Source organism: Oncorhynchus nerka, linkage group LG17, assembly GCF_034236695.1.
Source record: "Oncorhynchus nerka isolate Pitt River linkage group LG17, Oner_Uvic_2.0, whole genome shotgun sequence".
Classification (NCBI taxonomy): Eukaryota; Metazoa; Chordata; class Actinopteri; order Salmoniformes; family Salmonidae; genus Oncorhynchus; species Oncorhynchus nerka.
Window position 1 is genome coordinate 1,282,813 of NC_088412.1, and position 144,179 is coordinate 1,426,991.

The following is a 144,179-nucleotide window of genomic DNA, read 5'->3' on the forward strand; positions in this document are numbered from 1 at the left end:
GTTGTAGCCTGGTGGTGTACAGACAATCTTTGTACCCTGGTGGTGTACAGACAATCTTTGTAGCCTGGAAATATTAATAATAAAGGTGATGTTTCACTTTTTCTAATGTTGGGGTCACTCTAGGAAAGGTCATCACATTTCAAGTTGAACAAATATCATTTAGGGGGTTTTCTCTGCTGTTAAGCATAATGGCAGGTCATTTTGTACCCATAAGTCAACAAGTGTTGATGAGGCATTGTGGTCTTTAATAAGTAGAGCAGGTTGTGATGAGGCATTATGTTCTTTAACAAGTAGAGCAGGTTGTGATCAGGCATTGTGGTCTTTAATAAGTAGAGCAGGTTGTGATGAGGCATTATGTTCTTTAACAAGTAGAGCAGGTTGTGATGAGGCATTGTGTTCTTTAATAAGTAGAGCAGGTTGTGATGAGGCATTGTGGTCTTTAATAAGTAGAGCAGGTAATGATGAGGCATTTTGTTCCCAATAAGTCAGAGCAAGGTTGTGATAGGCATTTAGTGTCCTTTAATAACTCAGAGCAGGTTGTAAATCATGTTTTAATGAGTAGATCAATTGTGATGAGGCATTGTGTTCTTTAATGAGTAGAGCAGGTTGTGATGAGGCATTATGTTCTTTAACAAGTAGAGCAGGTTGTGATGAGGCATTGTGTTCTTTAACAAGTAGAGCAGGTTGTGATGAGGCATTATGTTCTTTAATAAGTAGAGCAGGTTGTGATGAGGCATTGTGTTCTTTAACAAGTAGTGCAGATCAGTAGAGAGTAAGGAAAGCCATACCCTCTGCCCAATGCGTAGCGGGGATCTGGGGTCTGGTGACGGTCCGCTTGTCAACGATACCTGGAGTTGGTCTTGAGAATAGAGCTCTTCCCCAGGTACGTCGACAGCCTCCCTGGCTCTTCCCCAGGTACGTAGACAGCCTCCCTGGCTCTTCCCCAGGTACGTCGACAGCCTCCCTGGTCTTCCCCAGGTACGTTGACAGCCTCCCTGGCTCTTCTCCAGGTACTTAGACAGCCTCCCTGGCTCTTCTCCAGGTACGTAGACAGCCTCCCTGGCTCTTCTCCAGGTACGTAGACAGCCTCCCTGGCTCTTCTCCAGGTACGTAGACAGCCTCCCTGGCTCTTCTCCAGGTACGTAGACAGCCTCCCTGGCTCTTCTCCAGGTACGTTTACAGCCTCCCTGGCTCTTCCCCAGGTACGTCGACAGCCTCCCTGGCTCTTCCCCAGGTACGTAGACAGCCTCCCTGGCTCTTCCCCAGGTACGTAGACAGCCTCCCTGGCTCTTCCCCAGGTACGTTGACAGCCTCCCTGGCTCTTCCCCAGGTACGTCAACAGCCTCCCTGGCTCCAGGTCTTGGTTGGCTCACTCCGACTGACCATTAGTTTGGGGATGGAATGCGGATGACAGGCTGGCCAACGACCCAATAAGGGTGCAGAATGCCTTCCAGAACTGAGAGGAGAACTGAGGACCCCGATCAGAGACCATGTATACCGGGTGTCCATGGATCCGGAAGACATGCTGCACCATAAGCTGGGCCGTCTCCTTGGCAGAAGGTAGTTTGGGGAGAGGGATGAAATGGGCAGTCTTGGAGAACCGGACGACTACCATCAGAATGACAGTGTTGCCATCAGACGGAGGGAGTCCAGAGATATATGAGACCAGGTGACGATGAGGAAACGGTAGTGACTGCATGAGGCCAGAAGGAACTTGTCATGGAGTCTTGTTTTGAGCACACAGAGTGCATGCAGTGACGAAGGCAGAGACGTCAGGGACCATTGTGGGCCACCAGAAACGTTGTCAAAGGAAGGCTAGTGTACGTCGGGACCCTGGATGACAGGTCAGCCTGGAGGAATGAGCCCATTCCAGGACCCAGGGCTGGACTGGGTTAGAGACAAACAGCCGGTTAGCCGGGCCCCCTTCAGGTCCAGGTTGGGAGCGTTGCTCCTCACGAACCAGGTTCTCAATACCCCAATCCATAGTGGCAGCAAAGCATGAGGTAGGGAGAATGGTTTCAGAGGTCGAGGGTGTGGCAGAGGAACTGTATAGGCGGGAGAGAGCATCAGGCTTCACATTTTTAGACCCAGGACGGTAGGAAATGGTTAAGTTGAATCTGGTAAACAGGAGGGCCCACCGGGCCTGCCTTGAGTTGTGGCGCTTGGTTGAACGGAGATGTTCCAGGTTTTTATGGTCGGTCCAGACCAGGAATGGCTGTTCTGCTCCTTCCAGCCAGTGCCTCCACTCCTCCAATGCCATCTTCACTGCCAGGAGTTCTCGGTTGCCAACATCGTAGTTCCTCTCAGCAAGATTGAGACGATGGGACAGAAAGGCACATGGATGAAGCTTTTGGTCTTGTGCAGATCGCTGGGACAGAATGGCCCCCACTCCAACATCAGAAGCATCCACTTCCACCACAAATTGACACGAGGGGTCCGGATGGATGAGGATGGGTGCTGTTGTGAACCGATGCTTCAGGTCCATGAAGGCTTTGTCGACAGCTGGAGACCATTTCAACGGTAGCTTGGGAGAGGTGAGTGCAGAGAGGGGGGCCACCAGGGTGCTGCAATCCTGAATGAAACGGAGGTAGAAGTTTGCAAAACCAAGAAACCGTTGCAACTGCACCCTGGATGTGGGTTGAGGCCAATCCACCACTACTTTCACCTTTCCAGGATCCATCTGAACATTGCCCTCAGCAATGACATATCCCAGAAAGGTGATAGTAGAGCGGTGGAACTCACACTTCTCAGCTTTCACAAACAGTTAGTTCTCCAGGAGGTGCTGAAGGGTGCTGAAGGACCTGTCTGACATTGATGTTCTCTGGCGGATCGGGGAAAAAAACAGGATGTAGATAGACGAACACAAACCGGTTTAGCAAGCACATCATTGACCGATGCCTGGAAGACAGTAGGGGTTAGGGGCGAGTCCAAATGGCATGACCTGGTACTCATAATGTCCACTGGCTGTGTTGAAGGCTGTCTTCCACTCATCCCCCTTGCGTATCCGAACCAGGTGCTAGGCATTTTGAAGGTCCAACTTGGAAAATATGGTTGCCCCTTGGAGAGGTTCAAACGCTGAGGAGAGGTAGGGGGTAACGGTTAAGTTCCCGGTAGTCAATGCACGGGTGCAGGGTCTTGTCCTTCTCCACAAAGCAAAACCCTGAACCGGCAGGAGATGCAGACGGACGGACGGCCCCAGTGGCCAGAGTCTCCTCTATGTTCTCCTCCATAGCTTTGGTCTCTGGTTCAGACAGAGAATACAACCAACCCCGAGGTGGTCTAGTGCCTGGGAGAAGATCAATGGCATATTGATCATTGATCAGTCATATGGACAGGGCAAGGGACGGGAGCTTTGACGTAAGTCAAGCAGTTTGCTGGCCGCCTTTAACTCAGATACCAGAGACTCAAAAAGGTCAGGGCAGGCAGGCAGAACCAAGGTCAGGGCAGGCAGGCAGAACCAAGGTCAGGGCAGGCAGGCAGAACCAAGGTCAGGGCAGGCAGGCAGAACCAAGGTCAGGGCAGGCAGAACCAAGGTCAGGGCAGGCAGAACCAAGGTCAGGGCAGGCAGAACCAAGGTCAGGGCAGGCAGAACCAAGGTCAGGGCAGGCAGAACCAAGGTCAGGGCAGGCAGAATCCAGGTCAGGGCAGGCAGAACCAAGGTCAGGGCAGGCAGAATCCAGGTCAGGGCAGGCAGAACCAAGGTCAGGGCAGGCAGAACCAAGGTCAGGGCAGGCAGAACCAAGGTCAGGTAGGCAGAACCAAGGTCAGGGCAGGCAGAACCAAGGTCAGGGCAGGCAGAATCCAGGTCAGGGCAGGCAGAACCAAGGTCAGGGCAGGCAGGCAGAACCAAGGTCAGGGCAGGCAGAACCAAGGTCAGGGCAGGCAGAATCCAGGTCAGGGCAGGCAGAACCAAGGTCAGGGCAGGCAGGCAGAACCAAGGTCAGGGCAGGCAGGCAGAACCAAGGTCACGGCAGGCAGAACCAAGGTCAGGGCAGGCAGGCAGAACCAAGGTCAGGGCAGGCAGAACCAAGGTCAGGGCAGGCAGAACCAAGGTCAGTGCAGGCAGGCAGAACCAAGGTCAGGGCAGGCAGAACCAAGGTCAGGGCAGGCAGAACCAAGGTCAGGGCAGGCAGAACCAAGGTCAGGTAGGCAGAACCAAGGTCAGGGCAGGCAGAACCAAGGTCAGGGCAGGCAGAACCAAGGTCAGGGCAGGCAGAAGCCAGGTCAGGTAGGCAGAACCAAGGTCAGGGCAGGCAGAATCCAGGTCAGGGCAGGCAGAACCAAGGTCAGGGCAGGCAGAACCAAGGTCAGGTAGGCAGAACCAAGGTCAGGGCAGGCAGAACCAAGGTCAGGTAGGCAGAACCAAGGTCAGGGCAGGCAGAATCCAGGTCAGGGCAGGCAGAACCAAGGTCAGGGCAGGCAGAATCCAGGTCAGAGCAGGCAGAACCAAGGTCAGGGCAGGCAGAACCAAGGTCAGGGCAGGCAGAACCAAGGTCAGGGCAGGCAGAACCAAGGTCAGGGCAGGCAGGATCCAGGTCAGGGCAGGCAGAACCAAGGTCAAGGCAGGCAGAACCAAGGTCAAGACAGGCAGAACCAAGGTCAGGGCAGGCAGAACCAAGGTCAGGGCAGGCAGAACCAAGGTCAGGGCAGGCAGAACCAAGGTCAGGTAGGCAGAACCAAGGTCAGGGCAGGCAGAACCAAGGTCAGGGCAGGCAGAATCCAGGTCAGGGCAGGCAGAACCAAGGTCAGGGCAGGCAGGCCAAGGTCAGGCAGGCAGAAGGTCAAGGCAGGCAGAACCAAGGTCAGGGCAGGCAGAACCAAGGTCAGGGCAGGCAGAATCCAGGTCAGGGCAGGCAGAACCAAGGTCAGGGCAGGCAGAACCAAGGTCAGGGCAGGCAGAATCCAGGTCAGGGCAGGCAGAACCAAGGTCAGGGCAGGCAGAATCCAGGTCAGAGCAGGCAGAACCAAGGTCAGGGCAGGCAGAACCAAGGTCAGGGCAGGCAGAACCAAGGTCAGGGCAGGCAGAACCAAGGTCAGTGCAGGCAGAACCAAGGTCAGGGCAGGCAGGATCCAGGTCAGGGCAGGCAGAACCAAGGTCAAGGCAGGCAGAACCAAGGTCAAGGCAGGCAGAACCAAGGTCAGGGCAGGCAGAACCAAGGTCAGGGCAGGCAGAACCAAGGTCAGGGCAGGCAGAACCAAGGTCAGGTAGGCAGAACCAAGGTCAGGGCAGGCAGAACCAAGGTCAGGCAGGCAGAACCAAGGTCAGGGCAGGCAGAATCCAGGTCAGGGCAGGCAGAACCAAGGTCAGGGCAGGCAGAATCCAGGTCAGGGCAGGCAGAACCAAGGTCAGGGCAGGCAGAACCAAGGTCAGGGCAGGCAGAACCAAGGTCAGGGCAGGCAGAACCAAGGTCAGGGCAGGCAGGATTCAGGTCAGGGCAGGGCAGGCAGAACCAAGGTCAAGGCAGGCAGAACCAAGGTCAAGGCAGGCAGAACCAAGGTCAGGGCAGGCAGAACCAAGGTCAGGGCAGGCAGAATCCAGGTCAGGGCAGGCAGAACCAAGGTCAGGGCAGGCAGAACCAAGGTCAGGGCAGGCAGAACCAAGGTCAGGGCAGGCAGAACCAAGGTCAGGGCAGGTAGGATGGTCAGTCAGGTGGGAAAGTAGTCCAGAGTAAGGAAGGGGTCAAAACCGGGAAGACTATCAAAAAGAGAATAGCAAGAGGAGAACGGGAAAAACATGCTGGTTCACTTAACTAAACATACAAGGTCAGGGCAGGACGGACAGGAAACCAAGGATAATTACACTGGGGAAAATAAGGCACCTGGTGATAACAGGAACAGGTGAAACAGATTAGGGCGTGACACGGCAGAACCATGGGGTCTTTAATGCAGCCTGGCAGAACCCAGACGATGGGGTCTTTAATGCAGCCTGGTGGGCACCCAGACCAAGGGGTCTTTAATGCAGGCAGGCAGTTAACCAAGGCGATGGGGTCTTTAATGTAGCCTGAACCCAGGTCGATGGGGTCTTTAATGCAGCCTGGTCAGGTTAACAGAACCAAGGGGTCTTTCATGCAGCCAGGTGGTTAACCAACGATGGGGTCTTTAATGCAGCCTGGTGGTTAACCCAGGTCGATGGGGTCTTTAATGTAGCCTGGTCAGGTTAGGCAGAACCATGGGGTCTTTCATGCAGCCTGGTGGATTTCATCTTCAGGGCAGTCAAACCGGTGATGAACCCTCCGACCTCATGTCCCTCTGCAGTCCCCTCTCCCAGCTCCCTGCTCCTCATGTCCCTCGGTAGTCCCCTCTCCAGCTCCCTGCTCCTCATGTCCCTCGGCAGTCCCCTCTCCCAGCTGCCTGTTCCAAGTCCCCTCTCCCAGCTCCCTGCTCCTCATGTCCCTCTGTAGTCCCCTCTCCCAGCTCCCTGTTCCCTCTGGGCAGGCAGAACCCAGCTCCATGTTCCCTCTGTAGTCCCCTCTCCCAGCTGAACCTGCTCCCCATGTCCCTCTGAAGTCCCCTCTCCCTGCTCCTCAGTCCCTGGTCCCCTCTCCCAGCTGCCTGCTCCCCATGTCCCTGGTCAGTCCCCTCTCCCAGCTCCTCATGTCCCTCTGGGTCCCCTCTCTCTGCCCTCATGTCCCTCTGTAGTCCCCTCTCCAAGCTCCCTGTTCCCTCTGGGCAGTCCCCTCTCCCAGCTCTCTGCTCCTCATGTCCCTCTGTCTGTCCCCTCTCCCAGCTCCCTGCTCCTCATGTCCCTCTGTAGTCCCCTCTCAGCTCCCTGCTCCTCATGTCCCTCTGCAGTCCCCTCCCAGCTCCCTGTTCCCTCTGAAGTCCCCTCTCCCAGCTCTCTGCTCCTCATGTCCCTCTGTAGTCCCCTCTCCCAGCTCCCTGCAGGCATGTCCCTCTGTAGTCCCCTCTCAGCTCCCTGTTCCCTCTGTAGTCCCCTCTCCCAGCTCCATGTTCCCTCTGTAGTCCCCTCTCCCAGCTGCCTGTTCCCTCTGTAGTCCCCTCTCCCAGCTGCCTGCTCCCCATGTCCCTCTGTAGTCCCCTCTCCCTGCTCCTCATGTCCCTCTGTAGTCCCCTCTCCCAGCTGCCTGCTCCCCATGTCCCTCTGTTCCCCTCTCCCAGCTCCTCATGTCCCTCTGTAGTCCCCTCTCTGCTCCTCATGTCCCTCTGTAGTCCCCTCTCCCTGCTCCCTGTTCCCTGCTGTAGTCCCCTCTCCCAGCTCTCTGCTCCTCATGTCTCTCTGTAGTCCCCTCTCCCAGCTCTCTGCTCCTCATGTCTCTCTGTAGTCCCCTCTCCCAGCTCCCTGCTCCTCATGTCCCTCTGTAGTCCCCTCTCCCAGCTCCCTGCTCCTCATGTCCCTCTGTAGTCCCCTCTCCCAGCTCCCTGCTCCTCATGTCCCTCTGTAGTCCCCTCTCCCTGCTCCTCATGTCCCTCTGTAGTCCCCTTTGCTCCTCAGTCCTCTGTAGTCCCCTCTCCCAGCTCTCTGCTCCTCATGTCTCTCTGTAGTCCCCTCTCCCAGCTCCCTGCTCCTCATGTCCCCTGGTGGTCCCCTCTCCCAGCTGCCTGTTCCTCTGTAGTCCCCTCTCCCAGCTGCCTGTTCCCTCTGTAGTCCCCTCTCCCAGCTGCCTGCTCCCCATGTCCCTCTGTAGTCCCCTCTCCCAGCTGCCTGTTCCCTCTGTAGTCCCCTCTCCCAGCTGCCTGTTCCCTCTGTAGTCCCCTCTCCCAGCTGCCTGCTCCTCTTGTCCCTCTGTAGTCCCCTCTCCCAGCTGCCTGCTCCTCATGTCCCTCTGTAGTCCCCTCTCCCAGCTCCCTGCTCCTCATGTCCCTCTGTAGTCCCCTCTCCCAGCTCCCTGCTCCTCATGTCCCTCTGTAGTCCCCTCTCCCAGCTCCCTGCTCCTCATGTCCCTCTGTAGTCCCCTCTCCCAGCTGCCTGCTCCTCATGTCCCTCTGTAGTCCCCTCTCCCAGCTCCCTGCTCCTCATGTCCCTCTGTAGTCCCCTCTCCCAGCTCCCTGCTCCTCATGTCCCTCTGTAGTCCCCTCTCCCAGCTCCCTGCTCCTCATGTCCCTCTGTAGTCCCCTCTCCCAGCTCCCTGTTCCCCATGTCCCTCTATAGTCCCCTCTCCCAGCTCCCTGTTCCCTCTGTAGTCCCCTCTCCCAGCTCCCTGCTCCTCATGTCCCTCTGTAGTCCCCTCTCCCAGCTCCCTGCTCCCCATGTCTCTCTGTAGTCCCCTCTCCCAGCTCCTGCTCCTCATGTCCCTCTGTAGTCCCCTCTCCCAGCTCCCTGCTCCTCATGTCCCTCTGTAGTCCCCTCTCCCAGCTCCCTGTTCCCTCTGTAGTCCCCTCTCCCAGCTCCCTGCTCCCCATGTCCCTCTGTAGTCCCCTCTCCCAGCTCTCTGCTCCTCATGTCTCTCTGTAGTCCCCTCTCCCTGCTCCTCATGTCCCTCTGTAGTCCCCTCTCCCAGCTCCTGTTCCCTCTGTAGTCCCCTCTCCCAGCCTCCTGCGCCTGTGTCCCTCTGTAGTCCCCTCTCCCAGCTCCTGCTCCTCATGTCTCTCTGTAGTCCCCTCTCCCAGCTGCCTGTTCCCCTCTGTAGTCCCCTCTCCCAGCTCTCTGTTCATGTCTCTCTGTAGTCCCCTCTCCCAGCTGCCTGTTCCCTCTGTAGTCCCCTCTCCCAGCTGCCTGTCCTCATGTCCCTCTGTAGTCCCCTCTCCCTGCTCCTCATGTCCCTCTGTAGTCCCCTCTCCCTGCTCCTCTGTTCCCTCTGTAGTCCCCTCTCCCAGCTCCCTGCTCCTCATGTCCCTCTGTAGTCCCCTCTCCCAGCTCCTGCTCCTCATGTCCTCTGTAGTCCCCTCTCCCAGCTCCCTGCTCCTCATGTCCCTCTGTAGTCCCCTCTCCCAGCTCCCTGCTCCTCATGTCCCTCTGTAGTCCCTTCCCAGCTCCCTGTTCCCTCTGTAGTCCCCTCTCCCAGCTGCCTGCTCCCCATGTCTCTCTGTAGTCCCCTCTCCCTGCTCCTCATGTCCCTCTGTAGTCCCCTCTCCCTGCTCCTCATGTCCTCTCTGTAGTCCCCTCTCCCAGCTCCTCATGTCCCTCTGTAGTCCCCTCTCCCAGCTCCCTGCTCCTCATGTCCTCTGTAGTCCCCTCTCCCTGCTCCTCATGTCCCTCTGTAGTCCCCTCTCCCTGCTCCTCATGTCCCTCTGTAGTCCCCTCTCCCAGCTCCCTGTTCCCTCTGTAGTCCCCTCTCCCAGCTCCCTGTTCCCTCTGTAGTCCCCTCTCCCAGCTCCCTGTTCCCTCTGTAGTCCCCTCTCCCAGCTGCCTGCTCCTCATGTCCCTCTGTAGTCCCCTCTCCCAGCTCCCTGTTCCCTCTGTAGTCCCCTCTACCAGCTGCCTGTTCCCTCTGTAGTCCCCTCTCCCAGCTCCCTGTTCCCTCTGTAGTCCCCTCTCCCAGCTCCCTGTTCCTCATGTCTGCTGTAGTCCCCTCTCCCAGCTCCCTGTTCCCTCAGTCCCCTGCCCAGCTGCCTGCTCCCCAGGGCCCTCTGTAGTCCCCATCTCCCAGCTCCCTGTTCCAGCTCTGTAGTCCCCTCTCCCTGCTCCTCCCGTCCCTCTGTAGTCCCTGACCCTGCTCCTCTTGTCCCTCTGTATCCCCTCCCCATCCCTGCTCCTGATGTCCCTCTGTAGTCCCCTCTCCCAGCTAACATGTCCCTCTGTAGTCCCCTCCCTGTCCTCATGTCCCTCTGTAGTCCCCTCTCCCTGCTCCTCTGTCCCTCTGTAGTCCCTCTCCCAGCTCTCTGCTCCTCATGTCCCTCTGTAGTCCCCTCTCCCTGCTCCCTGTTCCCTCTGTAGTCCCCTCTCCCAGCTCTCTGCTCCTCATGTCTCTCTGTAGTCCCCTCTCCCAGCTCTGCTCCTCATGTCTCTCTGTAGTCCCTCTCCCAGCTCCCTGCTCCTCATGTCCCTCTGTAGTCCCTCTCCCATCTCCCTTCCTCTGTCCCTCTGTAGTCCCCTCTCCTGCTCCCTGTTCCCTCTGTAGTCCCCTCTCCCAGCTCTCTGTCTCCTCATGTCCTTCTGTCCCCTCTCCCAGCTCCTGCTCCTCATGTCCCTCTGTCCCCTCTCCCAGCTCCCTGCTCCTCATGTCCCTCTGTAGTCCCCTCTCCCAGCTCCCTGCTCCTCATGTCCCTCTGTAGTCCCCTCTCCCAGCTGCCTGTTCCTCTGTAGTCCCCTCTCCCAGCTGCCTGTTCGCTCTGTAGTCCCCTCTCCCAGCTGCCTGCTCCCCATGTCCCTCTGTCTCCCCTCTCCCAGCTGCCTGTTCCCTCTGTCTCCCCTCTCCCAGCTGCCTGTTCCCTCTGTATCCCCTCTCTGCTCCTGCTCCTCTTGTCCCTCTGTCTCCCCTCTCCCAGCTGCCTGCTCCCCATGTCCCTCTGTAGTCCCCTCTCCCAGCTGCCTGCTCCTCATGTCCCTCTGTAGTCCCCTCTCCCTGCTGCCTGCTCCTCATCTCCCTCTGTAGTCCCCTCTCCCTGCTCCTCTTGTCCCTCTGTGTCCCTCTCCCTCTCCCTGCTCCTCTTGTCCCTCTGTAGTCCCCTCTCCCCTCTCCCTGCTCCTCATGTCCCTCTGTAGTCCCCTCTCCCAGCTGCCTGCTCTCATGTCCCTCTGTAGTCCCCTCTCCCAGCTCCCTGTTCCCTCTGTAGTCCCCTCTCCCAGCTGCCTGCTCCTCATGTCCCTCTGTAGTCCCCTCTCCCAGCTCCCTGTTCCCTCTGTATCCCCTCCCAGCTGCCTGTTCCCTCTGTAGTCCCCTCTCACAGCTCCCTGTTCCTCTGTAGTCCCCTCTCCCAGCTGCCTGTTCCCTCTGCAGTCCCCTAAACAACTGCCTGTTCCCAGTAGTCCCCTTCCAGCTCCCTGTTTCAAAAAAATAAAGTCCCCTCTCCAAATGTCTGTTCCCTCTGTATCCCCATACATTGTTGCTAACAATGTCCAAATGTAGTCCCCTACCCAGGGAAAATTCCCTAAATGTAGGTTCCCTTTGCTCCTCATGTGTTTGTTCCCCTTCCCAGCTGCCTGTTCCCTCTGTGGTCCCCTCTCCCAGCTGCCTGCTCCTCATGTCCTCTGTGTCCCCTCTCCCAGCTGCAGTGTTCCCTCTGGAGTCCCTCTCCCAGCTGCCTGCTCCTCATGTCCCTCTGTAGTCCCCTCTCCCAGCTCCCTGTTCCCTCTGTAGTCCCCTCTCCCAGCTCCGGTTCCCTCTGTAGTCCCCTCTACCAGCTGCCTGTTCCCTCTGTAGTCCCCTCTACCAGCTCCCTGTTCCCTCTGTAGTCCCCTCTCCCAGCTGCCTGTTCCCTCTGTAGTCCCCTTTCCCAGCTCCCTGCTCTTCATGTCCCTCTGTAGTCCCCTCTCCCAGCTCCTCATGTCCCTCTGTAGTCCCCTCTCCCAGCTGCCTGTTCCTTGAACCCCTCTCCCAGCTCCCTGTTCCCTCTGTAGTCCCCTCTCCCAGCTGCCTGTTCCCTCTGTAGTCCCCTCTCCCAGCTGCCTGGCTCATGTCCCTCTGTAGTCCCCTCTTAGCTGCCTGTTCCTCTGTAGTCCCCTCTCCTGGCTCCATGTTCCTCTGTAGTCCCCTCCCCAGCTCCCTGTTCCCTCTGTAGTCCCCTCTCCCAGCTCCCTGTTCCCTCTGTAGTCCCCTCTCCCAGCTGCCTGTTCCAGTAGTCCCCTCTCCCAGCTGCCTGCTCCTCATGTCCCTCTGTAGTCCCCTCCCAGCTGCCTGTTCCAATGTGCCCCTCTCCCAGCTCCATGTTCCCTCTGTAGTCCCCTCACCCAGCTCCTGTTCCTCTGTAGTCCCCTCTCCCAGCTCCCTGTTCCCTCTGTAGTCCCTCTCCCAGCTGCCTGCTCCTCCGCTGTCCCTCTGTAGTTTGTTCTCCCAGCTGCCTGTTCCCTCTGTAGTCCCCTCTCCCAGCTCCTGTTCCCTCTGTAGTCCCTCTCCCAGCTCCCTGCTCCTCATGTCCCTCTGGAGTCCCCTCAGGCCAGCTCCCTGTTCCCTCTGAAGTCCCCTCTGCCCTCCCTGTTCCCTCTGTAGTCCCCTCTCTTTTTGAGCTGCCTGTTCCTCTGTAGTCCCCTCTGGACCAGTCTCCCTGTTCCCTCTGTAGTCCCCTGCAACCAGCTCCTGTTCCCTCTGTAGTCCCCTAGCTGTTGAACCTCATGTTTGAGTCCCCTCACCCAGCTCCCTTTCAGTTGCTGAATACCTGCAGGGCTAGAAGCATCATCTGCTGACTGTTCAGCTCTTTTAGTCATACTGGACCACTGCTCCTCCCGTTTTGGGATGGTGACATGGGGTTTGACACTCAAGGCCAATGTGATGGTGATTGGTGACCTGTTACAAGGCCCCATGATGATGACATAGGAGGCACTGTCCTGGGGTCCTCTCTTCCTCTAGTCCACAATCATCTCCTCTTGTCTCTGATCACGTTGAGAGAGAGTTGTTGTCCTGGCTCCACTCTGTCACTAAGTCTATGTTGTGTAGTCTGTTCCTCTCTGTCTGTCTCTCTCTGTCTCTGTCTCTCTCTGTCTCTCTCTCTCTGTCTCTCTCTCTGTATCTCTCTCTCTCGATCTCTCTCTCTGTATCTCCTAATCTTTGGTCTCTGTCTGTTCTCTCCTTCATAACTTGCCTCTCTTCTGACCTGATGGTCTCAGTTTAGCTCTGTTTTAGAGAAATGCAATCATTGAATATTGTAAGAGCTTTCATTGTCTCTCTATCTGTCTCCCTTTATTTATCATCTGTTCTGACTTGGTGTCTCTCTTTCTGAATTCTGTCTCTGTACATTTCAAAAGTCTGAACAAATAGTTATCTTGTCTCTCTCTGTCTCTAGCTCTCTCTCTGTCTTAATGTCTCTCATTGAAATGACAGTCTCTCTCTTCTCTCTTTATGTCTCTCTCTTCCTCTTCCATCTCTCTTTGTATCTCTCAATTATCAGTAGAAACCCCATTCTCTGTTTAACCAAGTCAGCTCATGTCTCTCTCTGTTCTTTAATCTCTGTAAAATCTCTGAATTAACTGTCTCTCTGCTTGTAGACTCTCTCTCTGTATCTCTGTCTAACTCTCAGGTGTCTCTGTCTCTCTCTGTCTCTCTCTGTATCTCTCTGTCTCTCAGACAAGGCTCCAGTGATAGCCAGGTGTAGCTGTGGTAAGGTTCCCTCCATGGTGAATGAACTGTGTCGCTCTCTTTCAGACAAGGCTCGCTGATAACCAAGTGTATCTCTGTCTCTCTCTCTGATTCACTCCATGGTGAATGAACTGTCTCGCTGCTCAGACAAGGCTCCGCTGATCTCTCCAGGTGTAGCGGTGGTAAGTCTCACTCTCATAGTCTCTGAAAAAGGCTCCTCTGATCTCCAGGTGTCTCTCTCTCTCTGTCTCTCACTCTCTCTCTGAATCTCTCTGTGTCTCTCTCTCAAGGCTCCGCTCTCTGTCTAACCAGGTGTCTCGGTGGTAAGCATTCATGTCTCACAGTGCTGAAAATAAATCTCTGTCTGTCTGGGACATCTTTAGGTGTCTCTGTCTAACACTTCTGTCTCTCTTCTGTCTCTCTCTTATGTCTCATGAATGTCTTCTGGTCTCTCTCTCTGTCTCTCTCTGTCTCTCTCTTCTCTTTGTTCTCTCTGTCTCTCTTTGTGTCTTTAATAGCTCTCTGTATCTGGATCTCTCTCTCTCAGACTCTCTGAATTCTCTGAAATCTCTTCTCGTTTATGTCTCGAAGCATTTGTTTCTAATCTTGTCTCTGCTGAGTCTGTCTCTGGCTGCTATCTCCTGTCTCTCTCGGCTTCAAATCAAGCTTTCTTCCTTAGCTGTCTATAACTCAGGATGTTCAGGCATGGGAAACATGGGTTGCCAAAGTAAGTGAGGTAGATTATATACAAAAGCTGAAATAACAATAAAAATTAACAGGCGTGCCACATACAGAAGTTTCAAAAAATGACAGCTTTCAAATGTCATTTATGAAATAACTACAGGATGTTCAGGTGTGAACCATGGGTTGGCTGACAAATGGTTTCGTTCCTTAGCTGAAAATAACTAAGGATGTTCAGGGTTGTAACCATGGGTTTGGCTTCACTAGCTTGCCCTTTTCTTAGCTGAAATAACTCAGGATGTTCAGCTGCCATGGATGGCTCTACCTTCGTTCCTGTAGCTGAAATAACTCAGGATGTTCAGAGTCAATGTGAACCATGGGTTAGCTGACTAGTATGTTCATGTAGGTAGAGTTAATAACTCAGGATGTTCAGGCGTGAACCATGGGTTGGCTGGGTAGCCATTTGACTAGAGTCTTATGGCTGAAATAACTCAGGATGTTGGGGGTAGAACCATGGAGTTGGAACCTAGACTTTGCTCCGTTCCACTTAGCTGAAATAACAGAGGATGTTCAGTCTATGAACCATGGGTTGGCTGGAGTCTTTGCTGAAATTTTTAGGGTCTTCCTCTGACACCGCCTGGTATAAGGTCCTGGATGTTCAGGAAGCTTGGCCCCAGTGATGTACTGGGCTGTTCGCTGCCCTCTGTAGTGCCTTGCTCAGAAATAACTCAGGATTTGCCATCAGGCAGTGATGCACCAGTCCGGTTCTCTGAAAGGTGTAGCTGTTGAACATTTTGAGCTGAAATAACTCAGGATGTTCAGGCGTGAACCATTGGTTGGCTGACTCTTTTTCCTGTGCCTGGAAATAACTCAGGATGTTCAGGTGATGTGGACCATGGGAACTTGAAGCTCTCAACCTGAAATAACTCAGGATGTTCAGGCGTGAGAATGGGTTGGCGTGACTCAGTCCTCTTTTTCCTGTAGCTGAAATCAACTCCTTTGTCTGTTCAGGCGTGAACCATGGGTTGTTGTCTGGCAGTTCACTCCTGTAGCTGAAATAACTCAGGATGTTCAGGCGTAACCATGGGTTGGTCCCTTTCTTTAGTTCTCCTTCTGAAATAACTCAGCCTATGTTCTGACCTGATGGTGCACAGTTTAGGCTGTTTTAGAGAAATGCAATCAGGAATATTGTAAACCATTGTCTGCTGATATGCTTTCGTTCCATAGCTGAAATAACTCAGGATGTTCAGGTTTCTGAACCTGGGTTGCTGTACATTTCAAAAGTGGTGAACAAACTCAGGATGTTATGAACCATTTGGCTGACTAGCTGTCCTAGCTGAAATAACTCAGGATCTTCATTGAAATGACAGATTGCCTGACTCCACTTTCCTTCCTTATGCCATGTTTGTAATCTCAGGATGTTCAGTAGAAACCATTCGTTGGCCAAGTCAGCCATATCAGCTATGTTATTTAAAAAGGCAGTAAAATGAGGATGAATTAACTGTGTCGTGCCAGACAAGGGTTGGCTGATAACCAGGTGTAGCTGTGGTGAAATTCCTCATGGTGAATGAACTGTGTCGCTGAACCATGGGTTGGTGATAGCCAGGTGTAGCTGTGGTGAAATTCCTCCATGGAACTGTGTCGCCGCCAGACAAGGCTCCGCTGATAACCAAGTGGTTGGTAAGGATTCACTCCATGGTGAATGAACTGTGTCGCTGCCAGACTGAAGGCTCCGGATGTTCAGGTGTAGCGGTGGTAACCATGGGCTCCGCTGATAACCAGGTGTAGCTGGTATCTTTCGTTCCATGGTGAAATAACTGTGTTCAGGCGTGCCAGACAAGGCTCCGCTGATAACCAGGTGTAGGCGTGAACCATTCATTCCACAGTGCTGAAAATAAATCTCTGCTGTTGGGACATCTTTATGCTGAAATAACAGTTTGTGGGCACCATGGGTTGTTAACGTTATAGTCCAATGAATGTATTGTTTAGGCGTTGGGTTGTGTAGTGGCTTTGCTGGTTTGTTTGGCTGAACCATTGGTTGGTGATTTAATAGCCTTCCACCTGAAATAGCTGGATGTTCAGGCGTGAACCATGGGTTAATGACCTTTTTATGGAAGCATTTGTTTCTAATTTGTCTGAAATAACTCAGTGTCTGGCTGCCAGTCTACCAGTCTGTCTGGCTTCAAATCAAGCTTTCGTTCCTTAGCTGAAATAACTCAGGATGTTCAGGCGTGAACCATGGGTTGGCTGACTAGCTTTCGTTCCTTAGCTGAAATAACTCAGGATGTTCAGGCGTGAACCATGGGTTGGCTGACTAGCTTTCGTTCCTTAGCTGAAATAACTCAGGATGTTCAGGCGTGAACCATGGGTTGGCTGACTAGCTTTCGTTCCTTAGCTGAAATAACTCAGGATGTTCAGGCGTGAACCATGGGTTGGCTGACTAGCTTTCGTTCCTTAGCTGAAATAACTCAGGATGTTCAGGCGTGAACCATTGGTTGGCTGACTAGCTTTTGTTCCTTAGCTGAAATAACTCAGGATGTTCAGGCGTGAACCATGGGTTGGCTGACTAGCTTTCGTTCCTTAGCTGAAATAACTCAGGATGTTCAGGCGTGAACCATTGGCGTGAACCATGTTGGCTGACTAGCTTTCGTTCCTTAGCTGAAATAACTCAGGATGTTCAGGCGTGAACCATGGGTTGGCTGACTAGCTTTCGTTCCTTAGCTGAAATAACTCAGGATGTTCAGGCGTGAACCATTGGTTGGCTGACTAGCTTTCGTTCCTTAGCTGAAATAACTCAGGATGTTCAGGCGTGAACCATGGGTTGGCTGACTAGCTTTCGTTCCTTAGCTGAAATAACTCAGGATGTTCAGGCGTGAACCATGGGTTGGCTGACTATCTTTCGTTCCTTAGCTGAAATAACTCAGGATGTTCAGGCGTGAACCATGGGTTGGCTGACTAGCTTTCGTTCCTTAGCTGAAATAACTCAGGATGTTCAGGCGTGAACCATGGGTTGGCTCTATCTTTCGTTCCTTAGCTGAAATAACTCAGGATGTTCAGGCGTGAACCATGGGTTGGCTCTATCTTTCGTTCCTTAGCTGAAATAACTCAGGATGTTCAGGCGTGAACCATGGGTTGGCTCTATCTTTCCTTCGTAATCTCTTCATTGGAGCTTGTTTATCAGGTTTAGTTGTCAGTATGAGATCAATCAGAGTTGATTTAGCAGGATTCTTTACATTCAAAGGAGTGGGCTCAGAAATCAGTTGGATTAAGTTCAGACCAATGCTTGTTGATTTAAGACAACCAGATGAGGGAGTAGACCAATGGAGATCCCTGTCCCTGCCCCTGTCCCTGCCCCTGTCCAATCCCTTGTCCCGGTCCTATCCCCTGTCCCGGTCCCGGTCCTATCCCCTGTCCCGGTCCCGGTCCTATCCCCTGTCCCGTGCCCTGAAAGCCCCCAATATCTTACACATAGAGGGCTTGGGTTAAACGTGGAAGACACATTTCAGTTGAATGCATTCAGTTGTAAAACTGACTAGGTCTCCCCCTTTCCCTTCCCTTAACCCCCGTCCACAACACCCGAGCTGACTAGGTCTCCCCCTTTCCCTTTCATATATACACCAGGACATGTACATTGTGAACTATATGAATAGAATACAGTATTTCAGAACGTGATCTACCTCTTGCATAAATGATCAAACTGGGGAGAATTTACATTTGCCATCTCCCCTTATCTGCAAGCGTAGCCAATGGCAATACACCTTATTGCTATCTTAATTGAACCAACCAATCGGAATATATAAACATTGAATACATATTTCTGCAGTGGCAAGTGGAAACATAAAAGCAACCATGTTACCTCTGACATCAGTATTTGTGACAGGGCCAGTTTGTATATATATTTATATATATTGTGTTGTTCAAGGGGTTTTGCTGCTTGACTCAGTTCGGTTCTGTTACGTCATCATGTGCCTCCAAGAAGGGTTATTACAGTACAAGATGTTTGAGTCTCTTTAGTATAGTGTGTTGAGAGTCTCTTTAGTATAGTGTCTGCTGTCTGTTACACCCCGGAGTGCCAAGGGAGTTGGTAGATTACAAGTGGCTGGGTAGTGCCAATGAACCCTCGGGTTGGGTCTCAAATGGGCAACCTATTTCCTATATAGTGAGTGCACTACATAGGGAATAGAGTAAAAGTAGTTCACTACATAGGGAATAGGGTAAAAGTAGTTCACTACATAGGGAATAGGGTAAAAGTAGTGCACTACATAGGGAATAGGGTAAAAGTAGCTCACTACATAGGGAATAGGGTAAAAGTAGTTCACTACATAGGGAATAGGGTAAAAGTAGTGCACTACATAGGGAATAGGGTAAAAGTAGCTCACTACATAGGGAATAGGGTAAAAGTAGCTCACTACATAGGGAATAGGGTAAAAGAAGCTCACTACATAGGGAATAGGGTAAAAGTAGCTCACTACATAGGGAATAGGGTAAAAGTAGCTCACTACATAGGGAATAGGGTAAAAGAAGCTCACTACATAGGGAATAGGGTAAAAGTAGCTCACTACATAGGGAATAGGGTAAAAGAAGCTCACTACATAGGGAATAGGGTAAAAGTAGTTCACTACATAGGGAATAGGGTAAAAGTAGTTCACTACATAGGGAATAGGGTAAAAGTAGTTCACTACATAGGGAATAGGGTAAAAGTAGCTCACTACAATAGGGAATAGGGTAAAAGTAGCTCACTACATAGGGAATAGGGTAAAAGTAGTTCACTACAATAGGGAATAGGGTAAAAGTAGTGCACTACATAGGGAATAGGGTAAAAGTAGCTCACTACTTGGGCTGTGATGTCACCTGTGATACCTCCTGGGCTGTGATGTCACCTGAGATACCTCCTGGGCTGTGATGTCACCTGTGATACCTCCTGGGCGGTGATGTCACCAGAGGTACCTCCTGGGCGGTGATGTCACCAGAGGTACCTCCTGGGCGGTGATGTCACCAGAGAGACCTCCTGGGCGGTGATGTCACCAGAGGTACCTCCTGGGCGGTGATGTCACCAGAGAGACCGCCTGGGCGGTGATGTCACCTGAGATACCTCCTGGGCGGTGATGTCACCAGAGGTACCTCCTGGGCGGTGATGTCACCAGAGGTACCTCCCTTGCGGTGATGTCACCAGAGGTACCTCCTGGGCGGTGATGTCACCAGATAGACCTCCTGGGCGGTGATGTCACCAGAGGTACCTCCTGGGCGGTGATGTCACCAGAGAGACCTCCTGGGCGGTGATGTCACCTGAGAGACCTCCTGGGCGGTGATGTCACCTGTGATACCTCCTGGGCGGTGATGTCACCAGAGGTACCTCCTGGGCGGTGATGTCACCAGAGGTACCTCCTGGGCGGTGATGTCACCAGAGGTACCTCCTGGGCGGTGATGTCACCAGAGAGACCTCCTAGGCGGTGATGTCACCAGAGGTACCTCCTGGGCGGTGATGTCACCAGAGAGACCTCCTGGGCGGTGATGTCACCTGTGATACCTCCTGAGCTGTGATGTCACCAGAGGTACCTCTTGGGCTGTGATGTCACCAGAGGTACCTCCTGGGCGGTGATGTCACCTGTGATACCTCCTGGGCGGTGATGTCACCTGAGAGACCTCCTGGGCTGTGATGTCACCAGAGGTACCTCCTGGGTTGTGATGTTACCAGAGGTACCTCCTGGGTTGTGATGTTACCAGAGGTACCTCCTGAGCTGTGATGTCACCAGAGGTACCTCTTGGGCTGTGATGTCACCAGAGAGACCTCCTGGGCTGTGATGTCACCAGAGAGACCTCCTGGGTTGTGATGTCACCAGAGGTACCTCTTGGGCTGTGATGTCACCAGAGGTACCTCTTGGGCTGTGATGTCACCAGAGGTACCTCCTGGGCTGTGATGTCACCAGAGAGACCTCCTGGGTTGTGATGTCATCTGATGAAGCAGTTTGCATCATGTAGGGAAGGAATTGCCTTAAGGGACAAATTAAGTTGTATTGATTTAAATTGGTCAAATTGAATTGATTAAACTGTTACCTTCTCTAGGATGAGATGGGGAGCACCACTGGGCCAAGCACTACCCATTCTGTGGGGTTCTGTTTTCTATTGTTTCACTGTGTTATATCGTATTATATACTATAGTATTGTGTTATATAGGTGTGTTATATCGTATTATATACTATAGTATTGTTATATAGGTGTGTTATATCGTATTATATACTATAGTATTGTTATATAGGTGTGTTATATCGTATTATATACTATAGTATTCTGTTATATAGGTGTGTTATATTGTATTATATACTATAGTATTGTGTTATTTAGGTCCCGACGGGGAGCACCACTGGTCCAAGCACTACCCATTCTGTGGGGTTCTGTTTTCTATTGTTTCACTGTGTTATATCGTATTATATACTATAGTATTGTGTTATATAGGTGTGTTATATCGTATTATATACTATAGTATTGTTATATAGGTGTGTTATATCGTATTATATACTATAGTATTCTGTTATATAGGTGTGTTATATCGTATTATATACTATAGTATTGTGTTATTTAGGTCCCGACGGGGAGCACCACTGGTCCAAGCACTACCCATTCTGTGGCGGAACATTCCAGTCACCCATAGACATCCAGACCCAGCTGCTGAGGTTTGACCCTACACTACGTCCAATCGAGCTCCAGAACTACAACCTCTCAGCCAATGAGCAGCTGACCCTCGGGAACAATGGACACTCCAGTGAGTAAAGCCTGGAAGATGAGCTCATCTTTACAGGCGTTAGATGTCTTGCATGTCGTGCTGCGACTGAGCAGGCTGATCCTGGTGCCAGAACCATGTTATATGTGTGTGCCATACCCACGAAGTAGCACACGTATGACATTGAACGAGCATACCTGACATTGGTAGTATACGTAAAACACTCTCTTCTAAAATGACGGATTATCCTCTGACTGGATCGGCCACTGTAATCTAACATAATCACATGGCAACAATCCCCAGTGTTATTTTTTGAAATCTTTGTAAACACGCTCTTAGACAGAATATCTCTTGTCTTAAAACAGCCTTCTGAAAATATAACACAATTCTTTATTTTAGAAGGGGCAACTTGCATTGTATATTCGTTAAACCACACGGCTGTTTAGTGATCACAAGGCTGGATGACGCAGATACCTGCCACTGTCAGGACCCCTATCATTATGGGATGCAGGGAGGGCGATAGCAGTGTCAGCAAAGTCTCAAACATACTGACCACTCACACTGACATTGCCGTTTAGCCAACAGCATAGAAACCCCTATTAGACATGCTAGCATAATCACCTCTCTGGTCCAGGCACCTTATTGGTTGATGATAGGTGGTGAAACGGTGGCCTAAGGCTGGTCCAGCGTTCTGCAGCCGAATGATGATGAGTGCAGAATAGAGCTGTATCTCTAATGACACCCTATCTCCTATATATCTCTAATGACACCCTATCTCCTATATATCTCCAATGACACCCTATCTCCTATATATCTCCAATGACACCCTATCTCCTATATATCTCCAATGACACCCTATCTCCAAAATAGTGGAGCTGTATCTCTAATGACACCCTATCTCCTATATATCTCTAATGACACCCTATCTCCTATATATCTCTAATGACACCCTATCTCCTATATATCTCTAATGACACCCTATCTGCTATATATCTCTAATGACACCCTATCTCCTACATAGTGGAGCTGTATCTCTAATGACACCCTATCTCCTATATAGTGGAGCTGTATCTCTAATGACACCCTATCTCCTATATATCTCTAATGACACCCTATCTCCTATATATCTCTAATGACACCCTATCTCCTATATAGTGGAGCTGTATCTCTAATGACACCCTATCTCCTATATATCTCTAATGACACCCTATCTCCTATATATCTCTAATGACACCCTATCTCCTATATAGTGCAGCTGTATCGCTAATGACACCCTATCTGCTATATATCTCTAATGACACCCTATCTCCTATATAGTGGAGCTGTATCTCTAATGACAACCTATCTCCTATATAGTGGAGCTGTATCTCTAATGACACCCTATCTCCTACAGAGTGGAGCTGTATCTCTAATGACACCCTATCTCCTACATAGTGGAGCTGTATCTCTAATGACACCCTATTTCCTATATATCTCTAATGACACCCTATCTCCTATATATCTCTAATGACACCCTATCTCCTACAGAGTGGAGCTGTATCTCTAATGACACCCTATCTCCTACATAGTGGAGCTGTATCTCTAATGACACCCTATTTCCTATATATCTCTAATGACACCCTATCTCCTATATATCTCTAATGACACCCTATCTCCTACAGAGTGGAGCTGTATCTCTAATGACACCCTATCTCCTACATAGTGGAGCTGTATCTCTAATGACACACTATCTCCTATATATCTCTAATGACACCCTATCTCCTATATATATCTAATGACACCCTATCTGCTACAGAGTGGATCTGTATCTCTAATGACACCCTATCTCCTACAGAGTGGAGCTGTATCTCTAATGACACCCTATCTCCTATATAGAGGAGCTGTATCTCTAATGACACCCTATCTGCTATATATCTCTAATGACACCCTATCTCCTACATAGTGGAGCTGTATCTCTAATGACACCCTATCTCCTATATATCTCTAATGACACCCTATCTCCTACAGAGTGGAGCTGTATCTCTAATGACACCCTATATCCTATATAGAGGAGCTGTATCTCTAATGACATCCTATCTCCTATACAGTGGAGCTGTATCTCTAATGACACCCTATCTCCTATATATCTCTAATGACACCCTATCTGCTATATATCTCTAATGACACCCTATCTCCTACATAGTGGAGCTGTATCTCTAATGACACCGTATCTCCTATATAGTGGAGCTGTATCTCTAATGACACCCTATCTCCTATATATCTCTAATGACACCCTATCTCCTATATATCTCTAATGACACCCTATCTCCTATATAGTGCAGCTGTATCGCTAATGACACCCTATCTGCTATATATCTCTAATGACACCCTATCTCCTATATAGTGCAGCTGTATCGCTAATGACACCCTATCTGCTATATATCTCTAATGGCACCCTATCTCCTATATAGTGGAGCTGTATCTCTAATGACACCCTATCTCCTATATATCTCTAATGACACCCTATCTCCTATATAGTGGAGCTGTATCTCTAATGACACCCTATCTCCTATATATCTCTAATGACACCCTATCTCCTATATAGTGGAGCTGTATCTCTAATGACACCCTATCTCCTATATAGTGGAGCTGTATCTCTAATGACACCCTATCTCCTATATATCTCTAATGACACCCTATCTCCCACAGAGTGGAGCTGTATCTCTAATGACACCCTATCTCCTATATATCTCTAATGACACCCTATCTCCTATATATCTCTAATGACATCCTATCTCCTACAGAGTGGAGCTGTATCTCTAATGACACCCTATCTCCTATATATCTCTAATGACATCCTATCTCCTATATAGTGGAGCTGTATCTCTAATGACACCCTATCTCCTATATAGTGGAGCTGTATCTCTAATGACATCCTATCTCCCACAGAGTGGAGCTGTATCTCTAATGACACCCTATCTCCTATATATCTCTAATGACACCCTATCTGCTATATATCTCTAATGACACCCTATCTGCTATATAGAGGAGCTGTATCTCTAATGACACCCTTTCTGCTATATATCTCTAATGACACCCTATCTCGCACAGAGTGGAGCTGTATCTCTAATGACACCCTATCTCCTATATAGAGGAGCTGTATCCCTAATGACACCCTATCTCCTATATAGAGGAGCTGTATCTCTAATGGCACCCTATCTCCTATATAGAGGAGCTGTATCTCTAATGCCACCCTATCTCCTATATATCTCTAATGACACCCTATCTCCTATATATCTCTAATGACACCCTATCTGCTACAGAGTGGATCTGTATCTCTAATGACACCCTATCTCCTACAGAGTGGAGCTGTATCTCTAATGACACCCTATCTCCTACAGAGTGGAGCTGTATCTCTAATGACACCCTATCTCCTACATAGAGGAGCTGTATCTCTAATGACACCCTATCTCCTATATAGAGGAGCTGTATCTCTAATGACACCCTATCTGCTATATATCTCTAATGACACCCTATCTCCTACATAGTGGAGCTGTATCTCTAATGACACCCTATCTCCTATATATCTCTAATGACACCCTATCTGCTATATATCTCTAATGACACCCTATCTCCCACAGAGTGGAGCTGTATCTCTAATGACACCCTATCTCCTATATAGTGGAGCTGTATCTCTAATGACACTCTATCTCCTATATATCTCTAATGACACCCTATCTCCTATATAGTGGAGCTGTATCTCTAATGACATCCTATCTCCCACAGAGTGGAGCTGTATCTCTAATGACACCCTATCTCCTATATATCTCTAATGACACCCTATCTGCTATATAGAGGAGCTGTATCTCTAATGACACCCTATCTGCTATATATCTCTAATGACACCCTATCTCCCACAGAGTGGAGCTGTATCTCTAATGACACCCTATCTCCTATATAGAGGAGCTGTATACCTAATGACACCCTATCTCCTATATAGAGGAGCTGTATCTCTAATGGCACCCTATCTCCTATATAGAGGAGCTGTATCTCTAATGCCACCCTATCTCTTATATATCTCTAATGACACCCTATCTCCTATATAGTGGAGCTGTATCTCTAATGACACCCTATCTCCTATATATCTCTAATGACACCCTATCTCATACAGAGTGGAGCTGTATCTCTAATGACACCCTATCTCCTATATAGTGGAGCTGTATCTCTAATGACACCCTATCTGCTATTTATCTCTAATGACACCCTATCTCCTACATAGTGGAGCTGTATCTCTAATGACACCCTATTTCCTATATATCTCTAATGACACCCTATCTCCTATATATCTCTAATGACACCCTATCTCCTACAGAGTGGAGCTGTATCTCTAATGACACCCTATCTCCTACATAGTGGAGCTGTATCTCTAATGACACACTATCTCCTATATATCTCTAATGACACCCTATCTCCTATATATATCTAATGACACCCTATCTGCTACAGAGTGGATCTGTATCTCTAATGACACCCTATCTCCTACAGAGTGGAGCTGTATCTCTAATGACACCCTATCTCCTACAGAGTGGAGCTGTATCTCTAATGACACCCTATCTCCTACATAGAGGAGCTGTATCTCTAATGACACCCTATCTCCTATATAGAGGAGCTGTATCTCTAATGACACCCTATCTGCTATATATCTCTAATGACACCCTATCTCCTACATAGTGGAGCTGTATCTCTAATGACACCCTATCTCCTATATATCTCTAATGACACCCTATCTCCTATATATCTCTAATGACACCCTATCTCCCACAGAGTGGAGCTGTATCTCTAATGACACCCTATCTCCTATATATCTCTAATGACACCCTATCTGCTATATATCTCTAATGACACCCTATCTCCTACAGAGTGGAGCTGTATCTCTAATGACACCCTATATCCTATATAGAGGAGCTGTATCTCTAATGACATCCTATCTCCTATACAGTGGAGCTGTATCTCTAATGACACCCTATCTCCTATATATCTCTAATGACACCCTATCTGCTATATATCTCTAATGACACCCTATCTCCTACATAGTGGAGCTGTATCTCTAATGACACCCTATCTCCTATATAGTGGAGCTGTATCTCTAATGACACCCTATCTCCTATATATCTCTAATGACACCCTATCTCCTATATATCTCTAATGACACCCTATCTCCTATATAGTGCAGCTGTATCGCTAATGACACCCTATCTGCTATATATCTCTAATGACACCCTATCTCCTATATAGTGGAGCTGTATCTCCAATGACAACCTATCTCCTATATAGTGGAGCTGTATCTCTAATGACACCCTATCTCCTATATATCTCTAATGACACCCTATCTCCTATATAGTGGAGCTGTATCTCTAATGACACCCTATCTCCTATATATCTCTAATGACACCCTATCTCCTATATAGTGGAGCTGTATCTCTAATGACACCCTATCTCCTATATAGTGGAGCTGTATCTCTAATGACACCCTATCTCCTATATATCTCTAATGACACCCTATCTCCCACAGAGTGGACCTGTATCTCTAATGACACCCAATCTCCTATATATCTCTAATGACACCCTATCTCCTATATATCTCTAATGACATCCTATCTCCTACAGAGTGGAGCTGTATCTCTAATGACACCCTATCTCCTATATATCTCTAATGACATCCTATCTCCTATATAGTGGAGCTGTATCTCTAATGACACCCTATCTCCTATATAGAGGAGCTGTATCTCTAATGACACCCTATCTCCTATATATCTCTAATGACATCCTATCTCCTATATATCTCTAATGACACCCTATCTCCTATATATCTCTAATGACACCCTATCTCCTATATATCTCTAATGACATCATATCTCCTATATATCTCTAATGACACCCTATCTCCTATATATCTCTAATGACACCCTATCTCCTATATAGAGGAGCTGTATCTCTAATGACATCCTATCTCCTATATAGAGGAGCTGTATCTCTAATGACACCCTATCTCCTATATAGTGGAGCTGTATCTCTAATGACACCCTATCTCCTATATATCTCTAATGACACCCTATCTCCCACAGAGTGGAGCTGTATCTCTAATGACACCCAATCTCCTATATATCTCTAATGACACCCTATCTCCTATATAGAGGAGCTGTATCTCTAATGACACCCTATCTGCTATATATCTCTAATGACACCCTATCTCCTACATAGTGGAGCTGTATCTCTAATGACACCCTATCTCCTATATATCTCTAATGACACCCTATCTCCTATATATCTCTAATGACACCCTATCTCCCACAGAGTGGAGCTGTATCTCTAATGACACCCTATCTCCTATATATCTCTAATGACACCCTATCTGCTATATATCTCTAATGACACCCTATCTCCTACATAGTGGAGCTGTATCTCTAATGACATCCTATCTCCTATACAGTGGAGCTGTATCTCTAATGACACCCTATCTCCTATATATCTCTAATGACACCCTATCTGCTATATATCTCTAATGACACCCTCTCTCCTACATAGTGGAGCTGTATCTCTAATGACACCATATCTCCTATATAGTGGAGCTGTATCTCTAATGACACCCTATCTCCTATATATCTCTAATGACACCCTATCTCCTATATATCTCTAATGACACCCTATCTCCTATATAGTGGAGCTGTATCTCCAATGACAACCTATCTCCTATATAGTGGAGCTGTATCTCTAATGACACCCTATCTCCTATATATCTCTAATGACACCCTATCTCCTATATAGTGGAGCTGTATCTCTAATGACACCCTATCTCCTATATATCTCTAATGACACCCTATCTCCTATATAGTGGAGCTGTATCTCTAATGACACCCTATCTCCTATATAGTGGAGCTGTATCTCTAATGACACCCTATCTCCTATATATCTCTAATGACACCCTATCTCCCACAGAGTGGAGCTGTATCTCTAATGACACCCAATCTCCTATATATCTCTAATGACACCCTATCTCCTATATATCTCTAATGACATCCTATCTCCTACAGAGTGGAGCTGTATCTCTAATGACACCCTATCTCCTATATATCTCTAATGACATCCTATCTCCTATATAGTGGAGCTGTATCTCTAATGACACCCTATCTCCTATATAGAGGAGCTGTATCTCTAATGACACCCTATCTCCTATATATCTCTAATGACATCCTATCTCCTATATATCTCTAATGACACCCTATCTCCTATATATCTCTAATGACACCCTATCTCCTATATATCTCTAATGACATCATATCTCCTATATATCTCTAATGACACCCTATCTCCTATATATCTCTAATGACACCCTATCTCCTATATAGAGGAGCTGTATCTCTAATGACATCCTATCTCCTATATAGAGGAGCTGTATCTCTAATGACACCCTATCTCCTATATAGTGGAGCTGTATCTCTAATGACACCCTATCTCCTATATATCTCTAATGACACCCTATCTCCCACAGAGTGGAGCTGTATCTCTAATGACACCCAATCTCCTATATATCTCTAATGACACCCTATCTCCTATATATCTCTAATGACACCCTATCTCCTATATAGTGGAGCTGTATCTCTAATGACACCCTATCTCCTATATAGTGGAGCTGTATCTCTAATGACACCCTATCTCCTATATATCTCTAATGACACCCTATCTCCCACAGAGTGGAGCTGTATCTCTAATGACACCCTATCTCCTATATATCTCTAATGACACCCTATCTCCTATATATCTCTAATGACATCCTATCTCCTACAGAGTGGAGCTGTATCTCTAATGACACCCTATCTCCTATATATCTCTAATGACATCCTATCTCCTATATAGTGGAGCTGTATCTCTAATGACACCCTATCTCCTATATAGTGGAGCTGTATCTCTAATGACATCCTATCTCCCACAGAGTGGAGCTGTATCTCTAATGACACCTATCTCCTATATATCTCTAATGACACCCTATCTGCTATATATCTCTAATGACACCCTATCTGCTATATAGAGGAGCTGTATCTCTAATGACACCCTTTCTGCTATATATCTCTAATGACACCCTATCTCCCACAGAGTGGAGCTGTATCTCTAATGACACCCTATCTCCTATATAGAGGAGCTGTATCCCTAATGACACCTATCTCCTATATAGAGGAGCTGTATCTCTAATGGCACCCTATCTCCTATATAGAGGAGCTGTATCTCTAATGCCACCCTATCTCCTATATATCTCTAATGACACCCTATCTCCTATATAGTGGAGCTGTATCTCTAATGACACCTATCTCCTATATATCTCTAATGACACCCTATCTCATACAGAGTGGAGCTGTATCTCTAATGACACCTATCTCCTATATAGTGGAGCTGTATCTCTAATGACACCCTATTTGCTATATATCTCTAATGACACCCTATCTCCTACATAGTGGAGCTGTATCTCTAATGACACCCTATTTCCTATATATCTCTAATGACACCCTATCTCCTATATATCTCTAATGACACCCTATCTCCTACAGAGTGGAGCTGTATCTCTAATGACACCCTATCTCCTACATAGTGGAGCTGTATCTCTAATGACACACTATCTCCTATATATCTCTAATGACACCCTATCTCCTATATATCTCTAATGACACCCTATCTGCTACAGAGTGGATCTGTATCTCTAATGACACCCTATCTCCTACAGAGTGGAGCTGTATCTCTAATGACACCCTATCTCCTACAGAGTGGAGCTGTATCTCTAATGACACCCTATCTCCTACATAGAGGAGCTGTATCTCTAATGACACCCTATCTCCTATATAGAGGAGCTGTATCTCTAATGACACCCTATCTCCTACATAGTGGAGCTGTATCTCTAATGACACCCTATCTCCTATATATCTCTAATGACACCCTATCTGCTATATATCTCTAATGACACCCTATCTCCTATATAGTGGAGCTGTATCTCCAATGACAACCTATCTCCTATATAGTGGAGCTGTATCTCTAATGACACCCTATCTCCTATATATCTCTAATGACACCCTATCTCTATATAGTGGAGCTGTATCTCTAATGACACCCTATCTCCTATATATCTCTAATGACACCCTATCTCCTATATGGTGGAGCTGTATCTCTAATGACACCCTATCTCCTATATAGTGGAGCTGTATCTCTAATGACACCCTATCTCCTATATATCTCTAATGACACCCTATCTCCCACAGAGTGGAGCTGTATCTCTAATGACACCCAATCTCCTATATATCTCTAATGACACCCTATCTCCTATATATCTCTAATGACACCCTATCTCCTATATAGTGGAGCTGTATCTCTAATGACACCCTATCTCCTATATAGTGGAGCTGTATCTCTAATGACACCCTATCTCCTATATATCTCTAATGACACCCTATCTCCCACAGAGTGGAGCTGTATCTCTAATGACACCCTATCTCCTATATATCTCTAATGACACCCTATCTCCTATATATCTCTAATGACATCCTATCTCCTACAGAGTGGAGCTGTATCTCTAATGACACCCTATCTCCTATATATCTCTAATGACATCCTATCTCCTATATAGTGGAGCTGTATCTCTAATGACACCCTATCTCCTATATAGTGGAGCTGTATCTCTAATGACATCCTATCTCCCACAGAGTGGAGCTGTATCTCTAATGACACCCTATCTCCTATATATCTCTAATGACACCCTATCTGCTATATATCTCTAATGACACCCTATCTGCTATATAGAGGAGCTGTATCTCTAATGACACCCTTTCTGCTATATATCTCTAATGACACCCTATCTCCCACAGAGTGGAGCTGTATCTCTAATGACACCCTATCTCCTATATAGAGGAGCTGTATCCCTAATGACACCCTATCTCCTATATAGAGGAGCTGTATCTCTAATGGCACCCTATCTCCTATATAGAGGAGCTGTATCTCTAATGCCACCCTATCTCCTATATATCTCTAATGACACCCTATCTCCTATATAGTGGAGCTGTATCTCTAATGACACCCTATCTCCTATATATCTCTAATGACACCCTATCTCATACAGAGTGGAGCTGTATCTCTAATGACACCCTATCTCCTATATAGTGGAGCTGTATCTCTAATGACACCCTATTTGCTATATATCTCTAATGACACCCTATCTCCTACATAGTGGAGCTGTATCTCTAATGACACCCTATTTCCTATATATCTCTAATGACACCCTATCTCCTATATATCTCTAATGACACCCTATCTCCTACAGAGTGGAGCTGTATCTCTAATGACACCCTATCTCCTACATAGTGGAGCTGTATCTCTAATGACACACTATCTCCTATATATCTCTAATGACACCCTATCTCCTATATATCTCTAATGACACCCTATCTGCTACAGAGTGGATCTGTATCTCTAATGACACCCTATCTCCTACAGAGTGGAGCTGTATCTCTAATGACACCCTATCTCCTACAGAGTGGAGCTGTATCTCTAATGACACCCTATCTCCTACATAGAGGAGCTGTATCTCTAATGACACCCTATCTCCTATATAGAGGAGCTGTATCTCTAATGACACCTTATCTGCTATATATCTCTAATGACACCCTATCTCCTACATAGTGGAGCTGTATCTCTAATGACACCCTATCTCCTATATATCTCTAATGACACCCTATCTGCTATATATCTCTAATGACACCCTATCTCCTATATAGTGGAGCTGTATCTCCAATGACAACCTATCTCCTATATAGTGGAGCTGTATCTCTAATGACACCCTATCTCCTATATATCTCTAATGACACCCTATCTCCTATATAGTGGAGCTGTATCTCTAATGACACCCTATCTCCTATATATCTCTAATGACACCCTATCTCCTATATAGTGGAGCTGTATCTCTAATGACACCCTATCTCCTATATAGTGGAGCTGTATCTCTAATGACACCCTATCTCCTATATATCTCTAATGACACCCTATCTCCCACAGAGTGGAGCTGTATCTCTAATGACACCCAATCTCCTATATATCTCTAATGACACCCTATCTCCTATATATCTCTAATGACATCCTATCTCCTACAGAGTGGAGCTGTATCTCTAATGACACCCTATCTCCTATATATCTCTAATGACATCCTATCTCCTATATAGTGGAGCTGTATCTCTAATGACACCCTATCTCCTATATAGAGGAGCTGTATCTCTAATGACACCCTATCTCCTATATATCTCTAATGACATCCTATCTCCTATATATCTCTAATGACACCCTATCTCCTATATATCTCTAATGACACCCTATCTCCTATATATCTCTAATGACATCATATCTCCTATATATCTCTAATGACACCCTATCTCCTATATATCTCTAATGACACCCTATCTCCTATATAGAGGAGCTGTATCTCTAATGACACCCAATCTCCTATATATCTCTAATGACACCCTATCTCCTATATATCTCTAATGACACCCTATCTCCTATATAGTGGAGCTGTATCTCTAATGACACCCTATCTCCTATATAGTGGAGCTGTATCTCTAATGACACCCTATCTCCTATATATCTCTAATGACACCCTATCTCCCACAGAGTGGAGCTGTATCTCTAATGACACCCTATCTCCTATATATCTCTAATGACACCCTATCTCCTATATATCTCTAATGACATCCTATCTCCTACAGAGTGGAGCTGTATCTCTAATGACACCCTATCTCCTATATATCTCTAATGACATCCTATCTCCTATATAGTGGAGCTGTATCTCTAATGACACCCTATCTCCTATATAGTGGAGCTGTATCTCTAATGACATCCTATCTCCCACAGAGTGGAGCTGTATCTCTAATGACACCCTATCTCCTATATATCTCTAATGACACCCTATCTGCTATATATCTCTAATGACACCCTATCTGCTATATAGAGCTGTATCTCTAATGACACCCTTTCTGCTATATATCTCTAATGACACCCTATCTCCCACAGAGTGGAGCTGTATCTCTAATGACACCCTATCTCCTATATAGAGGAGCTGTATCCCTAATGACACCCTATCTCCTATATAGAGGAGCTGTATCTCTAATGGCACCCTATCTCCTATATAGAGGAGCTGTATCTCTAATGCCACCCTATCTCCTATATATATCTAATGACACCCTATCTCCTATATAGTGGAGCTGTATCTCTAATGACACCCTATCTGCTATATATCTCTAATGACACCCTATCTCCTACATAGTGGAGCTGTATCTCTAATGACACCCTATTTCCTATATATCTCTAATGACACCCTATCTCCTATATATCTCTAATGACACCCTATCTCCTACAGAGTGGAGCTGTATCTCTAATGACACCCTATCTCCTACATAGTGGAGCTGTATCTCTAATGACACACTATCTCCTATATATCTCTAATGACACGCTATCTCCTATATATCTCTAATGACACCCTATCTGCTACAGAGTGGATCTGTATCTCTAATGACACCCTATCTCCTACAGAGTGGAGCTGTATCTCTAATGACACCCTATCTCCTACAGAGTGGAGCTGTATCTCTAATGACACCCTATCTCCTACATAGAGGAGCTGTATCTCTAATGACACCCTATCTCCTATATAGAGGAGCTGTATCTCTAATGACACCTTATCTGCTATATATCTCTAATGACACCCTATCTCCTACATAGTGGAGCTGTATCTCTAATGACACCCTATCTCCTATATATCTCTAATGACACCCTATCTGCTATATATCTCTAATGACACCCTATCTCCCACAGAGTGGAGCTGTATCTCTAATGACACCCTATCTCCTATATATCTCTAATGACACCCTATCTGCTATATATCTCTAATGACACCCTATCTCCCACAGCGTGGAGCTGTATCTCTAATGACACCCTATCTCCTATATAGTGGAGCTGTATCTCTAATGACACCCTATCTCCTATATATCTCTAATGACACCCTATCTCCTATATAGTGGAGCTGTATCTCTAATGACATCCTATCTCCCACAGAGTGGAGCTGTATCTCTAATGACACCCTATCTCCTATATATCTCTAATGACACCCTATCTGCTATATATCTCTAATGACACCCTATCTGCTATATAGAGGAGCTGTATCTCTAATGACACCCTATCTGCTATATATCTCTAATGACACCCTATCTCCCACAGAGTGGAGCTGTATCTCTAATGACACCCTATCTCCTATATAGAGGAGCTGTATCCCTAATGACACCCTATCTCCTATATAGAGGAGCTGTATCTCTAATGGCACCCTATCTCCTATATAGAGGAGCTGTATCTCTAATGCCACCCTATCTCTTATATATCTCTAATGACACCCTATCTCCTATATAGTGGAGCTGTATCTCTAATGACACCCTATCTCCTATATATCTCTAATGACACCCTATCTCATACAGAGTGGAGCTGTATCTCTAATGACACCCTATCTCCTATATAGTGGAGCTGTATCTCTAATGACACCCTATCTGCTATATATCTCTAATGACACCCTATCTCCTACATAGTGGAGCTGTATCTCTAATGACACCCTATTTCCTATATATCTCTAATGACACCCTATCTCCTATATATCTCTAATGACACCCTATCTCCTACAGAGTGGAGCTGTATCTCTAATGACACCCTATCTCCTACATAGTGGAGCTGTATCTCTAATGACACACTATCTCCTATATATCTCTAATGACACCCTATCTCCTATATATATCTAATGACACCCTATCTGCTACAGAGTGGATCTGTATCTCTAATGACACCCTATCTCCTACAGAGTGGAGCTGTATCTCTAATGACACCCTATCTCCTACAGAGTGGAGCTGTATCTCTAATGACACCCTATCTCCTACATAGAGGAGCTGTATCTCTAATGACACCCTATCTCCTATATAGAGGAGCTGTATCTCTAATGACACCCTATCTGCTATATATCTCTAATGACACCCTATCTCCTACATAGTGGAGCTGTCTCTAATGACACCCTATCTCCTATATATCTCTAATGACACCCTATCTCCTATATATCTCTAATGACACCCTATCTCCCACAGAGTGGAGCTGTATCTCTAATGACACCCTATCTCCTATATATCTCTAATGACACCCTATCTGCTATATATCTCTAATGACACCCTATCTCCTACAGAGTGGAGCTGTATCTCTAATGACACCCTATATCCTATATAGAGGAGCTGTATCTCTAATGACATCCTATCTCCTATACAGTGGAGCTGTATCTCTAATGACACCCTATCTCCTATATATCTCTAATGACACCCTATCTCCTATATATCTCTAATGACACCCTATCTCCTACAGAGTGGAGCTGTATCTCTAATGACACCCTATCTCTATATATCTCTAATGACACCCTATCTGCTATATATCTCTAATGACACCCTATCTCCTACATAGTGGAGCTGTATCTCTAATGACACCCTATCTCCTATAGTGGAGCTGTATCTCTAATGACACCCTATCTCCTATATATCTCTAATGACACCCTATCTCCTATATATCTCTAATGACACCCTATCTCCTATATAGTGCAGCTGTATCGCTAATGACACCCTATCTGCTATATATCTCTAATGACACCCTATCTCCTATATAGTGGAGCTGTATCTCCAATGACAACCTATCTCCTATATAGTGGAGCTGTATCTCTAATGACACCCTATCTCCTATATATCTCTAATGACACCCTATCTCCTATATAGTGGAGCTGTATCTCTAATGACACCCTATCTCCTATATATCTCTAATGACACCCTATCTCCTATATAGTGGAGCTGTATCTCTAATGACACCCTATCTCCTATATAGTGGAGCTGTATCTCTAATGACACCCTATCTCCTATATATCTCTAATGACACCCTATCTCCCACAGAGTGGAGCTGTATCTCTAATGACACCCAATCTCCTATATATCTCTAATGACACCCTATCTCCTATATATCTCTAATGACATCCTATCTCCTACAGAGTGGAGCTGTATCTCTAATGACACCCTATCTCCTATATATCTCTAATGACATCCTATCTCCTATATAGTGGAGCTGTATCTCTAATGACACCCTATCTCCTATATAGAGGAGCTGTATCTCTAATGACACCCTATCTCCTATATATCTCTAATGACATCCTATCTCCTATATATCTCTAATGACACCCTATCTCCTATATATCTCTAATGACACCCTATCTCCTATATAGTGGAGCTGTATCTCTAATGACACCCTATCTCCTATATATCTCTAATGACACCCTATCTCCTATATAGTGGAGCTGTATCTCTAATGACACCCTATCTCCTATATAGTGGAGCTGTATCTCTAATGACACCCTATCTCCTATATATCTCTAATGACACCCTATCTCCCACAGAGTGGAGCTGTATCTCTAATGACACCCAATCTCCTATATATCTCTAATGACACCCTATCTCCTATATATCTCTAATGACATCCTATCTCCTACAGAGTGGAGCTGTATCTCTAATGACACCCTATCTCCTATATATCTCTAATGACATCCTATCTCCTATATAGTGGAGCTGTATCTCTAATGACACCTATCTCCTATATAGAGAGCTGTATCTCTAATGACACCCTATCTCCTATATATCTCTAATGACATCCTATCTCCTATATATCTCTAATGACACCCTATCTCCTATATATCTCTAATGACACCCTATCTCCTATATATCTCTAATGACATCCTATCTCCTATATATCTCTAATGACACCCTATCTCCTATATATCTCTAATGACACCCTATCTCCTATATAGAGGAGCTGTATCTCTAATGACATCCTATCTCCTATATAGAGGAGCTGTATCTCTAATGACACCCTATCTCCTATATAGTGGAGCTGTATCTCTAATGACACCTATCTCCTATATATCTCTAATGACACCCTATCTCCTACATAGTGGAGCTGTCTCTAATGACACCCTATCTCCTATATATCTCTAATGACACCCTATCTCCTACATAGTGGAGCTGTATCTCTAATGACACCCTATCTCCTATATATCTCTAATGACACCCTATCTCCTATATATCTCTAATGACACCCTATCTCCTATATATCTCTAATGACACCCTATCTCCTATAGAGGAGCTGTATCTCTAATGACACCCTATCTCCTATATATCTCTAATGACACCCTATCTGCTATATATCTCTAATGACATCCTATCTCCTACAGAGTGGAGCTGTATCTCTAATGACACCCTATCTCCTATATATCTCTAATGACACCCTATCTCCTATATATCTCTAATGACACCCTATCTCCTATATATCTCTAATGACACCCTATCTCCTATATAGTGGAGCTGTATCTCTAATGACACCCTATCTCCTATATATCTCTAATGACACCCTATCTCCTATATAGTGGAGCTGTATCTCTAATGACATCCTATCTCCTATATAGAGGAGCTGTATCTCTAATGACAACCTATCTCCTATATATCTCTAATGACACCCTATCTCCTATATATCTCTAATGACACCCTATCTCCTATATATCTCTAATGACACCCTATCTCCTATATAGTGGAGCTGTATCTCTAATGACATCCTATCTCCTATATATCTCCAATGACACCCTATCTCCTACATAGTGGAGCTGTATCTCTAATGACACCCTATCTCCTATATATCTCTAATGACACCCTATCTCCTACATAGTGGAGCTGTATCTCTAATGACACCCTATCTCCTATATATCTCTAATGACACCCTATCTCCTATATATCTCTAATGACACCCTATCTCCTATATATCTCTAATGACACCCTATCTCCTATATAGAGGAGCTGTATCTCTAATGACACCCTATCTCCTATATATCTCTAATGACACCCTATCTGCTATATATCTCTAATGACATCCTATCTCCTACAGAGTGGAGCTGTATCTCTAATGACACCCTATCTCCTATATATCTCTAATGACACCCTATCTCCTATATATCTCTAATGACACCCTATCTCCTATATATCTCTAATGACACCCTATCTCCTATATAGTGGAGCTGTATCTCTAATGACATCCTATCTCCTATATAGAGGAGCTGTATCTCTAATGACATCCTATCTCCTATATATCTATAATGACACCCTATCTGCTATATATCTCTAATGACACCCTATCTGCTATATAGAGGAGCTGTATCTCTAATGACACCCTTTCTGCTATATATCTCTAATGACACCCTATCTCCCACAGAGTGGAGCTGTATCTCTAATGACACCCTATCTCCTATATAGAGGAGCTGTATCTCTAATGACACCCTATCTCCTATATAGTGGAGCTGTATCTCTAATGACACCCTATCTCCTATATATCTCTAATGACACCCTATCTCCTACATAGTGGAGCTGTATCTCTAATGACACCCTATCTCCTATATATCTCTAATGACACCCTATCTCCTACATAGTGGAGCTGTATCTCTAATGACACCCTATCTCCTATATATCTCTAATGACACCCTATCTCCTATATATCTCTAATGACACCCTATCTCCTATATAGTGGAGCTGTATCTCTAATGACACCCTATCTCCTATATAGTGGAGCTGTATCTCTAATGACACCCTATCTCCTATATATCTCTAATGACACCCTATCTCCCACAGAGTGGAGCTGTATCTCTAATGACACCCAATCTCCTATATATCTCTAATGACACCCTATCTCCTATATATCTCTAATGACATCCTATCTCCTACAGAGTGGAGCTGTATCTCTAATGACACCCTATCTCCTATATATCTCTAATGACATCCTATCTCCTATATAGTGGAGCTGTATCTCTAATGACACCCTATCTCCTATATAGAGGAGCTGTATCTCTAATGACACCCTATCTCCTATATATCTCTAATGACATCCTATCTCCTATATATCTCTAATGACACCCTATCTCCTATATATCTCTAATGACACCCTATCTCCTATATATCTCTAATGACATCCTATCTCCTATATATCTCTAATGACACCCTATCTCCTATATATCTCTAATGACACCCTATCTCCTATATAGAGGAGCTGTATCTCTAATGACATCCTATGTCCTATATAGAGGAGCTGTATCTCTAATGACACCCTATCTCCTATATAGTGGAGCTGTATCTCTAATGACACCCTATCTCCTATATATCTCTAATGACACCCTATCTCCTACATAGTGGAGCTGTATCTCTAATGACACCCTATCTCCTATATATCTCTAATGACACCCTATCTCCTACATAGTGGAGCTGTATCTCTAATGACACCCTATCTCCTATATATCTCTAATGACACCCTATCTCCTATATATCTCTAATGACACCCTATCTCCTATATATCTCTAATGACACCCTATCTCCTATATAGAGGAGCTGTATCTCTAATGACACCCTATCTCCTATATATCTCTAATGACACCCTATCTGCTATATATCTCTAATGACATCCTATCTCCTACAGAGTGGAGCTGTATCTCTAATGACACCCTATCTCCTATATATCTCTAATGACACCCTATCTCCTATATATCTCTAATGACACCCTATCTCCTATATATCTCTAATGACACCCTATCTCCTATATAGTGGAGCTGTATCTCTAATGACACCCTATCTCCTATATATCTCTAATGACACCCTATCTCCTATATAGTGGAGCTGTATCTCTAATGACATCCTATCTCCTATATAGAGGAGCTGTATCTCTAATGACAACCTATCTCCTATATATCTCTAATGACACCCTATCTCCTATATATCTCTAATGACACCCTATCTCCCACAGAGTGGAGCTGTATCTCTAATGACACCCCTATCCTATATATCTCTAATGACACCCTATCTCCTATATATCTCTAATGACATCCTATCTCCTACAGAGTGGAGCTGTATCTCTAATGACACCCTATCTCCTATATATCTCTAATGACATCCTATCTCCTATATAGTGGAGCTGTATCTCTAATGACACCCTATCTCCTATATAGAGGAGCTGTATCTCTAATGACACCCTATCTCCTATATATCTCTAATGACATCCTATCTCCTATATATCTCTAATGACACCCTATCTCCTATATATCTCTAATGACACCCTATCTCCTATATATCTCTAATGACATCCTATCTCCTATATATCTCTAATGACACCCTATCTCCTATATATCTCTAATGACACCCTATCTCCTATATAGAGGAGCTGTATCTCTAATGACATCCTATGTCCTATATAGAGGAGCTGTATCTCTAATGACACCCTATCTCCTATATAGTGGAGCTGTATCTCTAATGACACCCTATCTCCTATATATCTCTAATGACACCCTATCTCCTACATAGTGGAGCTGTATCTCTAATGACACCCTATCTCCTATATATCTCTAATGACACCCTATCTCCTACATAGTGGAGCTGTATCTCTAATGACACCCTATCTCCTATATATCTCTAATGACACCCTATCTCCTATATATCTCTAATGACACCCTATCTCCTATATATCTCTAATGACACCCTATCTCCTATATATCTCTAATGACACCCTATCTCCTATATATCTCTAATGACACCCTATCTCCTATATATCTCTAATGACACCCTATCTCCTATATAGAGGAGCTGTATCTCTAATGACACCCTATCTCCTATATATCTCTAATGACACCCTATCTGCTATATATCTCTAATGACATCCTATCTCCTACAGAGTGGAGCTGTATCTCTAATGACACCCTATCTCCTATATATCTCTAATGACACCCTATCTCCTATATATCTCTAATGACACCCTATCTCCTATATATCTCTAATGACACCCTATCTCCTATATAGTGGAGCTGTATCTCTAATGACACCCTATCTCCTATATATCTCTAATGACACCCTATCTCCTATATAGTGGAGCTGTATCTCTAATGACATCCTATCTCCTATATAGAGGAGCTGTATCTCTAATGACAACCTATCTCCTATATATCTCTAATGACACCCTATCTCCTATATATCTCTAATGACACCCTATCTCCTATATATCTCTAATGACACCCTATCTCCTATATAGTGGAGCTGTATCTCTAATGACATCCTATCTCCTATATATCTCCAATGACACCCTATCTCCTACATAGTGGAGCTGTATCTCTAATGACACCCTATCTCCTATATATCTCTAATGACACCCTATCTCCTACATAGTGGAGCTGTATCTCTAATGACACCCTATCTCCTATATATCTCTAATGACACCCTATCTCCTATATATCTCTAATGACACCCTATCTCCTACAGAGTGGAGCTGTATCTCTAATGACACCCTATCTCCTATATAGAGGAGCTGTATCTCTAATGACACCTTATCTGCTATATATCTCTAATGACACCCTATCTCCTACATAGTGGAGCTGTATCTCTAATGACACCCTATCTCCTATATATCTCTAATGACACCCTATCTGCTATATATCTCTAATGACACCCTATCTCCCACAGAGTGGAGCTGTATCTCTAATGACACCCTATCTCCTATATATCTCTAATGACACCCTATCTGCTATATATCTCTAATGACACCCTATCTCCCACAGCGTGGAGCTGTATCTCTAATGACACCCTATCTCCTATATAGTGGAGCTGTCTCTCTAATGACACCCTATCTCCTATATATCTCTAATGACACCCTATCTCCTATATAGTGGAGCTGTATCTCTAATGACATCCTATCTCCCACAGAGTGGAGCTGTATCTCTAATGACACCCTATCTCCTATATATCTCTAATGACACCCTATCTGCTATATATCTCTAATGACACCCTATCTGCTATATAGAGGAGCTGTATCTCTAATGACACCCTATCTGCTATATATCTCTAATGACACCCTATCTCCACAGAGTGGAGCTGTATCTCTAATGACACCCTATCTCCTATATAGAGGAGCTGTATCCCTAATGACACCCTATCTCCTATATAGAGGAGCTGTCTCTAATGGCATCCTATCTCCTATATAGAGGAGCTGTACTCTAATGCCACCCTATCTCTTATATATCTCTAATGACACCCTATCTCCTATATAGTGGAGCTGTATCTCTAATGACACCCTATCTCCTATATATCTCTAATGACACCCTATCTCATACAGAGTGGAGCTGTATCTCTAATGACACCCTATCTCCTATATAGTGGAGCTGTATCTCTAATGACACCCTATCTGCTATATATCTCTAATGACACCCTATCTCCTATATAGTGGAGCTGTATCTCTAATGACACCCTATTTCCTATATATCTCTAATGACACCCTATCTCCTATATATCTCTAATGACACCCTATCTCCTACAGAGTGGAGCTGTATCTCTAATGACACCCTATCTCCTACATAGTGGAGCTGTATCTCTAATGACACACTATCTCCTATATATCTCTAATGACACCCTATCTCCTATATATCTCTAATGACACCCTATCTGCTACAGAGTGGATCTGTATCTCTAATGACACCCTATCTCCTACAGAGTGGAGCTGTATCTCTAATGACACCCTATCTCCTACAGAGTGGGCTGTATCTCTAATGACACCCTATCTCCTACATAGAGGAGCTGTATCTCTAATGACACCCTATCTCCTATATAGAGGAGCTGTATCTCTAATGACACCCTATCTGCTATATATCTCTAATGACACCCTATCTCCTACATAGTGGAGCTGTATCTCTAATGACACCCTATCTCCTATATATCTCTAATGACACCCTATCTCCCACAGAGTGGAGCTGTATCTCTAATGACACCCTATCTCCTATATATCTCTAATGACACCCTATCTCCTATATATCTCTAATGACACCCTATCTCCTACAGAGTGGAGCTGTATCTCTAATGACACCCTATATCCTATATAGAGGCTGTATCTCTAATGACATCCTATCTCCTATACAGTGGAGCTGTATCTCTAATGACACCCTATCTCCTATATATCTCTAATGACACCCTATCTCTATATATCTCTAATGACACCCTATCTCCTACATAGTGGAGCTGTATCTCTAATGACACCCTATCTCCTATATAGTGGAGCTCATTCTAATGACACCCTATCTCCTATATATCTCTAATGACACCCTATCTCCTATATATCTCTAATGACACCCTATCTCCTATATAGTGCAGCTGTATCGCTAATGACACCCTATCTCCTATATATCTCTAATGACACCCTATCTCCTATATAGTGGAGCTGTATCTCCAATGACAACCTATCTCCTATATAGTGGAGCTGACCTAATGACACCCTATCTCCTATATATCTCTAATGACACCCTATCTCCTATATAGTTAGCTGTGACTCTAATGACACCCTATCTCCTATATATCTCTAATGACACCCTATCTCCTATATAGTGGAGCTGACCTAATGACACCCTATCTCCTATATGTGGAGCTGACCTAATGACACCCTATCTCCTATATATCTCTAATGACACCCTATCTCCTACAGAGTGGAGCTGTACCTAATGACACCCTATCTCCTATATATCTCTAATGACACCCTATCTCCTATATATCTCTAATGACATCCTATCTCCTACAGAGGGAGCTGTATCTCTAATGACACCCTATCTCCTATATATCTCTAATGACACCCTATCTCCTATATGGAGCTGACCTAATGACACCCTATCTCCTATATATTAGGAGCTGACCTAATGACATTCATCTCTATATTCTATGACTCCTATCTCCTATATATCTGACCTAATGACACCCTATCTCTATATATCTCTACCTAATGACACCCTATCTCCTATATATCTCTAATGACATCCTATCTCCTATATATCTCTAATGACACCCTATCTCCTATATATCCTCTAATGACACCCTATCTCCTATATAGAGGAGCTGTATCTCTAATGACACCCTATCTCCTATATAGGAGTCTCTAATGACACCCTATCTCCTATATATCCTAATGACACCTATCTCCTATATGGATCTCTAATGACACCCCTATCTCCTATATGGTGGGAGCTGTGACTCTAATGACATCTCCTATCTCCTAATGACACCCTATCTCCTACATATGGAGCCTGACTCTAATGACACCCTATCTCCTATATGGAGTCCTGACCTAATGACACCCTATCTCCTATATATGACACCCTGACTCTAATCTCTAATGACACTTATCTCCTATATAGAGGAGCTTATATGACCTAATGACACCCTATCTCCTATATATCTCTAATGACACCCTATCTGGGCTATATATCTCCTAATGACATCCTATCTCCTATAGAGTGGAGCTGACCTAATGACACCCTATCTCCTATATATAATGACACCCTATCTCCTATATATCTCTAATGACACCCTATCTCCTATATATCTCTAATGACACCCTATCTCCTATATGTGGAGCTGATCTCTAATGACACCCTATCTCCTATATATCTCTGACCTAATGACACCCTATCTCCTATATAGTCCTGTATCTCTAATGACACCTATCTCCTATATGAGGAGCTGATCTCTAATGACAACCCTATCTCCTATATATCTCTAATGACACCCTATCTCCTATATATCTCTAATGACACCCTATCTCCTATATATCTCTAATGACACCCTATCTCCTATATAGTGGAGCTGTATCTCTAATGACATCCTATCTCCTATATATCTCCCTAATGACACCCTATCTCCTATAGTGGAGCTGTATCTCTAATGACACCCTATCTCCTATATACTGACTAATGACACCTATCTCCTATATAGTGGAGCTGACCTAATGACACCCTATCTCCTATATATCTCTAATGACCCCTATCTCCTATATATCTCTACGGGTCCTATCTCCTATATATCTCTAATGACACCCTATCTCCTATATGGAGTCCTGACCTAATGACACCCTATCTCCTATATATCTCTAATGACACCCTATCTGACCTAATGACATCCTATCTCCTATAGGAGCTGATCTCTAATGACACCCTATCTCTATCTCTAATGACACCCTATCTCCTATATCTCCTAATGACACCCTATCTCCTATATATCTCTAATGACACCCTATCTCCTATATAGTGGAGCTGTATCTCTAATGACACCCCTATCTCCTATATGGAGTCCTGACCTAATGACACCCTATCTCCTATATATCTCTAATGACATCTATCTCCTATATATCTCTAATGACACCCTATCTCTAATGACTATCTCCTATGGAATGACATCCTATCTCCTATATATCTCTAATGACACCCTATCTCCTATATATCTCTAATGACACCCTATCTCCTATATGGAGCTGTGACCTAATGACATCCTATCTCCTATATATCTGACTCTAATGACACCCTATCTCCTATATAGTGAGCCTGACCTAATGACACCCTATCTCCTATATATCTCTAATGACACCCTATCTCCTACATAGTGGAGCTGTACTCCTAATGACACCCTATCTCCTATATGGGTCTCTAATGACACCCTATCTCCTCTCATAGTGGAGGTCTGATCTCTAATGACACCCTATCTCCTATATATCTCTAATGACACCCTATCTCCTATATATCTCTAATGACACCCTATCTCCTATATATCTCCTAATGACACCCTATCTCCTATATAGAGGAGCTGATCTCTAATGACACCCTATCTCCTATATATCTCTAATGACACCCTATCTCCTATATATCTCTAATGACATCCTATCTCCTACAGAGTGGAGCTGTATCTCTAATGACACCCTATCTCCTATATCTCTAATGACACCCTGACTCCTATATATCTCTAATGACACCCTATCTCCTATATAGTGGAGCTGATCTCTAATGACACCCTATCTCCTATATATCTCTAATGACACCCTATCTCCTATATAGTGGAGCTGTATCCTAATGACATCCTATCTCCTATATGAGGAGCTGTATCTGACCTAATGACACCCTATCTCCTATATATCTCTAATGACACCCTATCTCCTATATATCTCTAATGTCCCTATCTCCTATATATCTCTAATGACACCCTATCTCCTATATAGTGGAGCTGACTCTAATGACATCCTATCTCCTATATATCTCCAATGACACCCTATCTCCTACATAGTGGAGCTGTATCTCTAATGACACCCTATCTCCTATATATCTCTAATGACACCCTATCTCCTACATAGTGGAGCTGTATCTCTAATGACACCCTATCTCCTATATATCTGACTAATGACACCCTATCTCCTATATATCTCTAATGACACCCTATCTCCTATACCTCTAATGACACCCTATCTCCTATATAGAGGAGCTGATCTCTAATGACACCCTATCTCCTATATATCTCTAATGACATCCTATCTGCTATATATCTCTAATGACATCCTATCTCCTACAGAGTGGAGCTGTATCTCTAATGACACCCTATCTCCTATATATCTCTAATGACACCCTATCTCCTATATATCTCTAATGACACCCTATCTCCTATATATCTCTAATGACACCCTATCTCCTATATAGTGGAGCTGTATCTCTAATGACATCCTATCTCTATATAGAGGAGCTGTATCTCTAATGACATCCTATCTCCTATATATCTATAATGACACCCTATCTGCTATATATCTCTAATGACACCCTATCTGCTATATAGAGGGCTGACTCTAATGACACCCTTTCTGCTATATATCTCTAATGACACCTATCTCCTGAGTGGAGCTGTATCTCTAATGACACCCTATCTCCTATATGGAGCTGATCCTAATGACACCCTATCTCCTATATAGTGGAGCTGTATCTCTAATGACACCCTATCTCCTATATATCTCCTAATGACACCCTATCTCCTATAGTGGAGCTGACTCCTAATGACACCCTATCTCCTATATATCTCTAATGACACCCTATCTCCTATAGTGGAGCTGTATCTCTAATGACACCCTATCTCCTATATATCTCTAATGACACCCTATCTCCTATATATCTCTAATGACACCCTATCTCCTATATATCTCTAATGACATCCTATCTCCTAATCTCTAATGACACCCTATCTCCTATATATCTCTAATGACACCCTATCTCCTATATAGAGGAGCTGACTCTAATGACATCCTATCTATAGAGGAGCTGTAAATGACACCCTATCTCCTATATAGTGGAGCTGTATCTCTAATGACACCCTATCTCCTATATATCTCTAATGACACCCTATCTCCTACATAGTGGAGCTGTATCTCTAATGACACCCTATCTCCTATATATCTCTAATGACACCCTATCTCCTACATAGTGGAGCTGTATCTCTAATGACACCCTATCTCCTGTATCTCTAATGACACCCTATCTCCTATATATCTCTAATGACTAATGACACCCTATCTCCTATATGAGGAGCTGTATCTCTAATGACACCCTATCTCCTATATATCTCTAATGACACCCTATCTGCTATATATCTCTAATGACACCCTATCTCCTACAGAGTGGAGCTGTATCTCTAATGACACCCTATCTCCTATATATCTCTAATGACACCCTATCTCCTATATATCTCTAATGACACCCTATCTCCTAATATATCTAATGACACCCTATCTCCTATATAGTGGAGCTGTATCTCTAATGACACCCTATCTCCTATATATCTCTAATGACACCCTATCTCTATATAGTGGAGCTGATCTCTAATGACATCCTATCTCCTATATAGAGGAGCTGTATCTCTAATGACAACCTATCTCCTATATATCTCTAATGACACCCTATCTCCTATATATCTCTAATGACACCCTATCTCCTATATATCTCTAATGACACCCTATCTCCTATATAGTGGAGCTGTATCTCTAATGACATCCTATCTCCTATATATCTCTAATGACACCCTATCTCCTACATAGTGGAGCTGTATCTCTAATGACACCCTATCTCCTATATATCTCTAATGACACCCTATCTCCTACATAGTGGAGCTGTATCTCTAATGACACCTATCTCCTATATATCTCTAATGACACCCTATCTCCTATATATCTCTAATGACACCCTATCTCCTATATATCTCTAATGACACCCTATCTCCTATATAGAGGAGCTGTATCTCTAATGACACCCTATCTCCTATATCTCTCTAATGACACCCTATCTGCTATATATCTCTAATGACATCCTATCTCCTACAGAGTGGAGCTGTATCTCTAATGACACCCTATCTCCTATATATCTCTAATGACATCCTATCTCCTATATAGAGGAGCTGTATCTCTAATGACAACCTATCTCCTATATATCTCTAATGACACCCTATCTCCTATATAGTGGAGCTGTATCTCTAATGACATCCTATCTCCTATATAGAGGAGCGGTATCTCTAATGACATCCTATCTCCTATATATCTATAATGACACCCTATCTGCTATATATCTCTAATGACACCCTATCTGCTATATAGAGGAGCTGTATCTCTAATGACACCCTTTCTGCTATATATCTCTAATGACACCCTATCTCCCACAGAGTGGAGCTGTATCTCTAATGACACCCTATCTCCTATATAGAGGAGCTGTATCTCTAATGACACCCTATCTCCTATATAGTGGAGCTGTATCTCTAATGACACCCTATCTCCTATATATCTCTAATGACACCCTATCTCCTATATAGAGGAGCTGTATCTCTAATGACACCCTATCTCCTATATATCTCTAATGACACCCTATCTCCTATATATCTCTAATGACACCCTATCTCCTATATAGTGGAGCTGTATCTCTAATGACACCCTATCTCCTATATATCTCTAATGACACCCTATCTCCTATATAGTGGAGCTGTATCTCTAATGACACCCTATCTCCTATATATCTCTAATGACACCCTATCTCCTATATATCTCTAATGACATCCTATCTCCTATATATCTCTAATGACACCCTATCTCCTATATATCTCTAATGACACCCTATCTCCTATATATCTCTAATGACACCCTATCTCCTATATATCTCTAATGACACCTATCTGCTATATGTATCACTAATGACACCCTATCTCCTATATATCTCTAATGACACCTATCTGCTATATAGTGGAGCTGTATCTCTAATGACACCCTATCTCCTATATATCTCTAATGACACCCTATCTCCTATATATCTCTAATGACATCCTATCTCCTATATAGTGGAGCTGTATCTCTAATGACACCCTATCTCCTATATAGTGGAGCTGTATCTCTAATGACACCCTATCTCCTATATATCTCTAATGACACCCTATCTCCTATATATCTCTAATGACACCCTATCTCCTATATAGTGGAGCTATTTATTTTAATTGTATTTTATTTAACCAGGTCGGCTAGTTGAGAACACCTTTATTTAACCAGGTCGGCTAGTTGAGAACACCTTTATTTAACCAGGTAGGCTAGTTGAGAACACCTTTATTTAACCAGGTTTTAGTTGAGAACACCTTTATTTAACCAGGTAGGCTAGTTGAGAACACCTTTATTTAACCAGGTAGGCTAGTTGAGAACACCTTTATTTAACCAGGTAGGCTAGTTGAGAACACCTTTATTTAACCAGGTCGGCTAGTTGAGAACAACTTTATTTAACCAGGTCGGCTAGTTGAGAACACCTTTATTTAACCAGGTAGGCTAGTTGAGAACACCTTTATTTAACCAGGTCGGCTAGTTGAGAACACCTTTATTTAACCAGGTCGGCTAGTTGAGAACACCTTTATTTAACCAGGTCGGCTAGTTGAGAACACCTTTATTTAACCAGGTAGGCCAGTTGAGAACACCTTTATTTAACCAGGTCGGCTAGTTGAGAACACCTTTATTTAACCAGTTGAGAACACCTTTATTTAACCAGGTCGGCTAGTTGAGAACACCTTTATTTAACCAGGTAGGCCAGTTGAGAACACCTTTATTTAACCAGGTCGGCTAGTTGAGAACACCTTTATTTAACCAGGTAGGCTAGTTGAGAACACCTTTATTTAACCAGGTAGGCTAGTTGAGAACACCTTTATTTAACCAGGTAGGCTAGTTGAGAACACCTTTATTTAACCAGGTAGGCTAGTTGAGAACACCTTTATTTAACCAGGTAGGCTAGTTGAGAACACCTTTATTTAACCAGGTAGGCTAGTTGAGAACACCTTTATTTAACCAGGTAGGCTAGTTGAGAACACCTTTATTTAACAAGGTTGCTAGTTGAGAACACCTTTATTTAACCAGGTCGGCTAGTTGAGAACACCTTTATTTAACCAGGTAGGCTAGTTGAGAACACCTTTATTTAACCAGGTAGGCTAGTTGAGAACACCTTTATTTAACCAGGTAGGCTAGTTGAGAACACCTTTATTTAACCAGGTAGGCTAGTTGAGAACACCTTTATTTAACCAGGTAGGCTAGTTGAGAACACCTTTATTTAACCAGGTCGGCTAGTTGAGAACACCTTTATTTAACCAGGTAGGCTAGTTGAGAACACCTTTATTTAACAAGGTCGGCTAGTTGAGAACACCTTTATTTAACCAGGTCGGCTAGTTGAGAACACCTTTATTTAACCAGGTAGGCTAGTTGAGAACACCTTTATTTAACCAGGTCGGCTAGTTGAGAACACCTTTATTTAACCAGGTAGGCTAGTTGAGAACACCTTTATTTAACAAGGTAGGCTAGTTGAGAACACCTTTATTTAACAAGGTCGGCTAGTTGAGAACACCTTTATTTAACCAGGTAGGCTAGTTGAGAACACCTTTATTTAACAAGGTCGGCTAGTTGAGAACACCTTTATTTAACCAGGTAGGCTAGTTGAGAACACCTTTATTTAACCAGGTAGGCTAGTTGAGAACACCTTTATTTAACCAGGTCGGCTAGTTGAGAACACCTTTATTTAACCAGGTAGGCTAGTTGAGAACACCTTATTTAACCATGGAGTTGAAAAACAACAAACCACAGAGTTACACATGGAGTAAACACAGAGTTAGTTGGAGTAAAATAACACAGAGTTAACACATGGAGTAAACAACAACACAGAGTTACAGTGGAGTAAACAATTTAACCAGAGTTACACATTGAGAAAACAATAAACAAGCCAATAAACACAATTAAACAAGTCAATGACACAGTAGAAGAAAGAAAGTCTATATACAGTGTGTGCAAAAGGCATGAATGTAGGTAAAACACCTTATTTAACCAGGTAGGCTAGTGACAACCCTTTATTTAACCAGGTCCTACATAGTGAGAACACCTTTATTTAACCAGGTCTACATAGTTGAGAACACCTTTATTTAACCAGGTCGGCTAGTTGAGAACACCTTTATTTAACCATGCCGGCTAGTTGAGAACACCTTTATTTAACCAGGTCGGTGTTGAGAACACCTTTATTTAACCATGCCTACATAGTTGAGAACACCTTTATTTAACCAGGTCGGCTAGTGAGAACACCTTTATTTAACCAGGTAGTGCTATTGAGAACAAGTTCTCATTTACAACTGCTACCTGGCCAAGATAAAGCAAAGCAGTACGACAAAAACAACAACACAGAGTTACATTCCATGCCAACACACAGTTACACATGGAGTAAACCAACCAGAGTTACACATGGAGTAAACAACAACACAGAGTTACACATGGAGTAAAACAATTAACAAGCCAATAACACAATAAACAAGTCCATGACACAGTAGAAGAAAAGAAAGTCTATATACAGTGCCTGTGCAAATAGTGCATGAGGATGTAGGTAAAACATATCTCTAATGACCCATCCTACATAGTGCCATCCCATGCCTACATAGTGCTATTCCATGCCTACATAGTGCCATTCCATGCCTACATAGTGTGCCATTCCATGCCTACATAGTGCCATCCCATGCCTACATAGTGCCATTCCATGCCTACATAGTGCCATTCCATGCCTACATAGTGCCATTCCATGCCTACATAGTGCCATCCCATGCCTACATAGTGCCATTCCATGCCTACATAGTGCTATCCCATGCCTACATAGTGCCATTCCATGCCTACATAGTGCCATCCCATGCCTACATAGTGTTATCCCATGCCTACATAGTGCCATTCCATGCCTACATAGTGCCATCCCATGCCTACATAGTGTTATTCCATGCCTACATAGTGCCATCCCATTCCTACATAGTGCCATCCCATGCCTACATAGTGCCATCCCATGCCTACATAGTGCCATTCCATGCCTACATAGTGCCATCCCATGGATACTTAGTGCCATTCCATGCCTACATAGTGCCATCCCATGCCTACTTAGTGCCGTTCCATGCCTACATAGTGCCATTCCATGCCTACATAGTGCCATCCCATGCCTACATAGTGCCGTTCCATGCCTACATAGTGCTGTTCCATGCCTACATAGTGCCATTCCATGCCTACGTAGTGCCATCCCATGGATATATAGTGCCGTTCCATGCCTACATAGTGCCGTTCCATGCCTACATAGTGCCGTTCCATGCCTACATAGTGCCGTTCCATGCCTACATAGTGCCATTCCATGCCTACATAGTGCCGTTCCATGCCTACATAGTGCCATCCATGGATACATAGTGCCATTCCATGCCTACATCCCATGGATATAGTGCCGTTCCATGCCTACATAGTGCCGTTCCATGCCTACATAGTGCCGTTCCATGCCTACATAGTGCCGTTCCATGCCTACATAGTGCCATCCCATGCCTACATAGTGCCGTTCCATGCCTACATAGTGCCATCCCATTCCTACATAGTGCCATCCCATGCCTACATAGTGCCGTTCCATGCCTACATAGTGCCATCCCATGCCTACTTAGTGCCGTTCCATGCCTACATAGTGCTGTTCCATGCCTACATAGTGCCATTCCATGCCTACATAGTGCCGTTCCATGCCTACATAGTGCTGTTCCATGCCTACATAGTGCCATTCCATGCCTACATAGTGCCATCCCATGGATATATAGTGCCGTTCCATGCCTACATAGTGCCATTCCATGCCTACGTAGTGCCATCCCATGGATATATAGTGCCGTTCCATGCCTACATAGTGCCGTTCCATGCCTACATAGTGCCATTCCATTCCTACATAGTGCCGTTCCATGCCTACATAGTGCCGTTCCATGCCTACATAGTGCCATTCCATGCCTACATAGTGCCATTCCATGCCTACATAGTGCCATTCCATGCCTACATAGTGCCATTCCATGCCTACATAGTGCCATTCCATGCCTACATAGTGCCATCCCATGCCTACATAGCCGTTCCATGCCTACATAGTGCCGTTCCATGCCTACATAGTGCCATCCCATGGCTATATAGTGCCATTCCATGCCTACGTAGTGCCATTCCATGTCTACATAGTGCCATTCCATGCCTGCATAGTGCTATTCCATGCCTACATAGTAAATAGGGTGGCATTTAGGATTAGGCCGATTAGCCTTTAAACTACTCTGATGTCACTGACGGTCAGTGTAATGCGATGTCTTGTTGTCCTGACGACCAACACAGCCGGAGACATTGTTACATCATCATCATCCTTCACCAAGCTAATTATCAGACGAACGTTTGACGGCAGAGAACAGGTTGCTCTGCATCTTTAGTCAGGGATTCAGACATCTCCAGCTGACTCTTGACTTTTAAAAAGTCACTTAAACTTGGATGAGATATGCTGCTGAAAAATGTGTTTAATGTTCTCGTCATGTTTACATCTCTGCCTCTGGCGTAGCTGCCTCAGGTTGATGGTGCAATGTACAGGTTGTGGTTCTCAAAAGCTCCCTGTAAAGGAAAAGGCTGGGATTGAATCGTCTAAAGGCGTGAATGTATAGCTGTCTCTAGAGAGTCTAAAGAGAGTTAATTTCTCTCTCTCTCTCTCCAGTTCAGCTGTTTCTAGAGAGTCTAAAGAGAGTTAATTTCTCTCTCTCTCTCCAGTTCAGCTGTTTCTAGAGAGTCTAAAGAGAGTTAATTTCTCTCTCTCTCTCCAGTTCAGCTGTCTCTAGAGTACATCTCTAAGGAGAGTTCATTTCTCTCTCTCTCCAGTTCAGCTGTCTCTAGAGAATCTAAAGAGAGTTAATCTCTCTCTCTCTCTCTCTCTCTCTCTCTCTCTCTCTCTCTCTCTCTCCAGTTCAGCTGTCTCTAGAGAGTCTAAAGAGAGTTAATTTCTCTCTGTCTCTCCAGTTCAGCTGTCTCTAGAGTACATTTCTAAAGAGAGTTAATTTCTCTCTTTCTCTCCAGTTCAGCTGTCCCTAGAGTACATCTCTAAAGAGAGTTAATGTCTCTCTCTCTCTCCAGTTCAGCTGTCTCTACCCAGGAGGATGTATCTGTCCAGCCTGCCTCACCGTTACACTGCTGCTCAACTCCACTTCCACTGGGGCTCAGAACACCTGCCTGTCGGATCAGAACACACCGTCAACGGCAGACAGTTTGCTGCCGAGGTAACCTGACATACTGTTACACACTGTTACACACTAACACACTGTTACACACTGTTACACATTAACACACTGTTACACACTGTTACACACTAACACACTGTTACACTGTTACACACTGTTACACACTGTTATACACTAACACACTGTTACACACTGTTACACACTAACACACTGTTACACACTGTTACACACTGTTACACATTAACACACTGTTACACACTGTTACACACTAACACACTGTTACACACTGTTACACACTAACACACTGTTACACTGTTACACACTGTTACATACTAACACACTGTTACACACTGTTACACACTGTTACACATTAACACACTGTTACACACTGTTACACACTAACACACTGTTACACATTAACACACTGTTACACACTGTTACACATTAACACACTGTTACACACTGTTACACACTAACACACTGTTACACTGTTACACACTGTTACATACTAACACACTGTTACACACTGTTACACACTGTTACACATTAACACACTGTTACACACTGTTACACACTGTTACACACTGTTACACACTAACACACTGTTACACACTAACACACTGTTACACACTGTTACACACTGGTACACACTGGTACACACTAACACACTAACACACTGTTACACACTGTTACACATTAACACACTGTTACATACTGTTACACACTAACACACTGTTACACACTAACACACTGTTACACACTAACACACTGTTACACACTAACACACTGTTACACACTAACACACTGTTACACACTGTTACACACTGTTACACACTAACACACTAACACACTGTTACACACTGTTACACACTAACACACTGTTACACACTGTTACACACTGTTACACACTAACACACTGTTACACACTGTTACACACTAACACACTGTTACACACTGTTACACACTAACACACTGTTACACACTGTTACACACTGGTAACACTGTTACACACTGTTACACTGTTACACACTAACACACTAACACACTGTTACACACTAACACACTGTTACACACTAACACACTGTTATACACTAACACACTAACACACTGTTACACACTAACACACTGTTACACACTGTTACACACTGTTACACACTGTTATACACTGTTACACTAACACACTGTTACACACTAACACACTGTTACACATTAACACACTGTTACACACTGTTACACATTAACACACTAACACACTGTTACACACTGTTACACACTAACACACTGTTACACACTGTTACACACTAACACACTGTTACACACTGTTACACACTAACACACTGTTACACACTGTTACACACTGTTACACACTAACACACTGTTACACACTGTTACACACTGGTACACACTGGTACACACTGGTACACACTAACACACTGTTACACACACTGTTACACACTAACACACTGTTATACACTGTTACACACTAACACACTGTTACACACTAACACACTGTTACACACTGTTACACACTGTTACACACTGTCACACACTGGTACACACTAACACACTAACACACTGTTACACACTGTTACACACTGTTACACACTGTTACACACTGTTACACATTAACACACTGTTACACACTGTTACACACTGTTACACATTAACACACTGTTACACACTGTTACATACTAACACACTGTTACACACTGTTACATACTAACACACTGTTACACACTGTTACATACTAACACACTGTTACACACTGTTACATACTAACACACTGTTACACACTGTTACACACTAACACACTGTTACACACTGGTACACACTAACACACTGTTACACACTATTACACACTGTTACACACTGGTACACACTGGTACACACTAACACACTGTTACACACTGTTACACACTAACACACTGTTACACACTGTTACACACTAACACACTGTTACACACTAACACACTGTTACACACTAACACACTGTTACACACTGTTACACACTAACACACTAACACACTGTTACACACTAACACACTGTTACACACTAACACACTGTTATACACACACTGTTACACACTAACACACTGTTACACACTAACACACTAACACACTGTTACACATTAACACACTAACACACTGTTACACACTGTTACACACTGTTACACTGTTGGGCTACACTAACACACTGTTACACACTGTTACACACTAACACACTGTTACACACTGTTACACACTGTTACACACTGTTACACACTGTTACACACTGTTACACACTAACACTAACACCCTGTTACACACTAACACACTGTTACACACTGTTACACACTGTTACACACTGTTACACACTGTTACACACTAACACACTGTTACACACTGTTACACACTGTTACACACTAACACACTGTTATACACTGTTACACACTGTTACACACTGTTACACACTGGTACACACTAACACACTGTTACACACTGTTACACACTAACACACTGTTATACACTGTTACACACTGTTACACACTGTTACACACTGTTATACACTGTTACACACTAACACACTGTTACACACTAACACACTGTTACACACTAACACACTGTTACACACTGTTACATACTAACACACTGTTACACACTAACACACTGTTACACACTGTTACACACTGTTACACACTAACACACTGTTACACACTGTTACACACTGTTACACACTGGTACACACTAACACACTGTTACACACTAACACACTAACACACTGTTATACACTACACACTGTTACACACTGTTACACACTGTTACACACTGTTACACACTAACACACTGTTACACACTAACACACTGTTATACACTGTTACACACTGTTAACACACTGTTACACACTGGTACACACTAACACACTGTTACACACTGTTACACACACTAACACACTGTTACACACTAACACACTGTTACACACTAACACACTGGTACACACTAACACACTGTTACACTGTTACACACTAACACACTGTTACACACTAACACACTGTTACACACTGTTACACACTAACACACTGTTACACATTGTTACACACTAACACACTGTTACACACTGTTACACACTAACACACTGTTACACTGTTACACACTAACACACTGTTACACACTGTTACACACTAACACACTGTTACACACTAACACACTGTTACACACTAACACACTGGTACACACTAACACACTGTTACACACTGTTACACACTAACACACTGTTACACACTAACACACTGTTACACACTGTTACACACTAACACACTGTTACACACTAACACACTGTTACACACTAACACACTGTTACACACTGGTACACACTGTTACACACTGTTACACTGTTACACACTGTTACACACTGTTATACACTAACACACTGTTACACACTGTTACACACTGTTACACACTGGTACACACTGGTACACACTAACACACTGTTACACACTGTTACACACTGTTACACACTGTTACACACTAACACACTGTTACACACTAACACACTGTTACACACTAACACACTGGTACACACTAACACACTGTTACACACTGTTACACACTGTTACACACTAACACACTGTTACACACTGTTACACACTGTTACACACTGTTACACACTAACACACTGTTACACACTAACACACTGGTACACACTAACACACTGTTACACACTGTTACACACTGTTACACACTAACACACTGTTACACACTAACACACTGTTACACACTGTTACACACTGTTACACACTAACACACTGTTACACACTAACACACTGTTACACACTGTTACACACTGTTACACACTAACACACTGTTACACACTAACACACTGTTACACTGTCACACACTGTTACACTGTTACACACTGTTACACACTGTTACACACTGTTACACTGTTACACACTAACACACTGTTACACACTGTTACACACTGGTACACACTGGTACACACTAACACACTGTTACACACTGTTACACACTGGTACATACTAACACACTGTTACACACTGTTACACTGTTACACACTGTTACACACTGTTACACACTGTTACACACTGGTACACACTGGTACACACTAACACACTGTTACACACTGGTACACACTGTTACACACTGTTACACACTGTTACACACTGGTACACACTGGTACACACTAACACACTGTTACACACTGTTACACACTGTTACACACTAACACACTGTTACACACTAACACACTGTTACACACTAACACACTGGTACACACTAACACACTGTTACACACTAACACACTGTTACACACTGTTACACACTAACACACTGTTACACACTGTTACACACTAACACACTGTTACACACTAACACACTGTTACACACTAACACACTGTTACACACTAACACACTGTTATACACTGTTACACACTAACACACTGTTACACACTAACACACTAACACACTGTTACACACTGTTACACACTAACACACTAACACACTGTTACACACTAACACACTGTTACACACTAAAACACTAACACACTGTTACACATTGTTACACACTAACACACTAACACACTGTTACACACTGTTACACACTAACACACTGTTACACTGTTACACATTAACACACTGTTACACTGTTACACACTGTTACACACTAACACACTGTTACACACTGTTACACACTAACACACTGTTACACACTAACACACTGTTACACACTGTTACACACTGTTACACACTGTTACACACTAACACACTAACACACTGTTACACACTGTTACACACTAACACACTGTTACACACTGTTACACACTGTTACACACTAACACACTGTTACACACTGTTACACACTAACACACTGTTACACACTGTTACACACTAACACACTGTTACACACTGGTACACACTGGTACACACTAACACACTAACACACTGTTACACACTAACACACTAACACACTGTTACACACTAACACACTGTTACACACTAACACACTGTTATACACTGTTACACACTAACACACTGTTACACACTAACACACTGTTACACACTGTTACACACTGTTACACACTGTCACACTAACACACTAACACACTGTTACACACTGTTACACACTGTTACACATTAACACACTGTTACACACTGTTACACATTAACACACTGTTACACACTGTTACACACTGTTACACATTAACACACTGTTACACACTGTTACATACTAACACACTGTTACATACTGTTACACACTAACACACTGTTACACACTGTTACACACTGGTACACACTAACACACTGTTACACACTGTTACACACTGGTACACACTGGTACACACTGGTACACACTAACACACTGTTACACACTGTTACACACTAACACACTGTTACACACGGTTACACACTAACACACTGTTACACACTGTTACACACTGTTACACACTAACACACTGTTACACACTGTTACACACTGTTACACACTGTTACACGCTAACACACTGTTACACACTAACACACTGTTACACACTGTTACACACTGTTACACACTAACACACTGTTACACACTGTTACACACTGTTACACAATAACACACTGTTACACACTAACACACTGTTACACACTAACACACTGTTACACACTAACACACTGTTATACACTGTTACACACTAACACACTGTTACACACTAACACACTGTTATACACTGTTACACACTAACACACTGTTACACACTAACACACTGTTACACACTGTTACACACTAACACACTGTTACACACTGTTACATACTAACACACTGTTACACACTGTTACACACTGTTACACACTAACACACTGTTACACACTGTTACACACTGTTACACACTGTTACACACTGTTACACACTAACACACTGTTACACACTAACACACTGTTACACACTAACACACTGTTACACACTGTTACACACTAACACACTGTTACACACTGTTACATACTAACACACTGTTACACACTGTTACACACTGTTACACACTAACACACTGTTACACACTGTTATACACTGTTACACACTAACACACTGTTACACACTGTTACACACTGTTACACACTGTTATACACTGTTACACACTAACACACTGTTACACACTGTTACACACTGTTACACACTAACACACTGTTACACACTGTTACACACTGTTACACACTAACACACTGTTACACACTAACACACTGTTATACACTGTTACACACTAACACACTGTTACACACTGTTACACACTAACACACTGTTACACACTAACACACTAACACACTGTTACACACTGTTACACACTGTTACACTGTTACACACTGTTACACACTGTTACACACTGTTACACACTAACACACTGTTACACACTGTTACACACTAACACACTGTTACACACTGTTACACACTGTTACACACTAACACACTGTTACACACTAACACACTGTTACACACTGTTACACACTAACACACTGTTACACACTAACACACTGTTACACACTGTTATACACTGTTACACACTAACACACTGTTACACACTAACACAATGTTACACACTGTTACACACTGTTACACACTAACACACTGTTATACACTGTTACACACTGTTACACACTGTTGCACACTGGTACACACTAACACACTGTTACACACTGTTACACACTAACACACTGTTACACACTAACACACTGTTACACACTAACACACTGTTATACACTGTTACACACTAACACACTGTTACACACTAACACACTGTTACACACTAACACACTGTTACACACTGTTACATACTAACACACTGTTACACACTAACACACTGTTACACACTGTTACACACTGTTACACACTAACACACTGTTACACACTGTTACACACTGTTACACACTGGTACACACTAACACACTGTTACACACTGTTACACACTAACACACTGTTATACACTGTTACACACTGTTACACACTGTTACACACTGTTACACACTAACACACTGTTACACACTAACACACTGTTACACACTAACACACTGTTATACACTGTTACACACTGTTACACACTGTTACACACTGGTACACACTAACACACTGTTACACACTGTTACACACTAACACACTGTTACACACTAACACACTGTTACACACTAACACACTGGTACACACTAACACACTGTTACACTGTTACACACTAACACACTGTTACACACTAACACACTGTTACACACTGTTACACACTAACACACTGTTACACATTGTTACACACTAACACACTGTTACACACTGTTACACACTAACACACTGTTACACTGTTACACACTAACACACTGTTACACACTGTTACACACTAACACACTGTTACACACTAACACACTGTTACACACTAACACACTGGTACACACTAACACACTGTTACACACTGTTACACACTAACACACTGTTACACACTAACACACTGTTACACACTGTTACACACTAACACACTGTTACACACTAACACACTGTTACACACTAACACACTGTTACACACTGGTACACACTGTTACACACTGTTACACTGTTACACACTGTTACACACTGTTATACACTAACACACTGTTACACACTGTTACACACTGGTACACACTGGTACACACTAACACACTGTTACACACTGTTACACACTGTTACACACTGTTACACACTGTTACACACTAACACACTGTTACACACTAACACACTGTTACACACTAACACACTGGTACACACTAACACACTGTTACACACTGTTACACACTGTTACACACTAACACACTGTTACACACTGTTACACACTGTTACACACTGTTACACACTAACACACTGTTACACACTAACACACTGTTGCAACACACTGTTACACACTAACACACTGTTACACACTGTTACACACTGTTACACACTAACACACTGTTACACACTAACACACTGTTACACACTGTTACACACTGTTACACACTAACACACTGTTACACACTAACACACTGTTACACTGTCACACACTGTTACACTGTTACACACTGTTACACACTGTTACACACTGTTACACTGTTACACACTAACACACTGTTACACACTGTTACACACTGGTACACACTGGTACACACTAACACACTGTTACACACTGTTACACACTGGTACATACTAACACACTGTTACACACTGTTACACTGTTACACACTGTTACACACTGTTACACTAACACACTGTTACACTGTTACTGGTACACACTGGTACACACTAACACACTGTTACACACTGGTACACACTGTTACACACTGTTACACACTGTTACACACTGGTACACACTGGTACACACTAACACACTGTTACACACTGTTACACACTGTTACACACTAACACACTGTTACACACTAACACACTGTTACACACTAACACACTGGTACACACTAACACACTGTTACACACTAACACACTGTTACACACTGTTACACACTAACACACTGTTACACACTGTTACACACTAACACACTGTTACACACTAACACACTGTTACACACTAACACACTGTTACACACTAACACACTGTTATACACTGTTACACACTAACACACTGTTACACACTAACACACTAACACACTGTTACACACTGTTACACACTAACACACTAACACACTGTTACACACTAACACACTGTTACACACTAACACACTAACACACTGTTACACATTGTTACACACTAACACACTAACACACTGTTACACACTGTTACACACTAACACACTGTTACACTGTTACACATTAACACACTGTTACACTGTTACACACTGTTACACACTAACACACTGTTACACACTGTTACACACTAACACACTGTTACACACTAACACACTGTTACACTGTTACACACTGTTACACACTGTTACACACTGTTACACACTAACACACTGTTACACACTGTTACACACTGTTACACTGTTACACACTAACACACTGTTACACACTAACACACTGTTACACACTAACACACTGTTACACACTACACACTGTTACACACTGTCACACACTGTTACACACTGTTACACACTAACACACTGTTACACACTAACACACTGTTACACACTAACACACTGTTACACACTGTTACACTGTTACACACTAACACACTGTTACACACTGTTACACACTGTTACACTGTTACACACTAACACACTGTTACACACTGTTACACACTGTTACACTGTTACACACTGTTACACTAACACACTGTTACACACTGTTACACACTGGTACACACTAACACACTGTTACACACTAACACACTGTTAACACACTGTTACACACTGGTACACACTACACACTAACACACTGTTACACACTAACACACTGTTACACACTGTTACACACTGTTACACAACACACTGTTACACACTGGTTACACACTGTTACACACTGTTACACACTGTTACTGTTACACACTAACACACTGTTTACACACTGGTACACACTGGTACACACTAACACTGTTACACACTGTTACACACTGTTACACACTGGTACACACTGGTACACACTGTTACACACTGTTACACACTGTTACACACTGTTACACACTGTTACACACTAACACACTGTTACACACTGACACACTGTTACACACACTAACACACTGGTACACACTGTTACACACTGTTACACACTAACACACTGTTACACACTGTTACACACTGTTACACACTTAACACACTGTTACACACTGTTACACACTAACACACTGTTACACACTAACACACTGTTACACACTAACACACTGTTACACACTAACACACTGTTACACACTACACTGTTACACACTAACACACTGTTACACACTAACACACTAACACACTGTTACACACTGTTACACACTGTTACACACTAACACACTGTTACACACTAACACACTGTTACACACTGTTACACACTAACACACTGTTACACATTGTTACACACTAACACACTGTTACACACTGTTACACACTGTTACACACTAACACACTGTTACACTGTTACACATTAACACACTAACACACTGTTACACACTGTTACACACTAACACACACACTAACACACTGTTACACACTGTTACACACTAACACACTGTTACACACTAACACACTGTTACACTGTTACACACTGTTACACACTGTTACACACTGTTACACACTAACACACTGTTACACACTGTTACACACTGTTACACACTGTTACACACTAACACACTGTTACACACTAACACACTGTTACACACTAACACACTGTTACACTGTTACACACTGTTACACACTGTCACACACTGTTACACACTGTTACACACTAACACACTGTTACACACTAACACACTGTTACACACTAACACACTGTTACACACTGTTACACTGTTACACACTAACACACTGTTACACACTGTTACACACTGTTACACACTGTTACACTGTTACACACTGTTACACACTGTTACACACTGTTACACTGTTACACACTAACACACTGTTACACACTAACACACTGTTACACTGTTACACACTAACACACTGTTACACACTGTTACACACTGGTACACACTAACACACTGTTACACACTGTTACACACTGTTACACACTGTTACACATTAACACACTGTTACACACTGTTACACACTAACACACTGTTACACACTGTTACACACTAACACACTGTTACACACTGTTAAATACTAACACACTAACACACTGTTACACACTGTTACACACTAACACACTGTTACACACTGTTACACACTGTTAAACACTAACACACTGTTAAACACAGAACTACAGCTGGGACAGACCTAGAGCTGGGACAGACCTAGAGCTGGGGCTAGAGACCTACAGCTGGGGTAGAGACCTACAGCTGGGGTAGAGACCTACAGCTGGGGTAGAGACCTACAGCTGGGACAGAGACCTAAAGCTGGGGTAGAGACCTACAGCTGGGGTAGAGACCTAAAGCTGGGGTAGAGACCTACAGCTGGGGTAGAGACCTACAGCTGGGGTAGAGACCTACAGCTGGGGTAGAGATCTACAGCTGGGGTAGAGACCTACAGCTGGGGTAGAGATCTACAGCTGGGACAGAGACCTACAGCTGGGACAGACCTACAGCTGGGGTATAGACCTACAGCTGGGGTAGAGACCTACAGCTGGGGTAGAGACCTACAGCTGGGGTTGAGACCTACAGCTGGGACAGAGACCTACAGCTGGGGTAGAGACCTACAGCTGGGGTAGAGACCTACAGCTGGGGTAGAGATCTACAACTGGGACAGACCTACAGCTGGGGTAGAGATCTACAGCTGGGGTAGAGACCTACAGCTGGGGTAGAGACCTACAGCTGGGGTAGAGATCTACAACTGGGACAGAGACCTACAGCTGGGACAGAGACCTACAGCTGGGGTAGAGACCTACAGCTGGGGTAGAGATCTACAGCTGGGGTAGAGACTTACAGCTGGGGTAGAGACCTACAGCTGGGGTAGAGAATTACAGCTGGGGTAGAGACCTACAACTGGGACAGACCTACAGCTGGGACAGACCTACAGCTGGGGTAGAGACCTACAGCTGGGGTAGGACCTACAGCTGGGGTAGAAATCTACAGCTGGGGTAGAGATCTACAGCTGGGGTAGAGACCTACAGCTGGGGTAGAGACATACAGCTGGGTTAGAGACCTACAGCTGGGGTAGAGACCTCCAGCTGGGGTAGAGACCTACAGCTGGGACCGAGAGCTACAGCTGGAACAGATACCTACAGCTGGGGTAGAGACCTACAGCTGGGACAGAGACCTACAGCTGGGACAGAGACCTACAGCTGGGACAGACCTACAGCTGGGGTATAGACCTACAGCTGGGGTAGAGACCTACAGCTGGGGTAGAGACCTACAGCTGGGGTAGAGATCTACAACTGGGGTAGAGACCTACAGCTGGGGTAGAGACCTACAGATGGGGTAGAGACCTACAGCTGGGGTAGAGACCTACAGCTGGGACAGACCTACAGCTGGGGTAGAGATCTACAGCTGGGACAGACCTACAGCTGGGAAAGACCTACAGCTGGGGTAGGAGACCTACAGCTGGGGTAGAGACCTACAGCTGGGACAGAGACCTACAGCTGGAACAGAGAACTACAGCTGGGACAGAGACCTACAGCTGGGACAGAGACCTACAGCTGGGGTAGAGACCTACAGCTGGGGTAGAGACCTACAGCTGGGGTAGGAGACCTCCAGCTGGGACAGAGACCTACAGCTGGGACAGAGACCTACAGCTGGGACAGACCTACAGCTGGGACAGAGACCTAGCTGGGGTATAAGACTGACTGAGATCTTATTTAAGATACACGTTGAAGAGGTTTCAGATGTTTTCAGAATATGGAAAGGGACTCTGCTGTCCTAGCTTCAGGGGGAAGATGGTTCCAACAATGGGGTGTCAGGATAGATGAGAGCTTGGACTGGGCTGAGAGGGAGCCACCTCTGGTTGGGGTGTAGGGTTTTAGCATAGCCTGCAGGTAGGGAAGGGCCGTGCCTCTTGCTGCTCCGTAGGCATGTACCATGGTCTGGAGGTGGATGTAGGCTTCGACTGGAAGCCAGTGGAGTTTGCAGAGGAGCGGGGTGACACGGGGGAACTTTGAAAAGTTGACCACCAGGTGGCCTTCAGCATTCTGGATAAGTTATAGAAGTTTGATGGCTCAGACTAATTATGTGAAAGCCAGTGACTTCAGCTGCTGACATTTAATTGGTACAGAGACTGGAGCCATTAACACCACCACTCACAACACACACACACACACACACACACACACACACACACACACACACACACACACACACACACACACACACACACACACACACACACACACACACACACAGGACAAACCCCGGTCAGCCCTTTGAAGTCTTCCCATAATATACTTAACACAGGGTCAACACACACACACACACACACACACACACACACACACACACACACACACAACACACACACACACACACACACACACACACAACACACACACACACACACACACACACACACACACACACACACACACACAGGACAGCCCTTTGATGTCTTCCCATAATATACTTAACACAGGGTCAACACACACACACACACACACACACACACACACACACACACACACACACACACACACACACACACACACACACACACACACACACACACACACACAGGACAGCCCTTTGATGTCTTCCCATAATATACTTAACACAGGGTCAACACACACACACACACACACACACACACACACACACACACACACACACACACACACACACACACACACACACACACACACACACAGGACAGCCCTTTGAAGTCTTCCCATAATATACTTAACACAGGGTCAACACACACACACACACCCTCACAACACACACACCCTCACAACAACACCCACCCTCACAACAACACACACCCTCACAACAACACACACACACACACACTCACGCTGGCCTTCTGTCCAGACTACAGCTGAGGGAGTTTCAGAGAGCTGACCGCCTGTCTGTCTGTAAATCTCTGTCCTATTTCTCTCAACATCAAGTGGCCCAAGTGGTAGTCAGCTGTCCATTTTGAGGAACACACCCTTTCCCCATTCAACAGTTAGAAAACCAGCGTATTGTGCATCTTCCATTTTATAGTATAATTGAACACTCAGTTAGAGTCTGGTCTGTGTGGTTTGGATGACATCATCACTATCTATATCTAGATTCCAGTGAAGGAATCTGTGCTCCGTTCTGGGGTTTAGACTCTCGGAACATTACAATTTAAATAAACAGTAAACGGGGAGAAACAATATGCATTAGAAGATGTATCGTCTAGCTCTGTGGTTCAAGACAGAGAACTATCAGAAGATGTATCGTCTAGCTCTGTGGTTCAAGACAGAACCATTAGAAGATGTATCGTCTAGCTCTGTGGTTCAAGACAGAGAACTATCAGAAGATGTATCGTCTAGCTCTGTGGTTCAAGACAGAGAACTATCAGAAGATGTATCGTCTAGCTCTGTGGTTCAAGACAGAGACCCATTAGAAGATGTATCGTCTAGCTCTGTGGTTCAAGACAGAGACCCATTAGCAGATGTATCGTCTAGCTCTGTGGTTCAAGACAGAGAACCATTAGAAGATGTATCGTCTAGCTCTTTGGATCAAGACAGAACCATTAGAAGATGTATCGTCTAGCTCTGTGGTTCAAGACAGAACCATTAGAAGATGTATCGTCTAGCTCTGTGGATCAAGACAGAGACCCATTAGAAGATGTATCGTCTAGCTCTGTGGTTCAAGACAGAGACCCATTAGAAGATGTATCATCTAGCTCTGTGGTTCAAGACAGAGAACTATCAGAAGATGTATCGTCTAGCTCTGTGGATCAAGACAGAGAACCATTAGAAGATGTATCGTCTAGCTCTGTGGTTCAAGACAGAGAACTATCAGAAGATGTATCGTCTAGCTCTGTGGTTCAAGACAGAGACCCATTAGAAGATGTATCGTCTAGCTCTGTGGTTCAAGACAGAGAACTATCAGAAGATGTATCGTCTAGCTCTGTAGATCAAGACAGAGAACCATTAGAAGATGTATCGTCTAGCTCTGTGGTTCAAGACAGAGAACTATCAGAAGATGTATCGTCTAGCTCTGTGGATCAAGACAGAGAACCATTAGAAGATGTATCGTCTAGCTCTGTGGTTCAAGACAGAGAACTATCAGAAGATGTATCGTCTGGCTCTGTGGATCAAGACAGAGAACCATTAGAAGATGTATCGTCTAGCTCTGTGGTTCAAGACAGAGAACTATCAGAAGATGTATCGTCTAGCTCTGTGGTTCAAGACAGAGAACCATTAGAAGGTGTATCGTCTAGCTCTGTGGTTCAAGACAGAGACCCATTAGAAGATGTATCGTCTAGCTCTGTGGTTCAAGACAGAGAACCATTAGAAGATGTATCGTCTAGCTCTGTGGTTCAAGACAGAGAACTATCAGAAGATGTATCGTCTAGCTCTGTGGTTCAAGACAGAACCATTAGAAGATGTATCGTCTAGCTCTGTGGTTCAAGACAGAGAACTATCAGAAGATGTATCGTCTAGCTCTGTGGTTCAAGACAGAGAACCATTAGAAGGTGTATCGTCTAGCTCTGTGGTTCAAGACAAAGAACCTTCATCCATTCTTTCCAGTCTATAGATGAGAACCATGAATGACAGTATGTCTGTAGATGAGAACCATGAATGACAGTATGTCTGTAGATGAGAACCATGAATGACAGTATGTCTGTAGATGAGAACCATGAATGACAGAATGTCTGTAGATGAGAACCAAGAATGACAGTATGTCTATAGATGAGAACCATGAATGACAGTATGTCTGTAGATGAGAACCATGAATGACAGTATGTCTGTAGATGAGAACCATGAATGACAGTATGTCTGTAGATGAGAACCATGAATGACAGTATGTCTGTAGATGAGAACCATGAATGACAGTATGTCTGTAGATGAGAACCATGAATGACAGTATGTCTGTAGATGAGAACCAAGAATGACAGAATGTCTGTAATGAGAACCATGAATGACAGTATGTCTGTAGATGAGAACCATGAATGACAGAATGTCTGTAGATGAGAACCATAAATGACAGTATGTCTGTAGATGAGAACCATTAATGACAGTATGTCTGTAGATGAGAACCATTAATGACAGTATGTCTGTAGATGAGAACCATGAATGACAGAATGTCTATAGATGAGAACCAAGAATGACAGAATGTCTGTAGATGAGAACCATGAATGACAGAATGTCTGTAGATGAGAACCATGAATGACAGTATGTCTGTAGATGAGAACCATGAATGACAGAATGTCTGTAGATGAGAACCATGAATGACAGAATGTCTGTAGATGAGAACCATGAATGACAGAATGTCTGTAGATGAGAACCATGAATGACAGTATGTCTGTAGATGAGAACCATGAATGACAGTATGTCTGTAGATGAGAACCATGAATGACAGAATGTCTGTAATGAGAACCATGAATGACAGTATGTCTGTAATGAGAACCATGAATGACAGTATGTCTGTAGATGAGAACCATGAATGACAGAATGTCTGTAGATGTCCTTTGTTTTTGAAGAAACCATGAATGACAGTATGTCTGTAGATGAGAACCATGAATGACAGTATGTCTGTAGATGAGAACCATGAATGACAGTATGTCTGTAGATGAGAACCATGAATGACAGAATGTCTGTAGATGAGAACCATGAATGACAGTATGTCTGTAGATGAGAACCATGAATGACAGAATGTCTGTAATGAGAACCATGAATGACAGTATGTCTGTAGATGAGAACCATGAATGACAGAATGTCTGTAAGGAGAACCATGAATGACAGTATGTCTGTAGATGAGAACCATGAATGACAGAATGTCTGTAATGAGAACCATGAATGACAGTATGTCTGTAGATGAGAACCATGAATGACAGAATGTCTGTAGATGAGAACCATGAATGACAGTATGTCTGTAGATGAGAACCATGAATGACAGAATGTCTGTAGATGAGAACCATGAATGACAGAATGTAGAACTCTTTTATGATTCAGTTAATCTTTGGTGGCAAATGAGAGACTGCAATGGGTGGGTTCACTGTGAAGTATTTTTAAAATGTTTGCTTTTCATTGTCATGTCTAAATGCAATGTAATTAGAAATAAGGGAATGGAGGTAGGACCTCCAAATGTGAATCAGATGAATCTACCCACACACACTGACTGGACTCTACCCACACACACTGACTGGACTCTACCCACACACTCACACATACTACACACACTACATACGTTTACACACACACACACACACACACACACACACACACACACACACACACACACACACACACACACACACGTTGCTGCTACTCTGTTTATTATCTGTCTCCTGATTGACTATCACTTTACCCTCTACATACACTACCGTTCAAAAGTTTGGGGTCACGTAGAAATGTCCTTGTTTTTGAAAGAAAATAACATTGTGGACATGTTGTAAATGACTATTTTAGCTGAAACGGCTGGTTATGAATGGAATATCTGCCAGTTGAGGACTTGTGATGCATCTGTTTCTCAAACTAGTGCACCGGGGCCTCCCACTCCTCTTTCTATTCTGGTTAGAGCCAGTTTGCTCTGTTCTGTGAAGGGAGTAGGACGAGATCTTTAGTTTATTGGTAGTTTCTTTCATGGAATAGCCTTCATTTTTCAGAAGAAGAATAGACTGACGTGTCTCAGAAAAAAAATCTTTGTTTCTGGCCATATTGAGCCTTTAATCGAACCTACAAATGCTGATGCTCCAACCTGAACCTTAACCTCACTGTCCCTAACCTGAACCAAACTGTCCCTAACCTTAACCTGAACCTCACGGTTCCTCTCCAAGACTATGATGATGGTCTGCAGGGAAGAGGTACTAGTTGAGAAGGAGAAGATGGATGGATAGTCCTCTCCAAGACTATGATGATGGTCTGCAGGGAAGAGGTACTAGTTGAGAAGGAGAAGATGGATGGATAGTTCCTCTCCAAGACTATGATGATGGTCTGCAGGGAAGAGGTACTAGTTGAGAAGGAGAAGATGGATGGATAGTTCTCTCCAAGACTATTTATAGTGAGGAAGGAGAAGATTCACTACATGACCAACAGTATGTAGACACCTGCTCGTTAAACATCTCATTCTAAAATCAAGGGCATTAATATGGAGTTGGTCCCCCCTTTGCTGCTATAACATCCCCTACTCTTCTGGGAAGGCTTTCCACTAGATGTTGGAACATTGCTGCTATAACAGCCTCCACTCTTCTGGGAAGGCTTTCCACTAGATGTTGGAACATTGCTGCTATAACAGCCTCCACTCTTCTGGGAAGGCTTTCCACTAGATGTTGGAACATTGCTGCTATAACAGCCTCCACTCTTCTGGGAAGGCTTTCCACTAGATGTTGGAACATTGCTGCTATAACAGCCTCCACTCTTCTATGAAGGCTTTCCACTGCTCCAGAGACCAATGGCGGCAAAATGTACACCACTCCAGCCGACGCTTGGCATTGCACATAGTGATCTTAGGCTTGTGTGCGGCTGCTTGGCCATGGAAACCCATTTCATGAAGCTCCCTACGAACAGTTCTTGTGCTGACGTTGCATCCAGAAGCAGTTGCATTTCCGATGCATTTCTGTAGCATTGAAGGTCCCCAAGAACACAGTGTTTGGAACCACCAAGACTCTTCCTAGAGCTGGCCGCCCGGCCAAACTGAGCAATCAGGGGACGAAGGCCTTGGCCAGGGAGGTGACCAAGAACCCGATGGTCACTCTGACAGAGCTCCAGAGTTTCTCTGTGGAAGTGGGAGAGCCTTCCAGAAGGACAACCATCTCTGCAGCACTCCACCAATCAGGCCTTTATGGTAGAGTGGCCAGACGGATGCCATTCCTCAGTAAAAGGCACGTGACAGCCCGTTTGGTGTTTGCCAAAAATCTCCTAAAGATTCTCTGGTTTGATGAAACCAAGTTTGAACTCTTTGGCCTGAATGCCAAGTGTCACATCTGGAGGAAACCTGGCACCATCCCTACAGTGAAGCATGGTGATGACAGCATCCCTACGGTGAAGCATGGTGGTGGCAGCATCACACCATGGGGGATGTTTCTCAGCGGTAAGGACTAGGAGACTAGTCAGGATTGAGGGAAAGATAAACAGAGCAAAGTACAGAGAGATCCTTGATGAAAACCTGCTCCAGAGCACTCAGGACCTCAGACTGGGGTGACGGTTCCCGTTCCATCGGGACAAAACCCTAATCACACAGCCAAGACAACGGAGGAGTGGCTTCGGGACAAGTCTCTGAATGTCCTTGAGTGGCTTCAGGACTCTGAATGTCCTTGAGTGGCCCAGCCTGAGCCCAGACTTGAACCAGATCGAACATCTCAGGAGAGAACCAAAAATAGCTGTGCAGCGACGCACAGAGTTGGAGAGGATCTGCAGTGAAGAATGGGAGAAACTCCCCAAATACAGGAGTGCCAAGCTTGTAGCGTCATAACCAAGAAGGCTGTAATCACTGCCAAATGTGCTTCAACAAAGTACTGAGTAAAGGGTCTGAAAACATATGTAAATGTAATATGTAATTTTTTTTATTTTTTTTTATCCATTTAAAAAAACTATTTTTGCTTTTTTAATTATGGGGTTTTGTGTGTAGATTTATAAGGGAAACTAACAATTTAATACATTTTAGAATAAGGCTGCAACGTATCAAAATGTGGAAAAAGTCAAGGGGTCTGAATGCTTTCTGAATGCATTGTATATAGTGCTATTTACATTGATGTATGGGCCATCACCTGAATGCCAGGCTAGGTTCATCGATTTATACCTACTGACATTACCCTGATAAACTAGACTAGATAGAGTTAGGGTTATATATTATTACATTACCCTGATAAACTAGGCTAGGTTCATCGATTTATACCTACTGACATTACCCTGATAAACTAGACTAGATAGAGTTAGGGTTATATACCCACTGACATTACCCTGATAAACTGGACTAGATAGAGTTAGGGTTATATATTATTACATTACCCTGATAAACTAGACTAGATAGAGTTAGGGTTATATACCCACTGACATTACCCTGATAAACTGAACTCGATAGAGTTAGGGTTATATATTATTACATTACCCTGATAAACTAGACTAGATAGAGTTAGGGTTATATACCCACTGACATTACCCTGATAAACTGGACTAGATAGAGTTAGGGTTATATATTATTACATTACCCAGATAAACTAGACTAGATAGAGTTAGGGTTATATACCTACTGACATTACCCTGATAAACTAGACTAGATAGAGTTAGGGTTATATACCCACTGACATTACCCTGATAAACTGGACTCGATAGAGTTAGGGTTATATATTATTACATTACCCTGATAAACTAGACTAGATAGAGTTAGGGTTATATACCCACTGACATTACCCTGATAAACTGGACTAGATAGAGTTAGGGTTATATATTATTACATTACCCTGATAAACTAGACTAGATAGAGTTAGGGTTATATACCTACTGACATTACCCTGATAAACTAGACTAGATAGAGTTAGGGTTATATACCTACTGACATTACCCTGATAAACTAGACTAGATAGAGTTAGGGTTATATATTATTACATTACCCTGATAAACTAGACTAGATAGAGTTAGGGTTATATATTATTACATTACCCTGATAAACTAGACTAGATAGAGTTAGGGTTATATATTATTACATTACCCTGATAAACTAGACTAGATAGAGTTAGGGTTATATACCTACTGACATTACCCTGATAAACTAGACTAGATAGTTAGGGTTATATATTATTACATTACCCTGATAAACTAGACTAGATAGAGTTAGGGTTATATATTATTACATTACCCTGATAAACTAGACTAGATAGAGTTAGGGTTATATATTATTACATTACCCTGATAAACTAGACTAGATAGAGTTAGGGTTATATACCCACTGATATTACCCTGATAAACTGGACTAGATAGAGTTAGGGTTATATATAATTACATTACCCTGATAAACTAGACTAGATAGAGTTAGGGTTATATACCTACTGACATTACCCTGATAAACTAGACTAGATAGAGTTAGGGTTATATATTATTACATTACCCTGATAAACTAGATTAGATAGAGTTAGGGTTATATATTATTACATTACCCTGATAAACTAGACTAGATAGAGTTAGGGTTATATACCCACTGACATTACCCTGATAAACTAGACTAGATAGAGTTAGGTTAGGGTATATATAATTACATTACCCTGTGACTGATGGTAACATAAGTGTTTGTAGCTACAGGGTATCCTGACTTATCTCTCCCAATGTCTCTCCTCAGATGCATATGGTGCTCTTCAACTCAGACAAGTACCCCAACATCTCCGTGGCAGCAGACAAGTCAGACGGCCTGGCTGTACTGGGAGTTCTGATAGAGGTGAGTAGAGGTAGAGGTAGGGGCATCAAGGAGAGGGGAGGTAAGTGGAGGAGAGGAGGGACGAAAGGAGAAGAGAAGATGAGGAGGAGAGAGGAGAGTAGCAGGATGAGAGGAGAGGAGAGGAGAGGAGAGGAGAGGAGAGGAGAGGAGAGGAGAGGAGAGGAGAGGAGAGGAGAGGAGAGGAGAGGAGAGGAGCAGGATGAGAGGAGGGGAGATAAGAGAGGAGCGAAGAAGAGAAGAGAGGTGCGAAGAAGAGAAGAGAAGAGAAGAGAAGAGAAGAGAGAGAAAGAGAAGAGAGGAGAGGAGAGGAGAGGAGAGGAGAGGAGAGGAGCAGGATGAGAGGAGGGGAGATAAGAGAGGAGCGAAGAAGAGAAGAGAGGAGCGAAGAAGAGAAGAGAAGAGAAGAGAAGAGAGGAGAGGAGAGGAGAGGAGAGGAGAGGAGAGGAGAGGAGAGGCTCACTACAGACTCTCAGAAAGTCCCAAAATGGCTACTTACCCTTTCCCCTTGGTCATAATTCTTGGATTCTTACACCTTACAAGTCTGCAAACATCAAGGGGATAGTGCCAGTTGGAGAGACAGGGAGTGATTTGGGACCATCTATTAGTAAGCATCACTAACTAACTGTGCCTCTGCTGCAGGTCGGGGAATTCAACCCAGCGTTCGCTCAGTTCCTCAAGTACATCAATGGTATTAAATACAGAGGTGCGTTTTAGACTACATTAGTTCCATTATATTCTATTCCATTCTGTTTTATTCCATTCAATTCTATTATATTCCATCCTTTTCCATTCCATTCAATTATATTCCATCCTATTCCATTCCATTATATTATATTATATTCCATTCTGTTCTGTTCTGTTCTATTCCTTTCAATTATATTATATTCCATCCTTTTCCATTCCATTCTATTCCATTCCATTCTATTCTATTCCATTCTATTCTATTCTATTCCATTCCATTCTATTCCATTCCATTCTGTTCTGTTCTATTCCATTCAATTATATTATATTCCATCCTTTTCCATTCCATTCTATTCCATTCCATTCTATTCCATTCTATTCTATTCCATCCTATTCTATTAAATTCTATTCCATTCCATCCTATTCCATTCCATTCCATCCTATTCCATTCCATCCTATTCAATTCCATCCTATTCCATTCCATTCTATTCCATTCCATTCCATCCCACCCTATTCCATTCCATTCCATTATATTCCATTCCATTCTATTCCATCCTATTCCATTCCATTATATTCCATTCCATTCCATTCCATCCTATTCCATTCCACTCCATCCTATTCCATTCAATTATATTCCATCCTATTCCATTCCATCCTACTCCATTCCACTCCATCCTATTCCATTCCATCCTATTCCATTCCATTCCACTCCATCCTATTCCATTCCACTCCATCCTATTCCATTCCATCCTATTCCATTCTATTCCATTCCACTCCATCCTATTCCATTCCACCCTATTCCATTCCATCCTATTCCATTCCACCCCATCATATTCCATTCCATCCTATTCCATTCCACTCCATCATATTCCATTCCATTCCATTCCACTCCATCCTATTCCATTCCATTCCATTCCACTCCATCCTATTCCATTCCATCCTATTCCATTCCACCCTATTCCATTCCATCCTATTCCATTCCACTCCATCCTATTCCATTCCATTCCACTCCATCCATTCCATCCTTCCATTCCATTCCATCCTATTCCATTCCATTCCATTCCATTCCCCATATTCCATTCCATCCTATTCCATTCCACTCCATCCTATTCCATTCCATCCTATTCCATTCCACTCCATCCTATTCCATTTCATCCTATTCCATTCCACCCTATTCCATTCCATCCTATTCCATTCCACTCCATCCTATTCCATTCCACCCTATTCCATTCCATCCTATTCCATTCCACTCCATCATATTCCATTCCATCCTATTCCATTCCATCCTATTCCATTCCACCCTATTCCATTCCATCCTATTCCATTCCACCCTATTCCATTCCATCCTATTCCATTCCACTCCATCATATTCCATTCCATCCTATTCCATTCCACTCCATCATATTCCATTCCATCATCATATTCCATTCCATCCTATTCCATTCCATCCTATTCCATTCCACCCTATTCCATTCCATCCTATTCCATTCCACCCTATTCCATTCCATTCCATTCCATCCTATTCCATCCCATCCTATTCCATTCAATTATATTCCATCCTATTCCATTCCATCCTATTCCATTCCATCCTATTCCATCCTATTCCATTCCATCCGTTTCCATTCCATCCTATTCCATTCCATCCTATTCCATTCCACCCTATTCCATTCCATCCTATTCCATTCCATTCTCCATCCTATTCCATTCCATCCTATTCCATTCCACTCCATCCTATTCCATTCCATTCCACTCCATCCTATTCCATTCCATCCTATTCCATTCCACTCCATCCTATTCCATTCCATCCTATTCCATTCCTATTCCATTCCATTCCATCCTATTCCATTCCACCCTATTCCATTCCATCCTATTCCATTCCACTCCATCCTATTCCATTCCATCCTATTCCATTCCACCCTATTCCATTCCATCCTATTCCATTCCACTCCATCCTATTCCATTCCACCCTATTCCATTCCATCCTATTCCATTCCACTCCATCCTATTCCATTCCACCCTATTCCATTCCATCCTATTCCATTCCACTCCATCATATTCCATTCCATCCTATTCCATTCCATCCTATTCCATTCCACCCTATTCCATTCCATCATATTCCATTCCATCCTATTCCATTCCACTCCATCATATTCCATTCCATCATATTCCATTCCATCCTATTCCATTCCATCCTATTCCATTCCACCTTATTCCATTCCATCCTATTCCATTCCACCCTATTCCATTCCACTCCATCCTATTCCATTCCATTCCACTCCATCATATTCCATTCCATCCTATTCCATTCCACTCCATCCTATTCCATTCCATTCCATTCCATCCTATTCCATCCTATTCCATTCCTTTCCATTCCATTTCATCCTTTCCATTCCATTCCATTCCATCCTATTCCATTCCATCCTATTCCATTCCACTCCATCCTATTCCATTCCATCCTATTCCATTCCATCCTATTCCATTCCATCCTATTCCATCCTATTCCATTCCACCCTATTCCATACAATCCTATTCCATTCCATTCCACTCCATCCTATTCCATTCCATTCCATCCTATTCCATTCCATTCCACTCCATCCTATTCCATTCCATTCCATCCTATTCCATCCTATTCCATTCCATTCCACTCCATCCTATTCCATTCCATCCTATTCCATTCCATTATATTCAATTTTATTCCTTTCTATTGGAACATGTAGATCAGAGGGTGCAGGTCCCAGCCTTCAACATCCGCAGTCTGCTGCCTGTACTCTTGGATGAATACTACCGTTATGATGGCTCGTTGACCACTCCCCCCTGCTATCCCAGCGTGCTTTGGACTGTGTTCAAAAACCCTGTCACCATCTCACTCAAACAGGTTAGTCCATCTCACTCAAACAGGTTAGTCCATCTAAAATCAGACCGGTTTAGTTTCACACTGGAGCCGGCCTATCTAGTCTCCTCCACTGAGGGTTTTAACATCAGGGTCAGAGTTACATCAAAAGCATCTTAATGCCCTTACTGAAGATTTCTGCTCGTAAAGGCCTTGGTTTGATGTCAGTCACGCTTGTTAATTTCCTTGACTATCCCTGCAACATATATGGATTTATAACTGTATCTGAAACCACAATAAACCAAATGTCTCTTAGTTACCCTTAGTTTCTGGCCCTGTCTCTGTCTGAAACATCGCTTTGTGACTGAGATGTTTTGTTTCGTTGTACCCTTAGTTTCTGGCCCTAGCAACGGCCATCTACTCCTCCCACCAACAGGAGTCGGCCCCAGTGGCCATGAACAGCAACTACAGGAAGCCACAGTACACGGACAACAGAGTTGTGCTCTGCTCTTTCCAGGGGGGTGAGTATGGTGCAACACTCCTACCACATTATTACCACAGTACTACCACAGTACTACTAGAGTACTACCACAGTGCTACTACAGCACTACCACAGCCATACCACAGTACTACCACAGCACTACTACAGTACTACCACAGCCATACCACAGTACTACCACAGTACTACCACAGTACTACCACAGCACTACCACAGTACTAGAACAGTACTACTACAGTACTATCACAGTACTATCACAGTACTAGAACGGTACTACCACAGTGCTGGTACAGTACTACAACAGCACTACCACAGTACTACCACAGTACTAGTACAATCACAGTACTACTACAGTACTACCGCAGTACTAGTACAGTACTACCACAGTACTACCACAGTACTAGTACAGTACTACTACAGTACTATCACAGTACTATTACAGTACTAGAACGGTACTACCACCGTGCTGGTACAGTACTACAACAGCACTACCACAGTACTACCACAGTACTAGTACAATCACAGTACTACCACAGTCCTACAGTACTACCACAGTACTAGTACAGTACTACCACAGTCCTACCACAGTACTAGTACAGTACTACCACAATACTACCACAGCACTAATACAATACTAGAACAGTACTACCACAGTACTGCTACAGTACTAGAATATTACTACTACAGTACCTCCACAGCACTACCACAGTACTACTACCGTACTACTACTGTACTACCACAGTGATACTATTGTACTACCACATTACCACTACAGTATGGGCTGGTTTCCAGGACACAGATTAAGCCTAGTCCTGGACTACTAAGCATTCTCAATGGATTTAAGAATCTCTATTGAAAAGTATTTTTGGTCCAGGGCTAGGCTTAATCTGTGTCCGGGAAACTGGCCCAATGGGTTAGATCTATTATTGGAGCATGATGATGAATGGCAAAGCTTCTTTTTCTGCAGCACTTTAAAAAGCAACTTTAAAGGGGTTGGCTGGGGTCGACTGGGGTGGGCCCTGTGGCTGGGGGGCTAGAGACTGGGGTGGGCCCTGTGGCTGGGGGGCTTGAGATTGGGGTGGGCCCTATGGCTGGGGAACTTGAGATTGGGGTGGGGCCTGGGGCTGGGGGGCTTGAGATTGGGGTGGGCCCTGTGGCTGGGGGGCTAGAGATTGGGGTGGGCCCTGTGGCTGGGGGGCTTGAGATAGGGGTGGGACCTGGGGCTGGGGGTTGATTTCTGTGGGGTCGAGGGCTGTCAAGGTCATCTGGTATCAACTACCTATTGTTTTTGCTTTAATGGATGAACTGGGGTTGGTGGTAGATTTGGGAGGGATGAACTGGGGTTGGTGTTAGATTAGGGAGGTATGAACTGGGGTTGGTGGTAGATTAGGGAGGTATGAACTGGGGTTGGTGTTAGATTAGGGAGGTATGAACTGGGGTTGGTGTTAGATTAGGGAGGTATGAACTGGGGTTGGTGGTAGATTAGGGAGGTATGAACTGGGGTTGGTGTTAGATTAGGGAGGTATGAACTGGGGTTGGTGTTAGATTAGGGAGGTATGAACTGGGGTTGGTGCTGGATTAGGGAGGTATGAACTGGGGTTGGTGTTAGATTAGGGAGGTATGAACTGGGGTTGGTGTTAGATTAGGGAGGTATGAACTGGGGTTGGTGTTAGATTAGGGAGGTATGAACTGGGGTTGGTGCTGGATTAGGGAGGTATTAGGGAGAACTGGGGTTGGTGGTAGATTAGGGAGGTATGAACTGGGGTTGGTGTTAGGGATTAGGGGTTGGTGTTAGATTAGGGGGATGAACTGGGGTTGGTGTTAGATTAGGAGAGGGATGAACTAGGGTTGGTGTTAGATTAGGGAGGGATGAACTAGGGTTGGTGTTAGATTAGGGAGGGATGAACTGGGGTTGGTGTTAGATTAGGGAGGTATGAACTGGGGTTGGTGTTAGATTAGGGAGGTATGAACTGGGGTTGGTGTTAGATTAGGGAGGTATGAACTGGGGTTGGTGGTAGATTAGGGAGGTATGAACTGGGGTTGGTGTTAGATTAGGAGGTATGAACTGGGGTTGGTGTTAGATTAGGGAGGGATGAAACTTAGGGAGGTATGAACTGGGGTTGGTGCTGGATTAGGGAGGTATGAACTGGGGTTGGTGTTAGATTAGGGAGGTATGAACTAGGGTTGGTGTTAGATTAGGCTGGTATGAACTGGGGTTGGTGTTAGATTAGGGAGGGATGACCTGGGGTTGGTGGTAGATTTGGGAGGGATGACCTGGGGTTGGTGTTAGATTAGGGAGGTATGAACTGGGGTTGGTGTTAGATTAGGGAGGTATGAACTGGGGTTGGTGTTAGATTAGGGAGGTATGAACTGGGGTTGGTGTTAGATTAGGGAGGTATGAACTGGGGTTGGTGTTAGATTAGGGTGGTATGAACTGGGGTTGGTGTTAGATTAGGGAGGGATGCACTGGGGTTGGTGTTAGATTAGGGAGGGATGACCTGGGGTTGGTGTTAGATTAGGGTGGTTATGAACTGGGGTTGGTGTTAGATTAGGGAGGGATGAACTGGGGTTGGTGTTAGATTAGGGAGGGATGAACTGGGGTTGGTGTTAGATTAGGGAGGGATGAACTAGGGTTGGTGTTAGATTAGGGAGGGATGAACTAGGGTTGGTGTTAGATTAGGGAGGGATGAACTGGGGTTGCTGTTAGATTAGGGAGGGACAAACTAGGGTTGCTGTTAGATTAGGGAGGGACGAACTAGGGTTGCTGTTAGATTAGGGAGGGACGAACTAGGGTTGCTGTTAGATTAGGGAGGGACGAACTAGGGTTGCTGTTAGATTAGGGAGGGACGAACTAGGGTTGCTGTTAGATTAGGGAGGGACGAACTAGTGTTGCTGTTAGATTATGGAGGGACGAACTAGGGTTGCTGTTAGATTAGGGAGGGACGAACTAGGGTTGGTGTTAGATTAGGGAGGTATGAACTGGGGTTGGTGTTAGGTTAGGGAGGGATGAACTGGGGTTGGTGTTAGATTAGGGAGGGATGACCTGGGGTCGGTGTTAGATTAGGGAGGGATGAACTGGGGTTGGTGTTAGATTAGGGTGGTATGAACTGGGGTTGGTGTTAGATTAGGGAGGGATGAACTGGGGTTGGTGCTGGATTAGGGTGGTTATGAACTGGGGTTGGTGCTGGATTAGGGTGGTTATGAACTGGCGTTGGTGTTAGATTAGGGAGGGATTAACTGGGGTTGGTGTTAGATTAGGGAGGTATGAACTGGGGTTGGTGTTAGATTAGGGAGGGATGAACTGGGGTTGGTGTTAGATTAGGGTGGTATGAACTGGGTTTGGTGTTAGATTAGGGAGGGATGAACTGGGGTTGGTGCTGGATTAGGGTGGTTATGAACTGGGGTTGGTGCTGGATTAGGGTGGTTATGAACTGGCGTTGGTGTTAGATTAGGGAGGGATTAACTGGGGTTGGTGTTAGATTAGGGAGGGATGAACTGGGGTTGGTGTTAGATTAGGGAGGTATGAACTGGGGTTGGTGTTAGATTAGGGAGGGATGAACTGGGGTTGGTGTTAGATTAGGGAGGGATGACCTGGGGTTGGTGTTAGATTAGGGTGGTTATGAACTGGGGTTGGTGTTAGATTAGGGAGGGATGAACTGGGGTTGGTGTTAGATTAGGGAGGGATGAACTAGGGTTGCTGTTAGATTAGGGAGGGATGAACTGGGGTTGGTGTTAGATTAGGGAGGGATGAACTAGGGTTGGTGTTAGATTAGGGAGGGATGAACTAGGGTTGGTGTTAGATTAGGGAGGGATGAACTGGGGTTGCTGTTAGATTAGGGAGGGACGAACTAGGGTTGCTGTTAGATTAGGGAGGGACAAACTAGGGTTGCTGTTAGATTAGGGAGGGACGAACTAGGTTTGCTGTTAGATTAGGGAGGGACGAACTAGGGTTGCTGTTAGATTAGGGAGGGACGAACTAGTGTTGCTGTTAGATTATGGAGGGACGAACTAGGGTTGCTGTTAGATTAGGGAGGGACGAACTAGGGTTGCTGTTAGATTAGGGAGGGACGAACTAGGGTTGCTGTTAGATTAGGGAGGGACGAACTAGGGTTGCTGTTAGATTAGGGAGGGATGAACTAGGGTTGCTGTTAGATTAGGGAGGGATGAACTAGGGTTGCTGTTAGATTAGGGAGGGATGAACTGGGGTTGGTGTTAGATAAGGGAGGGATGAACTAGGGTTGCTGTTAGATTAGGGAGGGACGAACTAGGGTTGCTGTTAGATTAGGGAGGGACGAACTAGGGTTGCTGTTAGATAAGGGAGGGATGAACTAGGGTTGGTGTTAGATTAGGGAGGGATGAACTAGGGTTGGTGTTAGATTAGGGAGGTATGAACTGGGGTTGGTGTTAGATTAGGGAGGGACGAACTAGGGTTGCTGTTAGATTATGGAGGGACGAACTAGGGTTGCTGTTAGATAAGGGAGGGACGAACTAGGTTTGGTGTTAGATAAGGGAGGGACGAACTAGGTTTGGTGTTAGATAAGGGAGGGACGAACTAGGGTTGCTGTTAGATTAGGGAGGGACGAACTAGGGTTGCTGTTAGATTAGGGAGGGACGAACTAGGGTTGCTGTTAGATTAGGGAGGGACGAACTAGGGTTGCTGTTAGATTAGGGAGGGACGAACTAGGGTTGCTGTTAGATTAGGGAGGGACGAACTAGGGTTGCTGTTAGATTAGGGAGGGATGAACTAGGGTTGCTGTTAGATTAGGGAGGGATGAACTGGGGTTGGTGTTAGATAAGGGAGGGATGAACTAGGGTTGCTGTTAGATTAGGGAGGGACGAACTAGGGTTGCTGTTAGATTAGGGAGGGACGAACTAGGGTTGCTGTTAGATAAGGGAGGGATGAACTAGGGTTGGTGTTAGATTAGGGAGGGATGAACTAGGGTTGGTGTTAGATTAGGGAGGTATGAACTGGGGTTGGTGTTAGATTAGGGAGGGACGAACTAGGGTTGCTGTTAGATTATGGAGGGACGAACTAGGGTTGCTGTTAGATAAGGGAGGGACGAACTAGGGTTGGTGTTAGATAAGGGAGGGATGGGGTTGGTGTTAGATAGGGAGGGACGAACTAGGTTTGGTGTTAGATAAGGGAGGGACGAACTAGGGTTGCTGTTAGATTATGGAGGGACGAACTAGGGTTGCTGTTAGATAAGGGAGGGACGAACTAGGTTTGGTGTTAGATAAGGGAGGGACGAACTAGGTTTGGTGTTAGATAAGGGAGGGACGAACTAGGGTTGCTGTTAGATTAGGGAGGGATGAACTAGGGTTGGTGTTAGATTAGGGTCGGTGTGGGTGGATGAGATCTGTGGGGTAGAGACCAGGGCTGTCAAACTGTCTGTAGCTCGTCTGCTATCACCTGGTTATGGTTTCTGGGTGTCTGCTTGGTGCTTTACCGTAACTGTGCTTCTCTGTCCTCTTGGATGCTTTTCCTGATCCTTTATTATTCTCCACTTTATTCCTGACTTTCTCTCTGACGTGATCGTCATCAACGAGCTTTTAAAAGACGGGGCTTCATGTCTGTAGAAAGTAAACGCTTCAGAATGGGATGAAATGAGATCCCTTAGCTCATAAATGTAACTTGCCAGCCCTCTCTTCAGTGGCGGCTCACCACACACTATAGATCCACATACCATAATACAGTCTGTATGACATGCCATGCTCTGCTCTGTGGTCTTGACAGTATGACAGGAATCTGCATGTTGTTCTCATCTCCTCAAATTCACTTTCTATTTCCAAGGTCTGTGTACGCTTCTTTATAATAGCAGGACTCTCTTGTATGGCTCCTCTTTGGCATGGCAGTGCTGCATGTCCTCTTCCTCTCGCTTGCCTGGTGGTGGGGGGGGGGGGGGGCGTCTGCCTTCAGAAGGGGAATCTGAATCTTACTTTCGATGTCTCCCAATTGGCCATGCCGATGCATGCACCAGGCCAACGCCACACCGTATAGGACATGTCCCTCTGGGACTTAAACTCTATTGTACTTGGCTCTGCATCTGATTCAGGCAGAGGACTACAGGGTGCTACTCAGACGGTCACCTCTCCGTTCCTGAGGAGGCAGGTCATCAACCAGCTGTTAGATGGAGACCTGGCAGATCTGGCAGACCAGGATGGGCTCAACCAGTTGTTAGATGGAGATCTGGCAGACCAGGATGGGCTTAACAAGCTGTTGCCCAAGAAGCCCAGAGCACCGGGCAAGAAGTGGAATGACCTCAAAAACTACCAGAAAGGCTGGACCCAGAGCCATATTGGGTCCAAGCACTACCAGAACACCGGGTCTCAGACCCAGAACAGCCTCCAGCAGCAGCGGTCGAAGCCCAATAAGGTGCCATCCGGGGGGGCAGGAGCTGCCAGATTAGTCCCATCTCCCTGGAAGAACCAACAGAACAGGCAACCTGTGTGGAAGTCAGGTCTGAGCGAGGACATGCTGTGTTACGTCTCCTTGGAGCAGGACGTGTCTCGCCAGCTGAGCAGAGGGAGATCCCCTACCCATACAGACACCGAGCTGGTCCAGGCTCTCAGAGAAACTCTGTTCCCAGAGCTCAACCTGCGCAGCTACCTGGGCTGTAAGTCTGACCTGGCTCTGTTCACCATCAGACAGCTCCTCCGGGGGAGATCAGCCACAGATGAGGCCCTGGAGCTGGACCAGGCCATTGTCAAGGCGTTGGGGGGGACAGGGCAGAGGGGCTCCACAGCACAGCAGCAGACCAAAACTCTCTCCAAGCACCAAACAGGCTTCGCTCCTGCCCCTGCTGCCGTGCCTAAGAAACCCAATCAGCCAATCCCATGGCTCCAGCCCATGGAGTGGGAGGACTAGAGTCCAGCCAGATGTGTAACCTTTAGACCCTGAATCATCAGCCTCACCCTCAGCTCAATCTACAGTCGCGAGTGAAAATTGACACAACCTTTGTGCTGTCATCAAAAAAAATGTTTCCTTAAAATCTAGTGATTTTTTTTCACCTATCGATCTACACAACCTACTCCACATTTTTGAAAGTGAAATAAAAATCATAGAAAATGTTCAAAATGACTAAGAAATACAAAATGAGGACGTATTGGTTGTGTATGTCTTCACACCCCATATTTGGTGGAGAAACATTTGGCAGAAATCACAGGTGTGAATAAATTTGAATATGATTCTACCAACCTTACACAACTGTTTGGGCAGCATGTCAAACCTCTAAGAATATATTCACACCCCTTTAGTTTTTCCACATTTTGTTGTGTTACAGCCGGAATTTAAAATGTATCACATTGATGTTTTGTTTTACCGATCTACACACAATACCACATAACGGCAAAGTGGAATTTTGTTTTTAATTATAATTTTTGTATCCCACATTTTTCAGTCAATATGTATTCAACCTCTTTTGTTATGGCCTAAATCAGTTCAGGAGTAAAGATGTGCTTAACAAATTGCATCATGTACAGCAACAACCTGGGGATAAAGTTACAGGGATAAATGAGCCGGGGATAATTAGGTGACCATGATGGTCAGATTGTGAATTTAGCCAGGACACCGGGGTTAACACCCCTACTCATAAAATAAGTGCCATGGGATCTATAGTGACCACAGAGAGCCAGGACACCGGGGTTAACACCCCTACTCATACAATAAGTGCCATGGGATCTATAGTGACCACAGAGAGCCAGGACACCCTGTTTAACGTCCCATCCAAAAGACAGCACCCTACACAGGGCAATCACTTCCCAGGGGAATTGGGATATTTCTTTTTTAGACCAGAGGAAAGAGTGCCTCCTACTGGCCCTCCTACACCACATCCAGCAGCATCTGGTCTCCCATCCAGGGACTGACCAGGACCAACCCTGCTTAGCTTCAAGAAGCAAGACTGCAGGGTGGTATGCTGCTGGCAAAAGAGGGTCGAAATTGCATGGACTCACTCTGTGTTCAATAATAGTGGTTAACATGATATTTGAATGACTACCGCATGAAGCTGGATGAGAGAATGCCAAGAGTGTGCAAAGCTGTCATCAAGGCAAAGGGTGGCTACTTTGAAGAATCTAAAATTATTCTTAGTCTTATTTCATAGTTTTGTTGTCTTCACTATTATTCTACAATGTAGAAAATAGTCAAACTAAAGAAAATCCCATGAATGAGGTGTGTCCAAACTTTTGACTGGTACTGTATATACTAGCTGGTGTCAGAGGAAGGCCCAAAAAATTGTCAAAGACGCCGGTTACCCAAGTCATAGACTACCGCACATCAAGCGGTGCCAGAGTACCAAGTCTAGGACAGAGGGTTACTGGTACAGAGTCAATGTGGAGGCTATATACAGGGGGTACCGGTACAGAGTCAATGTGGAGGCTATATACAGGGGGTACCGGTACAGAGTCAATGTGGAGGCTATATACAGGGGGTACCGGTACAGAGTGAATGTGGAGGCTATATACAGGGGGTACTGGTACAGAGTCAATGTGGAGGCTATATACAGGGGGTACCGGTACAGAGTCAATGTGGAGGCTATATACAGGGAGTACCGGTACAGAGTCAATGTGGAGGCTATATACAGGGGGTACTGGTACAGAGTCAATGTGGAGGCTATATACAGGGAGTACTGGTACAGAGTCAATGTGGAGACTATATACAGGGGGTACTGGTACAGAGTCAATGTGGAGGCTATATACAGGGAGTACCGGTACAGAGTCAATGTGGAGGCTATATACAGGGTATTACGGTACAGAGTCAATGTGGAGGCTATATACAGGGGGTACCGGTACAGAGTGAATGTGGAGACTATATACAGGGGTACCGGTACAGAGTCAGAGTATACAATGTGGAGAGTCAATGTAGGCTATATACAGGGGGTACCGGTACAGAGTCAATGTGGAGGCTATATACAGGGTGTACCGGTACAGAGTCAATGTGGAGGCTATATACAGGGGGTACCAGTACAGAGTCAATGTGGAGGCTATATACAGGGGGTACCGGTACAGAGTGAATGTGGAGACTATATACAGGGGGTACCAGTACAGAGTCAATGTGGAGGCTATATACAGGAAGTACCGGTACAGAGTCAATGTGGAGGCTATATACATGGGGTACCGGTACAGAGTCAATGTGGAGGCTATATACAGGGAGTACCAGTACAGAGTCAATGTGGAGGCTATATACAGGGGGTACCAGTACAGAGTTAGTGTGGAGGATATATACAGGGAGTACCGGTACAGAGTCAATGTGGAGGCTATATACAGGGGGTACCGGTACAGAGTCAATGTGGAGGCTATATACTGGGGGTACCGGTACAGAGTCAATGTGCGGGGGCACCGGTTAGTCGAGGTAATATGTAATATGTACATGGAGGTCGAGTTAAAGTGACTTTGCAACAAGGCAGTTAAGTAATACAGCTAAAAATGTGGCAAAGAAATTAACTTTTTGTCCTGAATACAAAGGGTTATGTTTGGGGCAAATCCAGCACATCACTGAGTACCACTCTTCATCTTTTCGAGATGGTGGTGGCTGCATCATGTTATGGGTATGCTTGTCATCAGCAAGGACTAGAGCTTTTCTTAGGATAAAAATAAAGGGAATATAGCTATAAGCACAGGCAAAATCCTAGAGTAAAACCTGGTTCAGTCTGCTTTCCAATAGACACTGGGAGACAAATACACCTTTCAGCAAGACAACAACCTAGAAATCAAGGCAAAATCTACATTGGTTGCTTACCAAGAAAACATTGAATGTTCCTGAGTGACCTAGTTACAGTTTTGATTTAAATCGGCTTGAAAATCTATGGCAAGACTTGAAAATGGCTGTCTATCAATGATCACCAACCAACTTGACAGAGCTTGAATATTTTTTTAAAGAATAATGTGCAAATATTGTACAATCCAGGTGTGCAAAGCTCATACGGACTTACCCAGAAAGACTCACAGCTGTAATCACTCTTAGAGACTTACACGGAAAGACTCACAGCTGTAATCACTCTTAGAGACTTACCTAGAAAGACTCACAGCTCTTAGAGACTTACCCAGAAACACTCACAGCTGTAATCACTCTTAGAGACTACCCAGAAAGACTCACAGCTGTAATCACTCTTAGAGACTTACCCAGAAAGACTCACAGCGACTTACCCAGAAAGACTCACAGCTGTAATCACTCTTAGAGACTTAGCCAGAAAGACTCACAGCTGTAATCACTCTTAGAGACTTACCTAGAAAGACTCACAGCTCTTAGAGACTTACCCAGAAAGACTCACAGCTGTAATCACTCTTAGAGACTTACCCAGAAAGACTCACAGCTGTAATCACTCTTAGAGACTTATCCAGAAAGACTCACAGCTGTAATCACTCTTAGAGTCTTACCCAGAAAGACTCACAGCTGTAATCACTATTAGAGACTTACCCAGAAAGACTCACAGCTGTAATCACTCTTAGAGACTTACCCAGAAAGACTCACAGCTGTAATCACTCTTAGAGACTTACCCAGAAAGACTCACAGCTGTAATCACTCTTAGAGACTTACCCAGACTTGTAATCACTCTTAGAGACTTACCCAGAAAGACTCACAGCTGTAATCACTCTTAGAGACTTACCCAGAAAGACTCACAGCTGTAATCACTCTTAGAGACTTACCCATAAAGACCTACAGCTGTAATCACTATTAGAGACTTACCCAGAAAGACTCACAGCTGTAATCACTCTTAGAGACTTACCCAGAAAGACTCACAGCTGTAATCACTATTAGAGACTTACCCAGAAAGACTCACAGCTGTAATCACTCTTAGAGACTTACCCAGAAAGACTCACAGCTGTAATCACTATTAGAGACTTACCCAGAAAGACTCACAGCTGTAATCACTCTTAGAGACTTACCCAGAAAGACTCACAGCTGTAATCACTCTTAGAGACTTACCCAGAAAGACTCACAGCTGTAATCACTCTTAGAGACTTACCCACAGCTGTAAAGACCTCACAGCTGTAATCACTCTTAGAGACTTACCCAGAAAGACTCACAGCTGTAATCACTCTTAGAGACTTACCCAGAAAGACTCACAGCTGTAATCACTCTTAGAGACTTACCCAGAAAGACTCACAGCTGTAATCACTCTTAGAGACTTACCCAGAAAGACTCACAGCTGTAATCACTCTTAGAAAGACTCACAGCTGTAATCACTCTTAGAGACTTACCTAGAAAGACTCACAGCTGTAATCACTCTTAGAGACTTACCCAGAAAGACTCACAGCTGTAATCACTCTTAGAGACTTACCCAGAAAGACTCACAGCTGTAATCACTCTTAGAGACTTACCTAGAAAGACTCACAGCTGTAATCACTCTTAGAGACTTACCCAGAAAGACTCACGGCTGTAATCACTGCTAAAGGTGCTTCTACAAAGTATTGACTCAGTGGTGTGAGTACTTATATAAATGAGATATTTCTGTATTTCATTTTCAATCAATTTTGAGAATAAAAAAATGGATATAAGTGAATTCAGGCTGTAACACAACAACATGTGGAACAAATCAAACGGTGTGAAGACTCTGTTGCCTTGTATGTTGCCTTGTATGTTGCCTTGTATGTTGCCTTGAGCTGTGCAAAGTTGCTAGTATGTTATTCCGAATGATTCCCAGCTGTAATGGCTGCCAATGCTTAAACCCAGAGTATTAACTCTGGGTGTGAAGACATGCAATCAAGATTTTTTTTTTTTTTTTTTAACTTGAAAAAATATGGAGAAGGTTGTGTAGATCTGTAGGGGGGGGGGGGAATCTAAATGTAATCCATTTTTAGATGTCATTTTTAAAGGAAGCAAAATGTGAACATAAGAGAACCTAAAAGAGTTCTTCAGCTGTCCCCGTTGGATAACCGAGGGTTCTACATGGAACTCAAAAGAGTTCTACCTGGAACCAAAAAAAAAACGGTTTTCCTAGGAGACAGTCGAAGAACCCTTTTGGAACCCTTTATTCTAAGAGTGTTGATAGCTAATCTCTGATACCAGACTTAGAGGCTAAACACAAGCAACAGAGTGGAATCTCAACACATTAAAAACCAGAGACATTTCCTGATGATTGGGGTTCTTTGAGTGGCGCAGCAGTCACTGCATTGCAGTGCTAGAGGTGTCACTACAGACCTGAGTTCAATCCTGGGCTGTATTACAACTGGCCATGATCAGGAGTCCCATAGGGCGGCGCACAATTGGTCTGGCGTCGTCCAGGTTTGGCCGAGGTAGGTTGTCATTGTAAATAAGAGTTTGTTCTTAACTGACTTGTCTCGTTAAATAAAGGGTAAATAAATACACATATTTTCAGAGTTTAATTTTTATTATGACGATGACACTGTTCTATGAGGGGGGGAAGTTATGACCGGTTGGAGATTTTGTCATCTCTCTCTTTAGGGGAAGTTAATAGAGTACACAGGAAGTCTTGAAGAAGTTAATAGAGTACACAGGAAGTCTTGAAGAAGTTGTAGGGATACGTTTTAAACCAATGAGGGCCAGTTGTAAGGATACGTTTTAAACCAATGAGGGTCAGTTGTAGGGATACGTTTTAAACCAATGAGGGCCAGTTGTAAGGATAAGTTTTAAACCAATGAGGGCCAGTTGTAAGGATACGTTGAACTTTAGACAAGCCAGTTGTAAGGATACGTTTTAAACCAATGAGGGTCAGTTGTAAGGATAAGTTTTAAGCCAATGAGGGTCAGTTGTAAGGATAAGTTTTAAACCAATGAGGGTCAGTTGTAAGGATACGTTTTAAACCAATGAGGGTCAGTTGTAAAGATACGTTGAACTGTAGACAAGCCAGTTGTAGTTAGAACGTTGAACTGTAGACAAGCCAGTTGTAGTTAGAACGTTGAACTGTAGACAAGCCAGTTGTAGTTATACGTTGAACTGTAGACAAGCCAGTTGTAGTTATACGATGAACTGTAGACAAGCCAGTTGTAGTTATACGTTGAACTGTAGACAAGCCAGTTGTAAGGATACGTTGAACTGTAGACAAGCCAGTGGTAGTTATACGTTGAACTGTAGACAAGCCAGTTGTAGGGATACGTTGAACTGTAGACAAGCCAGTTGTAGTTAGAACGTTGAACTGTAGACAAGCCAGTTGTAGGGATACGTTGAACTGTAGACAAGCCAGTTGTAGGGATACGTTGAACTGTAGACAAGCCAGTTGTAGTTAGAACGTTGAACTGTAGACAAGCCAGTTGTAAGGATACGTTGAACTGTAGACAAGCCAGTTGTAGTTATACGTTGAACTGTAGACAAGCCAGTTGTAGGGATACGTTGAACTGTAGACAAGCCAGTTGTAGGGATACGTTGAACTGTAGACAAGCCAGTTGTAAGGATACGTTGAACTGTAGACAAGCCAGTTGTAGTAATACGATGAACTGTAGACAAGCCAGTTGTAAGGATACGTTGAACTGTAGACAAGCCAGTTGTAAGGATACGTTGAACTGTAGACAAGCCAGTTGTAGGGATACGTTGAACTGTAGACAAGCCAGTTGTAAGGATACGTTGAACTGTAGACAAGCCAGTTGTAAGGATACGTTGAACTGTAGACAAGCCAGTTGTAGTTAGAACGTTGAACTGTAGACAAGCCAGTTGTAAGGATACGTTGAACTGTAGACAAGCCAGTTGTAAGGATACGTTGAACTGTAGACAAGCCAGTTGTAAGGATACGTTGAACTGTAGACAAGCCAGTTGTAGGGATACGTTGAACTGTAGACAAGCCAGTTGTAGTTAGAACGTTGAACTGTAGACAAGCCAGTTGTAAGGATACGTTGAACTGTAGACAAGCCAGTTGTAAGGATACGTTGAACTGTAGACAAGCCAGTTGTAACGTTGAACTGTAGACAAGCCAGTTGTAGTTAGATACGTTGAACTGTAGACAAGCCAGTTGTAGGGATACGTTGAACTGTAGACAAGCCAGTTGTAGTTAGATACGTTGAACTGTAGACAAGCCAGTTGTAGGATACGTTGAACTGTAGACAAGACAGTTGTAAGGATACGTTGAACTGTAGACAAGCCAGTTGTAAGGATACGTTGAACTGTAGACAAGCCAGTTGTAGGGATACGTTGAACTGTAGACAAGCCAGTTGTAGGGATACGTTGAACTGTAGACAAGCCAGTTGTAAGGATACGTTGAACTGTAGACAAGCCAGTTGTAGGGATACGTTGAACTGTAGACAAGCCAGTTGTAGTAATACGATGAACTGTAGACAAGCCAGTTGTAAGGATACGTTGAACTGTAGACAAGCCAGTTGTAGTTAGAACGTTGAACTGTAGACAAGCCAGTTGTAAGGATACGTTGAACTGTAGACAAGCCAGTTGTAAGGATACGTTGAACTGTAGACAAGCCAGTTGTAAGGATACGTTGAACTGTAGACAAGCCAGTTGTAAGGATACGTTGAACTGTACACAAGCCAGTTGTAGTTAGAACGTTGAACTGTAGACAAGCCAGTTGTAAGGATACGTTGAACTGTAGACAAGCCAGTTGTAGGGATACGTTGAACTGTAGACAAGCCAGTTGTAGGGATACGTTGAACTGTAGACAAGCCAGTTGTAAGGATACGTTGAACTGTAGACAAGCCAGTTGTAGGGATACGTTGAACTGTAGACAAGCCAGTTGTAGGGATACGTTGAACTGTAGACAAGCCAGTTGTAGTTAGAAAACACCCTTGACCCCAGTTGAACTGTAGACAAGCCAGTTGTAAGGATACGTTGAACTGTAGACAAGCCAGTTGTAAGGATACGTTGAACTGTAGACAAGCCAGTTGTAAGGATACGTTGAACTGTAGACAAGCCAGTTGTAGGGATACGTTGAACTGTAGACAAGCCAGTTGTAGTTATACGTTGAACTGTAGACAAGCCAGTTGTAGGAATTAGAAATACGAGAAAATCCATGACGTAGAAAGAAAACACCCTGACTGAACAACCTGACCCAGCAGAGATTGAAATGTTGACTCCCTGATGAACAACCTGACCCAGCAGAGATTGAAATGTTGACTCCCTGATGAACAACCTGACCCAGCAGAGATTGAAATGTTGACTCCCTGACTGAACAACCTGACCCAGCAGAGATTGAAATGTTGACTCCCTGATGAACAACCTGACCCAGCAGAGATTGAAATGTTGACTCCCTGACTGAACAACCTGACCCAGCAGAGATTGAAATGTTGACTCCCTGATGAACAACCTGACCCAGCAGAGATTGAAATGTTGACTCCCTGATGAACAACCTGACCCAGCAGATATTGAAATGTTGACTCCCTGATGAACAACCTGACCCAGCAGAGATTGAAATGTTGACTCCCTGATGAACAACCTGACCCAGCAGAGATTGAAATGTTGACTCCCTGACTGAACAACCTGACCCAGCAGAGATTGAAATGTTGACTCCCTGATGAACAACCTGACCCAGCAGAGATTGAAATGTTGACTCCCTGACGGACAACCTGACCCAGCAGAGATTGAAATGTTGACTCCCTGATGGACAACCTGACCCAGCAGAGATTGAAATGTTGACTCCCTGACTGAACAACCGGACCCAGCAGAGATTGAAATGTTGACTCCCTGACGGACAACCTGACCCAGCAGAGATTGAAATGTTGACTCCCTGATGAACAACCTGACCCAGCAGAGATTGAAATGTTGACTCCCTGATGAACAACCTGACCCAGCAGAGATTGAAATGTTGACTCCCTGATGAACAACCTGACCCAGCAGAGATTGAAATGTTGACTCCCTGATGAACAACCTGACCCAGCAGAGATTGAAATGTTGACTCCCTGACTGAACAACCTGACCTAGCAGAGATTGAAATGTTGACTCCCTGATGAACAACCTGACCCAGCAGAGATTGAAATGTTGACTCCCTGACTGAACAACCTGACCCAGCAGAGATTGAAATGTTGACTCCCTGATGAACAACCTGACCCAGCAGAGATTGAAATGTTGACTCCCTGATGAACAACCTGACCCAGCAGAGATTGAAATGTTGACTCCCTGATGAACAACCTGACCCAGCAGAGATTGAAATGTTGACTCCCTGATGAACAACCTGACCCAGCAGAGATTGAAATGTTGACTCCCTGATGAACAACCTGACCCAGCAGAGATTGAAATGTTGACTCCCTGACTGAACAACCTGACCCAGCAGAGATTGAAATGTTGACTCCCTGATGAACAACCTGACCCAGCAGAGATTGAAATGTTGACTCCCTGACTGAACAACCTGACCCAGCAGAGATTGCTGCATTGAAATCCAAACAAGAATATGTTGAGCAGGGTGAAAGAGCAGGGAAAATGCTTGTTTAGCAGATTAAGAAAGCGGAAGAGGAACGTACCATCCACACTATTAAAATAATTAAAACCCCAGATGGTAACATAATGGTGGATCCTTCTGAAATGTATCACAAACTGTATAAACCAGAGAGAAAATAAGTTTAAAGGAGGATATAGACAATTTACATAATTAATTGTTGGAGGCCATCAATAATCTGCAAATTGGGAAATGTCCTGGTAATGATGAATTCCCAGTGGAATGTTCTAGACCAGTGTTATAGTCCTGTACCCCTTCAAACATTCAACCTCCAGCTGCATTCCCCCTCTAGCACCAGGGTCAGCATACCCCCTCTAGCACCAGGTTCAGCATACCCCCTCTAGTACCAGGTTCAGCATTCCCCCTCTAGTACCAGGTTCAGCATTCCCCCTCTAGCACCAGGTTCAGCATACCCCCTCTAGTACCAGGTTCAGCATACCTCCTCTAGTACCAGGGTCAGCGTACCCCCCCCCATCTAGCACCAGGGTCAGCGTACCCCCCCCCCCTCTAGCACCAGGGTCAGCATGTCTCCCCTCTAGCACCAGGGTCAGCGTATCCCCCTCTTGTACCAGGGTCAGCGTACCCCCTCTAGTACCAGGGTCAGCATACCCCCCCTCTAGCACCAGGGTCAGCATATCCCCCCTCTAGCACCACGGTCAGCGTACCCCCCTCTAGTACCAGGGTCAGCATATCCCCCCTCTAGTACCAGGGTCAGCGTACACCCACTCTAGTACTAGGGTCAGCATACCCCTCTAGTACCAGGGTCAGCGTATCCCCCTCTAGTACCAGGGTCAGCATATCCCCCTCTAGTACCAGGGTCAGCATACCCCCTCTAGTACCAGGGTCAGCATACCCCCTCTAGTACCAGGGTCAGCATATCCAGTACCAGGGTCAGCCCCCCTCTAGTACCAGGGTCAGCATACCCCCTCTAGTACCAGGGTCAGCATATCCCCCCTCTAGTACCAGGGTCTAGTACCAGGGTCAGCATCCCCCTCTAGTACCAGGGTCAGCATATCCCCCTCTAGTACCAGGGTCAGCATATCCCCCTCTAGTACCAGGGTCAGCATACCCCCTCTAGTACCAGGGTCAGCATACCCCCCTCTAGTACCAGGGTCAGCATATCCCCCCTCTAGTACCAGGGTCAGCATACCCCCCTCTAGTACCAGGGTCAGCATATCAGTACCAGGGTCATCCCCCCTCTAGTACCAGGGTCAGCATACCCCCCAGGGTCTAGTACCAGGGTCAGCATATCCCCCCAGCATCTCTAGTACCAGGGTCAGCATATCTCCCCCTCTAGTACCAGGGTCAGCATATCCCCCTCTAGTACCAGGGTCAGCATATCCCCCTTCTAGTACCAGGGTCAGCATACCCCCTCTAGTACCAGGGTCAGCATATCCCCCTCTAGTACCAGGGTCAGCATATCCCCCCTCTAGTACCACGGTCAGTATATCCCCCCTCTAGTCATCCCCCCTCTAGCACCAGGGTCAGCGTACCCCCCCCCCTCTAGTACCAGGGTCAGCGTACCCCCCCCCTAGTACCAGGGTCAGCGTATCCCCCTCTAGTACCAGGGTCAGCATATACCCCCACTCTAGTACTAGGGTCAGCATACCCCCTCTAGTACCAGGGTCAGCATATCCCCCTCTAGTACCAGGGTCAGCATATCCCCCCAGGGTCTAGTACCAGGGTCAGCATATCCCCCTCTAGTACCAGGGTCAGCATACCCCCTCTAGTACCAGGGTCAGCGTATCCCCCTCTAGTACCAGGGTCAGCGTATCCCCCTCTAGTACCAGGGTCAGCATATCCCCCTCTAGTACCAGGGTCAGCATATCCCCCCTCTAGTACCAGGGTCAGCATATCCCCCTCTAGTACCAGGTCAGCATATCCCCCTCTAGTACCAGCGTCAGCATATCCCCCCTCTAGTACCAGGGTCAGCATATCCCCCTCTAGTACCAGGGTCAGCATATCCCCCTCTAGTACCAGGGTCAGCATACCCCCTCTAGTACCAGGGTCAGCATACCCCCTCTAGTACCAGGGTCAGCGTATCCCCCCTCTAGTACCAGGGTCAGCATATCCCCCTCTAGTACCAGGGTCAGCATATCCCCCCTCTAGTACCAGGGTCAGCGTACCCCCCAGGGTCTAGTACCAGGGTCAGCATATCCCCCCCCTCTAGCACCAGGGTCAGCATATCCCCCCTCTAGTACCAGGGTCAGCGTATCCCCCTCTAGTACCAGGGTCAGCATATCCCCCCTCTAGCACCAGGGTCAGCGTATCCCCCCTCTAGTACCAGGGTCAGCGTATCCCCCTCTAGTACCAGGGTCAGCGTATCCCCCCTCTAGTACCAGGGTCAGCATATACCCCCACTCTAGTACTAGGGTCAGCATACCCCCTCTAGTACCAGGGTCAGCATATCCCCCTCTAGTACCAGGGTCAGCATATCCCCCCTCTAGTACCAGGGTCAGCATATCCCCCCTCTAGTACCAGGGTCAGCATATCCCCCCCCCTCTAGCACCAGGGTCAGCATATCCCCCCTCTAGTACCACGGTCAGCGTACCCCCCTCTAGTACCAGGGTCAGCATATCCCCCCTAGTACCAGGGTCAGCGTACCCCCCTCTAGTACCAGGGTCAGCATATCCCCCCCTCTAGCACCAGGGTCAGCATATCCCCCCTCTAGTACCAGGGTCAGCGGGTCACCCCCCTCTAGTACCAGGGTCAGCGTATCCCCCCCTCTAGTACCAGGGTCAGCGTATCCCCCCAGGGTCTAGTACCAGGGTCAGCATATACCCCCACTCTAGTACTAGGGTCAGCATACCCCCTCTAGTACCAGGGTCAGCATATCCCCCTCTAGTACCAGGGTCAGCATATCCCCCTCTAGTACCAGGGTCAGCATATCCCCCTCTAGTACCAGGGTCAGCATACCCCCTCTAGTACCAGGGTCAGCGTATCCCCCTCTAGTACCAGGGTCAGCGTATCCCCCTCTAGTACCAGGGTCAGCATATCCCCCTCTAGTACCAGGGTCAGCATATCCCCCCTCTAGTACCAGGTCAGCATATCCCCCCTCTAGTACCAGGGTCAGCATATCCCCCTCTAGTACCAGCGGTCAGCATATACCCCCCCAGGGTCTAGTACCAGGGTCAGCATATCCCCCTCTAGTACCAGGGTCAGCATATCCCCCTCTAGTACCACGGTCAGCGTACCCCCCCCTCTAGTACCAGGGTCAGCATATCCCCCTCTAGTACCAGGGTCAGCGTACCCCCCTCTAGTACCAGGGTCAGCATATCCCCCTCTAGTACCAGGGTCAGCATATCCCCCTCTAGTACCAGGGTCAGCATATCCCCCCTCTAGTACCAGGGTCAGCATCCCCCTCTAGTACAAGGGTCAGCATATCCCCCTCCAGTACCAGGGTCAGCATACCCCCTCTAGTACCAGGGTCAGCATATCCCCCCTCTAGTACCAGGGTCAGCATATCCCCCTCTAGTACCAGGGTCAGCGTACCCCCCTCTAGTACCAGGGTCAGCGTACCCTCCCCCTTCTAGTACCAGGGTCAACATATCCCCCTCTAGTACCAGGGTCGGCGTACCCCTCCCCCTTCTAGTACCAGGGTCAGCATATCCCCCTCTAGTACCAGGGTCCATGTACCCCCTCTAGTACCAGGGTCAGCGTACCCCCCTTCTAGTACCAGGGTCAGCATATCCCCCCTCTAGTACCAGGGTCAGCATACCCCCTCTAGTACCAGGGTCAGCATATCCCCCTCTAGTACCAGGGTCAGCATATCCCCCCTCTAGTACCAGGGTCAGCATATACCCCCCTCTAGTACCAGGGTCAGCATATACCCCCCTCTAGTACCAGGGTCAGCATATCCCCCTCTAGTACCAGGGTCAGCACACCCCCCTAGCACCAGGGTCGGCATACTCCCCCTCTAGCACCAGGGTCAGCGTACCCCCTCTAGCACCAGGGTCAGCGTACCTCCCCCCTTCCAGCACCAGGGTCAGCGTACCCCCCCTCTAGCACCAGGGTCAGCATATCCCCCTCTAGCACCACGGTCAGCGTAACCCCCTCTAGTACCAGGGTCAGCGTACCCCCTCTAGTACCAGGGTCAGCGTATCCCCCTCTAGTACCAGGGTCAGCATATCCCCCCTCTAAATCAAATCAAATCAAATCAAATTTTATTTGTCACATACACATGGTTAGCAGATGTTAATGCGAGTGTAGCGAAATGCTTGTGCTTCAAGTTCCGACAATGCAGTGATAACCAACAAGTAATCTAACTAATAATTCCAAAACTACTGTCTTATACACAGTGTAAGGGGATAAGGAATATGTACATAAGGATATATGAATGAGTATATATGACACCCCCCCCCCCTAGCACCAGGGTCGGCGTACTCCCCCCTCTAGCACCAGGGTCAGCGTACCCCCCTCTAGCACCAGGATCAGCGTACCCCCTTCTAGTACCAGGGTCAGCGTACCCCCTCTAGTACCAGGGTCAGCGTACCCCCCCTCTAGTACCAGTGTCAGCATAACCCCCCTCTAGCACCAGGGTCAGCGGGTCACCCCCTCTAGCACCAGGGTCAGCGTACCCCCTCTAGCATCAGGGTCAGCATACCCACCCCCCCCTCTAGCACCAGGGTCAGCTGTACCCCCTCTAGCACCAGGGTCAGCTGTACCCCAGCTCTCTAGCACCAGGGTCAGCTGTACCCCCTCTAGCACCAGGGTCAGCTGTACCCCTCTAGCACCAGGGTCACCTGTACCCCCTCTAGCACCAGGGTCAGCTGTACCCCCTCTAGCACCAGGGTCACCTGTACCCCTCTAGCACCAGGGTCACCTGTCACCCCCTCTAGCACCAGGGTCAGCTGTACCCCCTCTAGCACCAGGGTCAGCTGTACCCCTCTAGCACCAGGGTCACCTGTACCCCCTCTAGCACCAGGGTCAGCTGTACCCCCTCTAGCACCAGGGTCAGCTGTACCCCCCTCTCTAGCACCAGGGTCACCTGTACCCCCTCTAGCACCAGGGTCAGCTGTACCCCCTCTCAGCATATCCCCCTCTAGCACCACGGTTAGCACACAGTGTATCCCCCCCCTCTAAATCAAATCAAATCAAATCAAATTTTATTTGTCAGGGTCAGCTGTACCCCCTCTAGCACCAGGGTCACCTGTACCCCCTCTAGCACCAGGGTCAGCTGTACCCCCTCTAGCACCAGGGTCAGCTGTACCCCCTCTAGCACCAGGGTCATCTGTACCCCCTCTAGCACCAGGGTCAGCTGTACCCCCTCTAGCACCAGGGTCAGCTGTACCCCCTCTAGCACCAGGGTCAGCTGTACCCCCCAGGGTCTGTACCCCCTCTAGCACCAGGGTCAGCTGTACCCCCTCTAGCACCAGGGTCAGCTGTACCCCCTCTAGCACCAGGGTCACCTGTACCCCCTCTAGCACCAGGGTCAGCTGTACCCCCTCTAGCACCAGGGTCAGCGCCACACACACTATACAATACATTTACTAAACATAAGAATGAGCGAGTTGTCGTCACAACCCGGCTCGTGGGAAGTGACAAGGAGCTCTTATAGGACCATTTCACAAATAATTATAATAATAATAATTTAGCTTTTTATTTATCCATCTTACATATAAATCCTTATTTGTAACAATCGGAAATTGTGAATAAGTCACCACAGGTTAATGAAAAGGGTGTGCTTGAAAGGATGCACACACAGTGGGGGTAAAAGTATTTAGTCAGCCACCAATTGTGCAAGTTCTCCCATGATGTAATTTTCATCATAGGTACACTTCAACTATGACAGACAAAATGAGAAAAAAAATCCAGAAAATCACATTGTAGGATTTGTTGAATTTATTTGCAAATGACGATGGAAAATAAGTATTTGGTCAATAACAAAAGTTTCTCTCAATACTTTGTTATATACCCTTTGTTGGCAATGACAGAGGTCAAACGTTTTCTGTAAGACTTCACAAGGTTTTCACACACTGTTGCTGGTATTTTGGCCCATTCCTCCATGCAGATCTCCTCTAGAGCAATGATGTTTTGGGGCTGTTGCTGGGAAACACGGACTTTCAACTCCCTCCAAAGATTTTCTATGGGGTTGAGATCTGGAGACTGGCTAGGCCACTCCAGGACCTTGAAGCCATTCCTTCGTTGCCCAGGCGGTGTGTTTGGGATCATTGTCATGCTGAAAGACCCAGCCACGTTTCATCTTAAATGCCCTTGCTGATGGAAGGAGGTTTTCACTCAAAATCTCACGATACATGGCCCCATTCATTCTTTCCTTTACACGGATCAGTCGTCCTGGTCCCTTTGCAGGTATGGTGTTCTTTGGATGCAACTCAGCATTCGTCCTCCAAACACAACGAGTTGAGTTTTTACCAAAAAGTTATATTTTGGTTTGATCTGACCATATGACATTCTCCCAATCTTCTTCTGGATCATCCAAATGCTCTCTAGCAAACTTCAGACGGGCCTGGACTGGCTTAAGCAGGGGGACACGTCTGGCACTGCAGGATTTGAGTCCCTGGCGGCGTAGTGTGTTACTGATGGTAGGCTTTGTTACTTTGGTCCCAGCTCTCTGCAGGTCATTCACTAGGTCCCCCCGTGTGGTTCTGGGATTTCTGCTCACCGTTCTTGTGATCATTTTGACCCCACAGGGTGAGATCTTGCGTGGAGCCCCAGATCGAGGGAGATTATCAGTTGGCTTGTATGTCTTCCATTTCCTAATAATTGCTCCCACAGTTGATTTCTTCAAACAAAGCTGCTTACCTATTGCAGATTCAGTCTTCCCAGCCTGGTGCAGGTCTATAATTTTGTTTCTGATGTCCTTTGACAGCTCTTTCGTCTTGGCCATAGTGGAGTTTGGAGTGTGACTGTTTGAAATCTTGCTTGTTTGTAGGTGACCAAATACATATTTTCCACCATAATTTGCAAATAAATTCATAAAAAATCCTACAATGTGATTTTCAGGATTTGTTTTTCTCATTTTGTCTGTCATAGTTGAAGGGTACCTATGATGAAAATTACAGGCCTCTCTCATCTTCTTAAGTGGGAGAACTTGCACAATTGGTGGCTGACTAAATACTTTTTTGCCCCACTGTAACTCTGCAATGTTGGGTTGTATTGGAGAGTCTGTCTTAAAACTTAATTGGGATAGGGGGCAGCATTTTCACTTTTGGATTAAAAGCGTGCCCAGAGTAACCTGCCTGCTACTCAGTCCCAGATGCTAATATATGCATATTATTAGTAGTATCGGATAGAAAACACTCTGACGTTTCTAAAACTGTTTGAATGATGTCTGTGAGTATAACAGAACTCATATGGCAGGTAAAAACCTGAGAAAAAATCAAATCAGGAAGTGAGAAATCTGAGGTTGGTCGATTTTCAACTCAGCCCCTATTGAAGATACAGTGGGATATTGATCATCTTGCACTTCCTAAGGCTTCCACTAGATGTCAACAGTCTTTAGAACGTTGTTTCAGGCTTCTACTGTGGAGGGGGGCGGAATGAGAGGGGATTGTTTCTGGCAGAGTGCCATGCGCTCGTGACACTCGTTCACGTGAGAGTTAGCTCACGTTCCATTGCATTTCCGGAATTCTCCGGTTGGAACATTATTGAAGATTTATGTTAAAAACATCCTAAAGATTGATTCTATACTTCATTTGATATGTTTCTACGACCAGTTATTTAACTTTTTGGACTTTTGTTTACCAAACGCCCTAACAAAAGGAGGTATATGGACATAAATGATGAACTTTATCGAACAAATCAAACATTTATTGTGGAACTGGGATTCCTGGGAGTGCATTCTGATAAAGATCATCAAAGGTAAGTTAATATTTACAATGCTATTTCTGACTTGTGTTGACTCCACAACATGGCAGATATCTCTTTGGCTGGTTTGGGCTCTGAGCGCCGTACTCAGATTATTGCATGGTATGCTTTTTCCATAAAGTTTTTGAAAAATCTGACACAGCGGTTGCATTAAGGAGAATTTTATCTAAAGTTCCATGTATAATAGTTGTATCCATTATCAATGTTTATTATGAGTATTTCTGTAAATTGATGGGTCTCTCTGCAAAATCACTGCATGTTTTGGAACTACTGAACATAACATTGTAAAATACGATTTTTTGATATAAATATGCACTTTATCGAACAAAACATACATGTATTGTGTAACTTGAAGTCCTATGAGTGTCATCTGATGAAGATCATCAAAGGTTAGTGATTTATTTTATCTATATTTCTGCTTTTTGTGACTCCTCTCTTTGGCTGGAAAAATGGCTGTGTTTTTCTGTGACTTGGTGGTGACCTCACAAGCGTTTGTGGTGCTTTCGCTGTAAAGCCTTTCTGAAATCAGACAGTGGCTGGATTAACGAGAATTTTAGCGGAACCCCGTTCCCAGACAGGTTAAATCATTTTCCACACACAGTCTGTGACTGTATTTAGTTTTTATGCTAGTGAGGGCCCTAGAATCCACTCTCACATACAGTAGGTACATGGTTGCAAAGGGCATCAGTGTCTTAACAGTGCGATTTACCAAGGCAGGATACTCTGAGCGCAGCCCAATCCAGAAATCTGGCAGTGGCTTCTGATTAAATACAATTTTCACAGAACCACTTGTTGCAATTTTGATGAGGTTCTCTTGTTCAGATATCGGCAAGTGTACTGGAGGGCGGGAAAGGGATAACGAATCAAGTTTGTGTCATCCGTTTCGGGTAAGTACCTGCGTAATTGTGCACCCAACTCAGGTGCTTCACTATATCACATTTGACATTGTCTTAGCTTGAGTTGATTTGCACACAAAAAATCATACAATGATGGAAAGACATGTGTTGTGCTTGTTAATGCAGACAGAGAAGAGTTCCAACTTCTTAATCATAGCCTCAATTTTGTCCCACACATTGAATATAGTTGCGGAGAGTCCCTGTAATCCTAGATTCAGATCATTCAGGTGATTGTCCAGATAGGCCAGTCCTGTGAGAAACTCGTCATCATGCAAGCGGTCAGACAAGTGAAAATGATGTTCAGGAAAGAAAACTTTAAGCTCGTCTCTCAATTTAAAAAAACGTGTCAATACTTTGCCCCTTTGCCCCTTGTAAAAGTGTTACATGGTCGCTGTCCATATCAGTGCATAATGCAGAAAATACACGAGAGTTCAAGGGCCTTGCTTTATCAAAGTTAACCATTTTCACTGTAGTGTCCAAAACATCTTTCAAGCTGTCAGGCATTCCCTTGGCAGCAAGAGCCTCTCGGTGGATGCTGCAGTGTACCCAAGAGCCTCTCGGTGGATACTGCAGTCTACCCAAGAGCCTCTCGGTGGATACTGCAGTGTACCCAAGAGCCTCTCGGTGGATGCTGCAGTGTACCCAAGAGCCTCTCGGTGGATGCTGCAGTGTACCCAAGAGCCTCTAGGTGGATGCTGCAGTGACCCAACTGGCATCGGGAGCAACTGCTTGCACACACGTTACCACTCCACTATGTCTCCCTGTCTTGGCTTTTTCCCCCATCAGTACAGATACCAACATGAACAGCAGCTACGTTTGGCTGTGAGTGGAATTCCCGCGAGAGAGTAATGGTTAATGTGATTGGATGTTAATTATTTGACTAGGCTTCCTGTATTTGGCATTCTGTTGTTATTTCACTGAACACTAGATGGTTTCATTGTATTTTTGGCAGTGAAACGAGGCTACTCAGGCGAGGAAAAAACCCTCACCCAGATATATATCCCCACTGGAAAATACAAATGGGAAAACCCTCACCCAGATATATATCCCCACTGGAAAATATAAATGGGAAAAACCTCACCCAGATATATATCCCCACTGGAAAATATAAATGGGAAAAACCTCACCCAGATATATATCCCCACTGGAAAATATAAATGGGAAAAACCTCACCCTGATATATATCCCCACTGGAAAATATAAATGGGAAAAACCTCACCCAGATATATATCCCCACTGGAAAATATAAATGGGAAAAACCTCACCCAGATATATATCCCCACTGGAAAATATAAATGGGAAAAACCTCACCCAGATATATATCCCCACTGGAAAATATAAATGGGAAAAAACTCACCCAGATATATATCCCCACTGGAAAATATAAATGGGAAAAACCTCACCCAGATATATATCCCCACTGGAAAATACAAATGGGAAAAACCTCACCCAGATATATATCCCCACTGGAAAATACAAATGGGAAAAACCTCACCCAGATATATATCCCCACTGGAAAATATAAATGGGAAAAACCTCACCCAGATATATATCCCCACTGGAAAATATAAATGGGAAAAACCTCACCCAGATATATATCCCCACTGGAAAATATAAATGGGAAAAACCTCACCCAGATATATATCCCCATGGAAAATATAAATGGGAAAAACCCCAGATATATATCCCCACTGGAAAATATAAATGGGAAAAACCTCACCCAGATATATATCCCCACTGGAAAATATAAATGGGAAAAAACTCACCCAGATATATATCCCCACTGGAAAATACAAATGGGAAAAACCTCACCCAGATATATATCCCCACTGGAAAATACAAATGGGAAAAACCTCACCCAGATATATATCCCCACTGGAAAATATAAATGGGAAAAACCTCACCCAGATATATATCCCCATTGGAAAATATAAATGGGAAAAACCTCACCCAGATATATATCCCCACTGGAAAATATAAATGGGAAAAAACTCACCCAGATATATATCCCCACTGGAAAATATAAATGGGAAAAACCTCACCCAGATATATATCCCCACTGGAAAATATAAATGGGAAAAAACTCACCCAGATATATATCCCCACTGGAAAATATAAATGGGAAAAAACTCACCCAGATATATATCCCCACTGGAAAATATAAATGGGAAAACCTCACCCAGATATATATCCCCACTGGAAAATATAAATGGGAAGAACTCACCCAGATATATATCCCCACTGGAAAATATAAATGGGAAAAAACTCACCCAGATATATATCCCCACTGGAAAATATAAATGGGAAAAAACTCACCCAGATATATATCCCCACTGGAAAATATAAATGGGAAAACCTCACCCAGATATATATCCCCACTGGAAAATATAAATGGGCTGTTTGTAAATGTGAAGAGATATTTTTGTTGAGATCGGTGTGGAATAACTTGACTGGCCTGCACAGAGCCCTGACCTCAACCCCAACTGTTTGTAAATGTGAAGAGATATTTGTGTAAACAAAAAAATGCAAAATAAAAATATATAGATATATCTTTTAAAATGTGAATCACATTTTTATCTGCCATACCCCCAACGGCATCGCGCGTTCCACAGTTTGGGAACCTGTTATTGACAGTTTCGTCCTATATGACTAATGCCCATGTTACTTATGCTCACAGCAGCTATAGAGAAAAATGTACTTCCCCAGTCACTATGTTTGGCTACAATCGACTTCAAAAGAAAGACAAGGATCCTTCCTCCCAGTATCACTGTTGAATGTGGATTACAAAATCATTGCTAAGGTTTTTGGAGTTTCACATAGGAACAGTAATACAAAAGTTGATCCACTCAGATCAAACAGGGTTTTATATGGAACAGGATGTCTTCAGACAATCTACGCCAATTTTTAAAAGATATAATACATCATACCAGGAACTGGAACGTTCCAAAAGTATCATTAGATATTGAAAAAAATGTTCCATAGGGTGGAATAGATTGAACTGGCTGACCACTTTAGACGGTGGAATAGGCATATTTGATGGCCGTCTTAAAAAGGTTTGGTTTTGGTCTTGTATTTATTTCCTGGATTGAGCTATTGTATAAATCCCCCCCAAAAGCGGCTATAAAACCAAAATGAACAAATCTCTGATCTATTTCAGTTAACAAGAGGGACTAGACATGGATGCCCTCTGTCCAGTTATTTATTTGCTTTAGAACCCCGAGCATCAATAATCAGAACCCGTGGCTCAATCTGGGGAATAGAAATTGGTGGAGAACAACATGTGGTATTGTATTCAGAACCCTTAGCATCAATAATCATTTATCGGAACCAAAACGTTCTCTGTCATTTATTTTGTAACTGTTAGACACATATGGTGCTATATCAGGATTCACAGTAAATTAGGAGAATTAGGAATTTTCAAGCTTGGAAAGCAGATTTCAGTGGAAATGGACAAAGACATACGTATGAAATACCTGACTATATTGATACCATGCAATTTGGAGAGGGCCTATAAAATCAACTCCTTTAATAGATAGGAATTAACCCGATGTTCAGAGACGAGAACTCTCCCTATTTCAATGTTAGGTAGGGTCAACATGATCAAAATGAATATATTACCAAGGTTGGTGCATTTACTGTATAACAAGACCGTTTCAATTCCATTCAACTTTTTAATCAAATAAATGGCCTCTACCGTTTTTTGGAATGGAAAGAGTCAAATTGACTGTTTCACACTTCCCCTATAAAGCTGACTGTTTCACACTTCCCCTATAAAGCTGACTGTTTCACACTTCCCCTATAAAGCTGACTATTTCACACTTCCCCTATAAAGCTGACTGTTTCACATTTCCCCTATAAAGCTGACTGTTTCACACTTCCCCTATAAAGCTGACTGTTTCACACTTCCCCTATAAAGCTGACTGTTTCACATTTCCCCTATAAAGCTGACTGTTTCACACTTCCCCTATAAAGCTGACTGTTTCACACTTCCCCTATAAAGCTGGAGGTCTTGGACTACCTAATGTGGCACCCCTACTTAGAACAACGCCACATTACCTCCAGTGTTTAATGACATCACCTTTAAGTCCTGGTTCCAACGTGGCACCCCTACTTAGAACAACGCCACATTACCTCCAGTGTATAATGACATCACCTTTAAGTCCTGGATCCAACGTGGCATCGTGAATGTTCAGCACACACATTGTGATGGCTCACGACTGTTATCCAACACCCATTTCTTTACATTCTAAGAAATCTTATTAAATCGCTTCAACAGAATCTGGATGAACCTAAAGCATCTAGCACTGAAAACATACTGAAAGTAGCTGCAACGACCCAAATAAATTGATTGCTGAAATTATATCAAGGGTTAATTTGAAACTCAACTCGATAGTTCAGAACCAATAAGGAAAAAGAGGAAACCAATATAAAAGAAGAAATGGAGGAGAACCACAGATATGTAGAAATGTTCATACCTGCTCCTACAACTTTAAACATAAACTACTGCAATTCAAAATAATCCATACGATTTTACTACAGTCCTGCCAGAATGTATGTAATGCTGACAGAAATGTGTCATCTCTGTTGGACATACAGAAAAAAACACAAAAGAAGCCTATTACATATGCTGTGGTCATGTGACAAGCTGACACCATGTTGGGATAATGTATGTGCTGTCGTTTCATTGTGTCTAGGAATTTATATCCATCCATCTCCACGATTATGTCTAAGACTTCTTGGGTATGACGCTACAAGCTTGTGGCACGTCTGTATTTGGGGAGTTTCTCCCATTCTTCTCTGCAGATCCTCTCAAGATCTGTCAGGATGAATGGGGAGTGTCGCTGCACAGCTACTTTCAGGTCTCTCCAGAGATATTTGATCAATTTCAAGTCCTGGGTCTGTCTGGGCCACTCAAGGACATTCAGAGACTTGTCCTGAAGCCACTCCTGCATTGTCTTGGCTGTGTGCTTAGGGTCGTTGTCCTGTTGGAAGGTGAACCTTCACCCCAGTCTGAGGTCCTGAGCGCTCTGGAACAGGTTTTCATCAAGGATCTTTCCCTCCATCCTGACTAGTCTCCTAGTCCTTGCCGCTGAGAAACATCCCCCATGGTGTGATGCTGCCACCACCATGCTTCACCGTAGGGATGCTGCCACCACCATGCTTCACCGTAGGGATGGTGCCAGGTTTCCTCCAGACATGACGCTTGGCATTCAGACAGGCCAAAGAGCTAAATCTTGGTTTCATCAGACCAAAGAATCTTGTTTCTCATGGTCTGAGAGTCGTTTAGGTGCCTTTGGCCTGATTGGTGGAGTGCTGAAGAGATGGTTGTCCTTCTGGAAGGTTCTCCTATCTCCACAGTGGAACTCTGGAGCTCAGTCAGAGTGACCTCCCTGACCAATGCCCTTCTCTCCCGATTGGTCAGTTTGACCGGCGGCCAGCTCTAAGAAGAGTCTTAGTGGTTCTAAACTACTTCCATTTATGAATGATGGAGACCACTGTGTTCTTGGGGACCTTCAATGCTGCAGATATTTTTTGGTAACCTTCCCCAGATTCGTGCCTCAACACAATCCTGTCTTGGAGCTCTACGAACAATTCCTTTGACCTCATGGCTTGACAGAATTGGTTTTTACTCTAACATTCACTTTCAACTGTGGACCTTATATAGACAGGTTCTTTCTGTCTGTTTTCATACTGCTCTTCTGGGTCTAAAGGTTATTTCTGTCTGTTTTCATACTGCTCTTCTGGGTCTAAAGGTTATTTCTGTCTGTTTTCATACTGCTCTTCTGGGTCTAAAGGTTATTTCTGTCTGTTTTCATACTGCTCTTCTGGGTCTAAAGGTTATTTCTGTCTGTTTTCATACTGCTCTTCTGGGTCTAAAAGTTATTTCTGTCTGCTTTCATACTGCTCTTCTGGGTCTAAAGGTTATTTCTGTCTGTTTTCATACTGCTCTTCTGGGTCTAAAGGTTATTTCTGTCTGTTTTCATACTGCTATTCTGGGTCTAAATGTTATTTCTGTCTGTTGTCATACTGCTCTTCTGGGTCTAAAGGTTATTTCTGTGTTTTCATACTGCTCTTCTGGGTCTAAAGGTTATTTCTGTCTGTTTTCATACTGCTCTTCTGGGTCTAAAGGTTATTTCTGTCAGTTTTCATACTGCTCTTCTGGGTCTAAAGGTTATTTCTGGGTCTAAAGGTTATTTCTGTCTGCTTTCATACTGCTCTTCTGGGTCTAAATGTTATTTCTGTCTGTTTTCATACTGCTCTTCTGGGTCTAAAAGTTATTTCTGTCTGCTTTCATACTGCTCTTCTGGGTCTAAAGGTTATTTCTGTCTGCTTTCATACTGCTCTTCTGAGTCTAAAGGTTATTTCTGTCTGTTTTCATACTGCTCTTCTGGGTCTAAAGGTTATTTCTGTCTGTTTTCATACTGCTCTTCTGAGTCTAAAGGTTATTTCTGTTCTTCTCTGTCCTTTCTCCACCATTACCTAGAAGATGACCTCGCTTGGATGAGCCTCGGTATGTTATTTGTGTGTGTGTGTGTGTTTGTCTGCATGAGTGAGTGTGTATGTTTCTCTCTATTGTGTGTTTTCTCATGCTGACGTCTGACATTCTCTAACTAACACATAGATGATGCATGAGATGCACGTCTCTCTGACCCGTCTCTCTGACCCGTCTCCCTGACCCGTCGCTCTGACCCGTCTCTCTGACCCGTCTCCCTGACCCGTCTCTCTGACCCGTCTCTCTGACCCGTCTCTCAGGCATGTCTCCCTGACCCGTCTCCCTGACCCGTCTCTCTGACCCGTCTCTCTGACCCGTCTCTCTGACCCGTCTCTCAGGCACGTCGCTCTGACCCGTCTCTCTGACCCGTCTCTCAGGCATGTCTCCCTGACCCGTCTCTCTGACCCGTCTCTCTGACCCGTCTCCCTGACCCGTCTCTCTGACCCGTCTCTCTGACCCGTCTCTCTGACCCGTCTCTCAGGCCCGTCGCTCTGACCCGTCTCCCTGACCCGTCTCCCTGACCCGTCTCTCTGACCCGTCTCCCTGACCCGTCTCTCTGACCCGTCTCCCTGACCCGTCTCTCTGACCCGTCTCTCTGACCCGTCTCTCTGACCCGTCTCTCAGGCCCGTCGCTCTGACCCGTCTCCCTGACCCGTCTCTCAGACCCGTCTCCCTGACCCGTCTCTCTGACCCGTCTCTCTGACCCGTCTCCCTGACCCGTCTCTCTGACCCGTCTCTCTGACCCGTCTCCCTGACCCGTCTCTCTGACCCGTCTTCCTGACCCGTCTCCCTGACCTGTCTCCCTGACCCGTCTCTCTGACCCTCAGTGGCTTGGCCTGAGCGACGTGCCTATGTCATTAAGACATAGCCTGGTCCCAGATCTGTTTGGCGTGACAATGAGGAGTTGACAAAACAGCACAAACCGATCTGGAACTAGGCTACGTTAAACAACATCGTGTTTTATGTGATGAAAGCTCTGTACTTAGAGATGTCATTATTTTGGCATAAGCTAATTATTTTTTTATTTCACCTTTATTTAACCAGGTAGGCTAGTTGAGAACACGTTGTCATTGACAACTGCAACTTGGCCAAGATAAAGCAAAGCAGTTTGACACAACAACAGAGTTACACATGGAGTAAAACAAAACATACAAGTAACCATGCCATGCTTCTGTTTAGCTGTCGCGATGTTCGTAATAATGGTCAGACCAAGACGCAGCGCGATATGAGTTCCACACACTTAATTATTAGTGAAACTTAACAAAACAAAAAAAACTAACAAACCGTGACTACTGAGGTGCTATGTGCACTAACTCCAAACATCCCATAACCCACAGGTGGAAAAAAAATGCTACTTAAGGATGATCCCCAATTAAAGACAACGATAACCAGCTGCCTCTAATTGGGAATCATACAAATCACCAACATAGAAAATTAAACCTAGAACCCCACATAGAAAATATAAACTAGACTAACCCCCTTAGTCACGTCCCTGACCTACTCTACCATAGAAAATACAGGCTTTCTATGGTCAGGACGTGACATTAGGCAACTGGTGGGTTGTCAAGCACTCTCTCTCCAATGTAATGGTCTAACTGGCCACGTTGTGTGTATGCTGTGGTGAAGTGGTGCTGGTGTTTTCTCCCTGCAGGTGTGCTGCTGGCCATCCTGATGGTGTCAGGACTGGGGCTGGTTGCCATCCTGTCTCTGCTCTGCTGTCTGTTAAGATGTCAAAAGTGAGTTGAGGAAGTAGACATAACATTTAAAATGGTTTTACACATTTTCCTACTGCCTTTACTGATAACCTCTATTGACGAGGACAAATCTTATTACTATTAACTGTGAGATGTGGTTGTCTCACCTACTATTTTAAAGAGGCAGTCTGGGATCTTAAGCACAACAAATTTGTAACATATTGGACGAATTGCATTCATAACGTATCAAACCAAATGGATGGCTTAGTACACTATTGGATGGCTTAGTACACTATAGGGATGGCTTAGTACACTATTGGATGGCTTAGTACACTATTGGATGGCTTAGTACACTATTGGATGGCTTGGTACACTATTGGATGGCTTAGTACACTATTGGATGGCTTAGTACACTATTGGATGGATTGGTACACTATTGGATGGCTTAGTACACTATTGGATGGCACGGTACACTATTGGATGGCGTGGTACACTATTGGATGGCGTGGTACACTATTGGATGGATTGGTACACTATTGGATGGCTTAGTACACTATTGGATGGCATGGTACACTATTGGATGGCGTGGTACACTATTGGATGGCACGGTACACTATTGGATGGCGTGGTATACTATTGGATGGCGTGGTACACTATTGGATGGCTTGGTACACTATTGGATGGCTTAGTACACTATTGGATGGCGTGGTACACTATTGGATGGCGTGGTACACTATTGGATGGCTTGGTACACTATTGGATGGCTTGGTACACTATTGGATGGCTTAGTACACTATTGGATGGCTTAGTACACTATTGGATGGCTTAGTACACTATTGGATGGCTTGGTACACTATTGGATGGCGTGGTACACTATTGGATGGCGTGGTACACTATTGGATGTCTTAGTACACTATTGGATGGCTTAGTACACTATTGGATGGCTTAGTACACTATTGGATGGCGTGGTACACTATTGGATGGCTTAGTACACTATTGGATGAGGTAGTACACTATTGGATGAGGTAGTACGCTATTGGATGGCTTAGTACACTATTGGATGAAGTAGTACACTATTGGATGGCGTAGTACACTATTGGATGGCTTAGTACACTATTGGATGGCGTAGTACACTTTTGGATGGCTTAGTACACTATTGGATGGATTAGTACACTATTGGATGGCTTAGTACACTATTGGATGGATTGGTACACTATTGGATGGCGTAGTACACTATTGGATGGCTTAGTACACTATTGGATGGCTTAGTACACTATTGGATGGCGTAGTACACTATTGGATGGCGTAGTACACTTTTGGATGGCGTAGTACACTATTGGATGGCTTAGTACACTATTGGATGGCTTAGTACACTATTGGATGGATTAGTACACTATTGGATGGCGTAGTACACTATTGGATGGCTTAGTACACTATTGGATGGATTAGTACACTATTGGATGGCTTAGTACACTATTGGATGGCGTAGTACACTATTGGATGGATCCTGAGCACCACTTTCTAAACTGACATTATACAACATTTCCAGAGCATCACTATAAGATTCAAATACACTAAGTGGCTTTGGATAAGAGCATCTTACTAAATGACTCAAATACACATGTAGAGTGTAGGCTAATTGTGTATGTTACTAATGAGTCATTAAAGGAAAAGGTGAGTTGAGGAAGACGGCTGGTCCTGTTGCTGCTGTGACTCACTGTATCACCATGATTTAGAACCAGGTATGTGGTCAGGAAGTAATATTTATTAATAATACAATGGGGTTAGACACGCCTAGTCTACACAATGGGGTTAGACACCACTAGTCTACGCAATGGGGTTAGACACCACTAGTCTACGCAATGGGGTTAGACACCACTAGTCTACACAATGGGGTTAGACACGCCTAGTCTACACAATGGGGTTAGACACCCCTAGTCTACACAATGGGGTTAGACACGCCCATCATACACAATGGGGTTAGACACGCCCATCATACACAATGGGGTTAGACACCCCTAGTCTACGCAATGGGGTTAGACACGCCCATCATACACAATGGGGTTAGACACGCCCATCATACACAATGGGGTTAGACACCCCTAGTCTACACAATGGGGTTAGACACGCCCATCATACACAATGGGGTTAGACACGCCCATCATACACAATGGGGTTAGACACCACTAGTCTACACAATGGGGTTAGACACCCCTAGTCTACACAATGGGGTTAGACACCACTAGTCTACGCAATGGGGTTAGACACCCCTAGTCTACGCAATGGGGTTAGACACCCCTAGTCTACACAATGGGGTTAGACACCCCTAGTCTACGCAATGGGGTTAGACACCCCTAGTCTACGCAATGGGGTTAGACACCCCTAGTCTACGCAATGGGGTTAGACACCACTAGTCTACGCAATGGGGTTAGACACCCCTAGTCTACACAATGGGGTTAGACACCCCTAGTCTACACAATGGGGTTAGACACCATTAGTCTACACAATGGGGGTAGACACCCCTAGTCTACGCAATGGGGTTAGACACCACTAGTCTACGCAATGGGGTTAGACACGCCCATCATACACAATGGGGTTAGACACCCCTAGTCTACGCAATGGGGTTAGACACCCCTAGTCTACGCAATGGGGTTAGACACCCCTAGTCTACGCAATGGGGTTAGACACGCCCATCATACACAATGGGGTTAGACACCATTAGTCTACACAATGGGGTTAGACCCCCCTAGTCTACACAATGGGGTTAGACACCCCTAGTCTACGCAATGGGGTTAGACACCCCTAGTCTACACAATGGGGTTAGACACCCCTAGTCTACACAATGGGGTTAGACACCATTAGTCTACGCAATGGGGTTAGACACCCCTAGTCTACGCAATGGGGTTAGACACGCCCATCATACACAATGGGGTTAGACACCATTAGTCTACACAATGGGGTTAGACCCCCCTAGTCTACACAATGGGGTTAGACACCCCTAGTCTACACAATGGGGTTAGACACCCCTAGTCTACACAATGGGGTTAGACACCCCTAGTCTACACAATGGGGTTAGACACCATTAGTCTACGCAATGGGGTTAGACACCCTAGTCTACGCAATGGGGTTAGACACGCCCATCATACACAATGGGGTTAGACACCATTAGTCTACACAATGGGGTTAGACCCCCCTAGTCTACACAATGGGGTTAGACACCCCTAGTCTACACAATGGGGTTAGACACCCCTAGTCTACACAATGGGGTTAGACACCCCTAGTCTACACAATGGGGTTAGACACCATTAGTCTACGCAATGGGGTTAGACACCCCTAGTCTACGCAATGGGGTTAGACACGCCCATCATACACAATGGGGTTAGACACCATTAGTCTACACAATGGGGTTAGACCCCCCTAGTCTACACAATGGGGTTAGACACCCCTAGTCTACACAATGGGGTTAGACACCCCTAGTCTACACAATGGGGTTAGACACCACTAGTCTACACAATGGGGTTAGACACCCCTAGTCTACGCAATGGGGTTAGACACCCCTAGTCTACACAATGGGGTTAGACACCACTAGTCTACGCAATGGGGTTAGACACGCCCATCATACACAATGGGGTTAGACACCATTAGTCTACACAATGGGGTTAGACACCACTAGTCTACACAATGGGGTTAGACACCCCTAGTCTACACAATGGGGTTAGACACCCCTAGTCTACACAATGGGGTTAGACACCCCTAGTCTACACAATGGGGTTAGACACCATTAGTCTACACAATGGGGTTAGACACCACTAGTCTACACAATGGGGTTAGACACCCTAGTCTACACAATGGGGTTAGACACCCTAGTCTACACAATGGGGTTAGACACCCTAGTCTACACAATGGGGTTAGACACCACTAGTCTACACAATGGGGTTAGACACCCCTAGTCTACACAATGGGGTTAGACACCCTAGTCTACACAATGGGGTTAGACACCCCCATCATACACAATAGGGTTAGACACCCCTAGTCTACACAATGGGGTTAGACACCCCTAGTCTACACAATGGGGTTAGACACCACTAGTCTACACAATGGGGTTAGACACCCCTAGTCTACACAATGGGGTTAGACACCACTAGTCTACACAATGGGGTTAGACACCCCTAGTCTACACAATGGGGTTAGACACCCCTAGTCTACACAATGGGGTTAGACACCATTAGTCTACACAATGGGGTTAGACACCACTAGTCTACACAATGGGGTTAGACACCCTAGTCTACACAATGGGGTTAGACACCCTAGTCTACACAATGGGGTTAGACACCCTAGTCTACACAATGGGGTTAGACACCACTAGTCTACACAATGGGGTTAGACACCCCTAGTCTACACAATGGGGTTAGACACCTAGTCTACACAATGGGGTTAGACACCCCTAGTCTACACAATGGGGTTAGACACCATTAGTCTACACAATGGGGTTAGACACCACTAGTCTACACAATGGGGTTAGACACCCCTAGTCTACACAATGGGGTTAGACACCCCTAGTCTACACAATGGGGTTAGACACCCCTAGTCTACACAATGGGGTTAGACACCATTAGTCTACACAATGGGGTTAGACACCACTAGTCTACACAATGGGGTTAGACACGCCCATCATACACAATGGGGTTAGACACCATTAGTCTACACAATGGGGTTAGACCCCCCTAGTCTACACAATGGGGTTAGACACCCCTAGTCTACACAATGGGGTTAGACACCCCTAGTCTACACAATGGGGTTAGACACCACTAGTCTACACAATGGGGTTAGACACCCCTAGTCTACGCAATGGGGTTAGACACCCCTAGTCTACACAATGGGGTTAGACACCACTAGTCTACGCAATGGGGTTAGACACGCCCATCATACACAATGGGGTTAGACACCATTAGTCTACACAATGGGGTTAGACACCACTAGTCTACACAATGGGGTTAGACACCCCTAGTCTACACAATGGGGTTAGACACCCCTAGTCTACACAATGGGGTTAGACACCCCTAGTCTACACAATGGGGTTAGACACCATTCGTCTACACAATGGGGTTAGACACCACTAGTCTACACAATGGGGTTAGACACCCCTAGTCTACACAATGGGGTTAGACACCCCTAGTCTACACAATGGGGTTAGACACCCCTAGTCTACACAATGGGGTTAGACACCACTAGTCTACACAATGGGGTTAGACACCCCTAGTCTACACAATGGGGTTAGACACCCCTAGTCTACACAATGGGGTTAGACACCCCCATCATACACAATAGGGTTAGACACCCCTAGTCTACACAATGGGGTTAGACACCCCTAGTCTACACAATGGGGTTAGACACCACTAGTCTACACAATGGGGTTAGACACCCCTAGTCTACACAATGGGGTTAGACACCACTAGTCTACACAATGGGGTTAGACACCCCTAGTCTACACAATGGGGTTAGACACCCCTAGTCTACACAATGGGGTTAGACACCATTAGTCTACACAATGGGGTTAGACACCACTAGTCTACACAATGGGGTTAGACACCCTAGTCTACACAATGGGGTTAGACACCCCTAGTCTACACAATGGGGTTAGACACCCTAGTCTACACAATGGGGTTAGACACCACTAGTCTACACAATGGGGTTAGACACCCCTAGTCTACACAATGGGGTTAGACACCCCTAGTCTACACAATGGGGTTAGACACCCCTAGTCTACACAATGGGGTTAGACACCATTAGTCTACACAATGGGGTTAGACACCACTAGTCTACACAATGGGGTTAGACACCCCTAGTCTACACAATGGGGTTAGACACCCCTAGTCTACACAATGGGGTTAGACACCCCTAGTCTACACAATGGGGTTAGACACCACTAGTCTACACAATGGGGTTAGACACCCCTAGTCTACACAATGGGGTTAGACACCCCTAGTCTACACAATGGGGTTAGACACCCCCATCATACACAATAGGGTTAGACACCCCTAGTCTACACAATGGGGTTAGACACCCCTAGTCTACACAATGGGGTTAGACACCACTAGTCTACACAATGGGGTTAGACACCCCTAGTCTACACAATGGGGTTAGACACCACTAGTCTACACAATGGGGTTAGACACCCCTAGTCTACACAATGGGGTTAGACACCCCTAGTCTACACAATGGGGTTAGACACCATTAGTCTACACAATGGGGTTAGACACCACTAGTCTACACAATGGGGTTAGACACCCTAGTCTACACAATGGGGTTAGACACCCTAGTCTACACAATGGGGTTAGACACCCCTAGTCTACACAATGGGGTTAGACACCACTAGTCTACACAATGGGGTTAGACACCCCTAGTCTACACAATGGGGTTAGACACCCCTAGTCTACACAATGGGGTTAGACACCCCCATCATACACAATAGGGTTAGACACCCCTAGTCTACACAATGGGGTTAGACACCCCTAGTCTACACAATGGGGTTAGACACCACTAGTCTACACAATGGGGTTAGACACCCCTAGTCTACACAATGGGGTTAGACACCACTAGTCTACACAATGGGGTTAGACACCCCTAGTCTACACCTTCACACTCCTGGGCCAGACTACACTCAATCATATGACCCACTGAAAAGATGAGTCTTCAGTAAAGACTTAAAGGTTGAGACCGAGTCTGCGTCTCTGACATGTATAGATAAATATACCCCTCTGGGATTAATACAATTCTATTGAATTGTATAAAAAAATAATATATTTTTAACAAAACCAGAATCACTTTTACAGTAAATATACTATCCCGACGTTTGAAGCACGAAGGGGATATAGAGATGGACTCCTTAGTTTGTGGTGCTGCAGTAAACTGGGAGCCTTAGTTTGTGGGGCTCAGTTATGATGCTGTAAGCTGGGAGCCTTAGTTTGTGGTGCTCAGTCACCACCCACTACCCAAACCACTACCCACACCACTACCCACACCACTACCCACACTACTACCCAAACCACTACCCACACCACTACCCACACTACTACCCAAACCACTACCCACACCACTACCCACACCACTACCCACACCACTACCCACACCACACCACTACCCAATCCACTACCCACACCACTACCCACACCACTACCCAAACCACTACCCACACCACTACCCACACCACTACCCACACTACTACTCAAACCACTACCCAAACCACTACCCACATCACTACCCACACTACTACCCAAACAACTACCCAAACCACTACCCACACCACTACCTACACCACTACCCAAACCACTACCCACACCACTACCCACACCACCACCCACACCACTACCCAAACCACTACCCACGCCACTACCCACACCACTACACACACCACCAAAACAAACCACTACCCAAACCACTACCCACACCACTACCCACACCACTACCCAAACCACTACCCACACCACTACGCAATCCACTACCCACACCACTACCCACACCACTACCCACACCACTACCCACACTACTACCCAAACCACTACCCACACCACTACCCAAACCACTACCCAAACCACTACCCACACCACTACCCACACCACTACCCACGCCACTACCCACGCCACTACCCACACCACTACACACACCACTACCCACACCAACCCCCACACCACCACCCACACCACAACACTACCCAAACCACTACCCACACCACTACCCACACTACTACCCAAACCACTACCCAAACCACTACCCACATCACTACCCACACCACTACCCACGCCACTACCCACGCCACTACCCACACCACTACACACACCACTACCCACACCACCACCCAAACCCCTACCCAAACCACTACCCACACCACTACCCACACCACTACCCAAACCACTACCCACACCACTACCCAATCCACTACCCATACCACTACCCACACCAACCCCCACACCACCACCCACACCACACCACTACCCAAACCACTACCCACACCACTACCCACACTACTACCCAAACCACTACCCAAACCACTACCCACATCACTACCCACACTACTACCCAAACAACTACCCAAACCACTACCCACACCACTACCTACACCACTACCCAAACCACTACCCACACCACTACCCACACCACCACCCACACCACTACCCAAACCACTACCCACGCCACTACCCACACCACTACCCACACCACCACCCAAATCACTACCCAAACCACTACCCACACCACTACCCACACCACTACCCAAACAACTACCCACACCACTACGCAATCCACTACCCACACCACTACCCACACCACTACCCACACCACTACCCAAACCACTACCCAAACCACACCACCCAAACCACTACCCACACCACTACCCACACTACTACCCAAACAACTACCCAAACCACTACCCACACCACTACCCACACCACTACCCAAACCACTACCCAAACCACACCACCCAAACCACTACCCACACCACTACCCACACTACTACCCAAACAACTACCCAAACCACTACCCACACCACCACCCACACCACACCACTACCCAAACCACTACCCACACCACTACCCACACCACTACCCAAACCACTACCCAAACCACACCACCCAAACCACTACCCACACCACTACCCACACCACTACCCAAACCACTACCCACACCACTACCCACACCACTACCAACACCACTACCCACACCACTATCCAAACCACTACCCACACCACTACCCACACCACTACCCACACCACACCACTACTCAAACCACTACCCAAACCACTACCCACACTACTACCCACACTACTACCCAAACCACTACCCACACCACTACCCACAACACTACCCACTCTACTACCCAAACAACTACCCACACCACTACCCACACTAATACCCTCACTACTACCCAAACCACTACCCACACCACTACCCAAACCACTACCCACCCCACTACCCATACCACTACCCACACCACTACCCAAACCACTACCCACACCACTACCCACACTACTACCCAAACAACTACCCAAACCACTACCCACACCACCACCCACACCACACCACTACCCAAACCACTACCCACACCACTACCCACACCACTACCCAAACCACTACCCAAACCACACCACCCAAACCACTACCCACACCACTACCCACACCACTACCCAAACCACTACCCACACCACTACCCACACCACTACCAACACCACTACCCACACCACTATCCAAACCACTACCCACACCACTACCCACACCACTACCCACACCACACCCCTACCCAAACCACTACCCAAACCACTACCCACACCACTACCCACACTACTACCCAAACCACTACCCACACCACTACCCACAACACTACCCACTCTACTACCCAAACAACTACCCACACCACTACCCACACTAATACCCTCACTACTACTCAAACCACTACCCACACCACTACCCAAACCACTACCCACCCCACTACCCATACCACTACCCACACCACTACCCACACCACTACCCACACTAATACCCACACTACTACCCACACTACTACCCACACTACTACCCACACCACTACCCACACCACTACCCACACCACTACCCACACTACTACCCACACTACTACCCACCACTACCCACACCACTACCCACACCACTACCCACAACACTACCCACACCACTACCCACACCACTACCCACACCACTACCCAAACCACTACCCACACCACTACCCACACCACTACCCACACCACCCACCCACTACCCACACTACTACCCACACCACTACCCACACCACTACCCACACCACTACCCACACCACTACCCACACTAATACCCTCACTACTACCCAAATCACTACCCACACCACTACCCACACTACTACCCACACCACTACCCACACCACTACCCACACCACTACCCAAACCACTACCCACACAACTACCCACACCACTACCCACACCACTACCCACACTACTACCCACACTACTACCCACACTACTACCCACACCACTACCCACACCACTACCCACACTACTACCCACACTACTACCCACAACTGCCCACACCACTACCCACACCACTACCCAAACCACTACCCACACCACTACCCACACCACTACCCACACCACACCACTACCCACACTACTACCCACACCACTACCCACACTACTACCCACACCACTACCCAAACCACTACCCACACCACTACCCACACCACTACCCACACCACTACCCACACTAATACCCTCACTACTACCCAAATCACTACCCACACCACTACCCACACTACTACCCACACCACTACCCACACCACTACCCACACCACTACCCACACCACTACCCAAACCACTACCCACACCACTACCCACTAATACCCTCACTACTACCCACACCACTACCCACACCACTACCCACACCACTACCCACACTAATACCCTCACTACTACCCACACCACTACCCACACCACTACCCAAACCACTACCCACACCACTACCCACACTAATACCCTCACTACTACCCACACCACTACCCACACCACTACCCACACTACTACCCACACCACTACCCACACCACTACCCACACCACTACCCACACTAATACCCTCACTACTACCCAAATCACTACCCACACCACTACCCACACTACTACCCACACCACTACCCACACCACTACCCACACCACTTGAAGTCTGTGGGAAAGCAGAGAAAGGCTGGCTGATCATCACAGAACACCTAGCTCTGTCCCAGATGTCTTTGTTTTGCCAGTAAATGGTGTTTGTACATTATAACATTTGCCAGAACAGCATAACTATAAATAGTAGGTGTACATTATAACATTTTGCTATTTGTCTTCAGATCTGGATCGGACCAGGACAAGAGGAAGGAACCTGCTGTGTTCAACTATGGAGAGAAAGAGGGTCAGAAAGTGTCCAGAGTATAGCTGATGATACCACATCGTACCGACCATCCTCACATCGTACCGACCGTCCTCACATCGTACCGACCGTCTTCACATCGTACCGACCGTCTTCACATCGTACAGACCGTCTTCACATCGTACAGACCGTCCCCACATCGTACAGACCGTCCCCACATCGTACAGACCGTCTCCACATCGTACAGACCGTCTCCACATCGTACAGACCGTCTCCACATCGTACAGACCGACCCCACATTGTACAGACCGTCTCCACATCGTACAGACCGTCCCCACATCGTACAGACCGTCTCCACATCGTACAGACCGTCTCCACATCGTACAGACCGCGTCCTCATATCGTACAGACCTCCTGTCCTCAACAGGTGAAGAAACCTGAGGAACCAGCACACAGTCCTGAAAATGAACCCTCAGTTCACCTCCTCATCCCACCAAGGTCGACTACACTACACTCCACGACTCAGAATTTACAGTGTAAATCATTCACTTCCTGGTTTTGTCCCTCTGACATATAATATATTACTGGTTGTATGAAAGGGAACATTATAAACACATTGCATGATGGGTATATTTAGATGAGAGGATGAAGGAGTCTGTGTCTCAAATAGCACCCTGTTCCCTTTATAGTGCACTTATTTTGACCAGGGCCCATAGGGGATAGGGTGTCATTTGGAATGTCAAGAAGGGTGCATGCAGCAGCTCTCACGCTTTGGACATCCGCCTTCAGTATTTCTCTCCTGCCAGTTAAACTCCCTTTTTCATTTGTTGTTGACAGACCGAGGCTGACAGAACTTTGGAACTTGAGAATCCTTTTGAGTTCCGAGTGAAGAGGGGAGAGGAAGGCATGGGGTGTTTTATTACACCGGGGCAGGCAGAGAGGGTACAGCTGAGGGTACAGTCCCCGTCATAGTTCACCCGCCCGACACATAGCGTGTTGAGATTCTGAGACAGTGACAGTGCCGTGTGAAGCGGTCTAGTTCTAGGGCTAGAGGTTCTCAGCAGACAGAGGCCAAGCTAGGCTAGCTGTGGAGGCCAGGGTGTTGAGCTGAGATTCTAAGGTCAACTAACCAGACCATGGCTCTGAGATTCTCTCACACAGTAACAATGCCATGTGAAGCTTCTAGGCAGCCAGTGCTTCCAATAAAACAACAGGGGAGAGTGGGGTAAGTTGAGCCAAAAGGGGTAAGTTGAGCCAAAGGGGTAAGTTGAGCCAAAAGGGGGAAGTTGAGCCAAAGGGGTAAGTTGAGCCAAAAAATGAGCAACCCTTGTTTCTAGGATATCATACACAAAATGTATAATTTGAATATTTCTGGGAAGGAAGAAACCACATGGAGAAAGTGGTAAGCAAGTCCCCAAAAAAACACTACATGACCAAAAGTATGTGGACAACTGCTCGTCGAATATCTCATTCCAAAATCACGGGCATTAAATTGTAGTTGGTCCCTCCTTTCAAAAAAAATTAAATTAACACATTTCAATCACATGTATTTATTAAGCCCCTTTTACATCAACCGATATCTCAAAGTGCTGTACAGAAACCCTACAACCTCCAAACAGCAATGCAGATTTAGAAGCATGGTGGCTAGGAAAAACTCCCTAGAAATGCAGGAACCTAGGAAGAAACCTAGAGAGGAACCAGGCTCTGAGGGGGAGCCAGTCCTCTTCAGGCTGTGCCGGGTTGAGATTATAACGCTACAACAACAGCCTCCACTCTTCTGGGAAGGCGTTCCACTAGATTTTGGAACTTTGCTTCCATTCAGCCACAAGAGCATTAGTGAGGTCATGCTCTGATGTTGGGCAATAAGGCAGTCGGCCTTCCAATTCATCCCAAAGGTGTTCGATAGGGTTGAGATCAGGGCTCTATTCAGTCCAGTCAAGTTCTCCCATATCTATCTCGACAAACCATTTCTGTATGGACCTCGCTTTGTGCACGGGGGAATTGTCATGCTGAAACAGGAAAGGGCCTTCCCCAAACCGTTGCCACAAAGTTGGAAGCACAGAATCATCTAGAATGTAATTGTATGCTGTAGCGTTAAGATTTCACCCTTCACTGGAACTAAGGGGCCCGAACCATGAAAAACAGTCCCAGACCATTATTTCTCCTCCACCAAACTTTACAGTTGGCACTATGCATTGGGGCAGGCAGTGTTCTCCTGGCATCTGCCAAACCCAGATTCATCCGTCGGACTGCCAGAGAATGTGTTTCCACTGCTCCAGAGTCCAATGACGGCGAGCTTTACACCACTCCAGCCGACGCTTGGCATTGCGCATCATGATCTTAGGCTTGTGTGCCATTGCTCGGAAATGGAAACCCATTTCTCGAAACTCCCAACAAACAGTTCTTGTGCTGACGTTGCATACAGAGGCAGTTTGGAACTTAGATAGTGAGTGTTGTATTTTTACACGCTCTGCGCTTCAGTACTCGGCAGTCCCGTTCTATGAGCTTGTGTGGTTTACCGCTTCGGGACTGAGCCGTTGTTGCTCCTAGAATGTTTCCACTTCACAATAACAGCACTTACAATTGAACTGGGCAGCTCTAGCAGGACAGACTGACTTGTTGGAAAGGTGGCATTCCTATGACAATGCCATGTTGAAAGTCACTGAGCTCTTCAGTAAAGTCATTCTACTGCCAATGTCTGTCTATGGAGATTGCATGGCGGTGTGCTCGATCGTATACACCTGTCAGCAAAGGGTGTGGCTGAAATAGCCGAATCCACTCATTTGAAGGGGTGTCCACATACTTTTGTATATATATATAGTATATATTTTCACCAAGTCAAATGATTTGATTGTGTTCAAATCTAATTGTATTGGTCACATACACATATTTAGCAGATGTAATTGCAGGTGTAGTAAAATGCTTGTTGTAGCGAAATGCTTGTTAGAGGTTTCATGATGCTTGTATCTAAACCAAAGTAGACACTTTTAAGATGGTTCTACACACCAGTTAGGGACTCCATACGCTTCAATATGAGGTCCTAAACCTGTTAGAGACACCATTAGCTTCACTATGAGGTCCTAAACCAGTTAGAGACGCCATAAGCTTCAATATGAGGTCCTAAACCAGTTAGGGTCTCCATAAGCTTCAATATGATGTCCTAAACCAGTTAGGGTCTCCATAAGCTTCAATATGAGGTCCTAAACCAGTTAGGGTCTCCTTAACCTTCAATATGAGGTCCTAAACCAGTTAGAGACTCCATTAGATTCACTATGAGGTCCTAAACCAGTTAGGGTCTCCTTAAGCTTCAATATGAGGTCCTAAACCAGTTAGAGACTCCATAAGCTTCACTGTGAGGTCCTAAACCAGTTAGGGTCTCCTTAAGCTTCACTATGAGGTCCTAAACCAGTTAGGGACTCCATAAGCTTCAATATGAGGTCCTAAACCAGTTAGGGTCTCCTTAAGCTTCAATATGAGGTCCTAAACCAGTTAGGGTCTCCTTAAGCTTCGCTATGAGGTCCTAAACCAGTTAGAGACTCCTTAAGCTTCAATATGAGGTCCTAAACCAGTTAGGGTCTCCTTAAGCTTCACTATGAGGTCCTAAACCAGTTAGGGACTCCATACGCTTCAATATGAGGTCCTAAACCTGTTATAGACGCCATTAGCTTCACTATGAGGTCCTAAACCAGTTAGAGACGCCATAAGCTTCAATATGAGGTCCTAAACCAGTTAGGGTCTCCATAAGCTTCAATATGATGTCCTAAACCAGTTAGGGTCTCCATAAGCTTCAATATGAGGTCCTAAACCAGTTAGGGTCTCCTTAACCTTCAATATGAGGTCCTAAACTAGTTAGAGACTCCATTAGATTCACTATGAGGTCCTAAACCAGTTAGGGTCTCCTTAAGCTTCAATATGAGGTCCTAAACCAGTTAGAGACTCCATAAGCTTCACTATGAGGTCCTAAACCAGTTAGGGTCTCCTTAAGCTTCACTATGAGGTCCTAAACCAGTTAGGGACTCCATAAGCTTCAATATGAGGTCCTAAACCAGTTAGGGTCTCCTTAAGCTTCAATATGAGGTCCTAAACCAGTTAGGGTCTCCTTAAGCTTCGCTATGAGGTCCTAAACCAGTTAGAGACTCCTTAAGCTTCAATATGAGGTCCTAAACCAGTTAGGGTCTCCTTAAGCTTCAATATGAGGTCCTAAACCAGTTAGAGACTCCATAAGCTTCACTATGAGGTCCTAACCAGTTAGGGTCTCCTTAAGCTTCACTATGAGGTCCTAAACCAGTTAGGGACTCCATAAGCTTCAATATGAGGTCCTAAACCAGTTAGGTTCTCCTTAAGCTTCAATATGAGGTCCTAAACCAGTTAGGGTCTCCTTAAGCTTCACTATGAGGTCCTAAACCAGTTAGGGTCTCCTTAAGCTTCACTATGAGGTCCTAAACCAGTTAGGGTCTCCTTAAGCTTCACTATGAGGTCCTAAACCAGTTAGGGACTCCATAAGCTTCAATATGAGGTCCTAAACCAGTTAGGTTCTCCTTAAGCTTCAATATGAGGTCCTAAACCAGTTAGGGTCTCCTTAAGCTTCACTATGAGGTCCTAAACCAGTTAGAGACTCCATAAGCTTCACTATGAGGTCCTAAACCAGTTAGGTTCTCCTTAAGCTTCAATATGAGGTCCTAAACCAGTTAGGGTCTCCTTAAGCTTCACTACGAGGTCCTAATCCTAGCATGAACGTTCATCCTTGTAGCTGTGTGGGCTAATATAATCTAAATGTGGGCTAATATAGTCAAACATTTCAGCCAATGGCCATGGGGTATGTTGAGCCAACAGTTGAGCCAATGGCAAGTTGAGCAAATTGAAAGGCATTATCTCTGGGATATGAGGTAACAACAGGGCCAGGCCTAAGTTAAGAACGTTTTTTTTTAAAAGTGTGTTTGTTAAGCCTATGTTAATAGCTGCTTACAATAATTAAAAGACAAAAAGGAAATTGGAAATAAAGATATACATGGTTTTAAAAAGATAGTGGTAATATTTTATTCAGTACAGAAATGTGTAGGTGGATTAACTTACCCTGTCCACCAGCTCAACGTACTCCATATCCTTACCCTGTCCACCAGCTCAACGTACTCCATATCCTTACCCTGTCCACCAGCTCAACGTACTCCATATCCTTACCCTGTCCACCAGCTCAACGTACTCTATATCCTTACCCTGTACTCCATATCCTTACCCTGTCCACCAGCTCAACGTACTCTATATCCTTACCCTGTACTCCATATCCTTACCCTGTCCACCAGCTCAACGTACTCCATATCCTTACCCTGTACTCCATATCCTTACCCTGCACTTCATATCCTTACCCTGTCCACCAGCTCAACGTACTCCATATCCTTACCCTGTCCACCAGCTCAACGTACTCTATATCCTTACCCTGTACTCCATATCCTTACCCTGCACTCCATATCCTTACCCTGTCCATCAGCTCAACGTACTCCATATCCTTACCCTGTCCACCAGCTCAACGTACTCCATATCCTTACCCTGTCCACCAGCTCAGCGTACTCCATATCCTTACCCTGTCCAACAGCTCAACGTACTCCATATCCTTACCCTGTCCACCAGCTCAACGTACTCCATATCCTTACCCTGTCCACCAGCTCAACGTACTCCATATCCTTACCCTGTCCACCAGCTCAACGTACTCCATATCCTTACCCTGTCCACCAGCTCAACGTACTCTATATCCTTACCCTGTACTCCATATCCTTACCCTGTACTCCATATCCTTACCCTGTACTCCATATCCTTACCCTGTCCACCAGCTCAACGTACTCCATATCCTTACCCTGTCCACCAGCTCAACGTACTCCATATCCTTACCCTGTCCACCAGCTCAACGTACTCCATATCCTTACCCTGTTCACCAGCTCAACGTACTCTATATCCTTACCCTGTACTCCATATCCTTACCCTGTCCACCAGCTCAACGTACTCTATATCCTTACCCTGCACTCCATATCCTTACCCTGTCCACCAGCTCAACGTACTCTATATCCTTACCCTGTACTCCATATCCTTACCCTGTCCACCAGCTCAACGTACTCCATCTCCTTACCCTGTACTCCATATCCTTACCCTGTCCACCAGCTCAACGTACTCCATATCCTTACCCTGTCCACCAGCTCAACGTACTCCATATCCTTACCCTGTCCACCAGCTCAACGTACTCTATATCCTTACCCTGTACTCCATATCCTTACCCTGTCCACCAGCTCAACGTACTCCATATCCTTACCCTGTCCACCAGCTCAACGTACTCTATATCCTTACCCTGTACTCCATATCCTTACCCTGTACTCCACATCCTTACCCTGTACTCCATATCCTTACCCTGTCCACCAGCTCAACGTATCCATATCCTTACCCTGTCCACCAGCTCAACGTACTCCATATCCTTACCCTGTCCTCCACATCCTTACCCTGTACTCCATATCCTTACCCTGTCCACCAGCTCAACGTACTCCATATCCTTACCCTGTCCACCAGCTCAACGTACTCCATATCCTTACCCTGTCCACCAGCTCAACGTACTCTATATCCTTACCCTGTACTCCATATCCTTACCCTGTACTCCACATCCTTACCCTGTACTCCATATCCTTACACTGTCCACCAGCTCAACGTACTCCATATCCTTATCCTGTCCACCAGCTCAACGTACTCCATATCCTTACCCTGTACTCCATATCCTTACCCTGTACTCCATATCCTTACCCTGTCCACCAGCTCAACATACTCCATATCCTTACCCTGTACTCCATATCCTTACCCTGTACTCCATATCCTTACCCTGCACTTCATATCCTTACCCTGTCCACCAGCTCAACGTACTCCATATCCTTACCCTGTCCACCAGCTCAACGTACTCCATATCCTTACCCTGTACTCCATATCCTTACCCTGTACTCCATATCCTTACCCTGTACTCCATATCCTTACCCTGTACTCCATATCCTTACCCTGTCCACCAGCTCAACGTACTCTATATCCTTACCCTGTACTCCATATCCTTACCCTGTCCACCAGCTCAACGTACTCCATATCCTTACCCTGTCCACCAGCTCAACGTACTCTATATCCTTACCCTGTACTCCATATCCTTACCCTGTACTCCATATCCTTACCCTGTCCACCAGCTCAACGTACTCCATATCCTTACCCTGTTCACCAGCTCAACGTACTCCATATCCTTACCCTGTCCACCAGCTCAACGTACTCCATATCCTTACCCTGTCCACCAGCTCAACGTACTCTATATCCTTACCCTGTACTCCATATCCTTACCCTGTCCACCAGCTCAACGTACTCTATATCCTTACCCTGCACTCCATATCCTTACCCTGTCCACCAGCTCAACGTACTCTATATCCTTACCCTGTACTCCATATCCTTACCCTGTCCACCAGCTCAACGTACTCCATATCCTTACCCTGTACTCCATATCCTTACCCTGTCCACCAGCTCAACGTACTCCATATCCTTACCCTGTACTCCATATCCTTACCCTGTCCACCAGCTCAACGTACTCCATATCCTTACCCTGTCCACCAGCTCAACGTACTCTATATCCTTACCCTGTACTCCATATCCTTACCCTGTCCACCAGCTCAACGTACTCCATATCCTTAGCCTGTCCACCAGCTCAACGTACTCTATATCCTTACCCTGTACTCCATATTCTTACCCTGTACTCCACATCCTTACCCTGTACTCCATATCCTTACCCTGTCCACCAGCTCAACGTCCCATATCCTTACCCTGTCCACCAGCTCAACGTGCTCCATATCCTTACCCTGTCCTCCATCCTTACCCTGTACTCCATATCCTTACCCTGTCCACCAGCTCAACGTACTCCATATCCTTACCCTGTCCACCAGCTCAACGTACTCCATATCCTTACCCTGTCCACCAGCTCAACGTACTCTATATCCTTACCCTGTACTCCATATCCTTACCCTGTACTCCACATCCTTACCCTGTACTCCATATCCTTACCCTGTCCACCAGCTCAACGTACTCCATATCCTTACCCTGTCCACCAGCTCAACGTACTATCCTTACCCTGTACTATCCTTACCCTGTACTCCATATCCTTACCCTGTCCACCAGCTCAACGTACTCCATATCCTTACCCTGTCCACCAGCTCAACGTGCCCCATATCCTTACCCTGTACTCCATATCCTTACCCTGTACTCCATATCCTTACCCTGTCCACCAGCTCAACATACTCCATCCTTACCCTGTACCCATATCCTTACCCTGTACTCCATATCCTTACCCTGCACTTCATATCCTTACCCTGTCACCAGCTCAACATACTCCATATCCTTACCCTGTCCACCAGCTCAACGTACTCCATATCCTTACCCTGTACTCCATATCCTTACCCTGTACTCCATATCCTTACCCTGTCCACCAGCTCAACGTACTCCATATCCTTTCCCTGTACTCCATATCCTTACCCTGTACTCCATATCCTTACCCTGTACTCCATATCCTTACCCTGTCCATCAGCTCAACGTACTCCATATCCTTACCCTGTCCACCAGCTCAATGTACTCCATATCCTTACCCTGTCCACCAGCTCAACGTACTCCATATCCTTACCCTGTCCTGTGGCTCAACGTACTCCATATCCTTACCCTTTCCACCAGCTCAACGTACTCCATATCCTTACCCTGCAGTCCATATCCTTACCCTGTCCATCAGCTCAATGTACTCCATATCCTTACCCTGTCCACCAGCTCAATGTACTCCATATCCTTACCCTGCAGTCCATATCCTTACCCTGTCCACCAGCTCAACGTACTCCATATCCTTACCCGCAGTATCCTTACCCTGCACTCCATATCCTTACCCTGTCCACCAGCTCAACGTACTCCATATCCTTACCCTGTCCTCCACATCCTTACCCTGTACTCCATATCCTTACCCTGTCCACCAGCTCAACGTACTCCATATCCTTACCCTGTCCACCAGCTCAACGTGCTCCATATCCTTACCCTGTCCACCAGCTCAACGTACTCTATATCCTTACCCTGTACTCCATCATCCCTGTACTCCATATCCTTACCCTGTACTCCATATCCTTACCCTGTCCACCAGCTCAACGTACTCCATATCCTTACCCTGTCCACCAGCTCAACGTACTCCATATCCTTACCCTGTACTCACATCCTTACCCTGTACTCCATATCCTTACCCTGTCCACCAGCTCAACGTGCTCCATATCCTTACCCTGTCCACCAGCTCAACGTGCTCCATATCCTACCCTGCACTCCATATCCTTACCCTGTCCACCAGCTCAACGTACTCCATCCTTACCCTGTCCACCAGCTCAACGTACTCTATATCCTACCCTGTACTCCATATCCTTACCCTGTCCACCAGCTCAACGTACTCCATATCCTTACCCTGTCCACCAGCTCAACGTACTCTATATCCTTACCCTGTACCCATATCCTTACCCTGTACTCCACATCCTTACCCTGTACTCCATATCCTTACCCTGTCCACCAGCTCAACGTACTCCATATCCTTACCCTGTCCACCAGCTCAACGTGCTCCATATCCTTACCCTGTCCTCCACATCCTTACCCTGTACTCCATATCCTTACCCTGTCCACCAGCTCAACGTACTCCATATCCTTACCCTGTCCACCAGCTCAACGTGCTCCATATCCTTACCCTGTCCACCAGCTCAACGTACTCTATATCCTTACCCTGTACTCCATATCCTTACCCTGTACTCCACATCCTTACCCTGTACCCATATCCTACACTGTCCACCAGCTCAACGTACTCCATATCCTTATCCTGTCCACCAGCTCAACGTACTCCATATCCTTACCCTGTACTCCATATCCTTACCCTGTACTCCATATCCTTACCCTGTCCACCAGCTCAACATACTCCATATCCTTACCCTGTACTCCATATCCTTACCCTGTACTCCATATCCTTACCCTGCACTTCATATCCTTACCCTGTCCACCAGCTCAACGTACTCCATATCCTTACCCTGTCCACCAGCTCAACGTACTCCATATCCTTACCCTGTACTCCATATCCTTACCCTGTACTCCATATCCTTACCCTGTACTCCATATCCTTACCCTGTACTCCATATCCTTACCCTGTCCACCAGCTCAACGTACTCTATATCCTTACCCTGTACTCCATATCCTTACCCTGTCCACCAGCTCAACGTATCCATATCCTTACCCTGTCCACCAGCTCAACGTGCTCTATATCCTTACCCTGTACTCCATCCTTACCCTGTACTCCATATCCTTACCCTGTCCACCAGCTCAACGTACTCCATATCCTTACCCTGTTCACCAGCTCAACGTACTCCATATCCTTACCCTGTCCACCAGCTCAACGTACTCCATATCCTTACCCTGTCCACCAGCTCAACGTACTCTATATCCTTACCCTGTACTCCATATCCTTACCCTGTCCACCAGCTCAACGTACTCTATATCCTTACCCTGCACTCCATATCCTTACCCTGTCCACCAGCTCAACGTACTCTATATCCTTACCCTGTACTCCATATCCTTACCCTGTCCACCAGCTCAACGTACTCCATATCCTTACCCTGTACTCCATATCCTTACCCTGTCCACCAGCTCAACGTACTCCATATCCTTACCCTGTACTCCATGTCCTTACCCTGTCCACCAGCTCAACGTACTCCATATCCTTACCCTGTCCACCAGCTCAACGTACTCTATATCCTTACCCTGTACTCCATATCCTTACCCTGTCCACCAGCTCAACGTACTCCATATCCTTAGCCTGTCCACCAGCTCAACGTACTCTATATCCTTACCCTGTACTCCATATTCTTACCCTGTACTCCACATCCTTACCCTGTACTCCATATCCTTACCCTGTCCACCAGCTCAACGTACTCCATATCCTTACCCTGTCCACCAGCTCAACGTACTCCATATCCTTACCCTGTCCTCCACATCCTTACCCTGTACTCCATATCCTTACCCTGTCCACCAGCTCAACGTACTCCATATCCTTACCCTGTCCACCAGCTCAACGTACTCCATATCCTTACCCTGTCCACCAGCTCAACGTACTCTATATCCTTACCCTGTACTCCATATCCTTACCCTGTACTCCACATCCTTACCCTGTACTCCATATCCTTACCCTGTCCACCAGCTCAACGTATCCATCCTTACCCTGTCCACCAGCTCAACGTACTCCATATCCTTACCCTGTACTCCACATCCTTACCCTGTACTCCATATCCTTACCCTGTCCACCAGCTCAACGTACTCCATATCCTTACCCTGTCCACCAGCTCAACGTACCCCATATCCTTACCCTGTACTCCATATCCTTACCCTGTACTCCATATCCTTACCCTGTCCACCAGCTCAACATACTCCATATCCTTACCCTGTACTCCATATCCTTACCCTGTACTCCATATCCTTACCCTGCACTTCATATCCTTACCCTGTCCACCAGCTCAACATACTCCATATCCTTACCCTGTCCACCAGCTCAACGTACTCCATATCCTTACCCTGTACTCCATATCCTTACCCTGTACTCCATATCCTTACCCTGTCCACCAGCTCAACGTACTCCATATCCTTACCCTGTACTCCATATCCTTACCCTGTACTCCATATCCTTACCCTGTACTCCATATCCTTACCCTGTCCATCAGCTCAACGTACTCCATATCCTTACCCTGTCCACCAGCTCAATGTACTCCATATCCTTACCCTGTCCACCAGCTCAACGTACTCCATATCCTTACCCTGTCCTGTGGCTCAACGTACTCCATATCCTTACCCTTTCCACCAGCTCAACGTACTCCATATCCTTACCCTGCAGTCCATATCCTTACCCTGTCCATCAGCTCAATGTACTCCATATCCTTACCCTGTCCACCAGCTCAATGTACTCCATATCCTTACCCTGCAGTCCATATCCTTACCCTGTCCACCAGCTCAACGTACTCCATATCCTTACCCTGTACTCCATATCCTTACCCTGCACTCCATATCCTTACCCTGTCCACCAGCTCAACGTACTCCATATCCTTACCCTGTCCTCCACATCCTTACCCTGTACTCCATATCCTTACCCTGTCCACCAGCTCAACGTACTCCATATCCTTACCCTGTCCACCAGCTCAACGTACTCCATATCCTTACCCTGTCCACCAGCTCAACGTACTCTATATCCTTACCCTGTACTCCATATCCTTACCCTGTACTCCACATCCTTACCCTGTACTCCATATCCTTACCCTGTCCACCAGCTCAACGTACTCCATATCCTTACCCTGTCCACCAGCTCAACGTACTCCATATCCTTACCCTGTACTCCACATCCTTACCCTGTACTCCATATCCTTACCCTGTCCACCAGCTCAACGTACTCCATATCCTTACCCTGTCCACCAGCTCAACGTACTCCATATCCTTACCCTGTCCACCAGCTCAACGTACTCCATATCCTTACCCTGTACTCCATATCCTTACCCTGTACTCCATATCCTTACCCTGTCCACCAGCAGCTCAACATACTCCATATCCTTACCCTGTACTCCATATCCTTACCCTGTACTCCATATCCTTACCCTGCACTTCATATCCTTACCCTGTCCACCAGCTCAACGTACTCCATATCCTTACCCTGTCCACCAGCTCAACGTACTCCATATCCTTACCCTGTACTCCATATCCTTACCCTGTACTCCATATCCTTACCCTGTCCACCAGCTCAACGTACTCCATATCCTTACCCTGTACTCCATATCCTTACCCTGTACTCCATATCCTTACCCTGTACTCCATATCCTTACCCTGTCCATCAGCTCAACGTACTCCATATCCTTACCCTGTCCACCAGCTCAATGTACTCCATATCCTTACCCTGTCCACCAGCTCAACGTACTCCATATCCTTACCCTGTCCTGTGGCTCAACGTACTCCATATCCTTACCCTTTCCACCAGCTCAACGTACTCCATATCCTTACCCTGCAGTCCATATCCTTACCCTGTCCATCAGCTCAATGTACTCCATATCCTTACCCTGTCCACCAGCTCAATGTACTCCATATCCTTACCCTGTCCATCAGCTCAACGTACTCCATATCCTTACCCTGTCCACCAGCTCAATGTACTCCATATCCTTACCCTGTCCACCAGCTCAACGTACTCCATATCCTTACCCTGTCCTGTGGCTCAACGTACTCCATATCCTTACCCTTTCCACCAGCTCAACGTACTCCATATCCTTACCCTGCAGTCCATATCCTTACCCTGTCCATCAGCTCAATGTACTCCATATCCTTACCCTGTCCACCAGCTCAATGTACTCCATATCCTTACCCTGCAGTCCATATCCTTACCCTGTCCACCAGCTCAACGTACTCCATATCCTTACCCTGTACTCCATATCCTTACCCTGCACTCCATATCCTTACCCTGTCCACCAGCTCAACGTACTCCATATCCTTACCCTGTCCTCCACATCCTTACCCTGTACTCCATATCCTTACCCTGTCCACCAGCTCAACGTATATCCTTACCCTGTCCACCAGCTCAACGTACTCCATATCCTTACCCTGTCCACCAGCTCAACGTACTCTATATCCTTACCCTGTACTCCATATCCTTACCCTGTACTCCACATCCTTACCCTGTACTCCATATCCTTACCCTGTCCACCAGCTCAACGTACTCCATATCCTTACCCTGTCCACCAGCTCAACGTATATCCTTACCCTGTACTCCACATCCTTACCCTGTACCCATATCCTACCCTGTCCACCAGCTCAACGTACTCCATATCCTTACCCTGTCCACCAGCTCAACGTACTCCATATCCTTACCCTGTCCACCAGCTCAACGTACTCCATATCCTTACCCTGTACTCCATATCCTTACCCTGTACTCCATATCCTTACCCTGTCCACCAGCAGCTCAACATACTCCATATCCTTACCCTGTACTCCATATCCTTACCCTGTACTCCATATCCTTACCCTGCACTTCATATCCTTACCCTGTCCACCAGCTCAACGTACTCCATATCCTTACCCTGTCCACCAGCTCAACGTGCTCCATATCCTTACCCTGTACTCCATATCCTTACCCTGTACTCCATATCCTACCCTGTCCACCAGCTCAACGTACTCCATATCCTTACCCTGTACTCCATATCCTTACCCTGTACTCCATATCCTTACCCTGTACTCCATATCCTTACCCTGTCCATCAGCTCAACGTACTCCATATCCTTACCCTGTCCACCAGCTCAATGTACTCCATATCCTTACCCTGTCCACCAGCTCAACGTACTCCATATCCTTACCCTGTCCTGTGGCTCAACGTACTCCATATCCTTACCCTTTCCACCAGCTCAACGTACTCCATATCCTTACCCTGCAGTCCATATCCTTACCCTGTCCATCAGCTCAATGTACTCCATATCCTTACCCTGTCCATCAGCTCAATGTACTCCATATCCTTACCCTGCAGTCCATATCCTTACCCTGTCCACCAGCTCAACGTACTCCATATCCTTACCCTGTACTCCATATCCTTACCCTGCACTCCATATCCTTACCCTGTCCACCAGCTCAATGTACTCCATATCCTGACCCTGTCCTGTGGCTCAACGTACTCCATATCCTTACCCTGTCCACCAGCTCAATGTACTCCATATCCTTACCCTGTCCTGTGGCTCAACGTACTCCATATCCTTACCCTGTCCACCAGCTCAACGTACTCCATATCCTTACCCTGTCCACCAGCTCAACGTACTCCATATCATTACCCTGTACTCCATATCCTTACCCTGTACTCCATATCCTTACCCTGTCCACCAGCTCAACGTAATATCCTACCCTGCAGTCCATATCCTTACCCTGTCCACCAGCTCAACGTACTCCATATCCTTACCCTGTCCACCAGCTCAACGTACTCCATATCCTACCCTGTCCACCAGCTCAACGTGCTCCATATCCTACCCTGTCCACCAGCTCATCCTCCATACCCTGTCCACCAGCTCAACGTACTCCATATCCTACCCTGTCCATATCCTTACCCTGTCCACCAGCTCAACGTACTCCATATCCTTACCCTGTCCCATATCCACCCTGTACTCCATATCCTTACCCTGTACTCCATATCCTTACCCTGTCCACCAGCTCAACGTCTCTATATCCTTACCCTGTACCCATATCCTTACCCTGTCCACCAGCTCAACGTACTCCATATCCTTACCCTGTACCCATATCCTTACCCTGTCCACCAGCTCAACGTGCTCGATATCCTTCCCTGTCCACCAGCTCAACGTACTCTATATCCTTACCCTGCACTCCATATCCTTACCCTGTCCACCAGCTCAACGTACTCTATCCTTACCCTGTACCCATATCCTTACCCTGTCCACCTGCTCAACGTGCTCCTCCATATCCTTACCCTGTCCACCAGCTCAACGTACTTTATATCCTTACCCTGTACTCCATATCGTTACCCTCCATATCCTTACCCTGCACTCCATATCCTTACCCTGCACTCCATATCCTTACCCTGTCCACCAGCTCAACGTACTCCATATCCTTACCCTGTCTCCATATCCTTACCCTGTACTCCATATCCTTACCCTGTCCACCAGCTCAACGTACTCCATATCCTTACCCTGTCCACCAGCTCAACGTACTCCATATCCTTACCCTGTACCCCATATCCTTACCCTGTACTCCATATCCTTACCCTGTACTCCATATCCTTACCCTGTCCACCAGCTCAACGTACTCTATATCCTTACCCTGTACTCCATATCGTTACCCTGCACTCCATATCCTTACCCTGTCCACCAGCTCAACGTACTCCATATCCTTACCCTGTACTCCATATCCTTACCCTGTACTCCATATCCTTACCCTGTCCACCAGCTCAACGTACTCCATATCCTTACCCTGTCCACCAGCTCAACGTACTCCATATCCTTACCCTGTACCCCATATCATACCCTGTACTCCATATCCTACCCTGTACTCCATATCCTTACCCTGTCCACCAGCTCAACGTACTCCATATCCTTACCCTGTCCACCAGCTCAACGTACTCCATATCCTTACCCTGTCCACCAGCTCAACGTACTCCATATCATTACCCTGTACTCCATATCCTTACCCTGTACTCCATATCCTTACCCTGTCCACCAGCTCAACGTACTCCATATCCTTACCCTGCAGTCCATATCCTTACCCTGTCCACCAGCTCAACGTACTCCATATCCTTACCCTGTCCACCAGCTCAACGTACTCCATATCCTTACCCTGTCCACCAGCTCAACGTACTCCATATCCTTACCCTGTCCACCAGCTCAACGTACTCCATATCCTTACCCTGTCCACCAGCTCAACGTACTCCATATCCTTACCCTGTCCACCAGCTCAACGTACTCTACATCCTTACCCTGTCCACCAGCTCAACGTACTCCATATCCTTACCCTGTACTCCATATCCTTACCCTGTACTCCATATCCTTACCCTGTACTCCATATCCTTACCCTGTCCACCAGCTCAACGTACTCTATATCCTTACCCTGTACTCCATATCCTTACCCTGTCCACCAGCTCAACGTACTCCATATCCTTACCCTGTACTCCATATCCTTACCCTGTACTCCATATCCTTACCCTGTCCACCAGCTCAACGTACTCGATATCCTTACCCTGTCCACCAGCTCAACGTACTCTATATCCTTACCCTGCACTCCATATCCTTACCCTGTCCACCAGCTCAACGTACTCTATATCCTTACCCTGTACTCCATATCCTTACCCTGTCCACCTGCTCAACGTACTCCATATCCTTACCCTGTCCACCAGCTCAACGTACTCTATATCCTTACCCTGTACTCCATATCGTTACCCTGCACTCCATATCCTTACCCTGCACTCCATATCCTTACCCTGCACTCCATATCCTTACCCTGTCCACCAGCTCAACGTACTCCATATCCTTACCCTGTACTCCATATCCTTACCCTGTACTCCATATCCTTACCCTGTCCACCAGCTCAACGTACCTCATATCCTTACCCTGTCCACCAGCTCAACGTACTCCATATCCTTACCCTGTACCCCATATCCTTACCCTGTACTCCATATCCTTACCCTGTACTCCATATCCTTACCCTGTCCACCAGCTCAACGTACTCTATATCCTTACCCTGTACTCCATATCGTTACCCTGCACTCCATATCCTTACCCTGTCCACCAGCTCAACGTACTCCATATCCTTACCCTGTACTCCATATCCTTACCCTGTACTCCATATCCTTACCCTGTCCACCAGCTCAACGTACTCCATATCCTTACCCTGTCCACCAGCTCAACGTACTCCATATCCTTACCCTGTACCCCATATCCTTACCCTGTACTCCATATCCTTACCCTGTACTCCATATCCTTACCCTGTCCACCAGCTCAACGTACTCCATATCCTTACCCTGTACTCCATATCCTTACCCTGTACTCCATATCCTTACCCTGTCCATCAGCTCAACGTACTCCATATCCTTACCCTGTCCACCAGCTCAACGTACTCCATATCCTTACCCTGTCCACCAGCTCAACGTAATCCATATCCTTACCCTGTCCACCAGCTCAACGTACTCCATATCCTTACCCTGTCCACCAGCTCAACGTACTCCATATCCTTACCCTGTCCACCAGCTCAACGTACTCCATATCCTTACCCTGTCCACCAGCTCAACGTACTCCATATCCTTACCCTGTACTCCATATCCTTACCCTGTACTCCATATCCTTACCCTGTACTCCATATCCTTACCCTGTACTCCATATCCTTACCCTGTCCACCAGCTCAACGTACTCCATATCCTTACCCTGTACTCCATATCCTTACCCTGTACTCCATATCCTTACCCTGTCCATCAGCTCAACGTACTCCATATCCTTACCCTGTCCACCAGCTCAACGTACTCCATATCCTTACCCTGTCCACCAGCTCAACGTACTCCATATCCTTACCCTGTCCACCAGCTCAACGTACTCCATATCCTTACCCTGTCCACCAGCTCAACGTACTCCATATCCTTACCCTGTCCACCAGCTCAACGTACTCCATATCCTTACCCTGTCCACCAGCTCAACGTACTCCATATCCTTACCCTGTCCACCAGCTCAACGTACTCCATATCCTTACCCTGTCCACCAGCTCAACGTACTCTATATCCTTACCCTGTACTCCATATCGTTACCCTGCACTCCATATCCTTACCCTCCATATCCTTACCATGCACTCCATATCCTTACCCTGCACTCCATATCCTTACCCTGTCCACCAGCTCAACGTACTCCATATCCTTACCCTGTACTCCATATCCTTACCCTGTACTCCATATCCTTACCCTGTCCACCAGCTCAACGTACTCCATATCCTTACCCTGTACTCCATATCCTTACCCTGTACTCCATATCCTTACCCTGTCCATCAGCTCAACGTACTCCATAGCCTTACCCTGTCCACCAGCTCAACGTACTCCATATCCTTACCCTGTCCACCAGCTCAACGTACTCCATATCCTTACCCTGTCCACCAGCTCAACGTACTCCATATCCTTACCCTGTCCACCAGCTCAACGTACTCCATATCCTTACCCTGTCCACCAGCTCAACGTACTCCATAGCCTTACCCTGTCCACCAGCTCAACGTGCTCTATATCCTTACCCTGTACTCCATATCGTTACCCTGCACTCCATATCCTTACCCTCCATATCCTTACCCTGCACTCCATATCCTTACCCTGCACTCCATATCCTTACCCTGTCCACCAGCTCAACGTACTCCATATCCTTACCCTGTACTCCATATCCTTACCCTGTACTCCATATCCTTACCCTGTCCACCAGCACAACGTACTCCATATCCTTACCCTGTCCACCAGCTCAACGTACTCCATATCCTTACCCTGTACTCCATATCCTTACCCTGTACTCCATATCCTTACCCTGTACTCCATATCCTTACCCTGTCCACCAGCTCAACGTACTCCATATCCTTACCCTGCACTCCATATCCTTACCCTGCACTCCATATCCTTATCCTGTACTCCATATCCTTACCCTTTCCACCAGCTCAATGTACTCCATATCCTTACCCTGTCCACCAGCTCAATGTACTCCATATCCTTACCCTGTCCTGTGGCTCAACATACTCCATATCCTTACCCTTTCCACCAGCTCAACGTACTCCATATCCTTACCCTGCAGTCCATATCCTTACCCTGTCCACCAGCTCAATGTACGCCATATCCTTACCCTGTCCACCAGCTCAACGTACTCCATATCCTTACCCTGCAGTCCATATCCTTACCCCGTCCACAAGCTCAACGTACTCCATATCCTTACCCTGTACTCCATATCCTTACCCTGTACTCCATATCCTTACCCTGTACTCCATATCCTTACCCTGTCCACCAGCTCAACGTACTCCATATCCTTACCCTGTCCACCAGCTCAACGTACTCCATATCCTTACCCTGTCCACCAGCTCAACGTACTCCATATCCTTACCCTGTCCACCAGCTCAACGTACTCCATATCCTTACCCTGTCCACCAGCTCAACGTACTCCATATCCTTACCCTGTCCACAAGCTCAACGTACTCCATATCCTTACCCTGCACTCCATATCCTTACCCTGCACTCCATATCCTTACCCTGCACTCCATATCCTTATCCTGTACTCCATATCCTTACCCTGCACTCCATATCCTTACCCTGTCCACCAGCTGAACGCACTCCATATCCTTACCCTGCACTCCATATCCTTACCCTGTCCACCAGCTCAACGTACTCCATATCCTTACCCTGTACTCCATATCCTTACCCTGTACTCCATATCCTTACCCTGTCCACCAGCTCAACGTACTCCATATCCTTACCCTGTACTCCATATCCTTACCCTGTACTCCATATCCTTACCCTGTCCACCAGCTCAACGTACTCCATATCCTTACCCTGTCCACCAGCTCAACGTACTCCATATCCTTACCCTGTCCACCAGCTCAACGTACTCCATATCCTTACCCTGTCCACCAGCTCAACGTACTCCATATCCTTACCCTGTCCACCAGCTCAACGTACTCCATATCCTTACCCTGTCCACAAGCTCAACGTACTCCATATCCTTACCCTGCACTCCATATCCTTACCCTGCACTCCATATCCTTACCCTGCACTCCATATCCTTATCCTGTACTCCATATCCTTACCCTGCACTCCATATCCTTACCCTGTCCACCAGCTGAACGCACTCCATATCCTTACCCTGCACTCCATATCCTTACCCTGCACTCCATATCCTTACCCTGCACTCCATATCCTTACCCTGCACTCCATATCCTTACCCTGCACTCCATATCCTTACCCTGCACTCCATATCCTTACCCTGTCCACCAGCTCAACGCACTCCATATCCTTACCCTGTCCACCAGCTCAACGCACTCCATATCCTTACCCTTGATGGAGTGATACTGAATAAAAATGTGTCTCAACCTACCCCACTGTCCCCTAATATTAAACAGTAACGTCATGCATCTCTATGATTCAGCATGCCCAGCAGAGGTGCTGTTAGAAGGCAAGAGGACAGGCTGAGAGGTCAAGGGGACAGGCTGAGAGGTCAAGGGGACAGGCTGAGAAGGCAAGGGGACAGGCTGAGAGGGCAAGGGGACAGGCTGAGAGGGCAAGGGGACAGGCTGAGAAGGCAAGGGGACAGGCTGAGAGGGCAAGGGGACAGGCTGAGAGGGCAAGGGGGCAGGCTGAGAGGGCAAGGGGACAGGCTGA

The 144,179-nt window shown here is 45.5% G+C and overlaps 1 protein-coding gene across 1 annotated transcript; it reads left to right on the forward strand.

Moving 5' to 3' along the window:
• Window positions 1-13,844: 13,844 nt before the first annotated feature.
• ca12 (carbonic anhydrase XII) lies at window positions 13,845-87,931 on the forward strand. The gene is made up of 8 exons (XM_065002741.1): window positions 13,845-13,857; window positions 20,377-20,571; window positions 53,974-54,116; window positions 75,020-75,115; window positions 75,755-75,818; window positions 78,514-78,671; window positions 79,021-79,147; window positions 85,179-87,931. Exons 1-8 carry the CDS (start codon window positions 13,845-13,847, stop codon window positions 85,988-85,990), a joined length of 1,608 nt encoding a protein of 535 aa, XP_064858813.1. The 3' UTR covers window positions 85,991-87,931.
• Window positions 87,932-144,179: the final 56,248 nt, after the last annotated feature.

Bases quoted from the DNA above. Each gene is read 5' to 3' on its own strand.
- ca12 (XM_065002741.1), top strand. The intron at 54,117-75,019 runs GTAACCTGACAT...GTCTCTCCTCAG, and splicing joins GCAGACAGTTTGCTGCCGAG to ATGCATATGGTGCTCTTCAA. The intron at 75,819-78,513 runs GTGCGTTTTAGA...TGGAACATGTAG, and splicing joins CAATGGTATTAAATACAGAG to ATCAGAGGGTGCAGGTCCCA.